The sequence below is a fragment of the Triticum aestivum genome, chromosome 6A, assembly GCF_018294505.1.
Source record: "Triticum aestivum cultivar Chinese Spring chromosome 6A, IWGSC CS RefSeq v2.1, whole genome shotgun sequence".
In the NCBI taxonomy this organism is placed as follows: domain Eukaryota; kingdom Viridiplantae; phylum Streptophyta; class Magnoliopsida; order Poales; family Poaceae; genus Triticum; species Triticum aestivum.
The window spans coordinates 266,674,946-266,819,124 of record NC_057809.1 but is presented as its reverse complement, the minus strand read 5'-3'; positions in this window follow the sequence as shown (position 1 = coordinate 266,819,124).

Genomic DNA, 144,179 nt, shown 5'->3' with positions numbered 1-144,179 from the left:
CTATGCATGCCCCATTAAAATAAATCCCATTTGCACTTATGACATAGATGATGAGATGATGGTCATTGGCTTTTGTTTTTCATGTGATGATATTGCCATGCTTCCTTTACATGATTTGCGCAATTCATCTACTATGCCATGCCATGATGACATAGAACCAAATGTGCTTTGTTTTGGATGTTGTCAATATTCTCCATGTGATGTTCCCATTAATTCTCATGAGGAGACCCCCATAGTTTCCTCATACATATTAGGAGATTTTGATGCATTCCATACTTTGCATGATTCTCATAATTGCTTACACCATATGCATTCCATGAATAACAATGCTCTACATATTTCTTGTGATGCATTACACAACTTGAGTCTCCATTATGCCATACATAACAACAAACCTATCATGATGGATGACATGTTTCTATATCACGCATCTCATTTATTTGAGCATTGGATATTTTTTGCTAACCAACACAAGCACATGCGCATCATGATGGATAATGTGTACATATACCACGCACACACAATTTTCCCTTTGTCTTTGTTTTGTGTAGGTACTCACGTATACTCATCAACCTCTCAATCCCAAGAGTTGACGAAGCGAGCTCTTGAGAGCAAAGATGACTTGGGATCCCGTGGATTGCCCTTACCACCATTACCTTTGCGCAACGACTTCGCGCATTCCTTTTACTTGGCTCTCACACGGCTTTGGGCTATATACCACTTGCTGCATTATGACCATTATATCGTGTTCACTTTTCATGTTATGCATCTTTCTATGATTTTGCCATGCAATTGTGATCCTTGCGTGCATTTACCCATGATTCATCATTATACTACTTCTATGTGTATTTGCATGCTTGGTGGAGATCCTTGTTGCTATTGCCATGTTTATCATGTCCCTGATGCTATTGCTGATTGTTGTGTTGGGAGAGTCATAATGTCCCATTGCTATTTACATATGGCCTCTCGCCAATACATTGATGATACTTTGCTCATATCCTACTTTCATGCTTGTGCTATGTCATGTGAATTATTCATGCACACTATTTGCACCCATGACATGCTTGACATGATTGCCTCTAGTACATTGCATCTTTGCACTACTAGCTTGCACCACTTGATCGCTTTGATTAATTGCTTTGTCGCATCACCCATGTTCCATTCTTACTCGCTTTCTTGGGTTGATGACATATATGATCATGCCTCTCACATGATATATCTTGTTCATTGTAGCTTGCCTCCAATTGTTGCATCTATGCTTATTGATCTCGGAGACTTGGACATATTACTTGTGAAGCATGCTTGTTTACTTGAGCCTATTGTTTTTGGTTGCTCTTTCATCATATGCCTCCATACTATGAAATGCTCCCTTGTACTTTCTTATGATGAGCATGATGCATACACTTGTTGGGTATATTACCACACGAATGATAGGTTTTTCACTTCCGCTAACCTCATTTGTTTTTCCAAGTGGTTGTCATGTTTTTTCATTTGGGAAGATTCACAAGGTGGTGCCGTTATGAGACAACTTGGTCATGCGAAGGCATACAAGATGTGCAACACCAACTTTTGCGAGAATACCCTAAAGGTGAACTCCTTCCCTTTGAGACATCCTCAAATATGCATATTGGATGGGTCACTCTTTCATTGTTGTCTCCTTGTTGTCCACATGATACATCTCGCGAACGGAGGAGCGACATTGGAGATTGGCTCCATGGACCTTCAGGTTGAGGAGTGCTCGGACTTAGTGGATTCACCACCGGACCACCACTTCTACCACAACATTGAGCTATGTTACAACACCACCCATAAAAAATTTCCATCTTATGCATGGATTGACTCACATTATGATTGCCTTGTTGCATCTATTTCCATGTCATCCATGATATATGAGCTTGTGCATTTCCTTAGCAAATTTGTTGTGATCTACCTTGATGGCATATGCATACATCATGATCATATTTCCCACCATCAATTGCATGATAACTTATTCCTATTGAGAATCCATTGCCATATTCATGCTTCTGATAAATCGTCTCATTATGACATCATTTTGCACCGTGGTTGCATTGATCACATTCACAATACATTTGTGTGCACAATGTATGCTTTTGCTACCATGAATGATTTACATCTCATTCCATATCATTTTGCTAAGCTTCATGTGCTTTGCAATGAACAGTCTTGCCGCACGGACTCATTCTTATATGATGGACACTTTGTGTGCGCTAACCATTGTATTTCCGAGTGTTGTTTGTGTTTGCTCTTTTTGCATGTATACCACTCCGGCGACACCTTGGAGTACTTGGATTGCGCAATGTGTTCAACTTCGTCCAACTACAAGTCCATCCACAACAATTGTTTCCATGGTGATGAGGATCACGATCCGAGGTCGGATCTTTCCCAAGGGAGGGGAGATGATGTGGAGCATCCTACGATCATCCCCATGTACACTTTGACTACTCCCCAAGCCCCAATAGGACATATGATGAGACCTCGACCATACGCCATTGGACACAAGGTGAACTCACTCCTCTTCGAACCGTCACTTTCCACATATGAGACATGGCTACTACCTCATGCATGGACCTTGCATATATCAGGTACAACTGAGACGACCATGCAGGATCCAATCACCAAGGCCAAGCATGGAAGAGGAGAAGGAAGAAGAAGCAGGGACAAGCTTCTGGAAAGCCCGGAACTTTCGGCCTCTGCCCGGAACTTCCAGCCCTCGGACCTTCTGGCCTGCCCGGAACCTCCGGCCCCCGGAGTCTAGACCATCCCCGAGCGCGCCAACTCTCTAGATAGCCCGGAACCCGGCCAGAACCTGCCCGGAACTTCGGGCCTGCGTGCGTGCAAAGACTCGGGCCAAGGGCCCATGTATCCCCCCTCTCACTTACCCCTTCGTGGGCTAGCACTATATATACTCCCCCACCTCCTCCTAGTTAGGGTCCACATTGGTTTAGCTTATTTTAGAGATAGAGCATTGCTCATCCACATCGGATCTACTCCACGAGAGAGACTGCAGCCTCTACAGAGAAGATCCCTTTGGATTCAAGACCTCCTTGCGGAGAAGAACATCTAGACCTCCTCACGGAGAAGACCGGTTACCTCTTGTATCGTCCGTTGTTGACTTTGGATCTTGTATCTTCCTTTGTGTTCATGGATCTAGCGCATGTGTGATCATTCTTGTTGGTTTGAGTGTTCTCTTGTGTTCCCCTTGTTTCCCTCCTCGTGTTCTTCATGTTCATCGCGGGATCCGCTCCTTTCGTGAAAGATCGGGCCACTAGGGTTCTACCCTACATCACTTCTCCTGATATAACATGCCCAAGAAATCCAACTTCCTTTGACCAAAACTCACATTTGTTGAACTTAGCATATAGCTGATGTTCTTTGAGCTTCTCGAGAACTAAGCAAAAATGTTCCTTGTGTTCCTCTTCATTCTTCCAATACACCAATATATCATCAATGAACACCACAACAAACTTATCGAAGAACTCCATAAAGACCGTATTCATCATACTCATGAAATAGGCAGGGGCATTAGTCAATCCAAAAGACATGACTATGTACTCATATAGCCCGTACCTTGTGGTAAAATCTATCTTGGGTATATCCTGTTCTCGGATCTTCAACTGGTGGTATCCTGATCGTAAGTCGATCTTGGAGAATACTTTAGCTCCCTACAGTTGGTCGAACAAATCATTGATCATCGGTAGTGGGTACTTGTTCTTGATCATCACTTCATTCAATGCATGATAATCAACAACCATTCTCAAAGATCCATCCTTCTTCTCAACCAAGAGCACCGGGGATCCCCACGGTGATGAACTAGGTTAAATATAACCTTTCTCCAATAACTCCTTAATTTGCTTCTTAATTTCCTCCACATCATTTGCGGGCATCTGGTACAGTCTCTTCGATATCGGTCTGGTGCCTGGCAACAGCTCTATTAAGAATTATATGTCTCGATCTGGCAGCATGCCTGGTAGTTCCTCTGGAAATACATCCGGGTAATCCTTCACCACAAGCACTTCTTCCTGAACAACTCCCGAGAGGGAATTCACTTGGGTACTCCTTGGTGCATGCCTAGATACATACTTGATCCTCTTTCCTTCAGGGGTGGTGAGTAAAATTGACTTACTAGCACAGCCGATGTTTCCTCCATACTTCGATAGCCAATCCATGCCTAGTATTATATCCAATCCTTGTGACTCCAAAATTATTAGGTCTGAGGGGAAAACATGGCTACCAATGGTTAATGGTAACCGATCACACCATCGACTGGCCATATACTCTGCTCCTAGCGAGCTTACTAACATGGGTGACCTAAGGTGTAAGGTTGGCAACATAAACTTGTCCACAGATCCCCTTGATATCTATGAATGTGATGCACCAGTGTCAAAAAGAATGAGAGCGGTAAATTACTTAATCAAAAACTTACCAATCACTGCGTCAGGCTGATCTTCAACTTCCTCCATGTTGATGTGGTTCACCTGACCTCTGGTGAAGGGATTGGGCTTCTTTCCAGAGTTTCCATTTCCATTGTCATTCTTCAACTCTGAACAATCATTGGCGTAGTGTCTAGTCTTCCCGCACTTGTAACAGGTGACATGGCTCAGGTCCTTCTTAGCGGGTGTTGCTGGGTTGGAACGGTTCTGCTTGCTGCTTCCTCCATTCCCATTTACATTCTTAGGGCCACTATTGTTATGTGAGCTTCCTCCATTATGAGTATGGCCTCCATGGTTATGGGTGTATCCTCACGAGTTTGGGGTAAATCGTGGCTTTTGCTGAGCTCCAGAATTGTACTTCCCCTGTCCATACTTCCTTTTGTGGCTCTCTATCTGCTGTTGCTTGCCTTCTATCATAAGAGCCCTATCTACGAACTCCTGGTAATTAGTGAATGTTGCAACCATCAACTGCATACTTAGCTCATCATTCAGCCCTTCCATAAACTTCTCCTGCTTTGCGGAATCTATGGCCACATCATCTGGGGCATAACGAGCTAACTTATTAAACTCATCCACGCACTGCCCCACAGTACAATTTCCCTGGCTTAAGTTACAAAACTCACGCTTCTTCATACTCATAGCTCCGGTTGAGACGTGTGGTGTGTGAAATGCCTACTGAAACTGATCCCAAGTGACATTTTCTATGGGGAAAGTGGTTGTGTAATTCTTCCACCATGAAGCTACGGGTCCATCTAGTTGATGTGCGGCAAAGCGCACCTTCTCAGCATATGTGCAACCTGCGGTGGTCAGCTCCCTTCCAATCCTGCGGAGCCAGTCATCAGCAATAATCGGCTCAGTGCTACTGGAAAACACCGGCAGATTCAACCTCAAAAAACAGGCTAAGTTGTCCACTTGAGATGGTGGCGGTGGGTTGTTGTTGTTGTTGCCTTGGATCTGGACTAGCAACTGCATCAAGGCATTCTGTTGTTGGATCAACTAAGTGAGCTTCGGTGGAAAGACAAATCCGGGGTCACATCTCGGAGGCATCTGATGGGTTTAGAGTGGTGAGACTAGAATAGACTGAGGTCTAAAGAGAAATCACTACCCATATGAACATGAGACAAACACATTCATTTCACACCACTCAATTCAAACAAGGGCATACAATCGATCTAAGCTACCGTTACAAAATACTCGGACTACTACAATATACATGGGGGAATACTACTGATAATATGGTGGTCGACTAGAAATTTTGATCGAAGGAAGACTCCATGATATCTGCTCTAGCTTCGTCTTCATAATCATCATCACTATCGGGGCCGGAGTCGGTATCGTTGATGATGATGTAGTTTTTGGGGTTGTTGTCCTCCTCAGGTGCGGGATCTCCCATGAATATTCCTAGCTTCTTCTTCAGGTCTTCATTCTTCTCCAGTAGTACTGCAATTTCCTCTTCATATACATCATGTGTAGACTTGAGTTCCTCTTCTATATCCATGTTCCTAGTCATCACCTTCTTCATGTCTATCATGCTGGCTCACATATGATTCTCCTGGCGACGAATGTGCTAGTTCAACTCCTGGATGTAGGCTGCAATGGACTTGTCCCTCCTGGTGCAAATCATCTCCCATTGCTCATCTCGGCGTCCACATATCTGGTAGATGGTGTCCTTAAGATCCTTGTGGTATACCTCGCCGATGCGTCCCATGGCGATGTGGGCTGCCATGCTCTTTCCTAGACTCCAGGTTGGTGCATCAAACGAAAACTCTATGGGCTCAGTAATTGGTGTGAATATCCTTCCTGGAACATGTACTCGAATCGCCCAGCTCTCTTCTTCAGGTAGAGTGGCGGTGTAGGTCCTGGTGAAGCTTGGTATTCCAATGCTCAGGTACCTGGTGGCTTCCTTCAGGTGTCGTTTGAAAGGTGTTGGGGATATAACTACTAAGTATAAACCGCCCAAGTGGGGCCGGGTTATACATGTAATGAGTTATTCATATTGAAGCCCATGAAGAAAAGGAGTATGGCGATTTAATATAAGAGATCTAAAAGCCCAGGGCCCAAAGGCCGATTAGGGCCCGTAGACATAAACCTCCATAAGGTGTGTAACTTATGTTGTAAGATAGGAAAGAGTAGAAACCGAGCCGGACATGTTTATGAGCCGGTCGGGATTCTGTAAACCACTGGGCATCAACATGTGTATATAAAGGGACGACCCGGTGGCGGTTCAAGGAGAAGAAACAACAACTCGAGAGCCAAGCAAACCGTATTCGCTCCCTGGTCATCGAAACCATGGTAATCCCATCATAACTGGAGTAGGGGCCGAACCAGTATAATTCTTTGCGTCCTTTGTCCGCTTTAACCCCTTTAAGTTAACTACGTTGCGATGGCACCATGACTAAGTCCTCACACTAGGACATTTGCCGTGACAATCCCACGACAGTTGGCGCCCACCGTGGGGCTATCGCGCGATGGTTTCAAGTTCTTAGAGGGCGGCTTAGAAGGGCTCAAGGGATACATTGTGGGCCGGATGATCAAGAGTCGTCGCAGCAAGCTCTGCATCGATGATGCGAGCTGGGGCCCCAAGGCTGGTTCAATTGAGTATGGATATTGGGTCCCTTCGGCGGTATTCACGTCTTCATTGGCAAGATCAGCAAACTGGGCCCTGAGCCGGACATCTGCACTGACATCGTTGAAATGGCTCGGCGTGCGAGATCCGGTCGGGTTCAGCCTGCCATGAAGTGTGCCTTCGTGGGAGTCATCCACAGAGTGGAATCTGAGGATAGATCGGTATCTGGTGGTGAAACCGTCATTTATTCTAACGACAAGTCATCTACCGGAGAGACCGAGTCATTGTACTGCAGGATGGCCGGTTTGGGGGCTGTTCCGATGGCGACAGTATTCCGGACCCCCTTGTTCCGCCAAGCCGAGTTGCGGCCTTCATGGACGGTACATAGTCAGCGTAGCATTCTTCAACCGCAGCAGCAATGATCTCCGGTTTAGCAGCAGCGACAACAGCTGGGGCAGGGGGCCCTTCGCCACCGCCGGCTCAGGTTTTGTCTGATTTGTTCAACGCTTTAGCAACACTGCTGGCGACTGAATTTAACCCGGCGAATCAGGATCAGCACAATGCAGAAGTCGTGAAGGTGAAGGATCAGATAGCTCAAGCCAAGGCAGACCTGGCAGCTGAGAACACCAGGATGGCTATGGAGCGGTCCGAGTTGGATGCACAGGCTTATTGGCTTATGCTGGATCAGAATGCATCAAATGATGTAATCAGGAGAAGGTACCGGTCCCACCTACCTCCGGTTTATGAGCTAAGGAATCTCTTTAACACGCCAGGAGCAGGAATCAACAACCAACCAGTGGTAAACCAGGTAGAAGCACCTGGAATGGGGGCACCGGTTCAGCAGCGCATAGTGGATCCAACTCGTCAGAATATCCCGTCACAGCGCATGTCAACGTCTCTAGGTCATTTCTCCAACCCCCTGGATAACATAGTCGCCGCCGCTTCACGATTGGCAGCCCTCCCAGTTGAAGGTGAGTCCCCCGTAGCGGTTGAGACGCGACGGGCTAGGGAGCTCCTTCAGATAGCTTTGAATCAGCAACATGCGTATTCATACAGCCACGAGAGGATTCATTCCACCCCCCGCCCAAGCCGGAGTTACAGCAGGCACTTTGATGAACCGACCATGTCAAGCAGTGCGTGGGACCGTAACCCGCCTCGAGGGCATAATCCGGCAGGTGGTGGTACTAATGCTTAGGATTTGGTGGATCAGGGCAGAGCGCGTCGAGAAGCTAAGTGGGCGGTGCAGTACGCAGCCCGTCAGCTTACTCCGGTTCGTCCAACAACTTTGGTGGAGCCAGGAGTTACCTCCAGCTCTTTGGGGTGTTGTGTCTCGTCCCGGATCTACGTAATTTTCGGCTACCCATGGATTTCAAAGGACCCCGCAAAGTGCCCAATTATACTGCCGATTTACCCCCCGAGTCATGGATCGAAAGCTATGAGATGGCGATGGAGATGCTGGATGTGGATGATGCGGCCTATGCTAAATACTTCACCATGATGTTGGAAGGAACAGCTCGCACTTGGCTGGAAAGTTTGCTAGCTAAATCCATCGGGTCGTGGGCTGCGTTAAAAGCCCGGTTTATCCAGAATTTCAAGGACACGTGCAAGCAGCCCATGTCAATTGTAGATTTAGCCGCCTATGTCCAAGAAGAAGGTGAATCGACAACCCATTGGGTGCGCCGGGTTTCGGAAATCTTGCATTCATCGGAGCGAATCAATGTCGATACAGCAGTTCTAACGCTTGAGGGCAATTGCCGGTTCATCCCTTTGAAGCTAAAATTGGGACGACTCAAGCGCCATTGCAATGACATGGGAACGCTTATGGCGGCTCTGTTTAAGTATGGTGACTCTGATAGTACTAAGGATCCTGAGTCTGAAGATGAAAAGCCGGGGAAGGGAATGAAGAGTGGCAGTAACAAGGGGCAGCAGCATAACCCGGCGGGTCATGGAAAACAACGGTAGGCGCAAAGCAGATAATAGTTTGGATTTTGTGGCTAACACCAACACGCAGAATAATAATCAACGTCCTAAGGGTAAACCGCCCCCGCGGAGTGGAGGATCAAGTGTCAATCTTGAGCGCCTGTTAAAACAGCCTTGTCCAAGGCACGGGACGCGAGAGAGACCAGCCACACATCTTTGGAAGGATTGTTTTATTATGTGGGAGTTCAAAAACTCGGATCTTTTCCAATACGATCATGGGCCGCCCGGCGGTTCATGCGGCGGTTCTCATGGGCCGGGTTATGGTGGAGGCAGTTCAGGTTTGGGATTTCAAGGCAACAAAAGCGGACATGGCAATCAAGGCAGTCAGGGCAACCAGGGTGGTTATAATCATTAGGGGAGTCAGCAGCAACAGCAATTGGCTTACCAGAGCAATCCGAAGAAGTTGAATAGTGGGAAGTATCATGTATTCACCACTAGCTTATGCAGGCGCGAACATAAGCTTCATAAAAGGGCAGTAAACTCCGTTGAACCGGCAGTGCCCCGTTATCTGCGCTGGTCTGAACAACCCATTTTGTGGAGTCGAGAGGATCATCCACCACGGGTTTATAACCTGGGTCATCTGGCATTGGTGGTGGCACCTCAGGTTGGGGGGTACAAGTTCACCAAGGTGCTCATGGATGGAGGGAGCAGTATCAATATCCTTAATTATGAAACCTTCCGTCGCATGGGGTTGACAGATTAAAATCTTAAACCGTTGAACACTGTTTTCCACGGTGTGGTACCTAGTAAATCAGCATATCCAGTTGGTAAGATAGCTCTGGAGGTTGCTTTTGGAGATGATCATGATTCTAGATCAAAGACATTGACCTTTGAAGTGGTGAAAATCAAGAGCCCATATCATGCCCTGTTTGGACGACTGGCTTATGCTAAGTTCACGGCAAGGCCCTATTATGTTTATCTGTAGCTCAAGATGTCGGGTCATAAGGGGACCATCACGGTACACGGGAGTCGTAAGATTGCTTTGGAATGTGAAGAAGGTGATGCGGCTTATGCTGAGTCGGTTTGTGCAACAGAGGAGTTGAAGTTCTACAAGGACAATGTTGATTTGGCAGATATGACTTCTTTGAAAAAAGTCAACTACAGAGCATGATCCGGCCTTTAAGTTTAAATCGGCTGCGGAGACAAAGCTGGTTGACTTTGTCCCTGGCGATTCATCCAACAGTTTAGCATCAGTGCTAATCTGGATCCGAAATAGGAAAGCGCGCTCATCGAGTTCATCCGTGAGAACCGGGACATCTTTGCATGGAAACCTGTTGACATGCCAGGTGTACCAAGGGAACTCGCTGAGCACACTCTTAATATTGATCCTAAGTTTAAACCGGTCAGGCAGTTTGTCCGCCGCTTCAATGAAGAAAGGTGTAAGTCTATTGGTGAGGAGGTAGCCCGGCTCTTGCCAGCAGGGTTTATTGTGGAGGTTTTTCACCCTGAGTGGTTAGCTAACCCGGTGCTAGTACTTAAGAAGAATGGCACTTGGAGGATGTGTGTGGACTACACAGATTTGAAGAAGGCTTGTCCAGCTGATCCCTTTGTTCTCCCTCGTATTGATCAAATCATTGATGCTACGGCGGGTTGTGAGCATTTGAGCTTTCTGGATGATTATTCTGGTTATCATAAGATCAAAATGGCAGTTAAGGACCAGGAGAAGACAGCTTTTATAACTCCCTTTGGAGCCTTCTGCTATGTATCTATGACCTTTGGACTCAAGAGCACCTAGGCGACTTACCAGCGCTGCGTGCAGAATTGTCTTCATGATCAAATTGGGCGCAATGTTCATGCTTATGTGGATGTATTGTGGTGAAGTCCAGAAAGGAGCAGACGTTGATAGCTGACTTGAAGGAAAATTTTGATAGTCTCAGGGTCTATAAGATGATGCTTAATCCGGCCAAATGTGTTTTTGGTGTTCCGGCAGGCAAGCTCTTGGGTTTTCTAGTGTCTAACAGGGGCATTGAAGCTAATCCGGAAAAGATCAAAGCGATTACGTCTCTGGCTAAACCGGCATGTATTAACGATGTTCAGCGTCTGGCGGGTCGTATTGCAGCATTGAGCCGGTTTATCAGCCGATTAGGAGAGAAGGTTATCCCTCTATATCAGATGATGAAAAAGACAAATATTTTTGTCTAGAGTGATGCTGCTAATGCAGAGTTTGAGGACTTGAAAAAGCAGTTAGCTGAGCCACCTGTCCTTGCTGCTCCGGTCGATAAAGATCCATTGTTGTTATATGTGGCTGCTAATGCCCATGCTGTTAGTGTGGCCATTGTGGTGGAGCATAAGGAAGATGGAAAGGAGTATCCGGTTCAACGGCCAATTTATTATATCAGTGAGGTACTTATTGAGTCTAAACAGAGGTACCCACATTGGCAGAAGCTGGTGTATGGAGTTTCTATGGCAAGCTGGAAGTTGAAGCAGTATTTTCAAGGTCATCCCATCACGGTCGTCAGTTCTGGCCCTTTGGGAGATATAATCCAGAACAGGGAGGCAACTGACCGAGTTGCCAAGTGGGCTATTGAGCTTGGACCTCACGGGTTAAAATATGTGCCTCGTACGGCAATCAAATCCCAAGCGTTTGTGGATTTTATCAATGACTGGACAGATTTATAGGCACCAGAAGAAAAGTTGGATCATACTTATTGGACTATTCATTTTGATGGGTCCAGGCAATTGGAGGGCTCTGGGAATGGAGTCGTGTTAACTTCCCCACGAGGTGATAAGTTTTGTTATGTTCTCCGTTTAATGTTCCCTTGCACTAACAATGCAGCTGAATATGAGGCTTTACTCCATGGTCTTCGAATGGCTAAGGAGATGAATCTAAGCCGGGTTAAGTGCTTTGGAGACTCAGACCTGGTGGCTCAGCAAGTATCTGGTACTTGGGATTCCAAGGACCCACTCATGGCAGCGTATCGTCGAGAAGTAGATATTGGTGCGGGTCACTTCAAGGGTTATCAGGTTGACCATGTGGACGGTCGAAAGAATGAAGCGGCGGATGCTTTAAGCCATTTGGGTTACCAACATAAACCGGTTCCACCCAAGGTGTTTCTAGATATTTTGCATAACCCATCGGTCAAGCTACCTACAGAGGAGGATTTGGTTGTTCCTGACCCGGAGGCTCAGTTAGTGGCAGCTCTTCATGTTATCCCGGATTGGACGGTCCCATATTTGGTGTATATGAACTGGGGCGAGTTACCGGAGGATGAAACTTTGGCCAGGCAGATAATCCGGCGATCCAAGTCAATGACCATTATCAATGGGGAATTGCATCATTGTAGTGTAACAGGGGCATTTCAGCGCTGTGTGTCGCCTGAAGAAGGTTGTGAGATTTTACGTGAGATCCATGAAGGAGATTGTGGTCACCACGCCAGTTCAAAATCCTTGGTATCTAAGGCTTTTCGTCACGGCTTCTATTGGTTGACGGCTCATGCTGATGCTGAGGACTTGGTGAAAAGGTGTGATGGTTGTCAGAAGTTTTCACGCCGCGCTCATGTTCCGGCTCAAGAATTGAGGATGATTCCAATCACTTGGCCATTTGCAACTTGGGGGCTAGATATGGTTGGGCCCTTTAAGAGGTCCAAGGATAAGAAGACCCACCTTCTGGTGGCGTTTAATAAGTTCACTAAGTGGGTGGAGGCAGAACCAGTCAGTAAGTGTGATGCAGCCACAGCGGTTCAATTCATCAAGAAGGTGATTTTCCGGTTTGGTTTTCCACACAACATCATAACAGATAATGGTATTAATCTGTCCAAGGGTGCTATGGAAGAATTTTGTCAACGTGAGCACATCCGGCTTGACGTGTCATCAGTGGCTCACCCCCAATCTAATGGTCAGGCGGAGAGAGCCAATTGAGAGATCCTAAGAGGCATCAAGCCACGGCTTATGGTTCCTTTAAAGCAGACGCCGGGTTGTTGGGTGGAGGAGCTACCTTCTGTGTTATGGAGCATCAATACCATGCCCAACAGATCTACAGGTTATACACCTTTCTTCATGGTTTACGGAGCAGAGGCGGTCCTCCCTAGTGACATCCGTCATGACTCACCCTGTGTGGCAGCTTATGTTGAAGCCGACAATGAGAAGGCATGCCAGGAAGCACTTGACCTATTAGATGAGGAGCGTGATATTGCAGCGGCGCGTTCGGCGATTTATCAGGAAGATCTGCGTCATTATCACAGTCATCGGGTTAAAACCAGAATGTTTCAAGAAGGGGATCTGGTGCTCCGGCTCATCCAGGATCAGACTGATATGCACAAGTTATCCCCGCCTTGGGAAGGACCCTTCGTGGTCAGCAAGAATCTGCACAACGGGTCATACTACCTTATCGATGTTCGAGAGCACAAAGACTCACGTAAATCAGAGGAGGAGACCCACCGGCCGTGGAATATAGCTCATCTTCGGCCTTACTACACCTGAGCCATAGGCTCCTCTTATGTACATATTATTGACAATGTATATATTATGATGATCAATATAATAAACCGACATCCCTGCTAAAGCGGGGCCTCTCATGTTATTCCTTGAAAGGTTTTTGGTTACATGGCGGCTTCTATTTATAAAGCGGAGTTCTAATTGCCCATTGATCCGGCTCATAAGCCACACATAAAAAACACTTGGGGGCTTGCCACCCAAGGTCAAAAGGAGCCAAAGAGAGTCTGTTGCAAAGCACAACTCAAACATAGGCACCCATTGAGCACAGCTCAAAATATTACTAGGGGGCTCTTTGCTTCTACAAGAACAAAGAGTCTATAACCTTGTAGTAGGCTATAAAAGCCAGGCTTGGAAGCCAGGTGTATTCACCTAAAACCCCAGGTTATCCTGCCATTTTAAGTAAGCCACTCCGTCCAGGTAATCCTGGTAGACCCATCGAACGTTTGACAAGCCAATCTTATAAAGACCATGAACTTGTCATAGTTAAAATGACAATTGGTTGATGTGAGGTCCATCTTATAAGGCTTTGTGAAATGGTTTAACTCAGTGGCCTGGCAGCCCATGAAAAGCCTCGTTGTTTTTGCATATTTTCTTATGAAATCTTTTTAATATTTCTTTTGAGGTGTTTTATACTAATTCGGTGTTTATTGACCCGTTTTTGCTGTCGATTATAAATCGTTAGTATGCATTCAACTATAATCCGGTGTTGATTGACCCGGTCTGGCTTCGACTACAAGTCGCCAGTATGATATACGAATAAACCGGTGTTTATTACAACCCGGTCCGGTTTTACTATAAACCGGCAAAACAAGGAGGAGTTATCAGTAGTCAAGATTTGGGTTATCACCTTTACTACAGAAAGTTGGTGAGCCAACGATGTGATTCAATGTCACAGGTATGATATATTTTATATTTGGTTGTCATTCCATACAGCTTGGTTATAAACCTGGATTATATGTTGGGCATTATGACTCGTCCAGTGATAAACCGCCAGGACACTTTCAACTTGTTATATGCAGAAACAGGTCAAATAAAGCTGCTAAAGATCATAAGCAGACGTAACATAAATCATGACGGATTAAGAGTACCATGAAAAGTGAATATGCACAATGGCATAGCAGACCAAGTGTTTAAACTAGCCTATTACAAGGCGTTTTGATGCCCCAAAGTATAATTGTTCTCAGAAAGTATTTCAGTATGCAGAATATTAAACCGGCCTCCGGATTATGACTCTTCGCCAGGCTGGCTTGATGGTTGTGGATCATCTTGCACGGATTCACCCTCCTCCTCTTCACCAAGTGGCTGGAAATCAATGGTGGTCCAGTCGATTCCAGTTAGGGCCTTGAATACAGCTTCGTCGCTTATAAGGGTGGAGGGTTCAACATCAGGAGCGTAGGTATGCTTACGGATTGGTGGGATAAGATTCTCCACATCATGAGTTGGCGCAACAAGTCGTTTGTTGTCAGCATCATAAACCGGCTGATAGTGAGAAAGATCTGTTTCTTCGGCCAATTTGCTCTCTAATGGGCGCATTTCCTTCGTCAAAGCACGAAGATCATTATTGTCAAACTCTGACCCGTCTTCCTTTATGCTTGGATAGTCGCATCCTATGTCCGCCGAAGCAAGATCTGGTATCCAGGCTTTAGCCTGGATTAGCGCAGTCAGAGCACCTGCCCTTGCAGCTGATCTTTTTAACTCGTCCAATTGGGTAGGCAGCATTGACAACTTTTCTAATGTTTCCTTGATCAGGCTTGGGGCGGTTTGTTATGAGCGGCAGTACAAATGATCCGCTGTGCGCTGGTATATAACTGCTCTATAAGAGTATAGGCAGCCTTCAACTTCTTCTGCATATCAGAGCCCAAGTGGGTAATGCGAGATCCTGCATCATTGAATATATTGATAAACCAGAAGTTTATGGGATAATACATGTTGAAGCTTATCATAAGGGTACTTACCAAACACAGCAGTGGTCATGGCATTTATTTGCCGCTTCAAGCTAGTCAATTCCTCTGTTACCGGTTTAAGAGTTGTTTCAGCATCCTCCACCCGCTTTAGCAGAGTTGCTTTTTCAGCGTCCCATCCTTCCCGTTTGCCTTTAAAGCCTTCTTTTAGTTGCTCCATGGCTGTTAAAGCGCTAGTCAGCTCTTCTTTAGCCTTGGAAGTTTCTTCCTGCTGGGACTTAATATTTTCCTGAAGGTCAACAATTTGAGATTCTTTTTGGCTCAGATCGGCCTGCAAGCGACATGTAATGAGTTAGTAGTGCATATGTGAAGTCCCAAGCACATAACAGGTTATACACTTGGCACTTGGGGGTTAATGCATATGGCTTTTATCAACTGACATTTTCAAGTCCCAAGCACATAACAAGTTATACACTTGGCACTTGGGCGCTAATGTATATTTGCTCAAGTCAAAATTATGGATTTTTCTTCATCAATCAGTTATCAAGAGTTTGGGAAGCTTCATGATAGAAAGGTACCGATTCATCCTAAAGGTATAAACCGATCCCTGGGGGCTACACAAGCAAAAAATGCAAGATTCCTACTTTAAAGTCCCGGTTCATCCTGAAACGATAAACCGGCCCTTGGGGGCTACACGGGCAAAGTTGAAGTATTACGAAGACCCGGTTCATGTTGATATCATAAACCGGCCCTTGGGGACTGCTAGAGTTGATATTAGAAATTGGACACAAGAGAAACAATTATGAGGAGTTAACAATGTTTACCTCATATCGCTCCTTCATCAGGCCCACTAAACCGGCTGCATAGTCGCGGCTTGTATACAGGCGGTTTAAAAAGTCAGAATGAATCTCTTGTGCGTTGAGGTGGGCATAGCTGGATAAATCCATTTTCCACTTGCCCTTATCCATAGCAGAAAACTCTTCCTTGGCACTATGCTTTGATAAAGCGATAGGATTGCCAGGGGTGGTGTGGCTGATGCCAGTGACAATGACATCGTCCGATTGGTCTGCAGCTGCTTTGGCTGGGCTTGGCGGTTTGTTTGCAGCTCTGGCCAGACTTGGCAGATCAGTAGCATGGCCGGTGGGATCCTCTTCCATCAGTTCAGCAAAGGTCTCAGGATGTTCTAGTGGTGGATCATCATGTATAGCATCAGCACTCAGCTCAAATTGTTCTAGGGCCTGTACCGAGTTATCATCAGTCGGGTTATCATCAGCTAGCTTATTCAATTTGGCCTTTTTGCTGGGCCTGGTTTGGCTCTGAAAGGAAAAGACATAAATGTTAGATATAACAAATAAGTATAAAGCATCAAGAGTTAAGTTTAAAGTGCTCACCCAAGAATAGTCTTCGGAGGAGGGAGTTGTGTGGCTGTTGACTCATCGGATGATGAATGAGGTGTTCCCTGATAGTTTGAATCAGACGAATTAAGAGGTTGCCTGAAATGACCCGCCTTGGGATAAGGAGTATCAGAAATGTATGAGACCTCTGATCGACATTTCTGGGTTGGAGTGTTCGGTAAACCGGATGAAGTAGAAATGTATGAGACCTCTGATCGACATTTCTGGGTTGGAGTGTTCGGTAAACCGGATGAAGTAACTACATGGCTGATGTGCCGGGTTGTGCGGCGAGCTTCATGCAGCTGTTTATTCAAAAGAAAGTTGGGATCCAGATAAGCTATAAGGTGTGAAAATTTTACTTTCCGGATTGCTTGACGGGTTTTCTGTGTTGGCTGAGGATCTGAACCAGAGGAAAGAATAATTACCTCTACATCTTCAGCCCGGCTAGCTTCAGCGTCCTCCTTTTAAGGGTCATTGTCAATGAGGTGTATGAAAAATGAACCAAGAGAATCAAGTTCTACCTCTGAGTCCGGATTATCAAGATCCTCGTCAAGGATCATCCGGGTGGATTCAGATGTTTTCTTCTTAGCAGGTTTTTTGACAATCTTTGTCTTGGGACGAGGGGTCTTCGCCGGTTTATCCTGTGGTTTCTTCTTCCAAAATGGGTCTTCACCCTGTTAACAGATTGACAAAGGTTATAAGAAACAGTTAAGAATATCAGGTATAAATAGGAGTTAGGCAATTCTTATAGCTGGCGGTTTATTCAAAACGCAGAAGGGACTTAGCCCTGTTTTGCTGCAGACAGCCACTAATTCATCTAGTATCTTTTTAACAGCTTTAGTGACTTCAGGATCAGTCAACTGAATGTCAGTCTGCCGTTGAGGATCTTTTGAGTCCCCTGTGTACTTGCACATTAAACCGGGGCGACGGCTTAAAGGCAAAATACTCCAAGATATCCAGCAACGAACAAAGTCAACTCCTGTTAAACCATTAGCCATAAAGGCTCTGAGCTTGGCGAGTTGTGGCGCACATTTGGCCTGTTCCTTTGCAGTCAACCTTTGCGGAAATGGATGTGTGTTGGTAAGCCGGTGAGCACGATAACTCGTCAGAGGATTCTCATCATCAGGGGAAGTATCCTTACAGTAGAACCAAGTCTGGTTCCAATCCTTAGGGTGACTATGATGCTTGGCGTGAGGGAAGCTGACGTCTTTCCTTTTCTGAATTGAAATGCCGCCAAGTTCATTATTGGGCCCGTCTACAAATTCAATATCGCGGTTTAAATAGAAAAAGTCCCTGAACAGTTCAACGGTCGGTTCTTCTTGCAGATAAGCCTCGCAAAACACTTGGAAATTACAAATATTGGACACAAAGTTAGGTCCCATATCTTGAGGGTGGATCTGGAAGCTAGCAAGCACATCACGAAAAAACTTTGATCCGGGAGGTTTAAAACCATGGTTCAGATGATCAACAAACAAAACTATCTCGCCATCCTTGGGCTTAGGAGGATTTTCTCAACCAGGGGCTCGCTAGTGGACTTCATTCTATTTTGGTAAAGCACCGGTTATAACACATCCTTTCATATATTCTTCCGTAACGCGGGCTGGAACCCAATTACAAGCATAAAAAGTCTTGGCCATTTCTTAGACAACCTGAAGGAAGGTTTGTGCTGGTTTAAGATTCATGGTTGACAAGAATAAAGTGTTGCAGGTTAAGAGACAAAAGGTTTTTAGGCATGCAAAAATGGTTAAACCGGAGGTTAATGCTACTATAAAGGATAAAGCAGTTGGCGGTTTACAAGGGGACTAATGGTATATGGAAGGTTATTTTCTAAAAGATAAACCGCCTACGTGGAGAATCAGAGTATAGATCTGAAGCCGAAAAATAACTAAGTGAGGAAGAACAAGTTTTACAGTTTCACATTAGAATTTCAGATCTACCACATGACAGGAAAAGGAAAATATTTAGACCTAAAGGTTGGTGCTTGAGCAGTTCATGAAGTTCCAGATCGGGTTTTTATACACAAAATAGATGATCTGATGGCAAAAGAAGGATTATCATTACTACCGCATAAGAGTATATCAAGTTTGGAGTCTATCCTATAGGCCTTAATGAAGAACAGGGGAAGAACACCATGAAGCTTCGAGGAGCCCATGCAGACCCTAAATAGATCTATGGAGGAAAGGAAGAAGAACTCACCGAAACTGTTCCACAGTGGAGAGGCGCCGCGATTTTCTGGTACGGGGAGGGTGATGCAGCGGCCAAGGTCGGGGCAGAGGTGAAGGTCAATGGCAGTGTCAGCGCTTGAGTGCTGAAGCGACGTGAGGTGGAAGAAAGACGAAGAGGCCAGGGGAGAAAAGGAAAGGGACCCTCGGCCCTATTTATAAGACAAAGAGATAAGTGACAGGCGCGGGAATCGAGGAGCCAAAAAAATGGATATGTCCGAGAGCTTTCGCCTCGATTTTCAGAGGCTCGTTAATAAAAGTAAGGTATATACGGTTTTTTAATGAATAGGTGATGTCATGGCGGTTTATTATAATCCTAGAAGGTGACGTCATGGCGGTTTATTGTAATCCTAGAAGACGACGTCATGGAGGATTACAAGGTTTACTCGGAGGTACTGAAGAAGAAGTTTTTCTAAAGTGTTGAAGATTGACATGAGCAGGTTCAAATCAATCTAGGGCCTAATGTTGGGGATATAACTACTGAGTATAAACCGCCCAGGAGAAGCCGGGTTATACCTGTAATGAGTTATTCATATTGAAGCCCATGAAGACAAGGAGTATGGTGCTTTAATATAAGAGATCTAAAAGCCCAGGGCCCAAAGGCGGATTAGGGCCCATAGACATAAACCACCATAAGGTGTGTAACTTATGTTGTAAGATAGGAAAGAGTAGAAACCGAGCCGGACACGTTGATGAGCCGGTCGGGATTCTATAAACCACCGGGCATCAACCTGTTTATATAAAGGGACGACCCGGCGGCGGTTCAAGGACAAGAAACAACAACCCAAGAGCCAGGCAAAGCGTATTCGCTCCCTGGTCATCGAAACCATAGCAACCCCATCATAACTGGAGTAGGCTTTACCTTCAACTTAAGGGGCCGAACTAGTATAATTCCTTGCGTCCTTTGTCTGCTTTAACCCCTTTAAGTTAACTACGTTGTGATGGCTCCACGACTAAGTCCTCACACTAGGACATCAGCCGTGACAATCCCATGACAGAAGGGGTGTCATCATATGGTTGAGTGAACTTGTTCCTCTGGCCCGCCATCTATAGAGTAGAAAATGGAGAGGAGTCGGAAATGAGTAAAGAAGAATGTCCTATGGCTTATCCTAGTGGTCGCGTCCTACAGTCAGCGTGTGCTCTGATACCATGTTGTAGTGACCCGACCTCAAACGGTCAATATCTATGTTTAAGTGTCATCTCTGGATCGGTATTGCTGACACACACAATACTCGAGGATTTATAACAGAGTTCAATCACACACTTATTACATCGAATGTCTCAAAAGAGAACTATTACAATAATATGGCTGAAGGCCATGTAAATATGATAACAGCGGAAGCTTCAATGGTAGTAGAGTCCATCCATCTCCACGGCAAAACTGAGTGCATGACAATGACCTAGCGCACCTTACTCTTCGTTTGAAAACTCTGCAACATAATACGTTGCTGCCTGTGTAGGTCAGCACATGGAATATGCTGGCAAGATAATACTATAGAGCAAAGAACAAATAACAGCTATAACTACATGCATATATGGCCGATGGAGGCTCTATGGTTATCATTTGCAGAAATCTAGTTTTTCCCTACAACAAAGGAATATATTTTATTGAACTACAAGTTTGTTGAAAACATTAAGAATGGTAACCCCATCTCAATCCCAATTAAAAGTTAACAACCCCACAGATTAATTAAGTAGAGTGTTGACATCAACATAATAATTCAAGCACCAGATACTCAAGATGTCCATAACCGGGGACACGGGTAATCATGATTAGTTTGTAAACTCTGTAGAGGTTTGCACACTTTTCCCCACAAGACTCGATCTCCTCCGTTGGATTTCTCGCACTACATGATGTTTGAGAAACGGATGACCGAGACACAGTCTTTCAGAAGCGTTAGCTCATTACGACGGGTAGACAGTACCACCTACATCCCCTGCATATGCTAATCTACCACTGTAAGAGGTCACACAACATACTCAACTATGCCAGAGCCCATAATGGCTTGTGGCTGCACGCGGAAGTTTCCAGCATGAATAACATAAGGGATAAGTATATTTTTCATCCTCGAACTCTGGTGATAGTACAGAAATCGTCCCTCAACTTCGAAACCACTAAAACTCAGTCCCTCAATTATTTAAACTGGATACTTTTCATCCCTCGCAATGCTTAAAGTGGTTTTGGTATGACGTGGACTCGGTTTTGACTAAAACCGCCCAAGTGGCCTCGTTTTTCCAGTTTGGTAACAACAAATTTTATGTCCAGAATTGTATGTGCTATGTAATCTAACCTAACTGAATGAGATTCATAGCAGATTGTTCACATGATTTTAGAGCATTGTGTAAACTGAATGCATGACAGATTGTTCACTTGTTCATAGATGATTGGACAGAGTACTGAAATGAACAAATTGCATGAAAAACATAGTCTAACATAACTACAGAGTACTGATTAGTCTTACAAGCAAACCACAAACAGGAATTCTCAAAGTCTGACAAAGTAAATGAGAAATAGTCTGACATAACCACAAACAGGAATTCTCACTGCCAGCCATAAAATTTATTGTTATTGAACTGGACAAACCAGGCCACATGGACGATTTTAGTCAAAACTGGGTCCATGTCATACCAAAACCACTTTAAGCGTCACAAGGGACGAAAAGTATCCGGTTTAAAAAGTTGAGGGACTGAGTTTTAGTGGTTTCAGAGTTGAGGGATGATTTATATACTATCGTCAGAGTTCGAGGACGAAAAATATACTTATCCCATACCATAATGATCCTTTGAGCCTGGGTGGCAAACCATAGGATGATCACATGGATTCCCCGGGATCTCCTTGGACAACACTGGATTCCCCAGGTACCCACAAACCAATGCACCCAGATGTGTATTAAAGTAGCCACCTTAAGTTAACCTTAGTTAATAATAACTCTCACATCTCTCATGAATTCTCTCAAAACCAAACCACGTCTATGAGCATAGCATAGCAGTGTAAGGATAACGTAATAACACACATGATTTGAAATAAACGGGCAATAGGTTCCTACCTCGTCAACTACTTCCCAAATTCCCACATGTTAACAATCCTACTCATGCAATGTTTGAGGGTTTAAACTAATGCATAAAAACTAGGTAATAAAGGGATATGATCAAAGTGATACTTGCCTTGCTGACGATCTGAAAACCCTATAGATTCTTAGTAGCAAGCCTCGCACTCCAGAAACTCTATCGTGAACAAACAATAGCATACATAAGCACTCAAGCATAAGATAGATTTTCGATTTGCGAAAAGAATCAAAAGAATAGGAGCTACGAAACTCAAAGTACGACCAAAATAAGTTCGAATTCAAATCTGCTTGAAACCAAATTTTAAATTTTCAAAACCAGGTTCAAGTTGATTATCTGGAAAGAGGGGAACAAGATGAAGATTTAGGCATTGGTTTCAGTGGATTTGGACACACGAGTAAAAAGTAGCGAGGGTTTGAAGTTCAGGGACTAATCTATGATAAAAGTATTTGCAGATAGGTCCCTGGACAAAAATTAAAATAGAAAAAGGAAAAGCTAACGAACAAACGTTTGCTAACAGATCTAAACAAACGAAGTCGTTAATCAACAGAAACTAACCGATGAACGTTCGCCAATTAACCTAATAAATAAAAAACCGATATAACCTAATAAACCGAAAAAAACGGCGGCGGGGTCAACGGCGTGATCCGGCAGCGGCGGGGCGACGGCGACGCGGGGAGGCGGCGACGGCAATGGCGGCGGCGCCGGCAGCAGGCAACGGCGCAGCTCGGCTTGGGGAGGGGCTGCGGCAGTGGCGATAAGGAGGAGGGGCGGCGGCGGGGCGGCTTTAAAAGAGGGGACGACTCGGCTTGGGGAGGGGGTCACCAGAGGAGGAGCCCTCCCCGGACTCGGCGGCGGGGCGCCTGCGCCGGCTGGACTCCGCCCGGAGTGTGTCGGGGCCTGCCTCGGCTGGGCCTTCGGCCCGGTAAGGCGGAGAAGATATTTTTTTAAAAAGAAAATTTTGCCCGAAAGGAAAAAATCCTAATAAAATATAAAAAAATTCTAAAAATTCCATTAACAATTTTCACCGTCCAAACCTAATATTTAGGACAAGATGGACATTTTTCTGGCCTAAAAATGCAATTTTCAAAAATAAATATTTTTTTCTAATTCAAATAAAATAGGAAATAAAATGCAAATAAAATAATAATTTGATTTAAAATTTCTTCTCCAATATTTCCCTTTGTTGAAGAAGTCATATTATCTTCTCTCATTTATTTTTGTTATTGAAAATAATTGGAGAGAAAATATTAAAATCAAATTGATCCTCTTTTGAAATTTGAAAAAAATCAAATATGAAAATTTATGAAATCTCCAACTCTCTCCTTGGGTACTTTAGTTGCCTAAGATTTCGAGGACCACAACAAAAATGCAAATAAAATATGATATGCATAAGATGACCTATGTATAACATCCAAACTGAAAATTGGGATGTTACAACTTATATCCCAAGTATGCTATATGTATGTTATTCCGATGATATAATATGATACAAGATGATTGAGTATGACAATCTTAATGTAGTATGATGCTATGGTTCTTGCTTAAAAGCTCTTTGCTTATCTTTCCTTTTTGCTTAAAAGCTTGTTTGGCTCTTTCTCTTTCGAGCTCTTTCTCATGCAAAATTGATGAACCAACATAGCAATTGTGTATATGCTATGACAACCTTGTGGCACAAGAGATGATATCAAGATATGGATACAAAGATGATATGATATATGCAACAAGATGATGATCACTGATGTGCACAAGTGACATTGCCGGCAATACTCAAAGGCTAGTCTCGATGGGTAAGTGACGCAAAAGGAAGGCTATGGCATTATCAATGCAATGGCAAGGTGTAGACAAATATGTCGTCGAAGTTACTGTCAAGGGTTACTCTTTTTTAAGTGTCAAAATGATGTGATTGTTGTCGATGTCATAGTGCACAGTCTTCAGTACGTTGGTCAAGATGCCGCTGCACCGTAGTCGAAGTTATCTAAGTAGCGGAAGTCATCGAAGATGCGTAGTCTTTTTGTCTAGGCCGGAAGTTCCAGGAAAGACCGAAGGTCTGGGGTCCGAAAGTTCTGGGTGGAGCCGGAAGGTCCAGTCGCTGGAAGGTCCGGGCGGGGCTGGAAGTTCCTAGGGCCACGATTCTGCAAGAAAAGGAAATTTGGGGGTCGTGAATTTGGGCGGAAAAACTTCAGGAAAAACCCAAATCCAAGTGGAAAAGAAAAAATTTGGGTGGAAGGAAGGGTGGGTGTCGGTGTCAAAACCGGCGGATCTCGGGTAGGGGGTCCCGAACTGTGCGTCTAGGCCGGATGGTAACAGGAGATAGGGGACACTTTGTTTTACCCAGGTTCGGGCCCTCTCGATGGAGGTAAAACCCTACTCCTGCTTGATTAATACTAATGATATGGGTAGTACAAGAGTAGATCTACCACGAGATCAAGGAGGCTAAACCCTAAACCTCTACGGACTACAACCCTCCGATTTATATAGACACCGGATAGGGTTAGGGTTACACAGAGTCGGTTACAATGGTAGGAGATCTTGAATATCGCATCGCCAAGGTTGCCTTCCACGCCAAGGAAAGTCCCATCCGGACACGGGACGAAGTCTTCAATCTTATATCTTCATAGTCCAGGAGTCCGGCTGAAGGTATAGTCCGGCTATCCGAACACCCCCTAATCCAGGACTCCCTCAGTAGCCCCTGAACCAGGCTTCAATGACGACGAGTCTGGCGCGCAAATTCTCTTCGGCATTGCAAGGCGGGTTCCTCCTCCAAGTCCTTCATAGAAGATTGTAATCACCAAGAGTAGTGTCCGGCTCTGTAAAATAAGTTTCCACATATTGCCATAGAGAGAATAATATTAACACAAATCAAATCTGCTGACGTATTCTGCAGTGCGCCATCACACTACAGCCAAGTCCTTTACTCGAATCATTTTTACTTTTCCACCTCAGCATGTTTTGCGAGGCGGTTTCCTTGGCACGTCTTGTCAAAGCAGAGATCGTGTACCCTTTTTACGGGATTCTCATTAATACGGATGTGGGTAACCCAACCGCGCAATTTATCACGGCGCTCGGGAGGCAAGCGAGTTTTATTAGGCAAGTGGGGACGCATAACCGCATCCGCCTATATAAGGGGATAAGGATCGACCCTATTTACCTACGCCTTCTTCCTCCCTTGTCTACCCATCTCTCGCGCACCCGAGCTCCAGCGCCCAAGCCCGCACTTCCCACCTCAACCTTCTCTAGCAATGTCCGGAGCGGGAGGCAAATGGATGGTCTCCACCATTACGGAGGACAAAATCAAGAAGCTAAGGAAGGTCGGGTATCTATCCAAGGACATCGCGCACCGGCTTCCCGAGAAGGGATAGCTTATCCCCACCCCAAGGCCCCATGAGAGGGTGGTATTTCTCCTCCACTTCCTCCGCAGACTGGGTTTTCCACTCCACCCATTTGTCCGGGGGCTCATGTTCTACTACGGCCTGGACTTCCACGATCTGGCTCCGAACTTCATTCTCAACATCTCGGCATTTATCGTCGTGTGCGAGGCCTTTCTCCGCGTCCGCCCCCATTTTGGCCACTGGCTCAAGACTTTCAACGTCAAGCCCAAGGTGGTGAGCGCTAGCCAGGCGGAGTGCGGAGGCGCCATGGCGGGCAAGATGGCCAACGCCCTATGGTTCGAGGGCTCTTTCGTCGATACCCGAAAGGGACGGCAATCCGGGTGGTTTTATATCACCGAGCCACGCGATCCAGAATGAACCGCGGTCCCTGAGTTCCGATCCGGACCCCCCACGCGGCTTGTGTCCTGGAAAGAGACGGGCCTATCATGGGGCGACGAGAAAGAGGTGACCGGATTGCAAACATGCATCCGGTACCTAGTGAACAAGCCAATTCGGCTTGTCAATATAATCCAGGTTATGCTCGTCCGCCGGATCCTCCCGTGCCAACACCGGGATTTCAATCTGTGGGAGTTCGACTCAGTGCAGCATCAAACCCTCAGCAGGCTCTTTGACACAACGTACGAAGATGGCTGGAAGATGCTATTCAAGGGCGCCGAGGCTCCCGCATCCGCTTCCGAGGACTGCAGATACAGCTCGCAGCGTCACGCTAGCAAGATATGCTATCTACACCTGTTACAGGATGTTCAAGCTTTTTTCATAGTTTGACTCTATGCGGGATCTAAACTCCCTTGCCTTTGACAGGCTTGGTGGGCGATGGCCGAACCGATTAACTGTCCGGCTCCGCTGCCCGAAGACCCAGCCCCAGCTCTACTGGTGAAGCTGTTGACTCCGGCGCCTTATGTGGTGCCGGAGAAGAAGGCCAAGAAGAAGAAGACTACGGGGACTCGAAAGAGTACCCGTAATGTGGTGTTGTCGGACTCGTCATCTGGCGCGTCCGAGACGCCCTCCTCCCATGAAAACGAGGAGGAGGAAGAAGAAACCTCCCCCCCTCCAGCGGGGGGAGGAAAGAAGAGGGAGGCCCCTCCGCCGGACTATTCCCCCGACGCCGAAGAAGACGAAGAGGAGTGGCCGGACAGGGCCAAGTGTCCGGCGAAATCGTAAGTTTGGATATCATAGTAACTCATGATGTTCCTTTGTTGCACAACTTTACCTAACGTCGATGATACTTATGCAGTCCGCCCCGGGCCGAACTCAACGAGTCGTCGAGCGGCTCCCTAGATTCATCGGACGTGAACTCTGTTCCGCCCGCTGTCTCCCCACGCACTGTGGACGACGCCGAAGTGGCGTCGCGACAAGCTCCGGGGTAGGAGGAGGTGGTCCTGGAGGAGCCGCAAGGCAACCTCCCGGACTCCAGGAGTAAAGGGGACAAGACCCCCCAGGGCTTCAACGATTCTGGACTGCGGTAGGCGAGCTCCTTCCAAGAGGAGCAAGCCTTCTGAGCCGGCAACCTCCGTCCAACCAGAGGTGCCGGACAATCTGCTGGAGGTGCTTGAAGGCGCCTCCATCGACGAGGAGCACCGTACTATTATGAGTACGATGATCCAGAAGGTCCAGTCTGCCAAAAGCGGGCTGGGTGAAGCTTGCGCTGGCCTCCTAACAGGCTTCGAGGTAAGTAAAAATATGTAAAAATATTACCGCATAGACAGTAGCCCCTAATGCTTTATTTGGCGTTCAGAAAGAAAAGCCGAATAGAGGATCTATTAAATTTCGCAGGAGTCTAACAATAAAGAGTCAATATGCGTATGCAGGCTTCGCTGCTGTCCACCGCCGCACTGACTACGGAGGTGGATGTCCTGAAACAGGGACTCGAGCGGTCCGAGCAAGAGCTCGGCCTTGCCAAGCGGCAACTCGAGGAGAAAGAAGGTAAGAAATACCTTACAGAAAAAGTGCCTATAGAGAGGCTTGATTGCAAAAAATAACAGGATTGTACTACTTATTGTAGGGGCCACGACTGAGGTGGCGACCCTGAAGCAGGCGCTGTCTGAGGCCGAAAAGAAAACGGCCGCGGAGCGCACCGAGCGAGAAAAACTTGGGGCTCAGGTCGGCGAGGTGCAGCAAGAGCTTCAGGCTCTCATGAAAAAACATGAGAGTTTGGAGCTTGAGTCAGAGACCCGAGCGTCCGAGCTCGTGGCGGCCCTTGAGACTGCCAAGTCTGCCAAGGCCGAAGCCCAAAAGGCCCTCCGAGAGTTGGAGGATATGAAGAAGATAGCAGCGGGTAAAGCATTCTTTATGCAAAGCAGAAATATAAAAGTAAACTACTTGTTACTTACCCGAATCCGGAGTTCTCCAAGGGCATTCGCAGATCTTCCCCGCAGCATATCCGATGCCGCCGCATTCTACCGAGCTGAAGAGGGTAGCTCGACGGAGAAGGTGTTCTGGTCTCAGTATGCTGAGGCCGGACACCCTGTGCCCTTGAGCGACCAGCTGAAACAGCTGGTCGAACTCCACAAGGCGGCCGAACAGGCCATGAAGGGCTTCATAGTTCGGCTGTGGCCTGGAGAGGCCCTGCCTGGGAGCTACTTCGGGCTGGTGCGGCGGCTGGTGAAGGCCTGTCCAAGGCTCGAGGTCCTCAAGTGCTCCGTCTGCATCGAAGGTGCCCGTAGGGCCCTTGCCCGTGTAAAGGTGCATTGGGGTAAGCTAGACGGTGAGAAGCTTGTGAAGGACGGGCCGCCGCCGGGGAAGGAGCATCGCAAGCCCGAGAACTATTACAAGGATGTTCTTGCGGGTGCTTGCCTTGTGGCAGATGAATGTACCAAGGATGTAATTTTTGAATAAACTCGCTTGTTTTTATCCTGTGCGCTGAAAACTTGTTCATAGGCGCTTAAGCAATGCTTGTTGAATTTAAAATATTATTTTCTATGTGGCCATTTATCAAAAAATTGAGAGATGGCCAGTCGTCGTCTTCTGCCCCCATGCCACTAGTGCTGGGGTGTTCGGGGATAAACCTGAGCACTCTTTTTCCCATAGTTGGGTCCTTCGAGGGAGGCGCTCAGCATGGCGAACCAGGCAATCAGACTATAATGCTTGAACACTCTCACTTAGCCATAGAACTTTATAATTTTAAATTTCAGCGAAGCCCCTAGTTCGGAAGACCTAGTTCGGGGCGCTATCCACGCCTTGGCTGGGGTTATCCAGCTCCTCGCTCGAAGCGGCATAGGCCTTTAGGGACCCAAAAAACCTCTCGAACAGCGACCGGTCTCTCGCCTCATCATGACAGTCAGTTTTAGCTTTCTCCACTGAGGTGCTTAGCCCAGCTCAACCGGGGCACAATCGCAGTGGTTCTCCTAGTGCTACCTTAGCCTATATAGCGGAACGTAAGGCACCAAAACATAGGAGCCGGGCAAACCCAACTATTGACCCAAATCATGATTCGGAGCCGATGCATATAGTGCTATAAGTTTGGGGTGCCGCACTTGTGAAAGTGTACGGACTTCTCACACCATATTTAAAGGGTACTGAAGCCCCTGGCGTACTTGTCGTACCATAGTGTACGGGTGCAACATGTCATTAATGAACATACATAAAATAGAGTAATGCAAAAAATAGACAAAAAGCTAAGCATTGTTTATAGAGCGGCTGTTTATCAAAGCCGAACGATACAAATAGTGCGGTAAGCAGAAGATATTGGACTATTCAGTATGTCCTGACCAGGGAAAGGCCGCGGAATTTTATTTAAAACAGGTATACCGCTCGTAACAGAGACCACCTGGCTGTTCCATAATGCGGCATGGCTTGTCTGCCTCCCTGGATCTTGCATCGTTTGTGCGGCAGTCGAGTTGCCGAACAGGTCGTCCGAAGTATGGAGTCCTGAAAGTAAGAAAAAATTAAAAAAAGAATCCGGCAGCCCCTAGTATGTTTTAAGCCATATGTTGAGCATGCCGTTTATTGTGCCCCTTCCCCTGTGCCCATGGTATTTCGAGGGCGTAGTTGTGTACGCGAGGTACTGGTTTCGCTAGGTCACGAAAGATGGGGTTGGGGCCGCATTGCTACGCTTGCTCAGAGTGTGCCAGGCGGTCCTGCTGTAGGTTACTCCGGGCGCGCTTGGCAGTGTCTGGCTTTTTAATGGCCGGACTAGGGAATTGCCTAAGAAGGCTACTTTGTACCTCCGCTGCGAGAGCCACCGTATGTTCCTCCGTACAGAGGGAGCGTTCGGTGTTTCCGTTGACCGTGATCACTCCTCAAGGGCCTGGCATCTTGAGTTTGAGATATGCGTAATGCGGCACCGCATTGAATTTTGCGAATGCGGTTCGTCCGAGCAGGGCGTGGTAGCCACTGCGAAACGGTACTATATCGAAGATTAACTCTTCGCTTCGGAAATTATCCGGGGATCCGAAGACCACGTCAAGTGTTACTGAGCCTGTACAGTTGGCTTCTACACCTGGTATAACGCCTTTAAAGGTCGTTTTTGTGGGTTTGATCCTTGAGGGATCTATGCCCATTTTCAGCACTGTGTCCTAATAAAGCAGGTTCAGGCTACTGCCGCCGTCCATGAGGACTCTTGTGAGGTGAAATCCGTCTATGATTGGGTCAAGGACCAATGCGGCGAAGCCGCCATGACGGATGCTAGTGGGATGGTCCCTTCGATCAAAGGTGATCGAGCAGGAGGACCATGGGTTGAACTTTGGGGCGACTGGCTCCATCGCGTCTACGTCCCGCAGCGCACGCTTCCGCTCCCGCTTGGGAATGTGGGTTGCGTATATCATGTTCACCGTCCGCACTTGTGGGGGAAAGCCCTTCTGTCCATTGTTGTTTGGCGGCTTGGGCTCTTCATCGTCGCTGTGCAGCCCCTTGTCTCTGTTTTCGGCTCTTAACTTGCCTGCCTGCTTGAACACCCAACAATCCCTGTTAGTGTGATTGGCTGGCTTTTCGGGGGTGCCATGTATCTGGCACAAGCGATCGAGTATTCGGTCCAAACTGGACGGGCCCTGAGTATTCTTTTTGAATGGCTTTTTCCGCTGACCGGATTTATAGCCTCTGAATCCGGCATTGACTGTCGTGTCCTCATTGCTGTCGCTGTTAACACGGCGTTTTTGTTTGTTCCGACGTGTCCTGCCACTTTTGTCCTTGGTATCCGAATTACCAGGGTTCTTTGATAAGTTGTTACTACAAGCTAGCCAGCTATCTTCTCTCGCGCAAAAGCGGGTCATGAGTGTCATGAGGGCTGCCATGGATTTCGGCTTTTCCTGTCCCAGGTGTCGGGCAAGCCACTCATCGCGGATGTTATGCTTGAAGGCTGCTAGGGCCTCTGCGTCCGGACAGTCGACTATCTGGTTTTTCTTTGTTAGGAACCGTGTCCAGAATTGTCTGGCTGATTCTTCTGGCTGCTGGATTATGTGTCTTAAGTCGTCGGCATCCGGTGGCCGCACGTAAGTGCCCTGGAAGTTATCGAGGAATGCGGCTTCCAGGTCCTCCGAAGAACCGATTGAGTCTGCTGGCAAGTTGTTAAGCCAATGCCGGGCCGGTCCTTTAAGTTTGAGCGGGAGGTACTTGATGGCGTGTAGATCATCGCCGCGTGCCATGTGGATGTGAAGGAGATAGTCCTCAATCCATACCACCGGGTCTGTGGTGCCATCGTATGATTCGATGTTTACGGGTTTGAAGCCCTCTGGGATTTTATGATCCATTACTTCATTCGTGAAGCATAGCGGGTGTGCGGCGCCTCTGTACTGGGCTATATCACGACATAGCTCGGAAGAGCTATGTCTGTTGTGTTCGGCCCGGCCAGATTTGTTGTATCCGGAGTGAAGATCATTGTCACATGCCGTAGGGCGCCTGTGCGATCCGTAGATCGATCTTGTTTGTCTTGCTTTATCCTCCAGTATGTCTCGCAGGTCGGGCGCATTTTCCCGTGCCTTAGTTGTGCGGCGTCGGGGCATGGCTTGGGTGGAGGGCTGAGCGGCCTCTCTGTCACAGCCACAGGGTGGCCGGTCTGCCATGTCATGCGTAGGTGCTTCCTCCTCTGATCGGGGTAGCGGCCTGTGCATCGGGTAACTCTTGGAGGGGCGTTTGAGTTCATACTCTTCGGCCGCAAGGACTTCAGTCCATCTGTCAGCTAGCAAATCTTGGGCAGCTCTAAGTTATTGCTGCTTTTTCTTGAGGCTGCTTGTGGTGGCTAAAAGCCTGCGTTTAAAACGCTCTTGTTCGGCAGGGTCTGATGGTATGACGAATTCGTCGTCATCGAGGCTTGCCTCGTCTTCGGAGGGAGGCGTATAGTTATCATCCTCGACCTCTCGGTCTGCCGCTTTCTCGTGAGGGCTGGCTTCTCCATCTTCCTGTGCCGAATCTTGCTGAGGTGGGTGTTCTTCGGCGCTGTCCGGGGTAGTATTATCTCCCGTGCCGGAATCACCGTTTTTGCTTTGGCAGGATTTAGAGCGGCGCCGCTAATGCCGGCGCTTTGGCTGTTTCTTGGGGGCGTCATCCCCCACTGTTCCATCGCCATCTCCATCTTTTGGAGTATCCACCATGTATATGTCGTATGACGAGGTGGCTTTCCAGCGCCCTACAGGTGCTGGTTCCTGTTCGTCTCCTATATCCTCGTCCATGCCGTCGATGTCTTCGGAGCCGAAGTCAAGTATGTCGGTTAAATCATCGACAGTGGCTACAAAGTGGGTGGTGGGTGGGTTTTGAATTTCCTCACCGTCCGTATCCCACCCTTGCTGACCGTAGTCCGGCCAGGGCTCTCCTAATAAAGAGAGAGACTTAAGAGAATTCAGGATGTCGCCAAAAGGCGAATGCTGAAAGATGTCCGCTGCGGTGAACTCCATTACCGGTGCCCACTCGGATTCGATTGGCAGGGGCGCGGGGGCTCGGAGTTCGAAGAGGAATCCGGCTCCTCGGAGTCATGGGCCATGCGGAGTGCGGGTCTGGAGTTCGGCTCGATCGCCTCTGAGATCGCAGCCCCTGAGGCAGCGTCCAACCGCTGATCCTCGATCGGTGCAATACGTTCCGAATCAATGGTCGAAACCGATGCGTGTGCGGCCTCCAAGGCGCTGTTCGGCGGCAGAGCTATATCATGCCCATCGAGACAGTGCGGCACGCTTGGCTGTGGCTCGAATCCCTCGAAGATCAAGTCTCCGCGGATGTCAGCCGTGTAGTTTAGGCTTCCAAACCTGACCTGATGGCCAGGGGCGTAGCTTCCGATGTGCTCAAGGTGGCCAAGTGAATTGGCCCGCAATGCAAAGCCGCCGAAGACAAAGATCTGTCCGGGGAGGAAAGTCTCACCCTGGACCGCATCGTTGTTGAAGATCGAAGGAGCCATCAGGCCTGAAGGCGATGACACAGAGGAACTCTCAATGAAATCACCAATGTCGGTGTCAAAACCGGCGGATCTCGGGTAGGGGGTCCCGAACTGTGCGTCTAGGCCGGATGGTAACAGGAGACAGGGGACACTTTGTTTTACCCAGGTTCGGGCCCTCTAGATGGAGGTAAAACCCTACTCCTGCTTGATTAATACTGATGATATGGGTAGTACAAGAGTAGATCTATCACGAGATCAAGGAGGCTAAACCCTAGAAGCTAGCCTATGGTATGATTGTTGTGTATGAAGTTGATCCTCTACGGACTACAACCCTCCGGTTTATATAGACACCGGATAGGGTTAGGGTTACACAGAGTCGGTTCCAATGGTAGGAGATCTTGAATATCGCATTGCCAAGCTTGCCTTCCATGGCAAGGAAAGTCCCATCCGGACACAGGACGAAGTCTTCAATCTTATATCTTCATAGTCCAGGAGTCCGGCTGAAGGTATAGTCCGGCTATCCGAACACCCCCTAATCCAGGACTCCCTCAGTGGGGAAGCTAGATCTACATGCCACACATGAAATCCATGGATCAAATCCAACAAAACTTCATCACACCAACAAATCACAAAAAATTTGGGAGGGCTATTTTTGTGGGGATTTTCAAAATTGGGACGAATCATAACAAAATTAGGCTAGAAAACAAAGAGGGAGGCTCCAAAATTGTGATCAGCATGGCTCATGGTACCAATATGATGTAGGGTAGAACCCTAGATGCCCGATCTTTCACGATAGGAGCGGATCCCGCGAAGAACATGAAGAACACAAGGGGAAAACACAAGAGAAACACAGGAGAAATCACTCAAACCAGCAAGATTCGGGTACACATGTGCTAGATCCTCGAAACACAAAGAGAAACAAGATCCACGATCAACAAGGGACGATACAAGTAGCAAGGTCTTCTCTGTGAGGAGGTCTTGTGGGGTCTTCCCGTGAGGGGTCTTTAATCCGCTTGGGGGATCTTCTTCGTAGAGGCCGTGAACTCCTATGGAGAAGGGATCTAGTGGAGAGCAAAGATTCTCAAATGAGCTACTACTTCGCTAACCCTACGTAGGTACGAGAAGAGTATATATAGTCTTCGGGGTGAAAGGGTACACGGGTCATGGCCCAAGTCAATACGCGCAAGCAGGGCTGGAAGTTCTGGGCACCGAGGGTTCCGGCCCAGGTTCCGTGGAAGGTCCGGCCTAACCAGAGAGTTGGCACGGTGGGAGCTTAGCTGGTGATGTCTACTACACAACCTTCTTCTTGTAGACGTTGTTGGGCCTCCAAGTGCAGAGGTTTGTAGGACAGTAGCAAATTTCCCTCAAGTGGATGACCTAAGGTTTATCAATCCGTAGGAGGCATAGGATGAAGATGGTCTCTCTCAAGCAACCCTGCAACCAAATAACAAAGAGTCTCTTGTGTCCCCAACACACCCAATACAATGGTGAATTGTATAGGTGCACTATTTCGGCGAAGAGATGGTGATACAAGTAGTATATGGATGGTAGATAATAGTTTTTGTAATCTGAAAATATAAAAACAGCAAGGTAACTAATGGTAAAAGTGAGGATAAACGGTATTGCAATGAATGGAAATGAGGCCTAGGGTTCATACTTTCACTAGTGCAAGTCCTCTCAACAATAATATCATAATTGGATCACATAACTATCCCTCAACATGCAACAAAGAGTCACTCCAAAGTGACTAATAGCGGAGAAAAAATGAAGAGATTATGGTAGGGTACGAAACCACCTCAAAGTTATACTTTCCAATCAATCTGTTGGGCTATTCCTATAAGGGTCACAAACAGCCCTAGAGTTCTTTTCTAGAATAACACCTTAAGACACAAATCAACCAAAACCCTAATGTTACCTAGATACTTCAATGTCACCTCAAGTATCCGTGGGTATGATTATACGATATGCATCACACAATCTCAGATTCATCTATTCAACCAACACATAGAACCTCAAAGAGTGCCCCAAAGTTTCTACTGGAGAATCACGACGAAAACGTGTGCCAACCCCTATGCATAGGTTCATGGGCAGAACCCGCAAGTTGATCACCAAAACATACATCAAGTTAATCACGTGATATCCCATTGTCACGACATATACGCACAGCAAGACATACATCAAGTGTTCTCAAATCTTTAAAGACTCAATCCGATAAGATAACTTCAAAGGGGAAACTCAATCCATTACAAGAGAGTAGAGGGGGGAAGAAACATCATAGGATCCAAATATAATAGCAAAGCTCACGATACTTCAAGATCGTATCACCTCAAGAACACGAGAGAGAGAGAGATCAAACACATAGCTACTGGTACATACCCTCAGCCCCGAGGGAGAACTACTCCCTCCTCATCATGGAGAGCACCGGGATGATGAAGATGGCTACCGGAGAGGGATTCCCCCTCCGGTAGGGTGCCAGAACGGGTCTAGATTGGCTTTCGGTGGCTACGGAGGCTTCTGGCGGCGGAACTCCCGATCTATTGTGCTCCCGGTTGTTTTTAGGGTATATGGAGATATATAGGCGGAAGAAGTACATCAGGGGGGCCACGAGGGGCCCACGAGGGTGGAGGGCGCGCCCAGGGGGGTGGGCGCGCCCCCTACCTTGTGGCCTCCTCGAAGCTTCCCTTACGTAGACTCCAAGTCCTCTAGGCTTCTTCTGATCTAAAAATAAGTTCCGTGAAGTTTCAGGTCATTTGGACACCATTTGATTTTCCTTTTCTTCGAATCCCTAAAATAGGCAAAAAAAACAGAAACTCGCACTGGACTCTGGGTTAATAGGTTAGTCCCAAAAATAATATAAAAGTGCATAATAAAGCCCATAAACATCCAAAGTTGATAATATAATAGCATGGAACAATCAAAAATTATAGATACGTAGGAGACGTATCAGCATCCCCAAGCTTAATTCCTGCTCGTCCTCGAGTAGTAAAATGATAAAAACATAATTTTTGATGTGGAATGCTACCTAACATATTTATCCATGTAATCTTCTTTATTGTGGCAAGAATATTCAGAAGATTCAAGACAAAATTTTAATATTGACATAAAAATAATAAAACTTCAAGCATACTAACTAAGCAATCATGTCTTCTCAAAATAACATGGCCAAAGAGAGCTATCCCTACATAATCATATAGTCTGGCTATGCTCCATCTTCACCACACAACATATTTAAATCATGCACAACCTCGATGACAAGCCAAGCAATTGTTTCATACTTTTGATGTTCTCAAACTTTTTCAATCTTCACGCAATACATGAGCGTGAGCCATGGACATAGCACTATAGGTGGAATAGAATGGTGGTTGTGGGGAAGACAAAAAGGAGAAGATAGTCTCACATCAACTAGGCGTATCAACGGGCTATGGAGATGCCCATCAATAGATATCAATGTGAGTGACTAGGGATTGCCATGCAACGGATGCACTAGAGCTATAAGCGTATGAAAGCTCAAAAAGAAACTAAGTGGGTGTGCATCCAACTCGCTTGCTCACGAAGACCTAGGGCATTTTGAGGAAGCCCGTCATTGGAATATACAAGCCAAGTTCTATAATGAAAGATTCCCACTAGTATATGAAAGTGACAACATAGGAGACTCTCTATCATGAAGATCATGGTGCTACTTTGAAGCACAAGTGTGGTAAAAGGATAGTACCATTGTCCCTTCTCTCTTTTTCTCTCATTTTTTTATTTGGGCCTTTTCTCTCTCTTTTTTATGGCCTCTTTTTTTTATTTGGGCTTCTTTGGCCTCTTTTTATTAATTTATTTTCGTCCGGAGTCTCATCCCGACTTATGGGGGAATCTTAGTCTCCATCATCCTTTCCTCACTGGGACAATGCTCTAATAATGATGATCATCACACTTTTATTTACTTACAACTCAAGAATTACAACTCGATACTTAGAACAAAATATGACTCTATATGAATGCCTCCGGCGGTGTACCGGGATGTGCAATGAATCATGAGTGACATGTATGAAAGAATTATGAACGGTGGCTTTGCCACAAATAGAATGTCAACTACATGATCATGCAAAGCAATATGACAATTATGGATTGTGTCATAGTAAATGGAACGGTGGAAAGTTGCATGGCAATATATCTCAGAATGGCTATGGAAATGCAATAATAGGTAGGTATGGTGGCTGTTTTGAGGAAGGTATATGGTGGGTTTAAGGTACCGGCGAAAGTTGTGCGGTACTAGAGAGGCTAGCAATGGTGGAAGGGTGAGAGTGTGTATAATCCATGGACTCAACATTAGTCATAAAGAACTCACATACTTATTGCAAAAATTTATTAATTATCGAAACAAAGTACTATGCTCATGCTCCTAGGGGGATAGATTGGTAGGAAAAGACCATCTCTCGTCCCCGACCGCCACTCATAAGGAAGACAATCAATAAATAAATCATGCTCCGACTTCATCACATAACGGTTCACCATACGTGCATGCTACGGGAATCACAAACTTCAACACAAGTATTTCTCAAATTCACAACTACTCAACTAGCATGACTCTAATATCACCATCTCCATATCTCAAAACAATTATCAAGAATCAGACTTCTCATAGTATTCAATGCACTTTATATGAAAGTTTTTATTATATCCCTCTTGGATGCCCATCATATTAGGACTAAATTCATAACCAAAGAAAATTACCATGCTGTTCTAAAGGACTCTCAAAATAATATAAGTGAAGCATGAGAGATCAATTATTTCTATAAAATAAAACCACCGCCGTGCTCTAAAAAGATATAAGTGAAGCACTAGAGCAACGACAAACTACTCCGAAAGATATAAGTGAAGTTCAGTGAGTAGTTGAATAATTATGCAACTAAGTGAAGACTCTCTAACATTTAATAATTTCAGATATTGGTATTTTATTCAAACAGCAAGCAAAGCAAAAGAAAATGACATTCTAAGAATAGCAAACATCATGTGAAGAAGCAAAAACTTAGGATCAACCGAAACTAACCGATAGTTGTTGAAGAAGAAAGGTGGGATGCCAACCGGGGCATCCCCAAGCTTAGATGCTTGATACTTCTTGAAATATTATCTTGGTATGCCTTGGGAATCCCCAATCTTGAGCTTTTGTGTCTCCTTAATTCCTCTCATATCACAGTCTCCCTAAATCTCAAAAGCTTCATCCACACAAAACTCAACAAGGACTCGTGAGATAAGTTAGTATAAACCATTGCCAAAACCTTATCATACTCTAATGTAGAAAATCACTAAAATTATTATTCAACATTGCATACTAAATGCCTCTGCATATTTAATAGTCCTATCCTCAAATAGAATCATTAAAGAAGCAAACATATGCAAACAATGCAAACATAACGACAATCTGCCTAAACAGGACAGTCTGTAAAGAATGCAGCAACATCCATACTTCCCTAGCTCCAAAAATTATGAAAGAAAATTACCACTGTAGTAAATTTATCATATCTTAATATGCAAAAGGTTTCAATATTTTATCACATACTGACTTTTCTAGGGAATTATTGCAACAGCAGTAAACTTTTGGTTTTCAAATAGCAGCATGTGGACTTCTAAAATAGACATAGTAAAGGCTATCAATGACACTTTTATTGAAATAAAATATTCAAAACATTGTTATAAATAACAGAAAGAAAATCTTAACAAAATAAATTGACGCTCCAAGCAAAACACATATCATGTGGTGAATAAAAATATAGCTCCAAGTAAAGTTACCGATGAACGAAGACGAAAGAGGGGATGCCTTCCGGGGCATCCCCAAGCTTAGGCTCTTGGCTATCCTTGAATATTACCTTGGGGTGCCTTGGGAATCCCCAAGATTAGGCTCTTGTCACTCCTTACTCCATTTTCCATCGAATCCTTACCCAAAACTTGAAAACTTCACAACACAAAACTTAACAGAAAACTCGTAAGCTCCGTTAGCGAAAGAAAACAAAACACCACTTCAAGGTACTGTAATGAACTCATTATTTATTTATATTTGTGTTAAACCTACTGTATTACAACTTCTATATGGTTTATAAACTCTTTTACTAGCCATAGATTCATCAAAATAAGTAAACAACACATCGAAAACAGAATCTGTCAAAAACAGAACAGTCTGTAGTAATCTGGATCAAACGTATACTTCTGGAACTCATAAAATTCTCAAATAAATTGATGGACCTGAGGAATTTATCTATTAATCGTCTGAAAAATGAATTAACTAAATATCACTTTCCAAATAAAAATGGCAGCAATTCTCGTGAGCGCTAAAGTTTCTGTTTTTTACAGCAATGTCAACAAGACTTTCGCCAAGTCTTCCCAACGGTTCTACTTGGCACAAAAACTAATTAAAAGCATAAAACCACATATAAACAGAGGATAGATGAATTATTCATTACTAAACAGGAACAAAAAGCAAGGAATAAAAATAAAATTGGGTTGCCTCCCAACAAGCGCTATCGTTTAACACCCCTAGCTAGGCACGATGATTTCAATGATGCTCACATAAAAGATAAGAATTGTAACATAAAGAGAGCATCATGAAGAACATGACTAGCACATTTAAGTCTAACCCGCTTCCTATGCATAGGGATTTTTTGAGCAAACAACTTGTGGGAACAAGAATCAACTTGCATAGGAAGGTAAAAAGAGCATAACTATAAAATTTTAAGCACATAGAGAGGAAACTTGATATTATTGAAATTCCTACAAGCATATATTCCTCCCTCATAATAATTTTCAGTAGCATCATGAATGAATTCAACAATATAACCAGCACCTAAAGCATTCTTTTCATGATCTACAAGCATAGAAATTTTATTACTCTCCACATAAGCAAATTCTTCTCATGAATAATAGTGGGAGCAAACTCAACAAAATAATTATCATGTGAGGCATAATCCAATTGAAAACTAAAATCATGATGACAAGTTTCATGGATATCATTATTCTTTATAGCATACAAGTCATCACAATAATCTTCATAGATAGCAACTTTGTTCTCATAATCAATTGAAACCTCTTCCGGAATAGTGGATTCATCACAAAATAAAGTCATGACCTCTCCAATTCCACTTTCATCAATATAATCATCATAAATAGGAGGCATGCTTTCATCATAATAAATTTGCTCATCAAAACTTGGGGGACAAAAAATATCATCTTCATCAAACATAGCTTCCCCAAGCTTGTGGCTTTGCATATCATTAGCATCATGGATATTCAAGGCATTCATACTAACAACATTGCAATCATGCTCATCATTCAAAGATTTAGTGCCAAACATTTTAATGCATTCTTCTTCTAACACTTTGGCACAGTTTTCCTTTCCATCATACTCATGAAAGATATTAAAAAGATGAAGCGTATGAGGCAAACTTGATTTCATTTTTTGTAAAAAAAATTAAAAACTAAACTAGTGATAAAACAAGAAACTAGAAGACTCGATTGCAAGATCTAAAGATATACCTTCAAGCGCTAACCTCCCCGGCAACGGCGCCAGAAAAGAGCTTGATGTCTACTACACGACCTTCTTCTTGTAGACATTGTTGGGCCTCCAAGTGCAGAGGTTTGTAGGACAGTAGCAAATTTCCCTCAAGTGGATGACCTAAGGTTTATCAATCCATAGGAGGCGTAGGATGAAGATGGTCTCTCTCAAGCAACCCTGCAACCAAATAACAAAGAGTCTCTTGTGTCCCCAACACACCCAATACAATGGTGAATTGTATAGGTGCACTAGTTCGGCGAAGAGATGGTGATACAAGTAGTATATGGATGGTAGATAATAGTTTTTGTAAACTGAAAATATAAAAACAGCAAGGTAACTAATGGTAAAAGTGAGCATAAACGGTATTGCAATGATAGGAAACGAGGCCTAGGGTTCATACTTTCACTAGTGCAAGTCCTCTCAACAATAATATCATAATTGGATCACATAACTATCCCTCAACATGCAACAGAGAGTCACTCCAAAGTCACTAATAGCGGAGAACAAACGAAGAGATTATGGTAGGGTATGAAACCACCTCAAAGTAATTCTTTCCAATCAATCCGTTGGGCTATTCCTATAAGTGTCATAAACAGCCCTAGAGTTCGTACTAGAATAACACTTAAGACACAAATCAACCAAAACCCTAATGTCACCTAGATACTCCAATGTCACCTCAAGTATCCATGGGTATGATTATACGATATCCATCACACAATCTCAGATTCATCTATTCAACCAACACATAGAACCTCAAAGAGTGCCCCAAAGTTTCTACCGGAGAATCACGACGAAAACGTGTGCCAACCCCTATGCATAGGTTCATGGGCAGAACCCGCAAGTTGATCACCAAAACATACATCAAGTTAATCACGTGATATCCCATTGTCACGACATATACGCACAGCAAGACATACATCAAGTGTTCTCAAATCTTTAAAGACTCAATCCGATAAGATAACTTCAAAGGGGAAACTCAATCCATTACAAGAGAGTAGAGGGGGGAAGAAACATCATAGGATCCAAATATAATAGCAAAGCTCGCGATACATCAAGATCGTATCACCTCAAGAACATGAGAGAGAGAGAGAGACCAAACTCATAGCTACTCGTACATACCCTCAGCCCTAAGGGAGAACTACTCCCTCCTCGTCATGGAGAGCAGGGTGCCGGAACGGGTCTAGATTGGCTTTCGGTGGCTACGGAGGCTTCTGGCGGCGGAACTCCTGATCTATTGTGCTCCCGGATGTTTTTAGGGTATATGGAGATATATAGGCGGAAGAAGTACGTCAGGGGGGCCACGAGGGGCCCACGACGGTGGAGGGCTTGCCCAGGGGGGGTGGGCGTGCCCCTACCTCGTGGCCTCCTCGAAGCTTCCCTTACGTAGACTCCAAGTCTTCTGGGCTGCTTCTGATCCAAAAATAAGTTCCGTGAAATTTCAGGTCATTTGGACTCCGTTTGATTTTCCTTTTGTTCGAAACCCTAAAATAGGCAAAAAAACAGAAATTGGCACTGGGCTCTGGGTTAATAGGTTAGTCCCAAAAATAATATAAAAGTGCATAATAAAGCCCATAAACATCCAAAGTTGATAATATAATAGCATGGAACAATCAAAAATTATAGATACGTTGGAGACATATCAGCTGGTGTCCAAAGTCCGGAAGGTCTGGGCGGGCCGGAAGGTCTGGGCCAGGTTCGAGGCAGGTTCTGGGCTAACCAGAGAGTTAGCACGCCCGGGATGGTCTGGTTTGTCGAAGGCCAGAAGGTCCGGGTCGGCCGGAGATTCCAGGGGCCGGAAGTTCCAGGCTCTGGCCGGAAGTTTTGGGCTGGACAGAGAGTTGACGCATGTTCCTTCTTCTTTAGCTCTTGGCTCCATGGCCTGTGCATTTTACCTGATCACACATAGCATTTCATACTTAGGCAGTAGCCATGTCTCATTCGAAGGAAAAGGAAACTCAAGTAGGTGTGATGACACCTCGGTTTGAATAGCACGAGCTCTTGCTCTTGTCATGGGTCCACTTGGAGCTTGGATAGTTGCGGTAGTGTCCCTGGGGATGACCGTGGGATGCTTTGCATCAGAAAGGAATATAGGTAGCAATACATGTGAGGTGTTGTGTTGAAATAATGGATGGATACAAGTGTGTATTGGTGAGGAGGGATGAGTTGTGATATGTTTTCTTCTTCCATTGCAAAGCACGCACATTTTTGCTAATTTAAGACTAAAATTTGGCAAGCACCTACATCCTTTGAAATATAAAAATGACAGATGCCTTGTGCTGCCTTTATTGCCCTCCCTCTCCTAGGATTCATCTTGAGTGCGAGAAGGGCAAAAGAAGCACCTAGGCGGGGTGCACCCGGCAGAAGGCACCAAGAGAGCTTCCCCCTGCAACCGTCAGGAAGAGGTTGGTGATGATGGTGTCGGGAGGAGAGCCGAAAGACGGAGCAACAAGCAAGCAGTACGAGACGAAAGCGTCGGTGCCATCGTACTCCGACCTGAAGGCTGGCACCCGCCTTCCTCGTCTTCGTCGGTTTTCTCCGCATCACTATCACTCTGGGAGGTTGCCGGGCCCCTGGCCCGTCACCTCCCTCGGAGAGACGGCTGATGGTGGTGGCGGTGCCCAAGGGGCACTGGGGGCGCCGCCTCCCACCTTGGTGGGCAGGAGGGCGCTACCATCTTCACCATCATCCCCGACCTTGCCGGAGAGGGTAGCGCTGGCATTACTAAAGATCCCAAGCGCGGTTCCGCAGGCAGACACCAGAAGCCATGAAGACTCCACCGAGGGTTTATCGAACTCCCACAGCTTGCGGCAGGGCGGCACCCCTGCCCTAGATGGCTAGCTCACATGGAGGGTGCGAACACTCTGCAGTTAAGGATAAGCGCGGCTCCTTCCATACCAGAGTCGATGCAGCAGTCATGGGTGCGTTGCCGCAAACTGCAACCGCCCCAACCACGACCACCGTGTCTCCCACAGCCTCGGACCAGACTCACTCCCTGAGTGTCAACACAAGCCTTCAGAATCGTCACTCCCGAGCCGAGGCCCAGGGCTAGGCCCCGGCCTCTCTCCCTCGGCATGGTGAAGAAGAAGGCAAGGAAGAAGAAGGAGAAGGTGCGCAAATGAATGTCTTCGTTCCCCCTCGCGCTCCCTTTTATAGATGAGCTGGGGTCGGGGGCTAATTCTCCACCCCTGGGGCTCCTTCGAATCCGACCCGTCTATGCCGCTGACGGCGGCTATAATCGTCGACCGCCCACTTGCACCAACCCAGACTTTTGTTTTCTGCCATAGCACTCCTTCCTGCACCATATGCATCCGATACCTACCCCACGCAATGCATGCGGCGTACGTGGCTGAAAGGACGGCCGTAGTGGGATGAGTAAAGTGGCAGTTACCTCCCCATGAATAAAAGCCATTCACCGGCAATTACAAAGATGGACCCACCGTATTTGGCGTCACACGACGCATAGGAAAATTGGAAAGTGACCCAAGCACGGGTTAATGAAGAAGCAAGGAAAATATGGAGAAAATTATCTCAAGTACCCTGCCTATGTACCTGATAGGGCCTACCCCAACGGTGCTCGGCAGCACGTTTGGACCAGGCCTGGGGGCTCCTGTCGGTGCAACAAACATTCATGTTTCTTTCCCAGACTATACACAGGCACTATGGCAAGGATACTACTTCACCAAGCATCCAAGTCAAGACCAAGACAGATAAGCAACTCTTTGACGGATCAAAGGGCAGATCAAGGAGACCAAGACAAGCCAAGGCAGCAAGATATCACTAAGGGAAAGCCTTCCTTGAAGGGCAGGCGAGCCTGGTCAGGTCGAGGCTGCCCCAAGGATGAATCCAAGATTTCCCCGGCAGGCTTGCCGAGGCCGCTAAAGGAAAATCTCCCCACCAAGACTCCGCCACATCATGACGCAACTCATCTATCAGTGCGGTGTCGTGCCCCCAAGTGATGAAGTGGTTGTCATTTGGGACATGGCAGCCATTTGGAAGGAAGGTTACCTCTATATGACACCCGTGTAGAGGTGTGTCAAGCAGATAGGTAGAAGATGATTAAGCGGCGTGACAGGCTTGCCAGGCTGCATCCTCAGCGTGACACCTAGCAGTGCATTTAATGCATTTTGTGCTAACTACCAAAGTTAGGTATGATATCACTATTAGCAATCAAATCACTAGATAAAGACTGTTTTGCCAGTGTGGTTACCCCTTAGCCAATAAAAGGAGGGCCATGGCATACTGGAAAAGGATTCGGACCCTTGTATACTCGTACGCGCGTAGCTGCTCTCCCCGAGGCAACCTTGATGGGCTTGAGCATTGCGTGTTCACCGTGGTCCTGCCCTCAATCCACCAAAGCAGGAGTAGGATTTTATGCTTCCCAGCGGCCCAATCCTGGGTAAAAACCACCAGCGTCACCACTCTCATGCGGTTCCATGGCTTTTGCTCTTTACGCAACATGACCTTCCCCCTTGCCGAACCATAAGGGGTTGATGGCCCCATAGGTGATCGTGTTCCACCCTCAGTGCTTGCTTTACTAGGGTTGCTCTCATTCACTCTCTCATGCTCTCCAGATCTAAACAAGACATAGGTGGACACACTCTCTCTGCTCACTTCTGGTCACAAATCCGGTCGAACCGCCTCATCTGTGGTAGGGGGGTAGGTGCATCGTTCACGCGGTCGTCGGCGACGAGGGAGGACACCAATAGCTGTCCGCATGTCCCGATTGGTGGCTCATGCCATTCTTTCCAGCATAGCGCCGACTCGGGAGGGCCTTCAAATCATTCTTCCTCTTTGCCGTAGTGTGGCTAGATGAGGCCTCCCGATGCCCTCCTTGCCACATCCCGATGACCCTCAGGTATATCTTCCTTCAAAACCGGCCTTGCTCTACTGCCCCAGCTCTTCATGTGGCTGCATGTGGATCCTTTTCTACTTCCATCGGCTGTTCCAAATCGACCTAGATTTTTAATATTATTTGAGGTAAAGCTAGTTCACACAGTCGAATCTAAGACTTGGTTCAAACATGGAGGAAAGCTGGAAAGTTGTAGCATGAATCTAGGATTTGGTTCTAAGAGGAAACGGGGGAAAGTAGTAGAGACTGGCTACCCAACTGGTCTCTTGGTTGAAAAGGGGAAGAAAACGGGGTGGATGGCGAAGGGTGGGGAGAAGTGGACCTGTCTCTTAGTCGAAAAAGGAAAGAAGTGAGGGGTGTTGGGGGACAACGCAAATGAGAACAAGCAGGTCTAGATTACCTGTGCTCACATAGGAAAATACCACGAAGGAGGTAAAAAATGGTACAAATACAGACACGTTGCGTTAATGTTTGCCGCTCTTGGCAACCACATCTACCTCACCACTTTATGCCCCTTCTGTCCCTATGCCCTTATCGCTACCGTTAATGTAAAATCACATGAAAAATGAAGCAATTTCATTGTTAGCCTAATGTAACTAGAGTCTAGTGCCACCGATAAATTGAAGCAATGACACCGGAATTTTATGAAGTGGCTCTGTTTTGCTTTATGAATTGTGTTTTGGTAGTTACACTCAAATCACATGCCGGTAACATTGCTTCATCCCAGTGGAACTGCACAAATTTGATTGCACATTTTGGTTGCATCGAGCACGGAGCTACTGCAATGTGCTACTCGCATGATAGTAATACTAATGCTATTGTTCCACATGTTAATCAAGTGGCTTGTGTCGATGTGATGTGATGCTACTTCTTACTTAATGGCACTTTTCATACTGTCAATGTAGTGCCAGTTATAACAGAAGAGATGTTACTGCTAATCATATGCCACTTCAAATACTTGTTACTGCTTAAATAACCATATTACATATTTGCGCAGACATGGATGCCTCTTGATACGTCTCCATCATATCTATAACTTTTCATTGTTTCATGCCAATATTCTACAACTTTTATATACTTTTGGCAATATTTTATATTATTTTTGGTACTAACATATTGATCCAGTGCCCAGTTCCAGTTCATGTTTGTTGCTTGTTTTTTGTTTCACAAAATCTCCATAGCAAACAAAGTCCAAACACGATAAAAATTTACGAAGATTTATTTTGGAATATATGTGATTTTTGGGATGTGGAATCAACGCAAACTGAGGCCGACGAGCTCCACTAGGCACAAGGCTGCGGCCTCCCCCTGGCATGCTATGGTACCAAGTGAGCACCTCGTAAGTCGGTTGACCACCTGATTTCGCCGCAAGAAAGATAATATCCTAAAAAATTGTGTTAGAATTTCAGCCAACCGGAGTTACCGATCTCCAGGAATTTTAGAAAGAGTTTTCAGCCAGAAAACAGTAGCGCAAAACAGAAGAGAGCAGATAGAGAGAGAGAGAGAGAACCAATGTAGGAGAGGCTCTTGCCCCTCTGCTGCCATGGCGGCCATGGACTAGAGGGGGAACTCTCCTCCCATCTAGGGGAGGCCAAGGAAGAAGAAGAAGGAGGGAGGATCTCTCCCCCTCTCTCCCGGTAGTGCCAGAACACCGCCAGGGCAATCATCGTGACGATGATCTACATCAAAAACTTTGCTGCCGTCAACAACAACTCTCTCGCCCTCTATGTAGCTGTGTAACACCTCTTCTCCCAGATGTAGTATCTACTTAAACATGGTGACTAATGCTATATATTATTATCCTATGATGTATGGCCATCCTATGATGTTTGAGTAGATTCGTTTTGTCCTATGGGTTGATTGACAATCGTGATTGGTTTGAGTTGTATGTTTTATTTTAGTGATGTCCTATGGTGCGCTCCATGTTGCACAACCGTGAGGGATTCCCGTTGAAGGGTGTTCCAATACGTTCATGATTCGCTTATGATGGGTGGCGAAAGTGATAGAAGCTTATACCCGAGTAAGTGGGTTGTTGCGTATGGGAGTAAAGTGGACTTGATACTTAATGCTATGGTTTGGTTTTACCTTAATGATATTTAGTAGTTACGGATGCTTGCTAGAGTTCCAATCATAAGTGCATATGATCCAAGTACAGAAAGTATGTTAGCTCATGCCTCTCCCTCATATAAAATTATAATAATGATTATCGGTCCATTATCGATTGCCTATGGACAAGACATTTGCTACGCTCTCAAAGAACTACTTTTGGCCCAAGAAGTTCCACGACGTCTCATGCTTCATCAACCGGTGCTCTACATGTCGCAAAGCTAAGTCTAAAGCTCAGTCCCATGGTCTCTATATGCCACTCCCTATTCCATATCACCCATGGGAAGATATTAGTATGGACTTTGTGCTTGGTTTACCTAGAACTAGAAACAACAAAGATTTCGTGTTTGTTGTTGTGGACCGATTCTCTAAAATGGATCATTTCATCCCATGCAACAAGATAGATGATGCTTCACAAGTTGCAAATCTGTTTTGTAGGGAAATATTGCGTCTCCATGGAGTACCAAAGACGATTGTCTCGGATCACGACGTCAAGTTCTTAAGCTACTTTTGGAAGACCTTATGCGCCAAGCTTGGAATCAAGATCTTGTTCTCTTTGGCATACCATACCCAAACCGACGGCCAAATGGAGGTCATGAACTGGACGCTCTCCACTCTACTACGCGTGTTGATCAAGAAGAACACCAAGGAGTGGGAGGAACGTCTACCCATCGGCAAGTACGCCTACAACTGTGCAAGACATACGACGACCGGCAAGTCCCCCTTCAAGGTCATCTACGATTTCAACCTGTGTCCCCATTGGACATCCTTCCTCTACCACTACAAGAGCGCATCAACAAGGACGGAGTGCACAAGTGAACTACGTCAAGAAGATGCATGAAGATACAAGGCACACCATCGAGCGCCAAGTAGAACGACTCGTGACCAAGATCAACTTCAACAAGCAACCCATGATATTCAACATTGGAGATCTTGTGTGGCTACACCTTCGCAAGGACCGCTTCCCCGACAAATGCAAGTCCAAGCTTCTATCGCGAGTCGATGGACCTTTAAAGGTGCTTGAACGCACAACAACAAAGCCTACAAGATCGACATCCCACGTGACAAGTACTCCGTTAGTGACATATTCAACGTCAAAGATCTCTCTCCCTACCATGGTGATGAGGCTTTTGATTTGAGGTCGGATCTTTCCCAAGGGGGGAGATGATGCGGAGCATCCCACGGTCATCCCCATGGATGCTACCTCAACTAGCAAAGCTCCAAGTGGACCCATAACAACAGCTCGAGCATGTGCTATTCAATCCGAGGTGACAACTCTCCTACTTGAGCTTCCCTTACATTCAAATGAGACATGGCTACTGCCTAAGTTAGAAACACTATGTGTAATCATGTACAATGCACAAGCCATGGAGCCGAGAGCTGAGGAAGAAGGAATACACGACAACTCTATGTTCAGCACGGAACTTCCTGCCAAAGCCCGGAACCTCCTGCCCCCGGAACCTCCGGCCGACCCGGAACTTTTGATAATCCTGACAAAACCCTGTTCAACTTGATAATGGGATAAACGTTGTATTAACGTGAATACTTTAGGGATTATTGCTTGACTCAAAAAGGAAAACTCTTATGGGATCGAATTAATTATTTGCAATAGTATGCTTGAGATATGGTTATACTTGTCGCTCTAGGATGAAGGCTCCATAGCTTCCTTTTTCATGTGAATTTAATTATAGTGAAACCTTGGCATATTATGCTAATAATGGTATATATGATTACTATGATGTGGAAAGAATAGAATAATTTGTTGCTTTTAAGGGTCCTTATGAAATTGAATCTTTGTTTGAAAAGTACGAAGATTTTGATGATGTTGTTTTTAGACCTGAAATTTTTGCTATACTTAAATATTTCTATCATAATTATAAATGCAATGCCGATATTGATGCATTTATTGAGGAAGTCTCCGTTGTCCAAGAAGAGACTAATATTTTTGCAGAAGTCTATGGAAAAAGGAATTGATGAAATTGTGAGCCCATTAGATGAAAAAGATGGTGAGGAGAGCGAAGAACAAAAGAAGGAAGAGCGGATTAGCTACTTGTGCCCACCTTCTAATGAGAGTAACTCTTCAACTCATACAATTTTTAATTTCCCTTCATGCTTACCGAAGGATGAATGCTATGGTGATTGCTATGATCCCTTGGATTTATTTGAATATCCCTTTTTGATGAAATTCATGCTTGCTATGGTTGTGGCCAAGATGCCAATTTGAATTATGGTTATGGAGATGAACTTGCTATAGTTCCTTATGTTAAGAATGAAATTGTTGCTACTGTACCCACACATTATAGTCCTATTGTCTTTTTGAATTCTCCAAACTACACTATATTGGAGAAGTTTGCGCTTATTAAGGATTACATTGATGGGTTGTGTTTTTGTCGTGGGAAACCACGGCCACCTATGGGACTAAGAGCCCATTTCTGGTTCGGCGGGGGGATGACACCTTGCACAAAGAGAGGAGGAGCATGGAACAACACAACAGAGATCACGGGGGCAGTTTTTACCTAGGTTCGGGCCGCCGTGATGCGTAAAACTGTACTCCTGCTTTGGTGGATTGATGGTGGAAAAGATGATGGCCAGCGCAACACGTTTGCCCAGCAGGGTTGCCTTGGGGCGAGAACGGCCAGGCATGTGTGGATGCGTGAGGGTTCCAAATAGACAACTCCTTCTACGGTTACCTTGGGCCTCCTTTTTATAGATCAAGGGGTCACCACAGTGGCAAATCAGTCATTACGCACTGATTAGATAGCAAACAATGCTATCATACCTAACTCTGTAGGCTGACAAAACGCATTAAATGCACCACTCAACATTGCATCATATCTCGCCCGGCAGGCCCTGTCGGGTTGTTTTGCCAGCTTCGCACCTACTTGCTTGACACGTCTCAGGATGGGTGTCGCTTGGAGGCATTTTCTGTAGGAAGTGGCTGCCATGTGGCGAATAGGAGCCACTTAGTCACCTTGGAGCTTGACACGGCACCGATCGACGTCGTGTGTCGTGATTAGGTGGTGCGGTGGAGTGGTTTTGCGTTCGTAATCCCTGGCAGGCCTACTGGGATGACCCGAAGGCTTGCTTCCAGGGGTAACCCCTCCTTGCCAGGCTCGCCTGCCAACCTAGATCAGAAGTTCCGCCACCGCAGGGCTCCGTAGCCACCGAAAACCAATCTAGATCCATTCTGGCACCCTGCAGGAGGGGGGAATCATCTCAGGTGGCCATCTTCATCATCCCGGCGGCCACCACGATGAGGAGGGAGTAGTCCACCCTTGGGGCTGAGGGTTTGTACCAGTAGCTATGTGATTAATCTCTTTCTATCATGATCTATATCATGGGCTTTGTTAATATAGTCGGATCATATGATGTTTGTCCCCTCTATACTCTTGTTGTGATGAATTGAGTCTTTACCCTTTGAAGTTTTGTTTTGTCGGATTGAATATTGAGAGATGAGAACACATGATATATGTCTTGCGGTATGAATACTTGAGGTGACAATTGGGTTATCTTATTGATTCACTTGATATATGTTCTAGCATTCAACTCACAAATTTCTGCGGTGATATTGGGGTAATTTATGCAGAGGGGTTGATGCACGTTTTTATTATCTTTTCTCCGATGAAAACTATGGGGTCTCTTTATAGTTCTTTGTGTGGATTGAGTATTATGAATATGAACTTGCTTTGGTGTTATCTTAGTACGGACTCTAGGATATATCGAACGGAAAAAATAGCTTTGTGTTATTTTAGTACGGACTCTTGAATAGACCGAACGGAAAGAATATCTCTGAGGTGGTTTAGTACCCTACAAACAATTCCTATCTTTTGTTCTCCTTTAATAGGAACTCAGGAGTGATTCTTTATTGCACTTTGAGGGATAATCATTCGATCTAACTATGTTAGCACTGTTGAGAGATTGCACTAGCGAAAGTACGGACCCTAGGCCTTGTTTTTAAGCATTGCAATACCATTTTTGTGCCCGTTTACTATTTGCTACCTTTCTGTTTTTATTTATTCAGATTATAAAAATATATTACTATCATCCATATTACACTTTTATCACCATCTCTTCGACGAACTAGTGCACCTATACAATTTGCCATTGTATTGGGTGTGTTGGGGACACAAGAAATTTCCTGTATTTGGTTGTAGGGTCGTTTGAGAGAGACCATCTTCATCACACCTCTCACGGATTGATGAACCTTAGTTCATCCACTTGAGGTAAAATTGCTATTGTCCTACAAAACTCTGCGGTTGGAGGCCCAATACGTGTCTACAAGAATAAAGTTGCGTAGTAGACATCAAGCTCTTTTCTGGCGCCATTGCCGGGGAGGTGGGTTCTTGAAGGTATATCTTTATATCTTTCAATCGAATCATTTAGTTTCTTGTTTTATCACTAGTTTGGTTTATAAAAAGAAACTACAAAAGATGGAATTGAGGTTGCATCATATTATTGATCATCTTTATAATATCTTTCTTGAAAATGATGGATCGGAAAATTGTGCTCAAATGTTAGAAGAAGAAGTGAATAAAATGTTTGGCACAAAATCTTTGAATGGTGAGCATGATTGCAATTTTGTTGGTGTGAAATCTTTGAATATCCATGATGCTAATGATATGCAAAGCCATAAGCTTGGGGATGCTATGTTCGATAAAGATGATATTTTTTAGTCCCGCAAGTTTTGATGAGAAAACTTATTATGATGAAAGCATGCCTCCTATCTATGATGATTATGGTGATAACATTTATGCTATAAAGAATAATTATAACCATGAAACTTGTCATCATGATTTTAATTTTCAATCCCATGATATTTATTTTGTTGAGTTTGCTCCCACTACTATTCATGAGAAGAAACTTGCTTATGTGGAGAGTAATAATTTTTCTATGCTTTTGTGTAATGAAAAGAATGCTTTATGTGATAGCTATATTGTTGAATTCCTTCATGATGCTACTGAAAATTATTATGAGAGAGAAACACATGCTTTTACATATTGCAATAATATCAAGTTTCTTCTCTATGTGTTGAAAATCTTGAAGTTGCACTTGTTTTGCCTTCCTATGCTACTGAAAATCTTGTTCCCATAATTTGTTTGCTCACAAAATCCCTATAAATAGGAAGTGGGTTAGACCTAAATGTGCTAGTCATATGCTTCATGATGCTCACTTCATGTTTCAATTCATATCTTTTATGCGAGCATCATTGAAATCATCATGCCTAGCTAAAAGGCATTAAAGAAAACCAATTATTAGGAGATAACCCAACACTTTTACCTACTGTTTTGTGTGTTCACATGATTAGGCTACTGTAGTAATCATGTTTTATTGCTTTCGTTTCAATAAAATGCCAAGTAAGACCTTTGGGATGGCTTACGGTGATAGTTCATTTGATCCTGCTGAAAATAAGAAACTTCTGCGCTCAGGGAAACAATTCTCATTTTTAACAGAACCGTGATAAAATGCTCATTATTTTTCAGAAGATTAATAGACAAATTACACAGGTTTTCCTAATGTTTCAGAATTTTTGGAGTAGCATAAGTATGGTTGGAGTACAGATTACTACAGGTTGTTCTGTTTTTGACAGATTTTGTTTTCAATGCATAGTTTCCTAGTTTTCTAGTTTCTATGGATTATATTGCTCAATATAAATTGTGTAACTGATATGATGTAGTAGGAATTGTGTGAAAACAATTATTAATCTTGTCTTTGACAGTACCAAACGTGAAATGGTTTGATCTTTGTCATACTAACCTATCTCACAAAGTTTCGTTAAGTTTTGTGTGATTGAAGTTTCAAGTTTTGGGTGAGATGTCGATATGAGGAGAATAATGAGTGACAAGACCCTAAGCTTGGGGATGCCCAAGGCACCCCAAGGTAATACTCAAGGAAGATCCAAGCAACTAAGCTTGGGGATGCCCTGGAAGGCATCCCCTCTTTCGTCTCCAACATTATCGGTAACCTCACTTGGAGCTATGTTTTCATTCATCACATGATATGTGTTTTGCTTGGAGCATCAATTTATTTTGTTAGGATTTGCTTGATGTTAATTATAATAATTTTTTGCATCGTTTATTTTAATAAAGTGGCAATGATAGCCTTTGCTGGCACCGTTCCCCTGACCGACAGGGTTTTTCGATATACTCGCCCAGTCCCATCGTCGCCGCCCACATTGCACCAATCCCCCCTCCTCTTCCCAAAGAAAACCCCATCCTCTCCCAGAAGCGGCCGGCTATGGCGAACTATGAGCTTGACCCGCAGCGTTTCGTGCCGGCAGGCCACCACATCATCAATGGTGGAGAAAGGCAGCTTCCTTGCACCTTACGCCTGCGACTCGTCCTCCTCGCCGTCATGAGGATTACATGGTCGCCGAGGTCATGCCTGCTCCGGAGGGACCGCTTGGGCCTATCAGGGATGAGATTGTTCGGTTTCTTCAGAATAGAGGTACTCTGGTTCACTCCGCTCAGCCTTGGTTTCACCGGGTAGGGTTATTCCAAGTCAGGGATCCATCTGTCAGATATACATTGATTCAGCATGCTCCTTTTCCTCTGGGCAATGATCGTTTTGTTAGATTTATGAAACATGATGAGGGAGAGAATTTTAAGGGGAATCATGAGTTTCACAAGGGTTGGATCATGTTCATTGGTATTCCTCTAGATTACCGCAATACGGAGTTCATATCACAGGCGGTGGGCACCTTTGGGAAATTTCATTCATGGGATAGTGAGGATCCATATTTGCTTCGGACTCTGGTGGAGGCAAGTTTTCCTGACACACCATTGGTGCCACATGATGTGGTCTTTGGAGATTATGCAGAATGGGGAGGAGCTCAGGTCTCGTGGACTGCTGCTTGCTATGTGTTGGGCACTGATTTTGCCGATCAGATGCCAAACGATGAAGATCCAATGCCGCTGGATGGAAATCCGCACCCTTTGCCTGGAAATCTGCTGCAAGATAATTTGATGTTTGTTCTTCCACCATATCCGATGCTGGGGTGGAATGATGCGCCTATAGCACCTCCATTGCCCCAGGAAAATAACATAGGAGATGCTGGATGGGGAAATGCAGTCTGGGGGGACAATGAAGATGAACATCAATAGCCTCCACAACCTGCTGGGTGGGGAAATGTTGTACCTGAGTAGGACCAGGTTTCTATTGTCATTGATCAGCCGGAGGGCTCTGGTTCTGTGGAACAGGAAGTGGAGATTCAGTTTGAGGAGCAAAATCATTTGCAGCTGGTTCAACAGATGCAGAACAATGTGCAGTAGGGTGTTGAGGAAAATCCTTTAGCAATTGTTCCTTATCAACCTCCTGTTGTACAGCAGCACCAGATATTCATTGGCATGGCAAGGATTGTGGCTGGGCCACCTCTTCCTCCAGAGATGATCTGGAAGAGATCTTTTGAAAATTTGTTACCTGAATTTACTGTCAAGGAGGTGCCTCGTCATATCTTCTTCAAGCCACTTGGGACTGTGACATACTCCAAGCGCACATGGACAATTGCTTTTGATGATTCACAGAGGATGTCTTCTTTGGTGCCCCGCTTGCCCAGTAATCTTACACTCAGGAAGCCTATGGTGGCCAAACGACCAGTTGACAGAGCTCTTTTTGGAAGTCCTTCTGATGAGGTTCTCAGTGCTAATGATAATGCAGTGTCTGATTTTGCTGGGACTGGAGAGATGCACCCTGAAGATGTTGTGGCTGGCAGCATGGTGGAGAAATCCTCTTCTTCTGTGGTTTTTTCTTCTGTGCAGACCAATGATATGAAACAGACAAGAAGAAGGAAGACTGTGGCCCCTTTAGTGGATACTTCTGTACGGCGATGTACAAGAAGCACGGCAAAACTGGATGGGTTCAAATCAATGACTTTTGAGCAGCTTTCCCTCCAGCCCACCAAAAGGCGTCCTCAGTCCAAGCCCATACAAGCGAAGGCCCAGCCCACCCCTGACGATGCAGGTGATGCTGGCAAGTCTGAAGATGCCCCTCCACCCATGCCTCTCAACGTGCTACAAGCAATTGGAGCGGAGCTGGAGATTAACCCCAACCTGCTATCCAAGGAGAAGCTTACGGCTAATCCCAAGGATGACTCCTCCTCAAGTGGTGTTTAAATGTTGCAGTTTAAAACTTTAGCTAGGTGTAGCGAGCCTTTTAAATTCGATGTCGTCTATGTCGTTCTAAACTTTATGCTGCATGGTCTGAACTGGATGCATTTTGTTTCTTATGGTGTGGGATGTATGACATTGTATGTCATACAGTTGTTGATACTTCGCTTTTGGTTATCTCATGAATCAAAGGTCTATGCATAATTGGAAGGTGCTCTACTGGAATGTTCGTGGTCTAAATTCTGAAACATGACAGCACTCTGTTAGAGAGAAAATTTCTGAAAGTCAGTGTGCGGTTGCTTGTTTGCAAGAAACTAAGTTGTCAGATTGCCCTCGAGAGGAGCCTCAGGTTTTGATCAGTTCATAGAATCACCCTCGAGAGGAGCCTCGGGTGGCATTCTGACAGTATGGCGTTCAGATGTTTTTAAGGGTGCATTAGTGGAAGTAAAGCCTTTTGGTATGATCATCAGTTTCAATTCTGTGCATAATAACGACCAGTGGTTTTTAGTCAATGTATATGGGCCTTGTCAGGGTGTATTGAGGGATGTGTTTGTTAACTGGTTGTATAACCTTCAAGTGGAACCGGAACAAAAATGGTTGTTACTGGGAGATTTTAATTTTATCAGGTCCATGGACAATCGTAATCTTCCGAGAGGGGATGTTAATGATATTTTTATCTTTAATGAGATCATTGGCCATTTAGGACTGCTGGAACTTCCTTTAAAAGGTAGAAGGTTTACCTGGTCAAAGATGTAGGATGTCCCACTCCTCGAGCAATTGGACTGGTTTTTTACTTCTGCAAGTTGGATAACTCACTATCCTATGACACAAGTTACACCTCTTGCCAGAACTGTGTCTGATCATGTTCCTTGTGTAATTTCTATCTGCACCACAATTCCTAAAGCACATATCTTTAGATTAGAAAACTATTGGGTGCATCAACCTGGGTTCATGGACAGTGTGAGGGAAGTTTGGAACAAACCTTCACATAAGACTCATATATCTGCCATTATGATGGACAAATTGAAATCCTTGAGGTTTGCACTCAAGAAATGGCAGAAGGGGCTCTCACACATTAAATCTTTGATTGAAAAGTTCAATTGGGTAATTCTATGGCTGGATGATTTGGAGGACTGGAGGCCCCTATCCATACCTGAACACAACTTCAGGAAGATATGTAAGATACATCATGAACACCTTCTACATTTGCAGTTTTTATACTAGAAGAAAAGGTGTACTATCAGATATATCAAGGTGGGAGAGGAAAATTCAAAATTCTTCCAGGCCATGGCAACAAAGAAGTATAGGAAGAATTCTATTGCTACTCTTCAACTGTCTGATGGAACAGTTTCTTCAGATCATGGGGAAATAGCTAAGGAGTTTTTGGTTGCTTTCAAGGGCAGAATGGGAACTGTTAAACCAATATTGTTGGGTAATGAAGTACTCTCACTCATCCCAAGAGTGCAGGGTCTTGAGGTGCTCACACAACCTTTTCAGCTGCAAGAGATTGAAAATGTCATAAAAGAAATGTCCATTGATAAAGCACCACGGCCGGATGGTTTTAATGGTATGTTCATGAAGAGATGCTGGTCAATCATTTCCAGTGATTTTATCCGTTTGGTAAATGAGTTTCATGCTGGAACTGCTATTTTGGAAAACCTCAATGAAGCTTTCGTCACTTTAATCCAAAAAAAGCAAACACCCGAGGGTGTTGGAGATTTTAAGCCAATCTCTTTGACAAGTGTGGGACTGAAGTTTCTGACTAAACTGGCAGCTAACAGGTTTCAAGAGGAAATCACCAATTGTGTTCATAAAAATCAATATGGCTTCATTAAATCAAGAACAATTCAAGACTGTATTGCTTGGAGTTTGAGTACATTCATCAATGCAATCATTCCAAGAAGCCAATCATATTGCTCAAGCTTGCCTTTGAAAAAGCTTTTGACTCTATTCAGCATGAGGCAATTTTGAAAATCCTTGTAGCAAAAGGTTTTGATAGCAAATGGATTAAATGGGTTCAGCAGCTATTATCTTCTGCAACCTCCTCTATCCTGTTAAATGGTGTGCCTGGAAATCATTTCAAGTGCAAATGTGGAGTCAAGCAAGGAGACCCTATCTCTCCTTTGCTTTTTGTGATTGCTGCTGATCTTCTACAAACCATGATCAATGATCTTTTATGTAGGGGCCTGCTTACCTTGCCATTGCCAACACATGATCCTGATTATCCAGTGGTACAATATGCAGATGATACCTTGTTGTTTGTAAATGCTAACTCAACTCAGCTGGAGGTCCTCAAGTCAGTGCTCAACTCCTTTTCCTTGGCAACTGGACTGCAAATCAACTTCCATAAGTCTTCAATGTACCCAATCAATGTGGAAGCTTCTGTTGCCTCTGCACTTGCTGCTCAGTTTGGGTGCCAGCTTGGTTCTATGCCCTTCACTTATTTGGGACTTCCTGTTGGAACCACTCGACCCAAAATTGTTGATTTGCTACCTTTGGTGGATTGTATGGAAAGAAGGCTAACTGCTAGTTCCTGGTTTTTACCACAAGGCAGTAGGTTGCAGCTGGTAAATTCAGTGATATCTTCACTCCATATATTCTTCCTTTGCAGTCTATCCCTGCCACAGGGCATTCTAAAAAAGTTAGAAAGGATTCAAAGACAGTGCGTCTGGAGGAAATATGGTTAGGAGAAGGGACACTCTTTGGCTGCTTGGCCCCTTGTCTGTAGGCCTAAGATGAAAGGGGGGCTTGGAATTCTGAATTTGGGACTGCAGAATGATCCACTGCTCCTTAAATACCTCAACAAATTCTATAACAAAGCAAATGCGCCATGGGTTAGTTTGGTGTGGGACTCATATTACTTTTAGAGAACTCCTCATGACACTATTCTTTGTGGCTCATTCTGGTGGAGGGACATTTGCAAATTAATGGACAAGTTTCGGGCTGTTACTTCTGACAGAAAGGGGGATTCTGTTCTGTTTTGGTCTGATTATTGGGAGATTGGCCAGTCTTGCGTTCCTCTGCAAGAAGGTTTCCAAGGCTATTTTCTTTTTGCCTATAGAAGAACCTTTCTGTCATGGAAGTGGTACAGGCAGGAAATTTGCAACACATGTTTTTTTACCTTTGTCTCAACAGGCTTTTAGGGAGTTCAATCAGCTATCTGAGACTTCTTTCAACACTGATTGTAATGATATCTAGGCTTGGAGGCACGGGAAGAAGGGGGAGTACTCGGCCAAAAAGTACTATGACTTTGTCCATCACCCCGTTCTTGCCAATCCTATTCTTAGCTGGGTTTGGAAAAGTAGCTGTACCACGACAATTAAAATGTTTGCCTGGCTGGTCATTATGGACAGAGTTAACACCAAGGATATGATCCAACGACGCCATTTGAGAATTGATGATGGACCTGGTTGTGTCCTATGCCCGACTGGAGTACTTGAGGATTGGAACCATCTATTCTTCCAATGCAACTTCAGTATGAGAATCTGGAACTACCTGCAAGTTTCCTGGATGGATAGCAATGATATGGTGCAAATTGCATTACATGCAAGGAAGGAGTTTCAAAAGCCCTTTTTCTCAGAGGTGTTTTTTCTTGCATGGTGGAATATTTGGAAAGTTAGGAATATCCGGGCTTTTAGGCATGTCAACCCAACTTTTAGGCACTAGAGAAATGGATTTATTCATGACATTACTCTTCTTTCACAACGAATCAAGACCAAGTACAAGGAGGCTCTGCTAAACTGGATTGATTTCCTGCCTCCTTGAGGGCCATCTTTTGCACCCTCTTCCTCTCCTAGCTGTACATTGTAGTGCTTTTGCCTTTCTTTTCTTAGTCTTCTTTAGCCTTTCTGTAGCGACCAGACCTCAAACAGTATGATCTCTGTGCTCTGGTGTCATCCCTGGATCAGTAATGCTGACACCACACAGTACTCGGAGGATTTATAGCAGAGTAGCAATCACACAATTATTACATGTCTCAAAAGAGAACTTATTACAATAAATATGGCTTAAGGCCATCTAATAACGATAACAGCGGAAGGCTTGGAAGATAAGTGAGTCCATCAACTCCAACGGCATCACTGAGTATAGAACCACGACCTAAAAACTCCTTAATCGTCGTCTGAAAAGTCTGCAACATTAACATTGCAGCCCGAAAACGGGTCAGCACATGGAATATGCTGGCAAGGTAACACATAGAGAGTAATGGAATGAAACAGCTATACTATATGCATATTTGGCTGGTGGAAAGCTCTATGGTTACAGTTTTGCGTAAAGCCAATTTTTTCCTACTTCAAAGGAATAAAATTTTAATTACTATTAAGGTGGTTGTTAAACATTGAGAATGGTTGACAGCATTCTCAATCCCAATTAAGCATCATCATTAAACATAACCCAACAAAATTAATTTAGAGTAACATGTTGAGATTCACATGATAATCCAAGTACTAGATACTCAAGATGTCCATAACCGGGGACACGGCTAACCATGATTAGTTTGTTACACTCTGCAGAGGTTTGCGCACTTTTCCCCACAAGACTCGATCACCTCCGTTTGTTTTCTCGCACTACATGGTGTTTGAGAAGACGGATGACCGAGACATAGTCTTTCAGAAGCGCTAGCACCTTACGATCGGGTAGACCGTACCACCTACATCCCCTACATCTGCTAGTCTACCACTGTAAGAGTTCGCAGAACTTAGTCAACTATGCTAGAGCCCATAATAGCTTGTGGCTGCACACGGAAGTTTCTAGTATGAATAGTCTCATGATCCCTTTGAGCCTGGGTGGCGGTCCAAAAGAAAACAGGCAAGTCCTGGAATACCCAGGTGCCTCAGTCCACCTAGATGTGTGTTTAAGTTGCCACCTTAGATAAACCATTAATTATCAATCTCACTTCTGTCATGGATATCACTCACCCAATCCACGTCTACTAGCATAGCATGGCATAATAAGCAAACGTAGAAGTAACTCCCAAAGGTTTGATAATAAACAGGTAATAGGTACTGCCTCATCTACTTCCCAACCCACAATTTAATTAGATCCTAATCATGCAATGTGTGAGGATTGATCTAATGCAATAAAACTGGGTAGTAGAAAAGGTATGATCAACGTGTTACTTGCCTTGCTGCTGATCCGGGAAACCTAGCGATTCGAAGTAACAGGCGGCGCACTCCGGATACTCTATCGCAGACAAACAAACAAGCATACAATAAGTACTCAACTAATGCACAGGTAAAACTCAAATAAGAGATCTAACCAGAAGGTTCAACTTACGAACTCCAGTTGGCAAAAAGAATCAAATCGAACGAAGCAACGGAAATCAAACGGCGGAAGAAAACAACTTCGTTCTAGTAATCTGGATCTAGGGCAAATTTTACAGTAGCAAAATCTTGTTTATGTTGGTTAAACGGATAGAGGGTTTCGAGACGAAACTCTAGGCGCTTGCATCGCCTGATTCCGATAAACGAGCGAAAAGTTAAACTAAAATGAAAATCGGATTAGGAATCACGATCAGAAAAATCGCGGATTTAATCCGAGAAAAAGAAAAACGACGAACGCTCGCTAAAATAAATAAACCGGAAAAACCGATCTATTTAAAAAAAACTGAATCTATTAAACCGACGAAAACCGATCGGTTTTTTAAACCGAAGGCACGAAAAACGAGGCGCGGCGGCGGCGTCCGGCGGCGGCGGCACGGGCGGGTGGCGGCGGCGGCGCGGGCGGCGGCGGCACGGGCAGGTGGCGGCGTCGGCGGCGCGGGCGGCGGGCAGCGGCGGCGGCGGCGCGGGCGGGCGGCGGCGGCGGCGGGACCAGGCGGCGGCTAGGGTTGGGGCTGGGGCGGCTAGGGTTGAGGGCTGGGGCGGCTAGGGTTCCCCGGGGCTGGGCCTCGGCTTATAAAGCCTAGTCGGACACGGCCCGTTAGGTCGGTTCGTTTTTTTTAATTTATTTCCGCTCGGATAAAAAATAAAAAGAAATACTAAACGGACTCCAAAAATTCCGAAATAAATTTTCTCGGGCTTCTAAAATCAAGACCAACAAAGTGAACATTTATTTGGGGCCTAAATGCAATTTTGAAAAACGCACATTTTTCCTAAATTCAAATAAAACACCGAAAAACTCCGAAATAAAATCTTGGTTGATTTTATTATTAAATCCTTAATATTTCTCTATTTTTGGGAAAGTCATTTTATTCCCTCTCTCATATTTTTGTAATAGAAATAATTGATGATAAAATAAATAAAATCAAATGATCCTATTCTCAAAATTTGAGAAAACTCAAATATGAAAATAACGAAATCCCCAACTCTCTGCATGGGTCTTGAGTTGCGTAGAATTTTCTAGGATCAACCAAAATGCAAAAATATGATATGCAATGATGATCTAATGTATAACATTCCAAATTGAAAATTTGGGATGTTACAAACCTACCCCCTTAAGATGAAACTCGCCCTCGAGATTTGGGTTGGCTAGAAAATAGGTGAGGGTGGTCTTTGAGCAAATCTTCCTCTCGCTCCTAGGTGGCTTCATCCTCCGTGTGGTGGCTCCACTGAACTTTGCAAAACCTGATAACCTTGCTGCGAGTAACTCGGCTGGCAAACTCAAGGATCTTAACTGGTTTCTCCTCGTAGGTCAAATCGTTATCCAACTGAATAGTTTCCAAAGGCACTGTATCACTCAACGGTACGTCAGCCATCTCCGCGTGACACTTCTTTAACTGAGAAACGTGGAACACATCACGTACTCCTGACAATCCTTCGGGAAATTCCAACTTGTAGGCCACTTCTCCCATACGTTCCAAAACTCGATATGGTCCTACAAATCGTGGCGCTAACTTCCCTTTAACTCCAAAACGCTTTGTTCCCCAAAGTGGAGATACTCGAAGATAAGCTATATCTCCGACTTCGTAAACTGTCTCCTTGCGTTTAGAATCTGCATAACTCTTCTGTCTGGACTGGGCTATCTTGAGCCTATCGCGAATCAATTTCACCTTCTGTTCAGACTCTTTAATCAAGTCAGGTCCAAATAACTGGCGGTCTCCGACTTCGTCCCACGACAGCGGTGTCCTGCACCTCCTTCCATACAAAGCTTCGAAAGGGGCCATCTTCAAACTGGTTTGGTAACTGTTGTTGTAAGAGAACTCTGCATATGGCAAATTATCGTCCCAACTAGATCCATAATCTAGCGCACAAGCTCTCAGCATATCCTCCAAAATCTGATTTACTCTCTCGGTCTGTCCATCTGTCTGTGGATGAAAAGCTGTACTGAATTCTAGCCTGGTACCCAAAGTTTCGTGCAACTGCTTCCAGAACTTTGAGGTAAACTGGGTTCCTCTACCTGATACGATACTCCTCGGAACTCCATGCAGACATACTATTCTGGTCATGTATATCTTTGCCAACTTAGCACTGGTGTAAGTGGTCTTTACTGGGATGAAATGAGCTACTTTCGTCAATCGATCAACTACAACCCTAATTGAGTCATAGCCTGAACGAGTCCTGGGCAATCCCGTGATAAAATCCATGCCTAACTTATCCCACTTCCATTCGGGTATCGGCAATGGTTGTAACAATCCTGCTGGCTTCTGATGCTCTGCCTTTACTCTCTGGCATACATCACAAACTGCTACATACTCCGCAATATCCTTCTTCATTCCCGTCCACCAGAAAATATCCTACTAATCCAAATACATCTTGGTATTTCCTGGGTGAATTGAATACGGTGAATCGTGTGCCTCTTGCAAAATCAACTTCCCAATCTCCGGTTTATTGGGCACGTAAACACGGTCTTCAAACCATAGGGTATCGTGCTCATCCTCACGAAATCCTTTAGCTTTTCCTTTGCTCAGTTTCTCCTTTATAGCGGCAATCTCTTTGTCAGTTTTCTGAGCTTCTCTGATTCTATCCATCAAAGTTGACCGAATCTCTAGTGCTGCTACATAGCCTCTCGGAACTATTTCCACACATAGTTCACGAAGATTTTCTGCTAACTCCTTGGGTATCCCTCCCATCATTAACGTATTGACATGGCTCTTACGGCTTAACACGTCAGCTACTACATTAGCCTTTCCGGGGTGATAGTGCAATTTCATATCATAATCTTTGATAAGCTCCAACCATCTCCTTTGTCTGAGATTCAACTCCTTCTGTGTGAAAATGTACTTCAAACTCTTATGATCCGTGTACACTTCACAATGGTTTCCAATGAGGAAATGTCTCCATGTCTTCAATGCATGCACTACGGCTGCTAACTCCAAATCATGCGTGGCATAATTCAACTCATGGGGCTTTAGTTGTATTGAGGCATATGAAACAACTCTCCCTTCCTACATAAGCACTGCTCCAAGTCCTCGACATGAAGCGTCACAATACACCTCATAACCTTTGGTCTGGTCTGGCAAAATCAACACTGATGAGGTAACCAAGCGTTTCTTCAACTCCTGAAAACTAGCCTCACACTCCTCCGTCCATATGAACTTGGTATCTTTCTATAACAACTCCGTCATAGGCTTCGCAATCTTTGAGAAATTCTCAATAAACCTCCGGTAGTATCATGCGAGTCCAAGAAAACTCCGGATCTCTCCAACTGTTGTTACGGCTTCCCACTTGGTCACGGTTTCAACTTTAGCAGGATCTACTGCTATACCTTCTCCGGATATAATGTGTCCGAGGAATCCTATTTCCTTCAACCAAAACTCACATTTGCTGAACTTGGCATATAATTGGTGTTCTCTGAGCTTTCCAAGTACCAAATGCAAATGCTCCTTATGCTCCTCTTGATTCTTCGAATATACCAGGATATCATCCATGAACACTACGACGAACTTATCCAAAAACTCCATAAACACTTTGTTCATCATGTTCATAAAATAGGCAGGCGCGTTAGTCAGACCAAATGACATAACGGTATACTCATACAGCCCATACCTGGTGGTAAAAGCTGTCTTCGGAATATCCTGTTCTCGAATCTTCAACTGGTGGTATCCTGATCGCAAATCGATCTTGAAAAATACTTTAGCTCCTTGCAATCGATCAAACAGATCGTTGATCATTGGTAGTGGGTACTTGTTCTTGATCGTTACTTCGTTCAATCCTCGATAATCAACAACCATCCTTAACGATCCATCCTTCTTCTCCACTAGAAGTACTGGCGATCCCCAAGGCGAAGAACTTGGGCAAATATATCCCTTATCCAGTAACTCCTTAATCTGCTTCTTAATTTCCACCAAATCCTTTGCTGGCATCCTATATGGTCTCTTCGATATTGGCCCAGTGCCTGGCAATAGCTCAATCAAAAACTCAATATCTCTATCTGGTGGCATGCCTGGAAACTCTTCTGGAAATACATCAGGGAAATCCCTTACCACTGGTACTTCCTCCTGCACAACTCCTGTTAGGCAATTTACTTGGGTCCTCTTTGGCGCATGCTGGGATACATACTTGATCCTTCTCCCTTCTGGTGTGGTAAGCAAAATTGACTTACTAGCACACTCAATATTCCCTTCATACTTTGATAACCAATCCATGCCTAATATCACATCCAATCCTTGAGATTCCAACACTACTAGGTCTGAGGGAAAAACATAGTTACCAATCCTTAATGGTAACCGATCACACCATAGACTAGCCACATACTCTGCTCCTGGCGAGGTTACTAACATGGGTGACCTAAGGGCTTGGGTTGGTAGGTTATACTTATCCACAAATCCCCTTGAGATGTATGAATGCGATGCACCAGTATCAAAAAGAACGAGTGCAGTAAATGACTTAACCAAAAACTTACCTATTACTACATCGGGTTGAGCTTCAACCTCCTCCACGCTAACGTGGTTCACCTGTCCCCTATTGAAAGGGTTCGGCTTCTTCCCAGAACTTCCATTGCCATTTTGGCCTTCAGGACATTCATTTGCATAATGTCCTAGCTTCGAACACTTATAGCAAGTGACTTGGCTCAAGTCCTTCTTGGCTGGGGTTGATGGGTTGGTGCGGTTCTAGCCGTTGCTTCCTCCATTGCCATTACCATTCTTAGTGCCATTTTGATAGTGAGCTACCTCCCCCATGGGTATGCTGAAAATGTCCTCCCGGTCTAGGGGTAAAACGTGGCTTCTGCTGAGCTCCTGAATTGTACTTTCCTTGTCCATACTTCCTCTTGCGATTCTCAATTTGTTGCTGCTTCCCTTCAATCATAAGAGCACGATCTACCAACTCCTGGTAGTTGTTGAAGGTGGCTACCATCAACTGCATGCTCAACTCATCATTCAGTCCTTCCAGAAACTTCTCTTGTTTAGCTGCATCCATAGCAATGTCATCTGGGGCATAACGTGCTAGCTTACTAAACTCCTCCACATACTGGCCAACTGTCCGTCCTCCTTGGCGCAAGTTACGAAACTCACGCTTCTTCATGGCCATAGCACCTGCTGAAACATGGGCAGTACGGAAAGCCTGCTGAAACTGGTCCCATGTGACAGTGTCGACTGGGAATGTGGCTGCGAAATTCTCCCACCATGATGCGGTGGGTCCTTCTAACTGATGTGCGGCAAACTTCACCTTCTCCGCATCTGCGCATCCTGCTGTGGTCAACTCCCTAGCTGTCTTGAGGAGCCAATCATCTGCTACTATCGGCTCGGTGCTACTGGAAAACACCGACGGATTCAGCCTAAGAAAATGGGCTAAGTGGTCAACAGGTGGTGGTAGTGGTGGTGGGTTGTTGTTGTTGTTCCCCTGATTCTGATTCTGGACTAGCAACTGCATCAATGTGTTCTGCTGCTGGATCAACTGCGTGAGCTCCGGTGGAAAGGCAAATCCGGGGTCACGTCTCGGAGGCATCTGAGGGTTTAGAAAAGATGAGATATAAGAATAGAGAGGGTCTAAAGAGAAAACACTACCCATATTCACATGACGCAAAAGCAAACAATTCACTTCAATCAATCAACCAAAGGCATACAATCGATCTAACTATCGCAAAAGTGCTCGGACTACTATATTTACATGGTGGATTACTACTACTGGTGAGGTGGTCTATTAGAAATATTCTACGGTTGTTGACTCCATAATATCTGCTCCAGCTTCATCAACATAGTCATCATCGCTACTATCTGCTTCCGAGTTGGTGCCATCGATGATGATGTAGTCTTTCGGGCTAATCTCCTTGGGTTCTTCGTCTTCCTCTACTGGAGTCGGGCCTCCCATAAATTTTCCAATCTTCTTTGCTAGGTCGGCATTCTTATCCACCAATACTTCAATTTCCTCTTCATAATCTTTACGTGTAGCCTTGAGTTCTTCCTCCAGTTCATTGATTCTGGTCTTAGCCTTCTTCAGATCTATCATGTTGGCGCACATCTGGTTCTCCTGTCATCGAATGTGCTGGTTTAACTCTTGGATAAAAGCTGCAATTGATCTATCCTTTCTAGTGCTGATCATCTCCCAGTGTTCATCTCGGCGCCCACAAATCTGGTAGATAGTATCCCTGAGATCCTTGCGGTAGACTTCTCCAATGCGTCCCATGGTGATGTGAGCTGCCATGCTCTTTCCTAGACTCCAAGTTGGTGCATCAAAAGAAAATTCTATGGGCTTAGTGACTGGCACGAACGTCCTTCCTGGAACTTGAACTTGAATCATCCAGCGCTCTTCTTCAGGCAAAGTGGCGTTGTAGGTTCCCGTGAAGCTTGGTACTCCTATGTTCAGGTATCTAGTGACTTCCTTCAAGTGGCGTCCAAAGGGTGCATCTTCATCCGGTTGCGTAAACTTGTTCCTTGCATCCGCCATCCTAAAGAATAGAAAATATGAGAGGTCAGAAGAGAAGAGAGTGAGTAGTGATCTAGGTCTTTAGCTTAGTGGTCGTGTCCTACAGTCAGCGTGTGCTCTGATACCATCTTTGTAGCGACCAGACCTCAAACAGTTTGATCTCTGTGCTCCGGTGTCATCCCTGGATCAGTAATGCTGACACCACACAGTACTCGGAGGATTTATAGCAGAGTAGAAATCACACACTTATTACATCAAATGTCTCAAAAGAGAACTTATTACAATAAATATGGCTTAAGGCCATCTAATAACGATAACAGCGGAAGGCTTGGAAGATAAGTGAGTCCATCAACTCCAACGGCATCACTGAGTATAGAACCACGACCTAAAAACTCCTTAATCATCGTCTGAAAAGTCTGCAACATTAACGTTGCAGCCCGAAAACGGGTCAGCACATGGAATATGCTGGCAAGGTAACACATAGAGAGTAATGGAATGGAACAGCTATACTATATGCATATTTGGCTGGTGGAAAGCTCTATGGTTACAGTTTTGCGTAAAGCCAATTTTTCCCTACTTCAAAGGAATAAAGTTTTAATTACTATTAAGGTGGTTGTTAAACATTGAGAATGGTTGACAGCATTCTCAATTCCAATTAAGCATCATCATTAAACATAACCCAACAAAATTAATTTAGAGTAACATGTTGAGATTCACATGATAATCCAAGTACTAGATACTCAAGATGTCCATAACCGGGGACACGGCTAACCATGATTAGTTTGTTACACTCTGCAGAGGTTTGCGCACTTTTCCCCACAAGACTCGATCGCCTCCGTTTGTTTTCTCGCACTACATGGTGTTTGAGAAGACGGATGACCAAGACATAGTCTTTCAGAAGCGCTAGCACCTTACGATCGGGTAGACCGTACCACCTACATCCCCTACATCTGCTAGTCTACAACTGTAAGAGTTCGCACAACTTAGTCAACTATTCTAGAGCCCATAATAGCTTGTGGCTACACACGGAAGTTTCTAGTATGAATAGTCTCATGATCCCTTTGAGCCTGGGTGGCGGTCCAAAAGAAAATAGGCAAGTCCTGGAATACCCAGGTGCCTCAATCCACCCCGATGTGTGTTTAAGTTGCCACCTTAGATAAACCATTAATTATCAATCTCACATCTGTCATGGATATCACTCACCCAATCCACGCCTACTAGCATAGCATGGCATAATAAGCAAACGTAGAAGTAACTCCTAAAGGTTTGATAATAAACAGGTAATAGGTACTACCTCATCTACTTACCATCCCACAATTTAATTAGATCCTAACCATGCAATGTGTGAGGATTGATCTAATGCAATAAAACTGGGTAGTAGAAAAGGTATGATCAACGTGTTACTTGCCTTGCTGATGATCTGGGAAACCTAGCGATTTGAAGTAACAGGCGGCGCACTCCGGATACTCTATCGTAGACAAACAAACAAGCATACAATAAGTACTCAACTAATGCACAGGTAAAACTCAAATAAGAGATCTAACCAGAAGGTTCAACTTAAGAACTCCGGTTGGCAAAAAGAATCAAATCGAACGAAGCAACGGAAATCAAACGGCGGAAGAAAACAACTTTGTTCTAGTAATCTGGATCTAGGGCAAATTTTACAGTAGCAAAATCTTGTTTAGGTTGGTTAAACGGATAGAGGGTTTCGAGACGAAACTCTAGGCGCTTGAATCGCCTGATTCCGATAAACGAGCGAAAAGTTAAACTAAAACGAAAATCGAATCAGGAATCGTGATCAGAAAAATCACGGATTTAATCCGAGAAAAAGAAAAACGACGAACGCTCGCTAAAATAAATAAATCGGAAAAACCGATCTATTAAAAAAAACCGAATCTATTAAACCGACGAAAACCGATGAAAACCAATCGGTTTTTTTAAACTGAAGGCACGAAAAACGAGGCACGGCGGCGAACCTCGGCGGCGGCGTCCAGCGACAGCGGCGCGGGCGGGTGGCGGCGGCGGCGCGGCGGCGGCGGGACCGGGCGGCGGCTAGGGTTGGGGCTGGGGCGGCTAGGGTTGGGGGCTGGGGCGGCTAGGGTTCCCCGGGGCTGGGCCTCGGCTTATAAAGCCTAGTCGCTCCAGAGTCCTAGTCGGACATGGCCCGTTAGGTCGGTTCGTTTTTTTTAATTTATTTCCGCTCGGAAAACTAAATAAAAAGAAATATTAAACGGACTCCAAAAATCCCGAAATAAATTTTCCCGGGTTTCTAAAATCAAGCCCGACAAAGTGAACATTTATTTGGGGCCTAGATGCAATTTTGAAAAACGCACATTTTTCCTAAATTCAAATAAAACACCGAAAAACTCCGATATAAAATCTTGTTTGATTTTATTATTAAATCCTCAATATTTCTCTATTTTGGGAAAGTCATTTTATTCCGTCTCTCATATTTTTGTAATAGAAATAATTGATGATAAAATAAATAAAATCAAATGATCCTATTCTCAAAATTTGAGAAAACTCAAATATGAAAATAACGAAATCCCCAACTCTCTCCATGGGTCCTTGAGTTGCGTAGAATTTTCTAGGATCAACCAAAATGCAAAAATATGATATGCAATGATGATCTAATGTATAACATTCCAAATTAAAAATTTGGGATGTTACACTTTCTAGTATAGCTTTTTTTTCTTTGCTCCTCCTCTTGAGGAACTTTGTACTTGTTATCTTTCTTCTTTCAATAAAATGCTGTGGGGTGTAAGCCCTCCAGTCTTCCAGGTTAAAAAAATGATAGCCTTTGCCATGCTTATTTTGCAAGTATACATGTTGCAAAAATTCCCTAGAAAAGATAGAATGTGATAAAATGTTGAAACTTTCTGCAAAATGAGCTCTGATAAGTTTTCTACAGTGTGGTAAATTTTCATATTTTTTGGAGTTTAAAAGTATTGGTACTCTTGCATTTTTACAAACAGTACTGGTTTGGCAGATTGCTGTTATGTTTGCATATGTTTGCTTGTTTAATAATTCTATTTGAGGATAGGAGTATTAAATATGCAGAGGCATTTAGTATGCAAAATTGAATAATAATTTTACCGATTTGCTACAGCAGAGAATGATAAGGATTTTGCATTGGTTTATACTAACTTATCTCACGAGTTCTTGTTGAGTTTTGTGTGGATGAAGCTTTTGAGATTTAGGAAAACCGTGATATGAGAAGAATTAAGGAGACACAAAAGCTCAAGCTTGGGGATGCCCAGGGCATCCCAAGATAATATTTCAATAAGTCTCAAGCATCTAAGCTTGGAGATGCCCCGATAGGCATCCCACCTTTCCTCTTCAACAATTATCGGTTAGTATCGGTTGAGCCTTAGTTTTTGCTTCTTCACATGGGTTGTGCTATTCTTAGAATGTCATTTTATTTTCATTTTTCTTGTTGTTTTAATAAAATACTTAGATTTGAAAGTTTTAAATAAAATAGAGTCCCCAAATAGTTGCCAAGGAGGCTAAGTAAGCAGCATTCACATCCCGTCAACCAAGCTCTATCCTATGTCATTTACTCTTGTGCTTCACTTATATCCTATGAGTAAATTGTTGAATCAATTGAATGTAATGAAGTTGAAATCATATCATGCTTAGTGGTAGCTTCACATTGGGTTTGGAAAGTGAAATCTTTTGAGGCTTAACAATCACAATATTGGTCATACAAGCAATTCATGAATAATTAGTATAAGGAAGAGAACTTTCACATGCAAATACACTATCATGGAAATCTTTTGTGATTGGGAGCCCCCATCAAAATATTATATGCCAAAATTGTTGACATTGGACAAGGAAGACAACATAATGGTTTATGTTTGTTCATATTCACACAGAAGTTATATTGTCATAGATCCTTCAACATGTGGTGCTTGCCCCCATATTTGCTAGCCAAAAATTCCACACCAAGTAGAGATACTACTTGTGCATCCAAAAACCCTTAAACCCAAATCTTATTTTCAAGAGTCCACCATACCTACCTAAGTATTGAGCAAGATCCTTCAAGTAAGTTGTCATCGGTGCAATAAGGTAATAAAAATTGCTTCTAAAAGTGTAAGATCATTTAGTGTAAGAGAAAATTGAGCGTTGTACCAACTTGTGATGGTAAAGCAATAAAAGTGACAGACTACATAATAAAGGTTGTTATCACAAGGGGCAATATAACGTGATGTTCTTTTGCACTATGGGATTGAGAATACAAACAAATAAGCGCATGGCAACCTCTGCTTCCCTCTGCGAAGGGCCTATCTTTTACTTTCATGTATTTACTTCTATGCAAGGGTCACAGTTTTCCTCTCTATTCCTTTTTATTTTCTCTTTTGGTAAGCATCATGTGGTGAGGAAAGATCTAGGCACATATGTCCAGTTGAATATGGGTAGCATGAGTTATTATTGTTGACATCACCCTTGAGGTGAATATGTTGGGAGGCAAAACAATAAGCCCCTATCTTTCTATGTGTCCAGTTGAAACGTTTTGCTCATGTATACGAGGTGATTGTTAGAAATCATAGAAGACTATATGATGGTTGAGTATGTGGAGCGCTTACTTAAACTTTGTTGAATAAGTTGAATTGCAATTGCTTGGTGACTGAGAGCATAGGTTGTTGGGTTTCAAGAGAATTCATTGTTTGAACCTTAACATGTGAATTGGTTGCTACTATAACATGAGAAGTTTTATAAGAAAGAATTGTTGTTATGATTCTAGGAAAATTGATTGAAATTATCATTGATCAAAATTTTGCACTTTGCTGGCATTCACACTTCATAAATTATTTCTTTCATCATTTACCAACTCGAGGACGAGTAGGAATTAAGCTTGGGGATGCTGATACGTCTCCAACGTATCTATAATTTATGAAGTATTCATGCCAATATATTATCATTCTTGGATGTTTTACAATCATTTTATAGCAACTTCATATCATTTTTTGGGACTAACCTATTGACCCAGTGCCCAGTGCCACTTGCTGTTTTTGCTTGTTTTTTACATCGCAGAAAATCAATATCAAACGGAGTCCAAACACCGCGAAACTTTTTGTAGATTTTTATGGGCCAGAAAACTCCTGATGGGCCAGAGCAGTACCTAGGGGGTGCCCCGAGGGGGGCACAACCCACCAGGGTGCGCTAGGGCCCCCTGGCGCGCCCAGGTGGGTTGTGCCCACCTCGGTGGCCTCCCGTACCCCTTCTTTGCACTATAAATTCCCAAATATTCTATAACCCCTCAGGGTTAACCTAGATTAGAAGTTCTGTGCCGCAGGGCTTCGTAGCCACCGAAAACCAATCTAGACCCGTTCAGGCACCCTGCCGGAGGGGGGAATCATCTCCGGTGGCCATCTTCATCATCCCGGCGGCCACCACGATGAGGAGGGAGTAGTCCACCCTCGGGGCTGAGGGTTTGTACCAGTAGCTATGTGATTAATCACACACTCCCATGTGATCTATATCGTGGGCTTTGTTAATATAGTCGGATCATATGATGTTTCTCTCCTCTATACTCTTGTTGTGATGAATTGAGTCTTTACCCTTTGAAGTTTTCTCTTGCCGGATTGAATATTCAGATATGAGAACACATGATATATGTCTTGCGGTATGAATACTTGAGGTGACAATTGGGGTATCTTATTGATTCACTTGATATACGATATGGCATTCAACTCGTGGATTCCCGCGGTGATATTTGGGTAATCTATGCATAGGGGTTGATGCACGTTTTTATTATCTTTTCTCTGACAGAAACTTCGGGGTCTCTTTATAGTTCTTTGTGTGGATTGAGTATTATGAATATGAACTTGCTTTGGTGTTATCTTAGTACGGGCTCTAGGATAGATCAAGCGAAAAAATAGTTTTGTGTTATTTCAGTACAGACTCTTGAATAGATCGAACGGAAAGAATAGCTTTGAGGTGGTTTAGTACCCTACAAACAATTCCTATCTTTTGTTCTCCTCTAATAGGAACTTGGGAGTTTTTCTTTATTGCACTTTGAGGGATAATCATATGATCCAACTATGTTAGCACTAGTGAGAGATTGCACTAGTGAAAGTACGGACCCTAGGCCTTGTTTTTTAGCATTGCAATACCGTTTTTGTGCCCTTTTACTATTTCCAACCTTGCTGTTTTTATTTATTCAGATTATAAAAATATATTTCTACCATCCAAATTACACTTTTATCACCATCTCTTCGCCGAACTAGTGCACCTATAAAATTTGCCATTGTATTGGGTGTGTTGGGTACACAAGAGATTTCTTGTATTTGGTTGCAGGGTCGTTTGAGAGAGACTGTCGGTGTCAAAACCGGCTGGTCTCGGGTAGGGGTTCCCGAACTATGCGTCTAAGGCGGATGGTAACAGGAGGCAGGGGACATGATGTTTTACCTAGGTTCGGGCCCTCTTGATGGAGGTAAAACCCTATGTCCTGCTTGATTAATATTGATGATATAGGTAGTACAAGAGTAGATCTACCACGAGATCAGAGAGGCTAAACCCTAGAAGCTAGCCTATGGTATGATTGCATGTTGTCCTACGGACTAAAACCCTCCGGTTTATATAGACACCGGAGGGGCTAGGGTTACACAAGGTTGGTTACAAAGGAGGAGATATACATATCCGTATTGCCTAGCTTGCCTTCCACGCCAAGTAGAGTCCCATCCGGACACGAGATGAAGTCTTCAATCTTGTACCTTCGTAGTCCAACAGTCCGGACGAAAGATATAGTCTAGCTGTCCGGATACCCCCTAATCCACTCCCTCAGTAGCCCCCGAACCAGACTTCAATGACGACGAGTCTGGCGCGCAGTATTGTCTTTGGCATTGCAAGGCGGGTTCTTCTCCAATTTCCAAGTGTTTGTACATAGTATCCGACCCCATAAATGTTTATCCTCTTGGCTTTCTGCGCCCAATAAGGGCAAGTTCTTGAACGAATACGAGGTGCCAGGGCATTTTTGCATTCACCCCCTTAGCTAGATAAATAAATTGTCCATTAAAGGGATTGGGATTCTTAGATCCGATCCACACCATCTTCCCCTCAGCGAGAATCCATCAGAGCATGTTTCGGAAAGATCCATTCCAGCATGGCCAACCTCCGCAGCTCCTCCTCCCACCTCCGTAGACCTAAGCTTGGCGATTGGGAGAGGTGTTCAGTTCCACATAGTCGATTGGTCGAACTGCAGACCAAAGGATTTCTTCCTCCGGCATACATGGTGCCCGTTCGAGCCGGGCTCGCCACCTACAATGGTGGGGAGCAAGCGGAGAACTTTCCTTGTCCCTCCATGGGGGAACATGTTTGCCTTGTTCCTTACTTACTAAGGGGACTCGGATTTCCAATTCATCCGTTCCTCCGCGGGCTCCTGGAGTTCTACGGCCTCCAACTACACAATCTCACCCCTGCCTCCATCCTACACATCGCCGGCTATGTTGCTCTCTACGAGTTGTTCCTGGGCTGCGATGCTCACTTCGAGCTGTGGAAAAGGCTATTTTGCCTCGTCCCTCGCACACAGAGGGAATCACTTTATCAAGTGGGCGGAGCCGAAGTATGGCGCATCGCCAATACTGGATATCTGTACGGTACCCCGAAGAAGCCCTCCAAAGACTGGCTTTCAGAATGGTTTTATATGGAGGACGTTCCCCTTGCGGACCCTATCCGGTGGGGTCTTCCTGAGTTCAACAATGCTCCTCTGAAGAAGCACCAAAGTTGGCGCCCGCGGAGCCCCCAGGTGGAAGACGACAGAGAAGTCCTCTATCTGATGAACTGGATTAAGGCACTGGCTCAGTCAGGTTTGACAATAACCGAAGTTATGTCGATTTGCATAATGCGGGGAGTGGAACCACTTCAATATAGTGGGCATCCCTTATGGTGTTTCAACGGGGAGGATGATGCCACCCGCTACGGGCGTAAGGGTTCGGGCGATGCTGCCGCATTAGCCAAAATGTTGTCTGAACTGTTCAAGGGAGAGGAGGAGGAGTTTACCCACATCAAGCCACGGGACGGATTCTCCATGTGCAATCCTCCAAGCTGGCTAAGCTATATCCCCTTACTTCCATCTTCCCGCGTTTTTCGTTGTAAGTATTCACCTTGCCACTTTATGGCAGGAACTGCGAAAGGCCATAAAGGAGGTCTGCAGCCCTTCTCCACAACCGGAGGACCCAGACCGGGCCCTCGACTCCGGACTCGAAGAAAATCCGGTTATCTCCGTGGAGCTGATAAACCGGCAGTTCTATCAGTTAAGCTGCGACGACGCCATGGTGGCCATTACGGCTAACTATCCTGGACTGCTCCCTGCATCGCACGTAAGAAAAACCGAAAAGTCCCAACTCAAAAAAGTAGGATCCCCTTTTATACACTTCCCCCACCATATTCACATGGCCTTTTTACAGGGAAGGCATTCGGGACGCCTTGCAGCAACGCGCCAACAGGAGGCGCCGAGGCCAGGTAGGCCAAAAAGGAAGGCGGTTAGGACGGAGACGCCGGCGCAAAGGTACAACAAACCCTGCTCCGTGGTTGACTTCTTTCTCAAAATATAATGACGCCCGTGTTTCTTTAACAGAAAAAACGCTCGCCGGAATATGTCCGGCGATGTCGCCGATCACGCTTCCACCAGTCGGGCACCAGGACCAGACACGGAGGCAGAAGCCGATATGGGGCAGGCGCCGGATAATCCCCCTATAGAGGATGCGGACAGGTTATCTTCTACAAACTCAGAAGTGGAAAGTGCCATGAAACATAGGCGCCGCCGGGCCGTACTTTGTGACGCTTGTTTCTCACTAGAGGCGTTTGATGCCTTTAATTCTGGAGAGGCGTATCTCCATGCCGCTCAAGATGGTCTAGCCAGAGCCACGGATCAATATGTAAAGGATGTACAGGAGAGTGAATCTGACGATTTATATGTATCAGTAGCCCCTGAGACTTGAAATAGTTAGCAGAACTGATTTAAGGATCATCTTTATTGTGCAGGTTCTTACAGAGAAGAATACTAGGCTATCCCAGGAGCTGGATAATGCAAGACCCAACTGCGGGCCGCTATTGCCGCATTGCAGGAACAGAAAAAGCCTCCCGCTGGTAACATTTAAAAAAATAATGGCTACCATATAGTGTGCGGCATGGCTGTCGATGTAACAATAGATTTTGCAGATGATTCCGGAGAAAATCCGGGGGACCAGCATGTTATGCGGCAGTTAGAAGCTGGCAAACACGTGCTGACTGAGGTTTAGGCGGGAGAAAAACAATCTCCAAGACGCCAATATAAGGCTGAACGTGGAACTAAAAGACGTTCGGGGCCAGCTTGCCGACTCCGAGGAGAATAAGAGGCTTCAACGTGGCATTTTTAGTAAGTGCTTGAACGAATCCTTTAAAGGTATTCGGCGAAGAAGCCAACTAACAGTGTTATGTCTGTAGGTATGCTGACAGGTCGTCCCGCGGAGGAAATTCCCGGGTCTGCAGGTGATCTTCTGTCTGAGCTGTCAAATCTGCACGAACAAGTTCGGCAGGTGATGCAGGGTGTTTGCCCAGGCTTTGTGACCGTCCGTCTCCCAGCCAGAAGGTGTTGTGGAGCTTGCGGAGAAGCTCAAAGGAGCGCGGCGGCGCTTCCGATTATGGAAGATATCCGCCTGCCGACAAGGTTCCAGAGAAGCCTGGGCCATGGTGAAGACGCGGTATACCAAAGCAGACCCAAATCACATGGCCGAGGTCGGACCTATGGGGCCCGACGGAAAAGAAATTCCCGTTAGCTTAGTTTATGGGCAAGTAGAATTAGCCGCAAAGTATTCCTAATAGGATTGTAAGCTAGACCGCCTATTGGATGGTATAGAAGAAGAATTTAGTCAGTCTGCATGACTATGTAATTTGAAGTGACATGTATAATGCCTTCTAGCCGGATTGTAGATCATTTGTCGTTGCGGACCTTTGCGCTTCAGCCTCCGGGCCCAATAGTATGGAGTGTATCCGAATACCCGCTCAGTTATATAAGAACCGGGGTATGCGTGGAAACTAGGCGTAGGGGTCATTAGTGCTTTATCAGACAAGTGCCCAACTAGTTATGTTATATTACATGGGTAGTAAGAAACATCTTCCAGGGAGAATAATTCCGTTAAGGGTTCCTTTCCCTGGGCAAGCATGCCCTAAAGTGCATGTCCGGACTGCGATAGGAAACGCATGAAAAACATCTCGGGGCAGATATGAAAAATAAAAATCATCTTTTGTTCACCGACTGAATATTCCCTTAAGAACACTAGCTTTCGGCTTCACCCAGTCTGAGGTACACATCCGGCTGACCCGGCAGTAACAATCGCAGAGGTGCTCCCCTTATGCCCTAGCCGAATTAACAGGAATGTAGGGCATAAATACAAGAGCCAGGCAACCCAGCTTGGCCAAAACTTAAGTCATATCGATGAATATAATGGTGAAAAAAGGTACATGTAGAAGTATAACACATGTGTTGGGCATGAAACCCGGATAAATAATTTAAGCTTCTGTGAAGGAAGCCCCCAGGTATGAAGAGTGCGGCTAGCGCATCTGTAATGTGCAAACAAGGCACAAGGTGACCCTTGAAGGCCTAGAGAAATAAGAAAAGAAAGAAAGGAAAACAAGACAGATAATGTATTTGTGAAAAAATGGACAACGGGAGGGGACTAACATAGAGTCCGGTGCTAGGCGTAGAATCTTCGGAGCGTAGAATCTTCGGAGCCTGGCCGCGTTCCATGGGTTCGGCTCGAGTCGACTAGTCGACGCATCCCGCAGTCGGTACACTCCACCGGTCAAAACTTGGTCAATAATAAAGGGACCTTCCCATTTGGGCTCGAGCTTGTTCTTTTTCTTATCCGGCAGGCGTAGAACTAGTACGCCAATGTTATAAGTTTTGGCTCGTACTTCTCTACTTTGGTATCTGCGAGCCTGTTGCTGGTAAAATGCGGAACGGGCTTTGGCTACGTCGCGCTCCTCCTCCAAGGTGTCTAGACTGTCCTGCCGATCGAGCTCGGCTTCTCTTTCTTCGTACATGCGCACTCTAGGTGAGTCATGAATTATGTCACGGGGCAAGACTGCCTCTGCGCCGTACACCATTAAGAAGGGTGTATATCCGGTACTATGATTCGGCGTGGTCCGCAGCCCCCAGAGTACGGAGTCGAGCTCCTCTACCCAGTGCGTGTTAGACTCCGTTAAGGAACGCACTAATCTAGGTTTAATGCCGCTCATTATAAGACCGTTTGCTCGCTCGACTTGACCGTTGGTTTGTGGGTGATAGACTGAGGCATAATCGAGCTTGATGCCCATTTTGCTGCACCAGAGTTTTACCTCGTCGGCTGTGAAGTTCGTGCCATTATTAGTGATGATGCTGTGGGGGACGCCATAATGGTGTACAACCCCGGATATGAAATCTATCACCGGTCCGGATTCAGCTGTTTTAACTGGTTTGGCCTCTATCCATTTGGTGAATTTATCCACCATGACCAATAAGTATTTTTTTCTTGTGGGTTCCCCCTTTAAGGGGTCCAACCATGTCAAGCCCCTAGACCGCAAAGGGCTGGCAACCGGCGCAATGTTGGACCAAGTCTTGTGCGTCTGCCCGGGCCGTTGGCCAACAGAATCCTGCACAGAAGGCCTTGCTTACAAGGGCTCGGGCTGCAGCGTGATGACCGCCGAGTCTGGCATGAATTTCTGCCAAAAGATTCCGCCCATCCTCTTCGGAGATGCACCTTTGAAGGACTCCGGTAGTGCTTTTCTTCTACAATTCTCCCTAATGGACCCTGTAGGCCTTGGATCGCCGCACTATGCAGCGTGCCTCATTTTGGTCCTCCGGAAGTTCCTGTCTAGTTAGGTAGGCCAGGAATGGTTCTGTCCACGGGGCAATAATGGCCATTATTTCGTGGGCTGAAGGTGTTATTTCGGTGGCGGAGCCTCTGATTGTGTCAGAGAGTTCGGTATCGGGTATTTTGGCCGGGTCCGGACTGTTGTTACCGGTGTCCCCTTCCCATGCTACGGATGGCTTGAAAAGCCTTTCCAGAAATATGTTGGGGGGGACCGCGTCGCGTTTTGCGCCGATGCGGGCGAGGATATCCGCCGCCTGATTGTTTTCCCGTGTCACATGGTGAAATTCGAGTCCCTCGAACCGAGCTGATATTTTTAGGACGGCATTTCGATAGGCCGCCATTTTCGGATCCTTGGCGTCGAAATCTCCGTTTATTTGGGATATTGCGAGGTTTGAATCCCCATGCACCGCCAGGCGTTGAATGCCCATGGAGACTGCCATCCGACGACCATGCAACAGAGCTTCGTATTCGGCTGCATTGTTGGAATCTGTATACAGTATTTGCAGTATGTACCGAACGGTATCTCCGACTGGGGACGTCAGGATGATGCCAGCCCCTAGACCGGCCAGCATTTTAGAACTGTCGAAGTGCATGATCCAATTGGAGTATGCGCCGTACTCTTAGGGAGTTCGGCCTCCGTCCATTCAGCGACGAAATCGGACAGTATTTGCGATTTAATGGCTCGGCGAGGTTTGTATGTTATGTCGAATGGGAGGAGCTCAATGGCCCATTTGGCAATCCGGCCCGTAGCGTCGCGGTTGTTGATAATATCATTAAGTGGCACTTTCGAGGCTACTGTAATCGAACACTCTTGAAAGTAGTGTCGTAGTTTCCGCGATGCCATGAATACCGCATATGCTATTTTTTGGTAATGCGGGTACCGTGATTTGCATGGAGTGAGGACAGTGGATACATAGTATACCAGCAACGAGCACCGCGCTTAAGAGGGAATTTGTGTCCATCTGCTTCCCGTTTGACAACGAGCACCGCGCTTACAACTTGATGAGTTGCCGCAATGTACAACAACATTGGTTCGCCGATGTTTGGCGCAGCCAGGATCGGGTTGGTTGCTAGAATGGCCTTTATTTCTTCCAATCCGGCTGTGGCCGCATCCGTCCACTCGAAGTGTTCAGTGCGCCGAAGGAGGTGATAAAGGGTAAAGCCTTTTCTCCCAAGCGGGAGATAAAGCGGCTTAGAGCTGCCATGCATCCAGTTAGCTTCTGAATTTGTTTGAGGTCTGTTGGGGTAGCCAACTGTGACAATGCTCGGATGTTGGCCGGATTAGCTTCAATACCTCTACTGGAGACGATGAATCCCAAGAGCTTTCCAGTTGGTACGCCGAAAACGCATTTTTCCGGATTGAGCTTGATGTCATATGTTCGGAGGTTGTCGAATGTGAGCCTCAAGTCGTCTATCAAAGAGTCGACGTGTTTGGTTTTGACGACCACATCGTCTACGTATGCCTCTACTGTTTTGCCAATTTGTTTCTCCAGACATGTCTGAATCATGCGCTGATATGTTGGGCCGGCGTTTTTGAGCCCAAAAGGCATTGTGTTGAAAATAGAAGGGGCCGTATGGTGTGATGAATGCCGTTGCGGCTTGGTCAGACTCCGCCATCTTGATTTGGTGGTAACCAGAGTAAGCGTCGAGGAAACACAATGACTCGTGTCCTATGGTAGCGTCAATGATTTGATCGATGCGTGGGAGGGGGAAGGGATCCTTCGGGCAAGCTTTATTGAGGTCTTTGAAATCGACGCAAAGGCACCAGGATTTGTCCTTCTTTGGTACCATCACCAGGTTTGCTAGCCAGTCCGGATGTTTTATTTCTCTGATGAATCCGGCCTCCAATAACTTGGCTAGTTCTTCTCCAATGGCCTGTCTCTTAGGTTCGGAGAAACACCGAAGAGCTTGCTTGACTGGCTTGAATCCCTTTAGGATATTGAGGCTATGCTCGGCCAGCCTGCATGGGATTCCTGGCATGTCTGAGGGATGCCAGGCGAATATGTCCCAATTTTCGTGCAAGAACTCTCATAGTGCGGCGTCCATAGCGGGGTTTAACTATGCCCCGATGGAGGCTGTTTTGGTAGGGTCCGTTGGGTGGACTTGTAATTTGACTATTTCATCCACTGGTTTAAAAGAGGTGGACTTGGATCTCTTGTCGAGTATCACATCGTCCCTGTCCATCATGGAGCGTAGCGTGGTTAACTCCTCGGCCGAGAGGGCTTCGGATAATGCCTCGAGGGCCAATGCCGTTGTTTTGTTTTCGTCGTGGAGTGCTGTGTCTGGATCACTGGCGAGAGTGATGATTTCGTTGGGTCCGGGCATTTTAAGCTTCATGTACCCATAATGGGGTATGGCTTGGAAGACTGTGAACGCCTCCCGTCCTAAAAGAGCGTGATAGCCACTACTGAACGGGGCCACTTGGAATGTAATTTCTTCAGACCTGTAATTGTCCGGCATGCCGAATACCACATCTAGTGTGATTTTCCCAGCACAGCATGCTTCCCGACTGGGGATAATTCCTCTAATGGTTGTGCTACTTTGCTCGATGCGGTTCCAGTCTATTTCCATCTTTTGAGCGGTTTCCTCATAGATGAGGTTTAGTCCGCTGCCGCTGTCCATGAGTACTTTGGTGAGTCGAAAGCCATCCACGATTGGACTGAGGACCTATGCGGCTAGTGCTCGGGCTGTTCGGAATTTGGGTTCATCACTGGCATTGAAGGAAATAGCCATGTCACTCCATGGATTTGTTTCTGCTACGTGGCAGATTTTGGCCATGCTGCGGAGTGTTCGCTTGCGCCTGTTATTTGACGCAAAGGTCTCGAACACTGTTAACACCGTATTGTTATCCACTGGATGGTGCTCTGTGGTATGTGGGATAAGAAGATCCTCACCACTTTTGGCCACCTGCCGGAGTATCCAACATGCTCTAAGGCTGTGCGTTGGTATCATATCTGTCGTGCTATGAATTTTGCAGGGTTCGTTGAGCCATCCCTCCAGTACGGTTCCTTGCCCCATAGAGGGTTTTTGCTTTTTGGTAGTTAACCCGGGTGTGTTGTGATAATGCACCCTTTTATTTCGGACTGGGTTTGTGTTCAGGGCCGGATTATCCCAAAAGTTTGTTTCGGTTTTCTAGGCACTTTCCATCACACAGTACTTTCGTACTATGGACGCTAAGTCAGCGAAGCGTGTTATCTCATGGCGATTTATGGCGTTAAGGTTTCCCTTGTCCGTGCAATTATTGTGGAAAAATAAGATTGCGTCTTCCTCGCGATAGTCCTTAACCTTGTTCATTGCAAGGAGGAATCTGGCCCAGTAATGATGTACTGTTTCCTGGGGCTCTTGCCTGATATGGGAAAGGTCGCTTGTGTTTGGGTGGGTGGGTGGAATTGAATCCAAACCCCTACCCGATCTGGGATCCAGGGGCCGAGGAGTTTCCAATTTTGGAAGTTCCGGTTCCGGGATGTTACCCGCTAATCCTGGTCCACTGCCTGACTCTAAGTTCAGGGATTCGATGTTGTCCTCCCGCGAACGAGCGTCCGGCTCAGAGAGCTCGGGAATCCGGACATACTTGGTCCTCGGGATAGAGGAAAGGTCGCCACATTGTTCCTCCACCACTGCAATATAATGGGTGACCGGTGGAGAATTAATCTCCCTTTGATCGGGTTTAAGCCCAATCCGATCATAGTCCGTAGCGACTCCCAAGGCGGGATGCGATCCAAGAGCTCGTTTAAGGAGGATAGCTCCATTCGGTCCATCTGTTCGGCGAGTGCCGATTTGACAGGGAGGCTGTTTTCGATGACCCGAGAATTCATCATCGGCGCGGCGGCCGAATAGGCGGTCATAATGAACCCGCCTAGCCGGAGAGTTTGGCCGACAGCCAAAGCTCCCCCAACAGTAGTACCGTCTTTAAAGACGAGACAAGACATCCTTCCTTCTGGCGAAGGCACAGAGGAACTCTCAATGAAAGCACCAATGTCGGTGTCAAATCCGGCGGATCTCCGGTAGGGGGTCCCGAACTGTGTGTCTAAGGCGGATGGTAATAGGAGGTAGGGGACATGATGTTTTACCCAGGTTCGGGCCCTCTTGATGGAGGTAAAACCCTACGTCCTACTTGATTAATATTGATGATATATGTAGTACAAGAGTAGATCTACCACGAGATCAGAGAGGCTAAACCCTAGAAGCTAGCCTATGGTATGATTGCATGTTGTCCTACGGACTAAAACCCTCTGGTTTATATAGACACCGGAGGGGCTAGGGTTATACAAGGTCGGTTACAAAGGAGGAGATATACATATCCATATTGCCTAGCTTGCCTTCCACGCCAAGTAGAGTCCCATCCGGACACGAGATGAAGTCTTCAATCTTGTACCTTCGTAGTCCAACAATCCGGACGAAAGATATAGTCCGGCTGTCCGGATACCCCCTAATCCAGGACTCCCTCAGAGACCATCTTCATCCTGCACCTCTCATGGATTGATAAACCTTTGGTCATCCACTTGAGGGAAAATTGCTACTGTCCTACAAAACTCTGCGCTTGGAGGCCCAACACGTGTCTACAAGAATAAAGTTGCGTAGTAGACATCAAGCTCTTTTCTGGCACCATTGCCGGGGAGGTGAGTGCTTGAAGGTATATCTTTATATCTTGCAATCGAATCTTTTAGTTTCTCCTTTTATCACTAGTTTGGTTTATAAAAAGAAAACTATAAAAAGTGGAATTGAGGTTGCATCATATTATTGATCATCTTTATAATATATTTCTTGAAAATGATGGATCGGAAAATTGTGCTCAAATGTTAGAAGAAGAAGTCAATAAAATGTTTGGCACAAAATCTTTGAATTATGAGCATGATTGCAATGTTGTTGGTGTGAACACTTTGAATATCCATGATGCTCATGATATGCAAAGCCATAAGCTTGGGGATGCTATGTTTGATGAAGATGATATTTCTAGTCCCCCAAGTTTTGATGAGAAAATTTATTATGATGAAAGCATGCCTCATATCTATGATGATTATGGTGATAACATGTATGCTATAAAGGATAATTATAAACATGAAACTTGTCATCATGATTTTAATTTTCAATCCCATGATAGTTATTTTGTTGAGTTTTCTCCCACTACTATTCATGAGAAGAAATTTGCTTATGTGGTTTTTATGCTTTTGTGTCATGGAAAGAATGCTTGATGTGATAGCTATATTGTTGAATTCATTCATGATGCTACTGAAAATTATTATGAGAGATAAACACATGCTTTTACATATTGCAATAATATCAAGTTTCCTCTCTATGTGTTGAAAATCTTGAAGTTGCACTTTGTTTTGCCTTCCTATGCTACTAAAAATCTTGTAACCATAATTTTTTTGCTCACAAAATCCCTATGCATAGGAAGTGGGTTAGACCTAAATGTGCTAGTCATATGCTTCATGATGCTCTCTTCATGTTTCAATTTTACCTACTGTTTTTGTGTGTTCACATGATTAGGCTACTGTAGTAATCATGTTTTATTTCTTTCGTTTCAATAAAGTTCCAAGTAAGACCTTTGGGATGGCTTACGGTGATAGTTGATTTGATCTTGCTGAAAAATAGAAACTTTTGCGCTCAGGGAAACAATTCTCATTTTTAACAGAAGCATGATAAAATGCTCATTATTTTTGCAGAAGATTAATAGACAAATTACACATGTTTTCCTAATGTTTCAGAATTTTTGGAGTAGCATAAGTATACTTGGAGTACAGATTACTACAAGCTGTTCTGTTTTTGACAGATTCTGTTTTCAATGCATAGTTTCCTTTTTTCTAGTTTCTATGGCTTATATTGCTCAATATAAATTGTGGAAATGATATGATACAGTAGGAATTGTGTGAGAACAATTATGAATCTTGTCTTTGACAGTACCAAAAGTGAAATGGTTTGCTCTTTATCATACTAACCTATCTCACAAAGTTCCGTTAAGTTTTGTGTGATTGAAGTATTCAAGTTTTGGGTGAGATGTCGATATGAGGAGAATAATGAGTGACAAGACCCTAAGCTTGGGTATGCCCAAGGCACCCCAAGGTAATATTCAAGGAAGATCCAAGCAACTAAGCTTGGGGATGCCCCGAAAGGCATCCCCTCTTTCGTCTTCAACATTATCGGTAACCTCACTTGGCGCTATGTTTTCATTCGTCACATGATATGTGTTTTGCTTGGAGCGTCAATTTATTTTGTTAGAATTTTCTTGCTGTTATTTATAATAGTTTTTTGCATCTTTTATTTCAATAAAAGTGGCAATGATAGCCTTTGCCATGCTTATTTTGCAAGTATACATGTTGCTGTTTGAAAACAGAAAGTTTACCGCTGTTGCAAAAATTCCCTAGAAAAGTCTGAATGTGATAAAATGTTGAAACTTTTTGCAAAATGATCTCTGATAAATTTTCTAAAGTGTGGTAAATTTTCATAATTTTTGAAGTTTAAGAAGTATTGATACTCTTGCATTCTTTATAAACTGTACTGGTTTGGCAGATTGATGTTATGTTTGCTTGTTTAATGATTCTATTTGAGGATAGGAGTATTAAATATGCAGATGCATTTACTATGCAACATTGTATAATAATTTTAGTGATTTTCTACAGTAGAGAATGATAAGGATTTTGCATTGATTTATACTAACTTATCTCATGAGTTCTTGTTGAGTTTTGTGTGGATGAAGCTTTTGAGATTTAGGAAAACCATGATATGAGAAGAATTAAGGAGACACAAAAGCTCAAGCTTGGGGATGCCCAGGGCATCCCAAGATAATATTTCAAGAAGTCACCAGCATCTAAGCTTGGGGATACCCGGATAGGCATCCCACCTTTCCTCTTCAACAATTATCGGTTAGTATCGGTTGAGCCTTAGTTTTTGCTTCTTCACATGGGTTGTGCTATTCTTAGAATGTCACTTTATTTTCATTCTGCTTGCTGTTTTAATAAAATACTTGGATCTGAAAGTTTTAAATAAAATAGAGTCCTCAAATAGTTGCCAAGGAGGCTGAGTAAGCGGCATTCACATCCCGTCAACGAAGCTCTTTCCTACGTCATTTACTCTTGTGCTTCACTTATATCCTATGAGTAAATTGTTGAATAAATTTAATGTAATGAAGTACAAATCATATCATGCTTAGTGGTAGCTTCACATTGTGTTTAGAAAGTGAAATCTTTTGAGGCTTAACAAGCAGAATATTGGTCATACAAGCAATTCACGAATAATTAGTATAAGGAAGAGAACTTTCACATGCAATTACACTATCATGGAAATCTTTTGTGATGGTGAGCCCCCATCAAAATATTATATGCAAAAATTCTTGACATTGGACAAGGAAGGCAACATAATGGTTTATGTTTGTTCATATTCACATAGAAGTTATATTGTCATAGATCCTTCAACATGTGCTGCTTGCCCCCCATATTTGCTAGCCAAAAAATCCGCACCAAGTAGAGATACTAATTGTGCATCCAAAAACCCTTAAACCCAAATCTTATTTTCAAGAGTCCACCATACCTACCTAACGATTGAGCAAGATCCTTCAAGTAAGTGGTACGGAAGGTGGCGGCAACCCATGACGTGTCAAGAACAAGGACGACCGTTCTCACGAGTCATGTTTGCCTATGACTCCGCCTCTCCTATCTGGGCCTCCGGCACCGTCACCATCCGCACCTGACCCCCGGATTCTTCCTCCTTGGTAGAAGATGGTGTCGTCCTGATCCTGGCGAGGCGCCGAATCCCAGCCCGACCTTCCTCCACCTTCTTCATCTCTTCCTGTAGTTTCCAAGAATGAGAGGAAAAGGTGAAGGCATCATAGGCATTTTTATATTTTTTTCTTAAATCTGTAGTCACTTGCCAAATTTTAGTTCAAATAATGTAATCTCTTGAATCCATGACTGTGTCCTGTAAGGTCGGTACTTGTTTGATCGGCATATTAATGAAAAAGATGAACCTTGTCGAGGACTTGTGCATGTATATGTCCATGCAAAGGTGGAATTCCTCCATATTTTTAAATAAACGTGTTTCCCCCAGCAGGCTATCCTGCCGGTGCCCTCTATTTTGTTGCCGAGGAGTTAAGCCTACTGGGCACAAATTGTCATGAGGGACCAACCCCCCACAAATCTTTTTTCATCAAGGGCCACTGCGACCATCCTGACCGAAGCAAAGTTTGCATTAAGGGACGGGAGCACCTGAGTTTCAAAAAGCGGTGAGGTTCTCTTATGCACAAGTCTTTGCTTATAGAACACGTATGGATAATAGATAGAACTTATCGGTTTGGCTTGCCGGAGATTGCAGTGTTGGATCATCTTTCCAGTTTCCCTTGGAGGCCAAGTTTTCGGTAGGAACCTGCAGTTTTATGCAGATGGAAATGATGCCAGATGCGATCTTATCTACATGAACATGCGATGCTCGTGAAATACTTATGCATGCATGCAAGTTGTCGGGGGACCCTAGCGCTTTATTTATTTTTCTGTTGCTCAGGGTCTGCGCCTGGCTTTGTACAAGGGGTTACATGCAACGAAGGCAAGGCCTGTACAAAAGGGTGGCTGCCGGGCAGGGCCCGACAGCCGCACCTTATGGGTAGAACTTGCGGAGATGCTCAATATTCCACGAGTTTTGCAATTGAATGCCATCTCCGGTCTCTAGACAGACTGTGCCAGGTCTGGTGACTCGTACTACCCGGTAAGGGCCTTCCCACTTCGGCGTCAACTTGTTTGCACCCTTGGCGGACTGAACGTGCCTAAGGACAAGGTCGCCTTCCGTAAAACACCGGGCATGAACCCTGCGATTGTGATAGTGACATAGGGCTTGCTGGTAGCGTGCAGCACGCGTAGCAGCCCAGAGACGATACTCCTTGAGATGCACAGCATCGACACGCCGGTGCTAATCATGTGCTACTTCATCGTAGGCAAGCACTCGAGGCGACCCATAAATGAGTTCCGTGGGGATAACTGATTTTGCCCCATAAAATAGGGAGAAGGGAGTCTACCCGGTAGCTCGATTTGGTGTCGTTCTGAGGGACCAGAGAACTACTGGCTGCTCATCCATCCATCGCCTGCCGCACTTTTGCTGCATATCAAATGTTCTTGTCTTGAGTGCTCGCAACACTTCAGCATTCGCCTTCTCAGCTTATCCATTGCTTTTGGGACGTGCAACAGAGGCAAATGAGATCTTGCTTCCGAGGGCATGAACATATTGCATGAAGGCGCGACTCGTGAACTGGGTGCCATTGTTGGTGATGATCCGGGCAGGGACACCAAAGCGGCACACCAATCCTTTCAAGAACTTGATAGCGGACTGAGCAATCACCTTTCTCACGGCATCTACTTCCGGCCACTTTGTAAACTTGTCGATGGTAAAAAACAAAAATTCAAAGCCCTCAAGCAGCTCGGGGGAAAGGGCCGAGGATATTGAGCCCCCAGACCGAAAACGACCATGACAAAGGGATTGTCTGAAGAACTTGTCCAGGCAGATGGATGTTCTTGGAATGGAACTGGTAGGCTTCACACTTGGTGACAAGCTTGACTGCATCTTGGAGGGTTGTTGGCCAATAGAATCTTGCCAGAATGCTTTCCCAACTAATGACCTTGATCCAATGTGGGAGTCGCACATGCCTTTGTGTATTTTTGCCAGCAGTTCCTTTCCTTTTTCCAGGAAGATACACTTCAATTTCACACCATTGGGCCTCCTTCTGTATAGAGTGTCATTCACAAACTGATACATACTGGCCCTCCGGGCTACACTTTCAGCTTCCTCTTGCTCATCAGGAAGTTCTCCAGTTTGGAGGAAATGGACTATGTGCCTTGCCCAAGTTGGAGCCTAGGGCTCGGCAACAAGGACTAGCGGCACCTCCTCATCTGCGAGAGCGTGTTCCTCGACCGCGGGGACTAGTGGCTGATATGTCTCCAACGTATCTATAATATTTGATTTTTCCATGCTATTATATTATTTGTTTTGGATGTTTAATGGGCTTTATATACCTTTTATATTATTTTTGGGACTAACCTACTAACCAAAGGCCCAGTGCAAATTGCTGTTTTTTTGCCTATTTCAGTGTTTCGTAGAAAAGAAATATCAAATGGAATCCAAACGGAATAAAACCTTCGGGAGAGTTATTTTTGGAACAAACGTGATCCAGGAGACTTGGAGTGGACGTCAAGAAAGAAGCGAGGAGGCCACAAGGCAGTGAGGCACGCCCCCACCCTCGTGGGCCCCTCGCAGCTCCACCGACGTACTTCTTCCTCCTATATATACCCATATAGCCCAAAAACATCAAGTAGCACCACAAAACCATATTTCCACCGCCGCAACCTTCTGTACCCATGAGATCCTATCTTAGGGCCTTTTTCGGCGCTCTGCCGGAGGGGGAATCGATCACGGAGGGCTTCTACATCAACACCATAGCCTCTTTGATGAAGTGTGAGTAGTTTACCACAGACCTTCGGGTCCATAGTTATTAGCTAGATGTCTTCTTCTCTCTCTTTGGATCTCAATACAAAGTTCTCCTTGATTCTCTTAGAGATCTAATCGATGTAATTCTTTTTTCGGTATGTTTGTCGAGATCCGATGAATTGTGGGTTTATGATCAAGACTATCTATGAACAATATTTGATTCTTCTCTATAATCCTTTATGCCTGATTTAAATATCTTTGCAAGTCTCTTCGAATTATCAGTTTGGTTTGGCCTACTAGATTGATCTTTCTTGCAATGGGAGAAGTGCTTAGCTTTGGGTTCAATCTTGCGATGTCCTTTCCCAGTGACAGCAGGGGCAGCAAAGCACGTATTGTATTGTTGCCATCGAGGATAAAAAGATGGGGTTTATATCATATTGCTTGAGTTTATCCCTCTACATCACGTCATCTTGCCTAATGCGTTACTCTGTTCTTATGAACTTAATACTCTAGATGCATGTTGGATAGTGGTCTATGTGTGGAGTAATAGTAGTAGATGCAGAATCATTTCGGTCTACTTGTCGCGGACATGATGCCTGTATACATGATCAAGCCTAGATATTCTCATAACTGTGCGCTTTTCTATCAATTGCTCGATAGTAATTTGTTCACCCACCGTAGAATTTGCTGTCTTGAGAGAAGCCACTAGTGAAACCTATGGCCCCCAGGTCTATCTTTCATCATATTATTTTCCTATCTATTTACTGTTTTTATCATTGTTTATTTTGCAATCTTCATTTTTCAATCTATACAACAAAAATACTAAAAATATTTATCTTATTATCTTTATTAGATCTCACTTTCAAAAGTGACCATGAAGGGATTGACAACCCCTTTATCGCGTTGGTTACGAGGTTCTTGTTTGTTTGTGCAGGTACGAGGGACTTGCGTGTAGTCTCCTACTGGATTGATACCTTGGTTCTCAAAAACTGAGGGAAATACTTACGCTACTGTGATGCATCACCCTTTCCTCTTCAAGGGAAAACCAACACAAGCTCAAGATGTAGCAAGAAGGATTTCTGGCACCGTTGCTGGGGAGATCTACGCACAAGTCAAGACATACCAAGTACCCATCACAAACTCTTATCCCTCGCACTACATTATTTTCCATTTGCCTCTCGTTTTCCTCTCCCCCACTTCACCCTTGCCGTTTTATTCTCCTTCTTTTCCATCCGCCTCTTTTCCGCCCGTCCCTTTTTGCTTGCTTTTAGTTTGGTTGTGTGTTGGATTGATTGTTAGTCATGATGGCTCAAGATAATACTAAATTGTGTGACTTCTCCAATACCAACAATAATGATTTTATTAGCACTCCGATTGCTCCTCTTACCGATGCTGAATCTTGTGAAATTAATACTGCTTTCCTGAATCTTGTCATGAAAGATCCGTTTTCTAGCCTTCCTGGTGAAGATGTCGCTACCCATCTAAACAACTTTGTTGATTTATGTGATATGCAAAAGAAAAAAGATGTGGATATTGATATTTTTAAATTGAAGATATTTCCATTTTCGCTTAGAGATCGTGCTAAAACTTGGTTTTCGTCTTTGCCTAAAAATAGTATTGATTCGTGGAATAAGTGCAAAGATGCTTTTATCTCTAAGTATTTTCCTCCCACTAAGATCATCTCTCTTAGAAACGATATCATGAATTTTAAGCAACTTGATCATGAGCATGTTGCACAAGCTTGGGAGAGGATGAAATTAATGATATGTAATTGCCCTACTAATGGATTAAAATTATGGATGATCATACAACAATTTTATGCCAGATTGAATTTTGCTTCTAGAAATCTTTTAGATTCGGCCGCGGGAGGCACTTTTATGGAAATCACTTTTGGAGAAGCTACTAAACTCCTAGATAATATTACGGTTAATTATTCTCAATGGCACACCGAAAGATCTACTAGTAAAAAGGTTCATGCTAGGGACACAAAGAACACAAGTAGCTTGCCGAAGGGAATGCCAAACACACACTTCTCTAGATTAAGCTTCAAGTTGATCTTGCGTAGATTAGAAAATGTCTCCTCCAAATCCTGGATGAGGGTTGATCTGTCCTTGGTCTTGACCACAATATCATCCATATAAGCCTCAATGTTTCTGTGCAACTGTGGATCGAAACCAATCTATACTGCTCTTGCAAAAGTGGACCCAACACTCTTTAACCCGAAAGGCATGCACACGAAACAATACGTACCACATGGGGTGATGAATGAGGTCTTCTCTTCGTCTTCCTTGGACATGAAGATCTGATGATATCCGGAGTAAGCATCCAAAAAAGAGAGAAAATCACAACCCGAAGTGGAGTCCAGAATCTGGTCAATGCGTGGCAAGGGAAATGGGTCCTTCGGGCAAGCTTTGTTGAGATCTGTGAAATCTATGTGAAGCCTCCATTTTCCATTAGCCTTGCGTACAACCACTGGGTTTGCTAACCATGTCAGATGCAGTACTCCTCTGACCAGATCAGCTGCCTCAAGCTTCTTAATCTGAATGGTAATGAACTGTTGCCTCTCCAAAGCCTGCTTTCAAACCTTCTGCTTGACGGGTCGGGCATGTGGGCAGACAACAAGGTGGTGCTCAATTACCTCCCTGGGAACACCGGGCATATCATATGGTTGCCAAGAAAACACATCGATATTCACCCGCACGAAGGCAACAAGTGCGCTTTCCTATTTCTCATCAAAGGTGGCTCTGATAGTGAAGGTATCATCAACACCAGCCAGCCCTGCCGGGACCTTTTTCACATGTGGTGCAACAACCTTGGATCTCTTGCTGTTGGAGCTCTCCGGCAAGTCATCAACAGGTGCATCATACAACGAAGAGGTACGCTTCCCGGATTCCTTGCTGGTGTCCCTACTATCCTTCTTCTTCCCTTTGCTTTCCTTGGTAGGAACTGCTGCTGCGGCGGCCTCTGCCGCGACTGCATCCCGGTACATCTTATCCACACAAATGATTGTGTCTTTCTTGTCTGATGAAATTGAAATGACTCCTACCGGCCCTGGCATCTTCAAAGTGTTGTAGGCATAGTGGGATGCCCCCATGAATTTTGCCAGAGCTGGGCGTCCAAGGATCCCATTGTACGGGAGGGGGAGGTCGACCACATCAAACACAACCTTCTTAGTATGATAGTTCAGTTCTCCCCCAAATGTCACTCGCAACATGATCTTTCCCTTAGGATGACTCCTGTCGGGATTGATTCCTTGAAAAGTTTCCCATGACCTTTAGTGTCGGATTTCGGGTTCCGGCAGACCCTTAAGGTTCGAACTCTGGGGTGCGCGCGAAGATTACATCTTTTACCTCTCCGTCTCGCAAGGACCTAAACTACTGGAAGAACTACGCAAGCGACACAAGGATTATACTGGTTCGGGCCACCGTTGTGGTGTAATACCCTACTCCAGTGTGTGGTGGGTGGATTGCCTCTTGGGGCTGATGATGGTGAACAATACAAGGAAGAACAGCCTCGCAAGGGTCTGCTCTTGGCTGGGGCTATGAACTGCTGGGAGGAGTTCAGCCACCTTTCTCTCTCTCTCTCTATGCTTCCAACCTCTCTATCGAGCCTCCCCTTCCTTTTTTCCAACCCCTTGCTCTGTGGGCGGCTGGTCCTATTTATAGAAGCCCTGGTCCTCTTCCCAAATATTGAGCGGGAAGGGAGCCAACAATGGCGGGCTAATTTGAAGGGGGACAACAAGTATCAGCTATCCTGACAAAAGTAGTCTTCGCCTGCGCAAAGCTCTGGTGATGACGCCGTCTTGGGCCCCACGGTGACCTCCTTCTCGTAGTCCTCCTAGTCTTGGTCTCGTTTTACCGAAATGGCAACCTTTGCCTGATGCCTCGGTACTCCGCGGCTGCGCTTGCTACCTTTGCACCAAAGAGGAAAGGAGAATGCTGCGCGGGCTGGCACCCGCCTGGAGCCCTGAGTCTTCATGGCTTGCGTCACGGGCACCTCACGAGGTACCCCGCCTAGATTTCTCCGCCTCCTCGTGAGCTAGCCTGATGAGGCCGCGCCTGAGGAAGCTCCACGTCGTCCGCCCCGCGAGGCTTGGCCCCTCGCGAGGGTCTTGAGTCTTGTGTTGGTGAAGATGGGCCGTGCCGGGCCCCCTTTGAGCCACGCCGCAGGCCGCAGGCAGGCAAGTCTGGGGACCCCCGTTCCCAAAATGCCGATAGTAGCCCCCGGGCCCAAGGCGCGTCCGGACTTGGCCGTGCTGAGAGACGAAAGGGCAAGGGCGAGGCACCGCGAGCCCTAACAGCCTGCGGCCTTGGGCGCCGCGTGGCGGTTGATTGGACGTGGGCGTCTCCACTTCCCCATGGCGCCTCGGCAACTGCACGGATTGGACAAGTCCCTACATGCAAAGCGGGTCATAATTACCTGCGATCATGGGGGCTGTTGGTTGGCCATCGCCAGCCATAAGTACGGGCCGGCGCGCGCCCTTTCAGTTCATCCCCCCTTGCTTCTCCTTTTTCTTCATGGCCCCGTCGAGGAGGTTCCCGACCGCCGAGAAGGGGAAGGCTTGCCGGGTTGAGCCCGCCTCTCCCCCACCCAAGCGCGGCCGAGGGCGCCCTCGCAAGCATCCTGTGGCCACCATGGTGGCTTCCCGCAGCCGTGGAGGCAATCTTCAGCACGGCGACGGGTGGATTGCTGCAGCCGGGGGGCGCGCTCCGGCTGCGCGCCCCCCCAGGCCGCGCGTTCGTGCTGGTGAAGCGCTGCCGGAGTTTGTCGTGTGGTCGGCGGAGCCGACTAACACCCGGCTCCCGCTTCCTCGCTTCCTCCTCGGCGAGCTCCCGGCTGGCGCCCCGGGCGGCCTCTGGCTCCAGGACGACGGCTGCTGCAGCCGGGCCTCATGGGTCTCCCTGGAGGTCTCCGCGGCCGGGAGCCTGTCCCTGGCCCGAGGTTGGCAGACGTTTGCCCGTGCACGTGGTCTGAGCCGTCGGTGCACCCTACACTTCAATTTCGACGGCGACGCCACCCTCTACGTCAGGGTGTTCGGGGAAGATGGTCGCCGCGCAGGGTGTTGCCCCGAGGGTGACGACCGCGGCTGGGAACCCAGCTCCGGTGATGATGGAGGGAGCAGCGCTCGCGCGGCTGGCGGCGTTCGGGGTTCCTCAAGCTTCTCCGGTTCTTCTTCAGGAGGCGACTCCTCTAGCGGTTGCCGCGATCAGCCTCCATGCCGTCGTGTATGCTTGGGGCGTGGCAATGTGTCCGCATGCCGCCGTGCCCTGGTGAAGCGCGAGAGGGAGTCCGCCTGAGCTCCGGAGGCAGCTTGGGCCTTCCCCGCGGGCCGGTGTGAGGCGAGCCGCGTCGGATTTGTTCTTCCTTTTCCCTTTTTCCTGCGTAACAAAGACAATAGTGCGGAGCCTCGTGGGGGCGTGTTTGGGTTATCGCTGTTAATCATCGTTTTGCTTTCGTTACCATTCCTTCCGGCTATGTGCCCGAGCATGGATAGTTCTCGACCCCGGCCGTGAGGGAGGCGACCGACCCAGACCCTTTGTTTGTGTTGCGGTGCCCGTGGGGCACGGACTGGAGGGATGCTCCTGTAAGGGGCCCAGGTCGCGAACTCTTTGAATGACTAGGATAGGAACACTCGCGAGGGCGCTCAACTGCCCCCCCCCCTCGTGAGGCCTTTCGCAAAAGAAATCGAGGCAGGAGAGTGAAAAGCCGAAGAATCGCAAGCCAAAGATGGCAACAACTTCAATAAAACTTCAAATGCGAACAAACAAGCCAACTGCGGAAAGCAAATGAAAAAGCCGCGTCTGGCACCTAATCTAGTCTTCGACGTCTTCTCACCAGCGCGGAGCTAAGTGCTGCCACTGGGCGTGGGAGGGAGCCCCAGGGCCTGAGGCCGGCGCTCCTGAGACTCCGGGGCATGTACAGCCCCACTTATTATTACGTGAGAGTGTCACGGGCGGCAAGCTTCACAAGCGTTGGCCTTCTTCACAGGCTCCGGGCCTTTCTTCTTAGGGGAAACGAGCTTCACAGGCATTCGCCTTCTTCACAGGCTCCGGGCCTTTTCCAAAAAGGATGATCTTCACAGGCGTTCGCCTTCTTCACATGCTCTGGGACTTTTCCAAAGAGGATGATCTTCACAGGCGTTCGCCTTCTTCACAGGCTCTGGGCCTTTTCCAAAGAGGATGATCTTCACAGGCGTTTGCCTTCTTCACAGGCTCTGGGCCTTTTCCAAAGAGGATGATCTTCACAGGCGTTCGCCTTCTTCACAGGCTCTGGGCCTTTTTCCAAAACGCGATAGCTTCATAGGCACTCGCCTTGCTTCACAGGCTCTGGGCCTTTTCCAAAACGCGATAGCTTCACAGGCACTCGCCTTGCTTCACAGGCTCTAGGCCTTTTCAAGGGTAGAACCTCCGGAGGTGCTGGATGTTCCATGCATTCTAGACCGGCACTCCCTCCTGAGTCTCCAAGCGCGCGGAGCCAGGCCTGGAAACATGAACAACCTTGAACGGGCCCTCCCACATGGGAGAGAGCTTGTGCAGTCCCTCCCTGGAGAGAACCCGCCTGAGCACGAGGTCTCCTACCTCGAGAGTCCTGTGACGGATGTTGCGGCAGTGATATCGCCGCAGCGCTTGCTGGTACCTCGCCGCTCGCAGCGCGGCTTCTCGGCGACGTTCCTCCCCCAGCACGAGGTCCATCCCCCGCATGGCGTCCTGCTGCGCCTCGTCGAACGCCAGGACCCGCGCGGAGCGACGTCTGACCTCGTGAGGGAGGACCGCTTCCGCTCCGTAGACCAGGAAGAACGGGGTCTCTCCAGTCGGTTTGGTCGCGGTGGTGCGGATGGACCACAGCACGGACTGAAGCTCGTCGTACCAACCTCTGCCACAGGCCTCCAGCTTCTTCTTGAACGTCCTGGTCTTGAGGCCCCTCAGGACCTCCGCGTTGGCTCGCTCGGCCTGGCCGTTGCTTCGGGGGTGCGCCACTGAGGCGTAGCATATCTACGTTCCAAGGTTAGCACAGTATGTTTTGAAGAGGTTACTGGTGAACTGCGAACCGTTGTCCGTGATGATGCGATTCGGCACCCCGAACCGGCTCACGATGCCCTTGATGAACTTGATCACGGAACCCGCGGGAATGGTGCAGACAGCCTCTACTTCAGCCCACTTGGTGAATTTATCCACGGCAACGTAGAGGTAGCGGTAGCCCCCTGGCGCCCGAGGAAACGGGCCCAAGATGTCCAGCCCCCAGACTGCGAATGGCCACGAAAGGGGGATAGTCTGCAAGCCTCCTGCTGGCTGGTGGATCTGCTTGGCGTGGAACTGGCAGGCTTCACAAGCTTTCACTAGTTCCACGGCATCGTTGAGCGCGGTGGGCCAATAAAACCCACTGCGAAACGCCTTGCCGACGAGGGTCCGCGATGATGAATGATGTCCGCAGTCCCCGCCGTGTATATCTTCCAGTAGTTCCTTCCCTTGCTCCCTGGAGATGCAGTGCAGGGATACACCGTTTGGTCGCTTCCGGTAGAGCTCTCCGTCTTTGATGCAGTATGCCGTGGCCTGGCGTGCCACTCGCTCCGCTTCCTCCTCCTTCTCCGGCAAGGTCCCTTGCGTTAAGTAGCTCCGGAGCTCCGTGATCCAACATCCCTCCTGAGGCTCCATCGTCAGGAGCAGGCGCGCTCCTGAGGCCGGGCCACAGGTCGGAGCTCCCGAGGCAGGTGGTTGGGGGAGCTCCTCCCAGGGCTGAGCCGTGTTTGATAATGACGGCAGAGCTGAGGGCTTGAAGAGCCGCTCCTCGAAAACGCCAGGCTCCTGGGGTAACCGTCTGGACGCACGTTTGGCGATGTCGTCGGCCTCCTGATTGGTGCCACGGGGCACATGCTGCAACTCCAACCCCCAGAATTGCTTCTCCATCCTGCGGACTTCCGCAAGATAGGCTTCCATGTGCTCATCCTTCGGCTCGTACACCTTGTTGGAGAAATTGACAAGGAGCTGCGAATCGCCCTTGATGGTGAGGCATTTCACTCCCAGGGCGGCCGCGGCCTTCAAGCCCGCTATTAAACCTTCATACTCCGCTATGTTGTTGGAGACCTTTTCGCCTTGCTGGAAGCAGAGTTGCACGGCGTAATAGAGCTTGTCCTGTGTGGGCGATATAAGCACCGCCCCAGCTCCAGCGCCATGCCTGGAGAACGCCCCATCGAAGTACGTGACCCAGCCTTCTGGCGCCTCGCTTCCCGGGGATAGGGACCGATCCTCATCGGCCTTGAGGCCTGGCGCCTCCGTCCACTCCGCCACAAAATCTGCCAACGCTGCTCCCTTGATGACCCTGGTCGTGCTGAATTCGAGCTGAAACGCTTGTAGTTCTATGTTCCACTCAGCGACCCTTCCAGCTGAATTAGGGCTCCTGAGCACTCTCTCCAGGGGGTATGACGAGACGACCTTGATGGGGTGACCCTGAAAATAGTGCCGCAGCTTGCGCGAAGCCACCAGTAGCGCGAAGAGGAGTTTCTGAGGCATGGGGTACCGTGCTCTTGCATCCCGCAGCACTGTGCTGACGAAGTACACTGGGTGCTCAACGAGGCGGAGTGCGTCAGTGCTGGTGGCTCCTTCCGGAGACCGTGGCGCCTCTTGAGGCAATGAGGCCTCCTGAGACTGGCCATCTGGAAGAGGGGCCTCTTCCGCCTCTGGTGCGCCCCTCTGCGGCGGCTGATCCTCCTCAGCCGCGGTGGCGGTTTCTGTTGGCCTTCCTTGTCTCTGCTCTGCCTTGTCCCGGGCTGCTGCCATGGTTTTGATTCGGCGCTCCTCTCTGACTGCCACCAAGGCCGCGCTGGCGGAGTAGGGAGTGGCGGCGAGGTAGAGCACCAGGGGCTCCTGAGGGCGCGGAGCCACCATGACCGGTGGGCTGGTCAGGTATCTCTTGAGATCCTGGAACGCCTTGTCGGCCTCTTCAGTCCACTCGAAGGGCCCCTTTTTCTTCATTAGCTGGAAGAAGGGCAGGGCTCGTTCTCCCAACTTGGAGATGAAGCGCCCTAGCGCGGTCACGCGTCCCGTGAGCTTCTGCATTTCTCTGAGAGTCTTTGGCGGGCTCATGTCTTCCACCGCCTTGACCTTCTCTGGGTTAGCCTCGATGCCTCGGTGGGACACGAGGAAACCCAAGAGCTTGCCCGAGGGGACTCCGAACACACACTTCTCTGGGTTGAGCCATAGGTTCACTGCGTTGAGGCTCGCGAAGGTTTCCTCCAAGTCCTGTATCAAGGTCCTGGCCTCTTGAGACCTTACCACAATGTCATCGACGTAAGCTTCAACATTCTTCCCGAGCTGCGGGCCCAAGGTGATGTGCATCAGCCGCTGAAAGGTCGCCCCAGCGTTACGCAGCCCGAATGGCATGCACGTGTAGCAGTATACCCCACACGGGGTTAGGAAGGCTGTCTTCTCGACGTCTTCTACCGCCATCTTGATCTGGTGATACCCGGAGAAGGCATCCAGGAAGCATAACAAGTCGCATTCCACAGTGGAATCGATGATCTGGTCGATGCGGGGGAGCGGGAACGGATCTTACGGGCATGCTTTGTTGAGGTTGGTGAAGTCGACACACATACGCTCCTTCCCTCCCTTCTTTGTCACAACGACAGGGTTGGCCAACCAATCTGGGTATCGGACCTCGCAGATGACCCCAGCGGCTTCTAATTTGCGGGTCTCTTGGACGACGAAGGCCTGCTTTTCTGTGGACTGCCGCCTGGCCTTCTGCTTCACAGGGCGCACGTTGGGGCACACGTTGAGGTGATGCTCAATTACACTCCTCGGGATCCCTGCCAACTGGTCCAGCTCCCAAGCGAATACCTTCTTGTTTGCACACAGGAACCCGACCAGGGCCTCCTGCTGCATGGGTTTGAGGTGGGCGCCTATGGTGAAAGTGGCGACGGTGGATCCGTCCTCATCGACGGGTATCTGCTTGGTTTCTGCCTTGTCTTGGGTGAACAACTGCTTCTTCTTGGCGGGTGCAGCCCCCTTGGGCCCGGGGGTCTCCAAGTCGGCGGGCTGTGCCGACGCCGCCGTCTTGAAGGCGAGCTTGAGCGCCCGCAGCGCGTCCCCGGTGTCTCCGTGCACAGTGAGGACACTGCTGCTCCCGGGCATCTTCGTGAGGTTGTACGCCGGGTGCGTCGCAGCCATGAATTGGGCCGGCGCTGGGTAGCCGAGGATGGCGTTGTAGGGGAGGCCGATGGGGGCGATGTCGAAGTCAACCAGCTCCGTGCGGAAGTTGTCGTAGGTGCCGAAGGTCACTGGGAGCCGAATCTGCCCCAAGGAACTGGACGACTTGCCCCCAACGCCCGAGAAGGGCCAGCTGGGTTGCAGCCGTTCCAGGGGTATGCGGAGGAGGTTGAAGGCCTCGACCGAGAGCACGCTGAGGCCCGCGCCGCCGTCAACGAGGGTTCTGGTGACGGCCACCTGGCAGATGGTGGGGGTGCACAACATGGGGAGCGCGCCCGAGCAGGCCGAGTTGGAGGGGTGGTCCTCCGAGCTGAAGGTCAGGCCGGTCTCGGGCGCCGCCCGATCCAGGGGAGCCCCCTGCCGCGTGGAAGCGGCGCTGACCCGGCGGACGAACGGCTTGACGTGGTGACTTGTGGGCGGCGCCTGCGAGCCACCCAGGAGGGCCGCGATGACCGGGGGTGTTGGTGTAGCGCGATGGGACGGCGCAGGAGAGCCCCCTGCGGCGCGGACGAGCTCGGGGGCGGCCCGGCGCTCCGCGCGGGCTCGTCGAGCGTCAGACATGAGCGTGATGGTCGGAGGAGAACGGAGCGGTGGAAGACGAATTCCGGCGCACCCCTACCTGGCGCGCCAAATGTCGGATTTCGGGTTCCGGCAGACCCTTAAGGTTCGAACTCTGGGGTGCGCGCGAAGATTACGTCTTCTACCTCTCCGTCTCGCAAGGACCTAAACTACTGAAAGAACTGCGCAAGAGACACAAGGTTTATACTGGTTCGGGCCACCGTTGTGGTGTAATACCCTACTCCAGTGTGTGGTGGGTGGATTGCCTCTTGGGGCTGATGATGATGAACAATACAAGGAAGAACAGCCTCGCGAGGGTCTGCTCTTGGCTGGGGCTATGAACTGCTGGGAGGAGTTCAACCACCTTTCTCTCTCTCTCTATGCTTCCAACCTCTCTATCGAGCCTCCCCTTCCTTTTTTCCAACCCCTTGCTCTGTGGGCGGCTGGTCCTATTTATAGAGGCCCTGGTCCTCTTCCCAAATATTGAGCAGGAAGGGAGCCAACAATGGCGGGCTAATTTGAAGGGGGACATCAAGTATCAGCTATCCTAACAAAAGTAGTCTTCGCCTGCACAAAGCTCTGGTGATGACGCCGTCTTGGGCCCCATGGTGACGTCCGTCTCGTAGTCCTCCTAGTCTTGGTCTCGTTGCACCGAAATGGCAACCTTTGCCTGATGCCTCGGTACTCCGCGGCTATGCTTGCTTCCTTTGCACCAAAGAGGAAAGGAGGACGCTGCGCGGGCTGGCACCCGCCTGGCGCCCTGAGTCGTCATGGCTTGCATCACGGGCACCTCGCGAGGTACCCTGCCTTGATTTCTCCGCCTCCTCGTGAGCCAGCCTGACGAGGCCGTGCCTGAGGAAGCTCCACATCGTCCGCCCCGCGAGGCTTGGCCCCTCGCGAGGGTCTTGAGTCTTGTGTTGGTGAAGATGGGCCGTGCCAGGCCCCCTTTGAGCCACACCGCAGGCCGCAGGCAGGCAAGTCTGGGGACCCCCATTCCTAGAACGCCGACATTTAGTTCTTCCTCTACTATCTAAAGCTTGTTGATAACCTTTGGGAAATCAAGTTCAACCCGGCCCCACCGTCAACCAACATCTTTGTGACTGAGGTTACGAATTGTTGGTGAGATCAACAACGGCAAACACCCTTCCGCAGCGGTGCAGTCAGGATAGTCCTCTCCGTCAAGGACGATGGGCGTGCGTGACCATTTGAGCGGCCTCTGAGATCTGCCGCTGGCTCCATGCATTGACCTCACGCGCACACCGTTTTAGTTGGCGGTGAGAGGAGTGCAAAGATGCACCCCCGTCAATGCACAGGGCATCAGTGGCCTTCTGAAATTCCTGCTCACTGATTTCCTCTTCATCCCCTCCATCACTCTTATCATCGCAACCTTCCTTCTCTCGGACCCTGGCGGGTTTTCCTTAGTTCTGAGGAGCCTTGTCGGGGTGATTTGCTCCACCACCTCGGCCCTTCCCGCCAGTGAGTGACATTATGACCTTTTTTCCTTATCATGCTTCTCATATTCAGCCCTCTGCCTTAGGATGAGCTGCTCAACCTGACGTGGAGGTCGTGGACTTCGGTCCGGTGAATCTTGTAGTGCGGCCCATCGCCTTTCCCAGCCTTCTCGACAGCCGCAGCCTTCCAGCAGTCAACGCACACGACAACTTCCTTGCCGGGGGCTTTGGCCTTAGCCTTCTTGCCGTTACTAGGCATGCCCGATCCTTCGACGGTCATCCCTTCCTTATCCTTGCACCTCTTGTTGCGCTTCTTGTTCTTCTTCTTCTTCTAACTGGTGGATTCTTCGTCATCCTCTGAGTCGATGTCGATGCATTCTTCCTTACCACGGAGTTTCCTTTCGTCCTCCACTCGAGCGCATTTATCCACCAAGGTGTAAAGCTCCTTCACAGTCTTGGGCAACCGAACATTCATCTTGGAATGTATCCTGCGGTTGCGCACATTGGATTGGAAGGCAACTATCACAGCCGCCGGGTGGATATCTGGGATATTTCTGTGGACTATGCTGAATCTCTAAAAATACTTGCGTAGAGTCTCTCCTTTTTTTCAGAAGCTGCAAGTTTCTGGTCCGTCCTTGTTCTTGATGGCCTCCCGTGAAGGCGTCAATGAACTCATGGCACATGTCAGCCCATGTTGAAATGGAGTTCTCTGGCAGGTGCATTGATACGTCTCCAACGTATCTATAATTTTTGATTGCTCCATGCTATATTATCTACTGTTTTGGACTATATTGGGCTTTATTTTCCACTTTTATATTATTTTTGGGACTAACCTATTAACCGGAGGCCCAGCCCAGAATTGCTGTTTTTGCCTATTTCAGTGTTTCGAAGAAACAGAATATCAAATGGAGTCCAAACGGAATAAAACCTTCGGGAACGTGATTTTCTCACCGAACGTGATCCAGGAGACTTGGACCCTACTCGAAGGAGTCAAAGAGGCGGTCATGAGGGTGGGGGCGCGCCCACCCCCCTAGGGCGCGCCCCCTGCCTCGTGGGCCCCTTGGTGCTCCACCGACGTACTCCTTCCTCCTATATATACCCACGTACCCCCAAACGATCAGAACAGGAGCCAAAAACCTAATTCCACCACCGCAACTTTCTGTATCCACAAGATCCCATCTTGGGGCCTGTTCCGGAGCTCCGCCGAAGAGGGCCGTCATCACGGAGGGCTTCTACATCATCATAGCCCCTCCGATGAAGTGTGAGTAGTTTACCTTAGACCTTCGGGTCCATAGTTAGTAGCTAGATGGATTGTTCTCTCTTTCTGGATCTCAATACAATGTTCTCCCCCTCTCTTGTGGAGATCTATTCGATGTAATCTTCTTCTTTTGCGGTGTGTTTGTTGAGACCGATGAATTGTGGGTTTATGATCAAGTCTATCTATGAACAATAATTGAATCTTCTCTGAATTCTTATATGTATGATTGGTTATCTTTGCAAGTCTCTTCGAATTATCTGTTTGGTTTGGCCAACTAGATTGGTAGTTCTTGCCATGGGAGAAGTGCTTAGCTTTGGGTTCGATCTTGCAGTGTTCTTTCCCAGTGACAGAAGGGGCAGCAAGACACGTATTGTATCGTTGCCATCGAGGATAACAAAATGGGGTTTATTTCATATTGCATGAATTTATCTCTCTACATCATGTCATCTTGCTTAAAGCGTTACTCTGTTTTAACTTAATACTTTAGATGCATGCTGGATAGCGGTCGATGAGTGGAGTAATAGTAGTAGATGCAGAATCGTTTCGATCTACTTGTCACGGACGTGATGCCTATATACATGATCATGCCTAGATATTCTCATAACTATGCTCAATTCTGTCAATTGCTCAATAGTAATTTGTTCACCCACCATAGAAAACTTATGCTCTCGAGAGAAGCCACTAGTGAAACCTATGGCCCCCGAGTCTATTCTCATCATATCAATCTCCATCACTTTTATATTGTTTTGCTATTTACTTTGCTTTTACTTTTTACTTTGCATCTTTATATCAAAAATACCAAAAATATTTTATCTATCAGATCTCACTCTCGTAAGTGACCGTGAAGGGCTTGACAACCCCTAATCGTGTTGGTTGCGGGTAGCTATCGCTTTGTGCAGGTACGAGGGACTTGAGCATGGGCTCCTACTGGATTGATACCTTGGTTCTCAAAAACTAAGGGAAATACTTACGCTACTCTGCTGCATCATCCCTTCCTCTTCGGGGAAAACCAACGCAAGCTCAAGACGTAGCATGCATCAGCCAAGACCTCACATTGGACTTGAGTGCCAAAGGGAAGTAGTTGGCGAACACCTTCTCATCTCTTTCCCCGGCAGCCTAAACAGCGATGGTGTAGATGCTCAAGAACTCTGCCAGGTTCAACCTCCCATCATACTTCTCGGGTATCTCTGGCTTGAACATGCGAGCGGATGGCCAACGGAATTGTCGCAACTCACGAGTGAAGGAAGGGCATCCAACCTCGAAAGGCAGGCACCCGCTACCCTTGAGCGCAGGCTCGTCGATGTCGAGGCCATCGCACCCATTGGTCTGGCGGTGGTCGTCGCGGCATCGCTTGACAATGATGCGCGCGCCTTCCTTCTGCATGTCCTCCGAGGCTTGCCGTTGGCCTTGACATGCTCGAGGGTCGAAATACGCTATCAAGACGTTGTCAGGTTCTTGATTTTGTGGCTCCCACGTTGATTGCCGTGGTGGGGACTGCACAGTGGGGGTGGCCCCTTCCGTATGGCTAGCAGTGCGAGCCGCCATTGTCGCCTAGGGAGGCCATGGCGGGCCAGCTCGCTATGAGCCCCCAGCCTCGGTGAAGCCAATCAGACACATAATGGTGGCTCTCCACTCATCCATTTGATCGGCTGGCGTTGGGAACCTCAACAGCAGCTAGGCCCACGCCATGGCCTCTGTAGTGGTGGTTGGCATTGGTGATGATGATGCAGACCGCACCGTTGCCCGGCTTCAGACGGTGCCAGCAGCGACTGCAACGCACCCTCCCTGCTGCGAACTAGCCGCTTGGATGGCATGGTGACACGGTGAAGGCGCTTGAGGGCTAGTAGCTCCATTGGGCACAGTGGCTGGGTCAACCTGCTCCGAGGGAGGCACGCGCCCTGTGCTCGCGCCCGGGGCGGGGGTGGCCAGAGGGTGGCTATTCGACCCAGATTGGGTGCCACCACTGTGGTTGTGCCCTTCGTCTAGGGGAAGAAGTATAGGTAGAATAACCCCTTCATTCGTACCTCGTGGAGCATGACCGCTGGGAATGCTGCGAATGTTGCTCTCCTCTGGTGTCTCCCACGCATGTTGTGGCCGCAGGGGAGGCGGCAACAACGCTGCCTGCGCCGACCGTGTCCCCCGCAGCACCCACATCCCCGTGCACCTCCGCATTCCCCGCGGCGTCAGCGGCCACGGGTGGTGGAGCCTTTGATGTGGACAGGTGAGTTGCGTCCTGGGTTTCTTCTTGGGTGCTGAGGGAGTCCTGGACTAAGGGGTCCTCGGGCGTCCGGCTTGTTATCTATGGGCCGGACTGATGGGCTATGAAGATATGACGACCGAAGACGGTGCTTGTGTCCGGATGGGACTCTCCTTGGCGTGGAAGGCAAGCTTGGTGAACAACTATGAAAATTCCACATTATGTAACCGACTCTATGTGACCCTAGATCCCCCCGGTGTTTATATAAACCGGAGGACTTAGTCCGGATAGGGGATACTCAATACCTTAGTCATACAGGCTAGACTTCTAGGGTTTAGCCATTACAATCTCGTGGTAGATCAACTCTTGTAATACTCGTATTCATCAATATCAATCAAGCAGGACGTAGGGTATTACCTCCATCAAGAGGGCCCGAACCTGGGTAAAGCTTCGTGTCCCCTGTCTCCTGTTACCATCAACCTTAGACGCACAGTTCGGGACCACCTACCCGAGATCCGCCGGTTTTGACACCGACATTGGTGCTTTCATTGAGAGTTCCACTATGCCTTCGTCCCAGAGGTTGATGGCTCGACTTATCGTCAAGGAAAATATTACCTCCGGAGGAGCTCTGGCCTCGGGCCAAACCCTCCGGCTGGGCGATTTTACCATGATCGCCCGCTCGGCCTCTGAGCCAGCGAGGATGACCTATCGAGTCATTAAAAAATGCATTTACGTTGATTCTGAATACGCCTAAAAAATGGATCCGACAGAGTTATCTTCTTTGAATGAACTCCTAGATCGCATTACCACCTTGGGAGTCGCTACAGACTACGATCGGATTAGGCTTAAACCCGACCAGAGAGAGATTAATTCTCCACCGATCACCCACCAGATAGCGGTAGTCGAGGAGCAAGATAACCCTTCCTATACATTGAGGACGAATTATGTTTGAATCTCTGACCTCGAGAAGCCGGACACCAACTGGCATAAGGACATGCCTTGCCCTCCGAACATAGAATCGGACTGCAGGCTTCAAAAACCAGAAGACACTCTAGAGCCCAGACTGTTCAGTCTGGAAAAACCTCAGGCTCGGGATCATTGATCAGGTCAGGGTTCAAATCCAATTCCACCCACCCACCCAAACATAAGTTCTCTAACGAGCACAAAACAACAGTCTTGAGAAATGGTCCACCACTTCTGGGCCAGATTTCTCCTTGTCAAGGACAAGGTCAAGGATTGCCGCGACGAAGACGCAATATCAGTGTTCCGCAATAACTGCATGAACGAAGGACTCCTCAATGCCATTAATCGCCGCCGCATACTACACTTCGCTGCTTGGCAACTATTGTACAAAAGTACAGCGCAATGGAGAGCACCTAGAGAAATCACACAGTTTGGGAGCTATCGGCCCCAACTCAACCACTGGTCTAGGCAAAAAGGGCACACCCCTGTAACGTGCCCAGACCAATAGCCAAGAAATACAAACCCATTACGCGGTGCGGAACCATTTTGGAGGGATGGCTTGATGGCCCCTGCAAAATACACACCACACCGGATACTATACCAACCCACAGCCTTAGAGCATGTTGGATACTCTGGCAGGTAGCCAAAAATGGCGAGGACATCCTCACCAAGGACATCCCGGAGTAACACCCTCCAGAAGACGACGAACCCAGGGTTCTGACAGTCTTTGAGACATTCACTTCAAACAATAGGTGCAAAAGGGCACTCCGCGAAGTCGTCGAAGTCTACCAGATCGCAGCAATAAACCCCTGGAATGACACAGCGATAACCTTTAACACTGGCGACGAACCAAAACACAGGACAGTCCGAGCACCAGCCGCCTTGGTCCTCAGCCCAATTGTGGATGGCTTTCGGCTCACCAAGGTTCTCATGGACGGAGGCAACGGATTAAACCTCATCTATGAGGATACAATACGAAAGATGGAAATAGACAGGAGCCGCATTGAGAAAAGCAGCACGACCTTCCAAGGAATCATTCCCAGTCGGGAGGCATGGTGTGCGGGAAAAAATCACACTCGGCATGGTATTCGGCACGCGGAGAACTATCGGTCCGAAGAAATAACTTTCCAGGTGGCCCCCTTTAACAACGGATATCACGCCCTCTTGGGGCGAGATGCATTCACGCGCTTTCACGCAATACCCCATTATGGGTACATGAAGCTTAAGATGCCCGGGCCCAACGGCATAATCACTCTAGTTAGTGATCCGGACATAGCACTCCGCGCCGAGAATAAAACCGCGTCCCTGGCCCTTGAGGCATTATCTAAAGCCCTCACGAACAAATAATTAACCGCACTGTGCTCCACGGTGGACAGAGATGATGCGGTCCTAGACAAACGACCCAAATCCACCTTATTCAAGCCGGCAGAAGAAATAGTCAAATTCTAAGTCCACCCAACGGACCCAAAGAAGACAGCATCCATAGGAGCACAACTAGACCCAATGGTTCACGCCGCTCTACGAAAGTTCCTACATGAGAATTGGGATATATTCGCCAGGCACCCTTCTGACATGCCAGGAATCCCACGCGAGTTGGCCGAACACAGCCTCAATATATTGAAGGGACACAAACCGGTCAAGCAAACACTGCGACGCTTCTCCGAACCCAAACGCCAAGCTATGGGGGAAGAGCTGCCAAGCTAATCGAGGCTGGATTCATTAGAGAAATAAAACATCCGGACTGGCTGGCAAATTTGGTGATGGTACCAAAGAAGGACAAATCCTGGCGCCTGTGTGTCGATTGTAAAGACCTCAACAAGGCATGCCCCAAGGATCCCTTCCCCCTCCCCCGCATCGATTAAATCATTGATGCCACCACAGGACACGACTCACTGTGTTTTCTTGACGCATATTCCAGATACCATCAAATCATGCAACGGCATTCATCACCCCATATGGGCCATTATGCTTCAACACTATGCCCTTCGGGCTCAAGAACGTCAGCGCCACATACCAACGCATGATTCAAACATGCCTGAAGAAACAGATCGGCAAGACGGTTGAAGCTTATGTGGACGACGTTGTCATCAAAACTAGGCACATCGAAACACTAATAGACGATTTACGTCTCACGTTCGACAACCTCCGCGTGTATGACATTAAGCTCAATCCGGAGAAGTGCATTTTCGGCATCCCTACTGGAAAATTGCTGGGCTTCATCGTTTCCAATAGAGGAATTGAAGAAAACCCAGCCAAAATCCGGGCTTTGTCACAATTGGCTAAGACAACAGACCTTAAACAAGTTCTAAGCCGCTTTATCTCTAGATTGGGAGAAAAGGCACTGCCACTCTATCGCCTTCTACGGCGAACCAACCACTTTGAGTGGACGGACGCGGCAACAGCCGGACTGGAGGAAATAAAACCCTTCTTGCGAGCAATCCAATCCTGGCCGCACCAAACGCCGGTGAATCGATGTTATTATACATATCGGAAACACATCAGGTGGTGAGCGCCATACTCGTCGTTGAACGTGAACATGACGGACATAAATTCCCGCTTCAGAGGCCAGTATACTACGTATCTACTGTCCTGACTGAGAAATAGAATACCCCTCTTCTTCGGAGTTGGTTTAGGAATAGGCTCCGGAGGTGTCCAATTATTTTCATTTGTCACCATATTATTCAATAGAATTTCAGCTTCATCTGGTGTTCTTTCTCTAAAAACAGAACTAGCACAACTATCCAGGTAATCTCTGGAGGCATCAGTTAGTCCATTATAAAAGATATCAAGTACTTCATTTTTCTTAAGAGGATGATCAGGCAAAGCATTAAGTAATTGGAGAAGCCTCCCCCAAGCTTGTGGGAGACTCTTTTCTTCAATTTGCACAAAATTATATATATCCCTTAAAGGAGCTTGTTTCTTATGAGCATGGAAATATTTAGCAGAGAAGTAATAAATCATATCCTGGGGACTATGCACACAAGAAGATCAAGAGAATTAAACCATATCTTAGCATCACCTTTTAATGAGAACGGAAATATTTTAAGGATATAAAAGTAGCTATATCATTCAGTTTAGTATGATGTGCCACAATAGTTTCAGATTCATAACCATGAAAAGGATCAGATTCAACCAAAGTAATTATATCAGGATCAACAGAGAATTCATAATCCTTATCAGTAACAAAGATTGGTGAAGTAGCAAAAGTAGGGTCAAGTTTCATTCTAGCATTTAGAGATTGCTTACTCCATTTAGCTAATAATTTTTTAAGTTCAGTTCTATTTCTGCAAGCTAAAATGGCTAAAGAAGCATCTTGATCAAAAACGTAACCCTTAGGAATAGCAAGTGGTTCTTCATCATCACTTTCATCAGTATCATCAGATTCAATATTTTCAATTTCTCTAGCCCTAGCAAGTTGTTCATCAAGAAAAGCACTAAGTGGCATAGTAGTATCAGGCATAGAGGTAGTTTCATCATAAGTATCATGCATAGCAGAAGTGACATCATCAATAACATGCAACAAATCAGAACGAATAGCAGAAGCAGGTGTAGGTGTTGCAAGCTTAATCAAAACAGAAGGTGAATCAAGTGCAGAGCTAGATGGCAGTTCCTTACCCCCCTCGTAGTTGAGGGATAGATCTTGGTTTTTGATTCTCTCAAGTTCTTCATAATGATAAGCAGATATATATCCCAAGTGAATCAAAGAATAGAGCTATGCTCCCCGACAACGGCGCCAGAAAATAGTCTTGATAACCCACAAGTATAGGGGATCGCAACAGTTTTCGAGGGTAGAGTATTCAACCCAAATTTACTGATTCGACACAAGGGGAGCCAAAGAATATTCTGAAGTATTAACAACTGAGTTGTCAATTCAACCACACCTGGAAACTTAATATCTGCAACAAAGTATTTAGTAGCAAAGTAATATGATAGTGGTGATAACGGTAGCAAAAGGTAACAGTAGTAGAAGTAATGTTTTTGGTATTTTGTAGTGATGATAGCAATAGCAACAGAAAAGTAAATAAGCGGAGAACAATACATGGAAAGCTCGTAGGAAATGGATCGGAGACGGAGAATAATGCCGGATGCGGTTCATCATGTAACAGTCATAACCTAGGGTGACACAGAACTAGCTCGAGTTCATTGATATATTGTAGGCATGTATTCCAAACATAGTCATACGTGCTTATGGAAAAGAACTTGCATGACATCTTTTGTCCTACCCTCCTGTGGCAGCGGGGTCCTTACAGAAATTAAGGGATATTAAGGCCTCCTTTTAATAGAGAATCGGAACAAAGCATTAACACATAGTGAATACATGAACTCCTCAAAGTACGGTCATCACCAGTAAGTATCCCGATTATTGTCACTTCGGGGTTAACGGATCATAACACACAATAGGTGACTATAGACTTGCAAGATAGGATCAAGAACACTCATGTATTGATGAAAACATAATAGGTTCAGATCTGAAATCATGGCACTCGAGCCCTAGTGACAAGCATTAAGCATAGCAAAGTCATAGCAACATCAATCTCAGAACATAGTGGACACTAGGGATCAAACCCTAACAAAACTAACTCGATTACATGATAGATCCCATCCAACCCATCACCGTCCAGCAAGCCTACGATGGAATTACTCACGCACGTCGGTGAGCATCATGAAATTGGTGACGGAGGATGGTTGATGATGACGATGGCGATGGATTCCCCTCTCCGGAGCCCCGAACGGACTCCAGATCAGCCCTCCCGAGAGGTTTTAGGGCTTGGCGGCGGCTCCGTATCGTAAAACGTGATGATTTCTTCTCCCTGATTTTTTTCTCATCGAAACTCAATATATGGAGGTGGAGTTGGATTCGGAAACGCAACAGGGGGGCCACAAGGTAGGGGGCGCGCCCCCACCCTCGTGGCAAGGTGGTGGGCCCCCTCGCCTTCATCTTTGGCAAGTATTTTTCTTATTTTCTGAAAAGTATCTTCGTGAAGTTTCAGGTCATTCCGAGAACGTTTGCTCCTGCACATAAATAACACCATGGTAATTCTGCTGAAAACAGCGTCAGTCCGGGTTAGTTCCATTCAAATCATGCAAGTTAGAGTCCAAAACAAGGGCAAAAGTGTTTGGAAAAGTAGATACGTTGGAGAAGTATCAACTCCCCCAAGCTTAAACCTTTGCTTGTCCTCAAGCAATTCAGTTGACAAACTGAAATTCATAAAGAATTTTTTTTACAAACTCTATTTGCTCTTGTTGTTGTAAATATGTAAAGCCAGCATTCAAGTTTTCAGCAAAGATTATAACTAACCACATTCACAATAACGCATAGGTCTCAAGCTTACTCATATCAATAGCATAATCAACTAGCGAGCCATAATAATAAAACTCCGATGACAACACTTTCTCAAAACAATCATAATATGATATAACAAGGTGGTATCTCGCTAGCACTTTCCGAGGCCACAAACCGTAAATGCAGAGCACGTTTAAAGACCAAGGACTGACTAGACATTGTAATTCATGGTAAGAGAGATCAAGTCAAGTCATACTCAATGTAAACTAACAGTGATGAATGCAAATGACAGCGGTGCTCTCCAACTGGTGCTTTTTAATAAGAGGGTGATGACTCAGCATAAAAGTAAATAGATAGGCCCTTTGCAGAGGGAAGCAGGGATTTGTAGAGGTGCCAGAGCTCGGTTTTGAAACAGAGGTGAATAATATTTTGAGCAGTATACTTTCATTGTCAACATAACAACCAAGAGATGGCGATATCTTCCATGCTACACACATTATAGGCGGTTCCCAAACAGAATGGTAAAGTTCATACTCCCCCTTCAACCAACAAGCATCAATCCATGGCTTTCTCGAAACAACGAGTGCCTCCAACTAACAAGAGTCCTAGGGGGAGTTTTGTTTGCAATTATTTTGATTTAGTTTGCATAAAGCATGGGACTGGGCATCCCGGTGACTAGCCATTTATCTCGTGAGTGAGGAGCGGAGTCCACTCCTCTTGAGAATAACCCGCCTAACATGGAAGATACAGACAACCCTAGTTGATACATGAGCTATTCGAGCATTCAAAACAGGATATTTATTTGAAGGTTTAGAGTTTGGCACATACAAATGTACTTGGAACGGCAGGTATATACCATATATAGGTAGGTATAGTGGACTCATGTGGAATAACTTTGGGGTTTAAGGAGTTTGGATGCACAAGCAGTATTCCCTCTTAGTATAGGTGAAGGCTAGCAAAATACTGGGAAGCGACTAGCTAGAGAGCGACAACAGTCATGAACATGCATTAAAATTAATCAACACCATGCAAGCATGAGTAGGATATAATCCACCATGAACATAAATATCGTGAAGGCTATGTTGATTTTGTTTCAACTACATGCGTCAACATGTGCCAAGTCAAGTCACTTAAATCATTCAGAGGAGGATACCACCCTATCATACCACATCATAACCATTTTAATAGCATGTTGGCATGCAAGGTAAACCATTGTAACTCATAGCGAATCAAGCATGGCATAAGAAACTATGATCTCTAGTTGTCATTGCAAACATGTTTATTCATAATAGGCTGAATCAGGAATGATGAACTAATCATATTTACAAAAACAAAAGAGGTCGAGTTCATACCAGCTTTTCTCATCTCAGCCAGTCCATCTTATATCATCATAATTTCCTTTCACTTGCACGACCGAACGATGTGAATTAATAATAGTGCACGTGCATTGGACTAAGCTGGAATCTGCAAGCATTCATTAAATAGAAGAAGACAAGGCAATATGGGCTCTTTTGTGAGATCAACAATAATGCATATAAGAGCCACTTCAACAATTTAATTATGGTCTTCTCCTATTGACCCCCAAGGAAAAGAAAAGAAATAAAACTATTTACACGGGGAAGCTCCCAACAAGCAAAAGAAGAACAAGAAATGTTTTTGGGTTTTCTTTTTAATTACTACTACAAGCATGGAAATTAAATTGATTAAAAGCTACAACTATTTTTTTGGTTTTTCTTAAGGTTTATTAAACACACAAGAAGAAAGCATAAAAAAGGAAAATAAACTAGCATGAATGATACAATGAAAAAGTATGAGCACCGACATCTAGCAATGAGTGTGTGAGCATAAATGTAATGTCAGTGAGAAATATGTACTCCCCCAAGCTTAGGCTTTTGGCCTAAGTTGGTCTATGGCCACGGCTGGCCTGGCAGATATCCATAATAATAGTTGGGGTTGTGTTGTGGTGCAGACGAGGAAGACTCCGATTGCCACTGGCTGACAATCATCTTTGGATCCCACTGATAATTAGACTGTCGTGAAGGATCAAACTGTGGTTCCGGCTTTGGCTCCTAGGCTGGTGCCGGGTTCCGGTAGGCGTGGATAGCCGTCAACGGAACAAGGTACGTGCCTACAGTCAAATCAAACAAAGAAGGAGCAGGCAAGGTAATAGTCTCAGGATGATGTTAATTAAAGAACAATTGATATTTAAGCTCTCTTCCTTATTCTTAACAATAAAATCATGTGCTACCATACTTTATTATCTAAATAAACATGAGGCAGCACCTTTTCTTCCTTCTCATAATGCCTAATAGGTATGTTAAAATGTGCAGCTAGGCGTGTGGCATAGATGCCTCCAAAGATGGGGCCCTTGGTACGGTTCAGACTTAACCATTTGGCAATAATGCCACCCATACTAAAAGAGTTATCACCGTATAAACCGTGGTGCAAAATAATAATATCAGTGATACTCAGGTTTCCACAGTTTCCGCGACCAATTAAGAAACGACTAGCAAATAATGCAAAATAACGTAAAATAGGAAAGTGAATGCTAGTGATTCGTGCATCGGAAACCTTCCTTGTTTCCCCTATAGTGATAGTGTCAATAAATCCCTCCACATCATCACGATGTGGTTCTTATGTATTGCCCTCAAAAGGGACTAAACAAATTCGACAGAAATCATAAAGTGACATCTCCTTATGCTCATCATATAAATGAAACTCCACCGTAGGTGGTGAGTTCCTAGAATGAAAATGAAAGTTCTGCACAAAGGTATTTGTGAGCAAGAGATACTGATTGCATTGGTCGTGGAGAAAAGTGTTAAGGCCCGCAGTCTGAGCCAACTCATGAAAATCTTCATAAATCCTGGCTGCTCTCAAGAAATCCTCGGAAGGCCATTCACACGCCCGAACCCCCGCGGTGCGAGGCAGATTATACTTAGGCTTTGGTGCCTTTTCCTTCGAACTTTGGCTCGATGAGCCCCTCAAAAGTCTCCTCATCATTTTCTGAAAAATTCTGAAATTTTTAGTAACTTCAAAATAAAAGTAAACCAAACTCAATAATATTGATAGCAACTACTCCTACAAGTGCCTAGGGCCTATATCATGCATCAAAACTACTTTTGACCATATAAATTTGACATGCAAGCTCAAGAACAGGGTCACCTAAGCAGCAAAAATTTGCAATGAAGAAAGCACTAGAACAAAAACTAATTGGACCAATGGAGGAGTCACATACCAAGGAACAATCTCCCCAAGCAGTTTTGTGAGAGGTGCTTTGAGCAAGGAGATCGAAAATGGCAGCAAAACGCGCTTGGACTCGGGTTTGAGCTAGTTATTCGTGTTTGGGGGAGGAAGAAGGTGTGTATGGGTGAAAGGATAAGTGGACGAGGGCCACCGTGGGCCCACGAGGTAGGGAGCGCGCCCTCCACCCTCGTGGCAAGGTGGTTGGCCCCCCTAGTGTGTTCTTTGTTCCATAAATCCTCAAATATTCTAGAAAAAAATCATATTTAAATTTCAGGGCATTTGGAGAACTTTTATTTTCGAGGTATTTTTATATTGCACGAATAATCAGATAACAGACAGACAAATATTTATTTTTATTTTATTGAATATAAATAACAGAAAATGAAAGTGGGGTACAGAAGGTTGTGCCTTCTAGTTTCATCCATCTCATGATCATCAAAGGAATCCACTAACAAGGTTGATCAAGCCTTGTTAACTAACTCATTCCGAATAACATGGAACCGGAGAAATTTTGAATAACACTATGTTACCTCAACGGAGATATGCACATCCCCAATAATAAGAATATCATATTTCTTCTTGATAGTAGGAAGAGGAAATTCAAAACCTCCAAATATAATCGATGGAATTTTTCCAATAGAGTTGATACCATGAACTTGAGGTTGTTTCCTCAGAAAGTGTACCGTATGCTCATTACCATTAGCATGAAAAGTGACATTGCCTTTAGTGCAATCAATTATAGCCCCTGCAATATTCAAAAAGGGTCTTCCAAGAATAATAGACATACTATCGTTCTCGGGAATACCAAGAATAACAAAGTCCATTAAAATAGTAACATTTGCAACTACAACAGGCACATCCTCACAAATACCGACAGGTATAACAATTGATTTATCGACCATTTGCAAAGATATTTCAGTAGGTGTCAACTTATTCAAATCAAGTCTACGATATAAAGAGAGAGGCACAACACTAACACTGTCTCCAAGATCACATAGAGCCGTTTTAACATAGTTTCTTTTAGTAGAGCATGGTATAGTGGGTACTCCTGGATCTCCCGGTTTCTTTGGTATTCCACCCTTAAAAGTGTAATTAGCAAGCATGGTGGAAATTTCAGCTTCCGGTATCTTTCTTTTATTTGTAATAATATATTTCATGTACTTAGCATAAGGATTGGTATTGAGCATATCAGTTAACCGCATATGCAAAAAGATAGGTCTAATCATTTCAGCAAAGCGCTCAAAATCCTCATCATCCTTTTTCTTGGATGGTTTGGGAGGAAAGGGCATGGGTTTCTGAACCCAAGGCCCTCTTTCTTTACCATGTTTCCTAACAACAAAATCTTTCTTATCATAGCGTTGATTCTTTGATTGTGGGTTATCAAGATCAATAGCAGGTTCAATTTCTATATCATTACCATTACTAGGTTGAGCATCATCATGAACATTATTATTAGCATTATCACTAGTTTCAGGTTCATTACCAGGTTGTGTTTCAGCATCAGAAATAGAAATATCATTTGGATTCTCAGGTGTTTCAACAATAGGATCACCAGGAGCGTGCAAAGTCGTATTATTTTTATTTTTCTTCTTTTTAGAAGGACTAGGTGCATCTATATTATTTCTCTGAGAATCTTGCTCAATTCTCTTAGGATGGCCTTCAGGATACAAAGATTCCTGAGTCATTCTACTAGTTCTAGTAGCCACTCTAACAGCATTATCATTATTCTTATTATTCAATTCATTGATAAAATCATTTTGAGCTTTAAGTACTTGTTCTACTTGAGTGATAACCATAGAAGCATGTTTACTAATAAGTTTAAGTTCACCTTTGACATTAGCCATATAATCACCCAAGTGTCCAAGCATATTTGAATTGTATTTCAATTATCTACCAAAATAAGCATTAAAGTCTTCTTGCTTAGCCATAAATTTATCAAACTCTTCTAAGCATGGGCTAGCAAACTTAGTAAATGGGATTTCAGCTTTATCATATCTATAGAGAGAATTTACCTTTACTACCTATGTCGGGTTATCAAGACCATGAGTTTCTTCAATAGGTAAAGGATTAAGATTATATATTTCTTCAACGAGCGGTAAATTAAGACCATGTATTTCTTCAATAGGAGATAAATTCTTAACATCTTCAGCTTTAATACCCTTTTCTTTCATAGATTTCTTTGCCTCTTGCATATCTTCAGGACTGAGAAATAGAATACCCCTCTTCTTCACAGTTGGTTTAGGAATAGGCTCCGGAGGTGTCCAATTATTTTCATTTATCACCATATTATTCAATAGAATTTCAGCTTCATCCGGTGTTCTTTCCCTGAAAACAGAACCAGCACAACTATCCAGGTAATCTCTGGAGGCATTGGTTAGTCCATTACAAAAGATATCAAGTATTTCATTTTTCTTAAGAGGATGATCAGGCAAAGCATTAAGTAATTGGAGAAGCCTCCCCCAAGCTTGTGGGAGACTCCCTTCTTCAATTTGCACAAAATTATATATATCCCTTAAAGCAGCTTGTTTCTTATGAGCAGGGAAATATTTAGCAGAGAAGTAATAAATATATCCTGGGGACTGTGGACACAACCAGGATGAAGAGAATTAAACCATATCTTGGCATCACCTTTTAATGAGAACGGAAATATTTTAAGGATATAAAAGTAGCGAGTTCTCTCATCTTTAGTGAACAGGGTAGCTATATCATTCAGTTTAGTAAGATGTGCCACAACAGTTTCAGATTCATAACCATGAAAAGGATCAGATTCAACCAAAGTAATTATATCAGGATCAGCGGAGAATTCATAATCCTTATCAGTAACAAAGATTGGTGAAGTAGCAAAAGTAGGGTCAGGTTTCATTCTAGCATTTAGAGATTGCTTACTCCATTTAGCTAATAATTTTTAAGTTCAGTTCTATTTCTGCAAGCTAAAATGGCTAAAGAAGCATCTTGATCAAAAACGTAACCCTTAGGAATAGCAAGTGGTTCTTCATCATCACTTTCATCAGTATCATGAGATTCAATATTTTCAATTTCTCTAGCCCTAGCAAGTTGTTCATCAAGAAACGCACTAAGTGGCATAGTAGTATCAGGCATAGAGGTAGTTTCATCATAAATATCATGCTTAGTAGAAGTTACATCATCAATAACATGCGACATATCAGAAGAATAGCAGAAGCAGGCGTAGGTGTTGCAAGCTTAATCAAAACAGAAGGTGAATCAAGTGCAGAGCTAGATGGTAGTTCCTTACCTCCCCTCGTAGTTGAGGGATAGATCTTGGTTTTTGGATCTCTCAAGTTCTTCATAATTATAAGCAGATATATGTCCCAAGTGACTCAAAGAATAGAGCTATGCTCCCCGGCAACGGCGCCAGAAAATAGTCTTGATAACCCACAAGTATAGGGGATCGCAACAGTTTTCGAGGGTAGAGTATTCAACCCAAATTTATTGATTCGACACAAGGCGAGCCAAAGAATATTCTGAAGTATTAACAGCTGAGTTGTCAATTCAACCACACCTGGAAATTTAATATCTGCAACAAAGTATTTAGTAGCAAAGTAATATGATAGTGGTGATAACGGTAGCAAAAGGTAACAGTGGTAGAAGTAATGTTTTTGGTATTTTGTAGTGATGATAGCAATAGCAACGGAAAAGTAAATAAGCGGAGAACAATATATGGAAAGCTCGTAGGAAATGGATCCGTGATGGAGAATTATGCCGGATGCGGTTCATCATGTAACAGTCATAACCTAGGGTGACATAGAACTAGCTCCAGTTCATTGATATAATGTAGGCATGTATTCCAAACATAGTCATACGTGCTTATGGAAAAGAACTTGCATGACATCTTTTGTCCTACCCTCCTGTTGCAGCGGGGTCCTTATGGAAATTAAGGGATATTAAGGCCTCCTTTTAATAGAGAACCGGAACAAAGCATTAACACATAGTGAATATATGAACTCCTCAAACTATGGTCATCACCGGTAAGTATCCCGATTATTGTCACTTCGGGGTTAACGGATCATAACACATAATAGGTGACTATAGACTTGCAAGATAGGATCAAGAACACTCATATATTGATGAAAACATAATAGGTTCAGATCTGAAATCATGGCGCTCGGGCCCTAGTGACAAGCATTAAGCATAGCAAAGTCATAGCAACATCAATCTCAGAACATAGTGGACACTAGGGATCAAACCCTAACAAAACTAACTCGATTACATGATAGATCCCATCCAACCCATCACCGTCCAGCAAGCCTACGATGTAATTACTCACGCACGGCGGTGAGCATCATGAAATTGGTGATGGAGGATGGTTGATGATGACAATGGCAACGGATTCCCCTCTCCGGAGCCCCAAACGGACTCCAGATCAGCCCTCCCGAGAGGTTTTAGGGCTTGGCGGCGGCTCCGTATCGTAAAATGCGATGATTTCTTCTCCCTGATTTTTTTCTCATCGAAACTCAATATATGGAGGTGGAGTTGGAGTCGGAGACGCAACAGGGGGCCCAGGAGGTATGGGGCGTGCCCTAGGGGGGCAGGTGTGCCCCCACCCTCATGGCAAGGTGGTGGCCTCCCTGGCCTTCATCTTTAGCAGGTAATTTTCTTATTTTCTGAAAAGTGTCTCCATGAAGTTTCAGGTCATTCTGAGAACGTTTGCTCCTACAGATAAACAACACCATGGTAATTCTGCTGAAAACAATGTCAGTCCGGGTTAGTGTCCATTCAAATCATGCAAGTTAGAGTCCAAAACAAGGGCAAAAGTGTTTGGAACAGTAGATACGTTGGAGACGTATCAACTCCCCCAAGCTTAAACCTTTGCTTTTCCTCAAGCAATTCAGTTGACAAACTAAAAGTGATAAAGAAAAACTTTTACAAACTCTGTTTGCTCTTGTTGTTGTAAATATGTAAAGCCAGCATTCAAGTTTTCAACAAAGATTATAACTAACCACATTCACAATAATGCATAGGTCTCAAGTTTACTCATATCAATAGCATAATGAACTAGCGAGCCATAATAATAAAACTCGGATGAAAACACTTTCTCAAAACAATCATAATATGATATAACAAGATGGTATCTCGCTAGCCCTTTCTGAGACTGAAAACATAAATGCAGAGCACCTTTAAGGACCAAGGACTGACTAGACATTGTAATTCTTTATAAAGAGATCCAGTCAAGTCATACTCAATGTAAACTAACAATAATGAATTCAAATGACAACGGTGCTCTCCAATTGGTGCTTTTTAATAAGAGGATGATGACTCAGCATAAAAGTAAATAGATAGTCCGTTCATAGAGGGAAGCAGGGATTTGTAGAGGTGCCAGAGCTCGGTTTTGAAACAGAGGTGAATAATATTTTGAGCGGTATACTTTCATTGTCAACATAACAACCAAGAGATGGCGATATCTTCCATGCTACACACATTATAGGCGGTTCCCAAACAGAGTGGTAAAGTTTATACTCCCCCTTCCACCAACAAGCATCAATCATGCTTGCTCGAAACAACGAGTGCCTCCAACTAACAAGAGTCCCAGGGGGAGTTTTGTTTGCAATTATTTTGATTTAGTTTGCATAAAGCATGGGACTGGGCATCCCGGTGACCAGCCATTTATCTCGTGAGTGAGGAGCGGAGTCCACTCCTCTTGAGAATAACCCGCCTAACATGGAAGATACAGATAGCCCTAGTTGATACATGAGCTATTCAAGCATACAAAACAGGATATTTATTTGAAGGTTTAGAGTTTGGCACATACAAATTTACTTGGAACAGCATGTAGATACCATATATAGGTAGGTATAGTGGACTCATGTGGAATAACTTTGGGGTTTAAGGAGTTTGGATGCACAAGCAGTATTCTCGCTTAGTACAGGTGAAGGCTAGCAAAAGACTGGGAAGCGACCAGCTGGAGAGAGACAACAGTCATGAACATGCATTAAAATTAATCAACACCGAATGCAAGCATGAGTAGGATATAATCCACCATGAACATAAATATCATGAAGGCTATGTTGATTTTGTTTCAACTACATGCGTGAACATGTGCCAAGTCAAGTCACTTAAATCATTCAGAGGAGGATACCACCCTATCATACCACATCATAACCATTTTAATAGCATGTTGGCTCGCAAGGTAAACCATTATAACTCATAGCTAATCAAGCATGGCACAAGAAACTATGATCTCTAGTTGTCACTACAAACATGTTTATTCATAATAGGCTGAATCAAGAACGATGAACTAATCATATTTACAAAAACAAAAGAGGTCGAGTTCATACCAGCTTTTCTCATCTCAGCCAGTCCATCATATATCATCATAATTTCCTTTCACTTGCATGACCGAACGATGTGAATTAATAATAATAGTGCACGTGCATTGGACTAAGTTGGAATCTACAAGCATTCAATACACAGGAGAAGACAAGGCAATATGGGCTCTTTTCTCAGATCAACAATAATGCATATAGGAGCCACTTCAACAATTTAATTATGGTCTTCTCCTATCGACCCCCAAAGGAAAGAAAAGAAATAAAACTATTTACACGGGAACACTCCCAACAAGCAAAAGAAGAACATGAAATATTTTTGGGTTTTCTTTTTAATTACTACTACAAGCATGGAAATTAAATTGATTAAAAGCTACAACTAATTTTTTGGTTTTTCTTAAGGTTTATTAAACACACAAGAAGAAAGCATAAAAAAGGAAAATAAACTAGCATGGATGATACAATCAAAAAGTATGAGCACCGACATCTAGCAATGAGTGTGTGAGCATAAATGTAATGTCAGTCAGAAATACGTACTCCCCCAAGCTTAGGAATAGCAAGTGGTTCTTCATCATCACTTTCATCAGTATCATCAGATTCAATATTTTCAATTTCTCTAGCCCTAGCAAGTTGTTCATCAAGAAAAGCACTAAGTGGCATAGTAGTATCAGGCATAGAGGTAGTTTCATCATAAGTATCATGCATAGCAGAAGTGGCATCATCAATCACATGCGACATATCAGAATGAATAGCAGAAGCAGGTGTAGGTGTCGCAAGCTTACTCAAAACAGAAGGTGAATCAAGTGCAGAGCTAGATGGCAGTTCCTTACCTCCCCTCGTAGTTGAGGGATAGATCTTGGTTTTTGGATCTCTCAAGTCCTTCATAATGACAAGCAGATATATATCCCAAGTAACTCAAAGAATAGAGCTATGCTCGCCGGCAACGACACCAGAAAATAGTCTTGATAACCCACAAGTATAGGGGATCACAACATTTTTCGAGGGTAGAGTATTCAACCCAAATTTATTGATTCGACACAAGGGGAGGCAAAGAATATTCTCAAGTATTAGTAGCTGAGTTGTCAATTCAACCACACCTGGAAACTTAATATCTGCAGCAAAGTATTTAGTAGCAAAGTAATATGATAGTGGTGATAACGGTAGCAAAAGCTAACAGTAGTAGAAGTAATGTTTTTGGTATTTTGTAGTGATGATAGCAATAGCAACGGAAAAGTAAATAAGGGGAGAAGAGTGTATGGAAAGATCGTAGGCAATGGATTGGTGATGGAGAATTATGCCGGATGCGGTTCGTCATGTAACAGTCATAACCTAGGGTGACACGGAACTAGCTCCAGTTCATTGATATAATGTAGGCATGTATTCCAAACATAGTCATACGTGCTTATGGAAAAGAACTTGCATGACATCTTTTATCCTACCTTCCCGTGGCGGCGGGGTCCTTACGGAAACTAAGGGATATTAAGGCCTCCTTTTAATAGAGAACCGGAACAAAGCATTAACACATAGTGAATACATGAACTCCTCAAACCAGGGTCATCACCGGTAAGTATCCCGATTATTGTCACTTCGGGGTTAACGGATCATAACACATAGTAGGTGACTATAGACTTGCAAGATAGGGTCAAGAACACTCATATATTGATGAAAACATAATAGGTTTAGATCTGAAATCATGGCACTCGGGCCCTAGTGACAAGCATTAAACATAACAAAGTCATAGCAACATCAATCTCAGAACATAGTGGACACTAGGGATCAAACCCTAACAAAACTAACTCGATTACATGATAGATCCCATCCAACCCATCACCGTCCAGCAAGCCTATGATGGAATTACTCACGCACGGAGGTGAGCATCATGAAATTGGTGATGGAGGATGGTTTATGATGACGATGGCGACGGATTCCCCTCTCCGGAGCCCCGAACGGACTCCAGATCAGTCCTCCCGAGAGGTTTTAGGGCTTGGCGGTTGCTCCGTATCGTGAAACGCGATGATTTCTTCTCCTTGATTTTTTATCATCGAAACTCAATATATGGAGGTGGAGTTGGAGTCAGAGAGGCAACAGGGGGCCCAGGAGGTAGGGGGCGCGCCCCCACCCTCGTGGCAAGGTGGTGGGCCCCCTGGCCTTCATGTTTGGCAGGTATTTTTCTTATTTTCTGAAAAGTATCTTCGTGAAGTTTTAGGTCATTCCGAGGATATTTGCTCCTGCACATAAATAACACCATGGTAATTCTGCTAAAAACAGCGTCAGTCCGGGTTAGTTCCTTCAAATCATGCAAGTTAGAGTCCAAAACAAGGGCAAAAATGTTTGGAAAAGTAGATACGTTGGAGACGTATCAGAGGGTCCCTTCATCATTGATGAAGTTCTCACCGGAGGAGCATACCACCTACGTCATGCGTCAGATAATCACCTGGAGCCGAACTCTTGGAACGCGGCCATACTACGACGATTTTATGCCTAACGCAGAACTCTATGTTTGTTTCCTCCCTCCTGTTATTACCATTATTTATTTTTTCTCTCTTTTCGTCTTTTACCTTTTTTCGTTTTCTCTTTAGCCTTACAGCTTTAGTGCGGCTAGACCATCCCTACCTGACGCATACAACTCTAAATATGTACGTTCATTATACCTAGGGGCTTCTCATACAGAAGCTTGCGACTATTCTTCGAGCATCAAACTCAACACATATGCGTTCCTTTTTTCCATATGTACCTTTTCTTCACCATTATATGCATCGATATGACTTAAGTTTTGGCCAAGGTGGGTTGCGTGGCTCCTGTGCTTATTCCCTACGTTCTCGTTAGTTCGGCTAGGGCATAAAGGGAGCACCTCTGAGATTGTTACTGCCGGGTCATCTGGATGTGTACCTCAGACTGGGTGAAGCCGAAAGCTAGCATTCTTAAGGGAATATTCGGTCGGCGAATTAAAGGTGTTTCCGCATTCACTCCATTGTGAACCCCAGATGTTACTTACTCTACGATTTTATCAATCACAGTTCGGACATGCACATTAACATGCATGCACACCCAGGGAAAGGAACCCTTAACGGAACTATTCTCTCTAGAAGATGTTTCTTACATAATGTAATATAACATAACTAGCCGGATACACATTGTCTGTTTGAGCAATTATGACCCCTACGCCTGGTTTCCACGCATACCCCGGTATATTCTATCGCTACGGTATTCGGAAACTCTCCGAAACTTCGGGTCAAGAGGTTGAAGCGAAAAGGTCGGCCTATTATCCAGCTAGAAGGAAAGTACATAGTCGCTTACGACTCAAAAACTTCCTCCTCTATACCATCCAAAAGGCGGTCTAATTTACAATCATGTTGGGAATATTTGGCGGCCACCTCTACTTGGTCATATACTAAACTAACGAGAATTTCTTCCCCATTCGTCCCTAGCGGTCTGACACGAGCCATGGGATTAGGATCCAGCTTGGTATATCGCGTCTTCACCATGGCCCAGGCCTCTCACGCACCCTCTCGGCAGGCCGATATCTTCCACAGCCGGACACGCCGCCGCGCTCCCTTGAACAACTCTATCAGCTTCTCCATGCTTCCTGGAGGGGAGTCGGATGGCCATAAGGCCTTGGCTACACTCTGCATCGCCTGCCGAGCTTGCTCGTGCAACTGCGATAGCCCTTGCAGAAGATCACTTGATGATCCGGACACCTCCTCTTCGGGGCGGTTCATCAATACACCTGTAATTATAGATATATCAGCTACCGTTACCTCCAAACAGTTATAAGATAAAAGCAGCCACGTAATGAATATGCCTCCTCGGAGCTTCTTGTTCTCCTTCACAGAATCCGCAGCTGAGCTCGTACATCTTTCAGTTCTTCGCCCAGTTTGGCTTTCAAATCCTGGAGTTTCTTTTTCTCCTCAACGACTTTTGTCAATACACACTCGCCCACTGCTAGTAGCTTTTTGGCTCCATGTTCTTCGCTTCGAGCGGCGTCCAGCTGCTCCCGTACTTGATCTAACGACCCAACACACAGATAAGTACCCAGATTCACACTATCGGTGTATCATTATGAATTTTTGATAGAGGGAAATATTACCGGGAGATGCCTTGTATTTCTCCAGTTCGGCATTGGCAGCAAGCAGCTGGCGCTGACACTTTTCTAGTTCCTGAGCTAGCTGGGTGTTCTTCTCCGTAAGCACCTGGTTGTACATTGATCCTTAAATCAGTTGTTTCAACTCCTTTAAGTCTCGGGGGCTACTGGCATATGGTTATCATAGTCAGACAAAACAAATTTACCTGCACATCTTTCAAATGTTGCTTTGTGGCCCTGTTAATTCCATCTCGAGCAGCTCGGATGTATGCATCAGCCGAGCTTAATGTGTTAAACGACTCTTCTGAGAAGCCAGGGTCTTGTAAAATGGCCCGGCGGCGCCGATGATTCATGGCACTCTCCACTTCCGAGTTGGTGACGGATACATCATCCGAGTCCTCGGCTGGAGGATAGTCCGGCGTTGCCACCGCATCAGCCCCCATCTTCACGGAAGGATTTGAATCCTGGCTGCGGGAAGTACGACCGCTCGAACCTCCGGATATAGTCCGGTGCACCTTTTTCCTAACACATGGAAAATGGGAAGGTCACGGTTGGACGTGACTGCTCAGGTGCATGTTGGCGAATTCGTACCTCTTCGATGAAGGTATGGCCGTGTCTTTGTTTGCTTTCCTCTTGGAAGACTCGCCCGGAGTAGGGGATGCCCTCTTCGGAGGTACCCCTGGAGTGGTATGTCACGCCGAACCCTTCCCCTTTTGAGCACAGGATAGTGCGGTGGGTAAGAAGGAAGGAGAGATTTCTTTTGAATAAGGTGTCTTCGAATCACTTACGTGTGAAGCTGGAAGGAGGCCGGGGTAATCAGCAATAATAGGTACATATGTACCATCGTAGCTCATCTGATTGAACGTTCCCTCCTCAAGATCCATGAATATGTCCGGGTCTTCTTCATATCCGGGGTCAAGATCCCGATTGCGATTCTCCGGCTGAGGGGCAGGGTCATGGATCCCCTCGATAGCCTTTCGCCATTCCTATTATGAGCAGATAAGATGATGCCTGTCAATGAATGATCCAAGGACAAGATAAATTAAGTGAAGCTGAACCTTACCCAGCTGGGAGGATTGTACATGAAAAGTCCGTCTCGATGTTGGAGATGGCTGAACTCCTCCTTCTCCCCTTTATACAGCTCGGCCAGGATCTTGGCTAGAGCGGAGGGGGTCTTCGGGCCTTTTCGGCCATAACATGAGGCGTCGTCTTCCCTGTTATAGTGCCACATGGGTAGTCCTTAGTATTGGAGTGGTTGGACCCCCCGCGTTATGGAAATTGCCATCACTTCGACTATTGACAATCCGGACTGGGCAAGAGTTTTAATCTTGCCCAGTAGCAAGATGATTTCCGTGCTATCCTCTTTCTTGAGGCTCCGAGGATGCCAGCTGTGGCACTTCTTCAGCGGAGCATTTGAAAACTCGGGGAGGCCTATGCGGACGGGGTCGTGTAGAGCGATGTCGTCAATGTAGAACCATTCGGAAGACCACTCTTCGGGAGCTTTCTTCGGCGTGCCGGATAGATATCCGGTCCCGGCAATGGGCCACACTTTGGCTGCTCCCACTTCAAAGATTGATCCACCTTGATTGCGAGGGACGAGGCAGAATAGTCTTCTCCATAAATCAAAATGGACCTCACAACCCAGGAATAGTTTGCATAGGGAAACATAACCTGCAACGTGGAGGATGGAGCTAGGGGTAAAATTGTGCAGCTGGAGGCCGTAGTACTCCAGCAGCCCTCGGAGGAATGGGTGAATTGGAAACCCCACCCCCTCAGCAGATAGGGGACGAAGCATACCCGTTCTCCCGCAGACGGATTGGGAGAATCCTCTGCCTAGGTTTTGCCGTTGAAGGAGGCCAACCCTGCTCGAACAGGGACCAGATCTACTTGAGGGAGAAATCCTTGCGTTTGTAGCTTTGCCAATCGGCTATGGGGCACAGAGCACCTCTCCCACTCGCTTCTCTCTAGGTTGGAACGAGAAGAGGAGCAGGGGTTGTTGGCCATGTTGGAATGGTCCTGACTGGCGGTCTCTGAGGATTTTCTCCGCTTGGTGCCAAAGGGATCTGAGATCCAATCTCTTTAAATAGATACTCTTCCTTACAGTGCTGGGGTGTTATTTGCAAAAAAATACCCTGACTGTCCGCATTCGCTCGACACATGGAAAACGAGGACATTAAGCGCGCAGAAGCCGAGGGGAGACATAGAATCTACGGATGAATACACTACTTAAGGGAGGTAAGAAAGACGAGCACCGTTGAAGTGGAGGAGCTCCGTGAACTTTTTTCATGCCCATGGAAACTTTGCAAACCTTGATGACAAAAACTCTTCAACGGAAATCATTATCCCCATGTACAAATCTATTGTATTATAAAAATGATGTGCCAAGATTTGCCATTAGGATGTTTAGATTGCTTGTTTGGTATGTACAACGCCAAAGTAGAAACTTTTGTTGTAGTGCATGAATTCACATTTTTTACTTGATTGTGAATTCTTAGATTTTTACACAGTACTGCAATGCAATTTTTTATTTTGTCCTACTTTAAAAGAATTTTTGGGGTTACAGAAGTGTCGTCAATGTTCAGATTGCTACAGACTGTTTGGTTTTTGATAGAATCTGTTTTTGATGCATTGTTTTGCTTGTTTTAATGGAACTCTGGATTGTATCAGTGGTATAAGCCATGGAGAATTTAGAATACAGTAGGTATAATTCAAAAATAAAATATGAAATGGTTTGCGACAGTACTTAAAGTAATGATTTGCTTTATTATACTAACGAATCTCACGAGGGTTCTGTTAAGTTTTGTGTGATTGAAGTTTTGAAGTTTTGGGTGAGATCACAATGGATGAAGGAATAAGGAGTGGCAAGAGCATAAGCTTGGGGATGCCCGAGGCACCCCAAGATAATATACAAGGACTCCCAAGCAACTAATCTTGGGTATGCCCAGAAGACATCCCCTCTTTCTTCTAACGACTATCGGTAATTTTACTTGGAGCTATATTTTTATTCGTCACATGGTATGCGTAAATTCCTCGAGCATCTTTGTGCTTATTTTTTTCCCTTTTCTTTTATGCACCATGATGTTATTAGATAGTCCTTGGTTGATTTATAGAATGCTCTTTTCACTTCACTTATATCTTTTGAGTATAACTTTATAGAATGCTTCATGTGCTTCACTTATATCATTTGAAGTTTGGATTTCCTGTTTCTCTACGTAGGAAAAACGCCATGTGTAGAATGCTCTTTAGCTTCACTTATATTTATTAAAGCACGGGAAAGACTTTTATAGATAGAATTAAACTCTCTGGCTTCACTTATATCTATTTGGAGAGTCATCGAGAATTGGTCATTTACATGGTTAGTCGTAAAATCCTACATAAAACTTGTAGATCACTGAATATGATATGTTTGATTCCTTGCAATAGTTTTGTGATATAGAGATGGTAATATGTGGGAGGTACTAGTGAATGATTGTGGTTTAGTAAGAATATTGGTGTTAATGTTTGTGATTCCCTATGCATGCACGTAAAGTCCATAGTTATGCAACAAGGTTATATCTTACTTATGGTGCATTATTCACGGTTAGTTATGTTCAATGCACGTCTCTGACCGTTTTTGCTTTTTGGTTGGTCACTTCACAATCTATTTGCTAGCATCCATTTGTACTAAGCGGGAATGTTGCTTGTGCGTCCAATTCCTTAAACCTAAAGTTTTGCCATATGAGTCCACCATACCTACCTATATGCGGTATTTACATGTCGTCCCATGTAAATTTGCATGTGTCAACTTAATTATTCAAAATAAATTTCCATTTTGTGTGCCTGTACCGCTCATGGCGGTAGGGGGTGGCCAATATCTTTCATGCTAGGTGGCAGGTGAGTGTTTATTCACTTTTCATTTCATTTCACGAGAAAGTGGCAGGTGATAGGGATGCCTAGTCCCACAATAAATCAAAAATAATAATAACAAAATTCCTTGGAAAGTGTTGGTATGGAAATCACCCATGGATACGGGTAGCCATGGATTGTGAAAGAATGGTGGAAATAAAATGAACTTTATTTTCTGTTTGGGAACTACCTATAATGTGTCTAGCATAGAAGATGTTGGAAACTCCCGGTCGTAGCATTGACAAGAAAAGCATGCCTCTCAAAATGACTTTATCTCTAATCTTTGAACTCTAGCAGCTCTGCAAATCTCTGCTTCCCTCTATGAAGGGCCTATCTATTTACTTTTATGCAAATTTTTTATATTGGGTCTTCACCTTGTCTTATAAGCACCAATTGGAGAGCACCATTGCCATACTTGTGCACTGGGTGTAGCTAATGTTGAGTGTGTTTCATGAATGGATCAATGATTGAGCATGACGGGCTAGGGATAACTTTCCTTAGCATTGATATTTTGAAAGACATGATTGTTTGTTGGGATGCCTGAGTATTAATCTCTTTATTGCAAACTATAAACTATTGTTTTGAATCACTTGTATCTTAATATTCATGCCATGATTAGATTGTATCATCAAGATTATGCTAGGTACATTCCACATCAAAAACTATCTTTTTCTATCATTTACCTACTTGAGGACGAGTAGGAATTAAGCTTAGGGATGTTGATACATATCCATCGTATCTATAGTTTTTTTATTGTTTCATGCCAATATTCTAAAATATATACTTTTGGCAACATTTTATATTATTTTTGGGACTAACATGTTGGTTCAGTGCCAGTTCCGATTTGTTGCTTGTTTTTTGTTTCGCGGAATAGCTACATCAAATGAAGTCCAAATGTGATAAAATTTTACGGAGATTTATTTTGGAATATATGTGATTTTTGGGAGTGGAATCAACGCAAACGGAGGCTCACGAGCTCCACTAGGCACCAGGCAGCGACCCCCCCTAGCGTGCCGTGGTACCTCGTGAGTCGGTTGACCCCCTTCTTTTGCTGCAAGAAAGATAGTATTTAGAAAAATCATGTTAAAATTTCATCCCAATCGGAGTTACGGATCTCCGGGAATTTCAGAAATGATTTTTTGCTAGAAAACAAGAGCATGAAACCGAATAGAACAGAGAGAGAGAGAGAGAGAGAGAGAGAGATCCAATCTAGGAGGGGCTCCTGCCCCTCCACCACCATGGTGGCCATGGACCAAAGGGGGAACTCTCCTCCCATCTAGGGGGAGGCCAAAGAAGAAGGAGGAGGGGGCTCTCTCCCCCTCTCTCCTGGTGGTGCTGGAACGCCGCGGGGGCAATCATCATGATGATGATGTACACCAACAACTTCTCCGCCGTCAACACCAACTCTCGCCCCCTCTATGCAGCGGTGTAACACCTCTTATCCCCGATGTAATCTCTACTTAAACAAGGTGCTTAATGCTATATATTATTATCTAATGATTCATGGCCATCCTATGATGTTTGATTAGATTCGTTTTGTCCGATGGGTCGATTGATGACCGTGATTGGTTTGAGTTGTATATTTATTTTGCTGTTGTCCTATGGTGCCCTCCGTGTGACGCAAGCTTAAGGGACTCCCACTATAGAGTGTTGCAATACATTCATGATTCGCTTATGCACTACAAAAGAAAAACCACTTCTGTGATGATACATGTTTGTCACAGTAGGTCACGTTTTCTGTCATGCATGTATATCCATGACGATTTTATGATAGAATCAAGATAGTCATACATGTGCTATCGTAGAAGTGTTCCATGGCAATACCAAAATTATCATCACAGAAGTGTCCACTTCCATGACGATAAATGGTGCGTCATGGAAGTGTTTTCATCAAGGGCAACCGACACGTGGCATCCACCATAACGGGTCGCCATTAAGCTATCGGGTTCCGGTTTGGATCCGATAACCCATTAACAGCCTGGACCAATGTGGATTTTCCACGTGTAAAATTCTCATTTGCCGGAGGATCCACGTGTCGGTGAAAGTGCAATCATGCCTTTAATATTTCACTGCTCCAAAAATCATGATGTTGTCACTCGCATGGTCACTTCCAAGAATGCTCTGAAGGCTCGTCCGAGAGACTCCGGAGTTTTTGATGTGAGTGATGATGAACGTCTTCCTGATGATCAACCTTCTGACTTTGGCTTTCCCTCGAGTCCTGATTGGTCTGATTTCCATAACGAGGCTAGTGGCAGTGGTGCTCATGATGATGATGATGGTGGTGGTGCTTTATGATGGTCTGACCCCTTTTGGGTACTTGATGCCAAGGGGGAGTAGGCACTTATATATTATGTAATGCTTTGAGATTAGCTTGTATCGAACCAATGTTAGCTTGTATCGAACCAATGTTATGATTATTGTCGTTTTATGTACTATGCTATGAGTGATGAACCTTTATGTGTTGTGTAATACACCTATCTATGGAGCCTATTATGGTATTATGTTATCTTGTTTACATTATGAGATTTGGTTGTGTTGGTATCATATTGAGGGGGAGCTCTCTTCATGCTTATTTTTTTTATGCACATGTTTAGGGGGAGCTCCACAACAAATCCTTTCGATATTCAAAGTTTTTTTTACACATTGAGGAGTGCATGTATGTTTTCATCAACTACCAAAAAGTGGGAGATTGAATGTGCAATCATGCCCTTAATCTTATTTTGATGTTGATGACAACATGCATATAGGGGACTAATCATTTTTATCAAGTATATCTTAGGATTATGTCTCAAGGGCCATGTGTGGATCATGATTACGGACAAATATATATCACTCAAGAGCGGTGATACAAGACAATAGCTTTGGCTCTCTTTCGGTTTGTTCTTGAGTATAGGGATCCCACACTATTAAGAGGGAATCGTTGGATTTTGTGAAAGACTTGCTCAAAACCCACAAAGTATCCTCTCACAACATCTCTGTTTCACCCCTAGCTCTTCCACTAACTTGTGTACAAAGTTCTTTGTGCTTATGAGCTAGTGTGCTCTGTTTTCACCGGACGACCTGTATTCTACGGACGTCCGGCCCTTCACAGCCGACCGGGCATCTGGCTCTCTCCAGATGTTCGGTGCATCCTCATAGAAAGAATATAGCGAAAATCCGGTCCACTTCGGACGATCGGTCACCGGATGTCCGTTTCTCTCCGAAAATCCGATATAACCTCAATAGAACACTTATTAACGGATTTTCGATCCTCACCGGACGACCGCCACCTTCCGGACGCCCGGTGGTTGTGTGCCTCGTGCTTCTTTTGTGGCCTAATAGGATTCCTAGCGACCGGACGACCAGTGGCCCGGCTGGATTTCCAATCCAATCTGTGCCACTGGACTTCCGGTACTCACCGGACGTTCGACAACTTGAGTACACTAAGTGGCTCAATGGTTGTTTTTTACACTACTACTATATATAGCCTCCTACCTCTAGGGGATGAGGTTGACCATTCACTATTGAGCTCTCCAAGAACACATTTCACTCACTCTCTTGATCCCCTACACCAAATCCTAGATCCCCAAGGGATTTGGGAACATTTGAGAGAAGTTCTCCAATCAAGTGATAGATCCACTCCTTCCCCTTCTTCTCACCAAAGGACTTCGTGATTTGAGCAAGTTCTTGTTACTCTTGGAGGTTGGAGACTCCTAGGCAGTAGGAGTGATTCGGAGAGGAATCGATCATCGTGATTACCCCTGGAAAGTTTGTGAGGGTTTGGAGATCACCACAAGGTCTACCACTAGTGGTTGAGAAACGCCTTCATGGTGTTGTCTCAAAGGGAGAATAGGGCGAGCCTTCGTGGCGTTGGTGTGCCTTCGTGGTAACATCCACCTCTCTAATGGTGATGTAGCTTCCCTCCAAGGAAGTGAACATCGGCATACATCCTCGTCTCTCGGAGTTGCGGTTATTCCTAACCCTAACTCCCTACTTGTGGTTACTTGTCTCTTGTCCTTACTTATATCATATTGTGCTTGCTTACTCACATAGTTGTGTTACTTGTTTACCTTGCTTAGCTCTTAGCATCATACTTGCAATTGTTAGGCTCACTTTCATATTCCGCATTATTGCCTAAAATTGCTACGTAATAATTAAAATTTGTAATTGTACCTATTCACCCCCCTCTAGGTCCATCTCGATCCTTTCAATTGGTATCAGAGCCTCGTGCTCTATTCTTGGGGCTTAACCGCCATAGAGCGAGATGAACCCCGATGGGACTCCCCTTGTTGCAGATCCGAAGAATACGGGCGTAGCTTCCACGGAAGTCGTGTCCTTCACTTCTAAGGATCTGGAATGGGCTCTTGCTTAGCAAAAGGAGGAGCATGATGCTTCTCTTGAGGCCTTGGTTCAAATGAGAATAGCCACACTAACCACGATGCTTGCACCACTTTCTGGTGGTGCGTCCTCGAGGCCAGCTGTGCCTTCTCCTTCACTTGGCCAACAACCTCCTAGTAATGAACACTCCAGTGTTCCTTGGCCTTATGCAAGACCTCAAATAGAGAAACCAAAGTATAACCCTCAAGGAAATCCTCCTTTACTTGATGACACTACCAATTTTGCTTTGTGGAGAGTTGCTATGCAGGATCATCTTTGATATGGAAATGATGAGATGTTGGAGATCTTGGAGTATGGCTACAAAGCTATTGACCCGAATAATCTTACTCCAAGAGAGGTATACGACAAGAATCTCAACGACACAGCAACCATGTGCATAAGGAGAGGTATGACTGACAAGCAAAGGAGACCATACATACATATCACAAGTGCCAAGGAATTATGGGATAGCATTGTGAGGACCAATACCAGTACCTCCACTCTCCGGCTTGGTCAATATGAAATTGCCAAGGATCAATTGCAAAACTTTTGTATGGAGAAAGGTGAATCTCCCAATCAACTCCTTGAGTGTCTCATGACTCTCACCGCCGACATAGAGTCATGTGAATGTGACAAGACACAAGATGGATTCAACTTGACTAAGCGATTTCTCATGGATAAGTTGCTTCATGATCTTGCTCTGTATCATCACCAAATGGTGTGGGACATAAGACAAAACCATGGATTCAAGGAAATGACTCCGGATGACATCATATCCACCTTCCAACTATTTGAAGAGTCAAAGGAAAATGCTACAAAACATCTTGCCGTGCATGGTACCTCAACATCAAAACTCAATCTTGCATTGAATGCCAAGCATGTATATGAAGAAGAGCAAAGTGAAGAAGAAGAAGATGATGAGGATGAAGACGGTGATGAGATTGACTCTGATGAGAGCCCTTCTTATGAAGACATTGCCCTCTTTGTCAAGAAGTTTAGCGTGTGAAAATTAAAGGGAAGATTCTAGAAGAAGAAAGTGAGAAAATGTTACAACTGTGAAGAATCCAACCACTTCTCCAACGATTGCCCTTATGAGAAGAGAGAATATAAACCAAGTTTTCCAAGACCTTTCCGAAGAAGAAGTTGCCAAACCCCTTGAACTCAAAGCTCAAGAAGAGAGATGAGAAAGCAATGGTTGCTCATGAAGAATCCAATCCAGATGATGTTAGTGGTGTTGCCGGAGTTGCTCAAGATTCTCAAAACACCTTAAGTCTAGTCAACAAGAGTGGTGATGTTGTCACCTACAACTATATGAAAGACTACAAGGGCAACGCTCACAAGTGCCTAACGGAAAAGGCCGTGGTAGAAGATGGAGAGGACCAAAAATCTCCTAACAAAGTCAAGGTAACCCCAAGATCAAATCCTCCTCTCTTCACTCCTCCTACTCCTAGTGATGAGTACCTTGATGCGAAGGATAATTATGATGATAATGATATAGATGACCCCATGTTTCTAAATTAAATAAGGTCATGTCCTCCCTCAAAGGAAAGAAGCTCACTATGTTTCGTATGCTTATGGAGATGGTGGGTAAGCACACCGTCACCATTAAGGAACTCGAAACCCACATAAACGAGGAAATGGAAAAATATGAAATCCTTCAGCAGAAAGTCCAATATGAGGAAGCAGGAATGATGAACTATGCTTGAAAATTGGTGCAAACATTGATGTTCATGCTAAAGATCTTGCCTCCTTGAAAAAGGCTAAGGACTCTTGCGAAGAGTTGATGAATGATAAAAGTAAGCTTGTGAAGTCTAATGCTTCTCTCTCTAAGGATTCTGAGCTCCTATTTGTGTCCCTCAGAACTAAGGAAGAAGAGCTCACCCTTCTTACAAAGAGTTTTGAGACGCTCAAACTTACTTATCTTGAAACTCTAGTCAAGGCTTACTCTTCTCCTATTATCAATGTTGATGCTTGTACTACTAACTCTAGTAGTGATCTAGCATCTATTCTAGAGGAGAATCGTTTTCTCAAGGCTCAAATCGAGAAAGGTCTCATGACATGTGCTCATGGACAAAAGAACCTTAATGAGGTATTGAGCCAACACAATGAGGTGTTTGCCAAAGAGGGGCTCGGGTTTGACCCAAGCACAAGCAAGAAGAAGATGTCTTCTCAAAGGTGCACCACGCGTCTAAAAGAAACATTTGTATGAGAAGGGCACAAGGAGAAAGGTAAGGTTGTTAGTGGGAAGGCCATAAGGGGCATGCCCACTCTCTACAAGCCAAAAGATTTCATGCCTCCATCCTATGTACTTCGTAAGACTAAGTATGGAGAAGTTTATGCAAAATTTGTTGGTCCTCGAAATGCATTCCGGTTCTATGCTATTTGGGTCCCTAAGACCCTTGTGACTAACTTGAGAGGTCCCATTGCAAAATGGGTGCCTCTAACCAAGTCATAATTGTGTGTAGGTTGCTTTCTCTGGTGGAGTAAAATGGGTGATCGATAGTGGATGCACAAATCATATGACCGAAGATAGAAAATTGCTCTACGATTTCATGGAAGCTATTCAACCATTTATGAGCATTATGTTTGGTGGATGATCAAAAGGATAGGTACTCGGATTGGGCAATGTGGCTATCACAAATGACATGTCTCTTGCAAATGTCATGCTTGTTCAATCCCTTAAATTTCTGTTTGTCAATTGGCTTCTGTTGGTTATGATACACTCTTTGGACTAACAGACGTGAAAGTCTTTAAGAGAGATACTCTTGAAGTGGTCTTTGTTGGAGAGTTGGATGGCAACCTTTACACGGTTTATTTCTCGAAAGAGAGCACATTCCATGCAACTTGTCTAATGGCCAAGGCCGACAAGGGGTGGCTATGGCATCGCCGGCTAGCCCATGTCGGCATGAGAAATCTTCAAGATCTCTTAAAGGATAATCACATCCTTGGAGTAACCAATGTCTCTTTTGAGAAAGATCGTGTGTGTAGTGCATGCATAGTTGGGAAGCAACATCAACCAAAGCACCCACCCAAGAATATCGTGTCTACTTTGAAGGCCTTTGGAACTCCTTCATGTGGATCTTTTTGGGCCTCCTTCATGGGATAGTCTTGGTGGGAAAAAGTATGGGCTTGTCATTGTTGATGATTACTCAAGATATACATGGGTGTTTTTCCTCAAGTCCAAGGACGAGACAAAGATCACCTTCATTCATTTTGCCAAGCAAGCACAACACAAGTTTGACAAAGAAATCTTGGCAATAAGAAGTGATAATGGCTTTGAGTTCAAGAACTACACCTTGGAAGAATTTCTTAGTGATGAAGGGATTGAGCATCAATATTCAGCTCCATACACTCCCCACCAAAATGGTGTAGCCTAAAGGAAGAACCGTACACTTGTGGAGATGGCAAGGTCCATATTGGATGAATACAAGTCACCACGTAGTTTTTGGGCCGAGGCTGTCAACACTGCATGCCGTGCATCAAACCGGCTCTTCCTCCGCACTATATTGGAAAAGACTCCATATGAGCTCCTAACTGGGAACAAGCCGAATGTCAAGTACTTTCATGGATTTGGATGCAAATGTTTCATCCTCAACAAAAGAGAACGGTTAGGAAAATTTCAATCCAAAACCATTGAGGGCATATTTGTTGGCTATGGATCAAACTCTCACGCCTATAGAGTCTACAACAAATCCAATGGATGTGTTGTAGAAACTTATGACATGGTGTTTGATGAATTTAATGGCTCCCATGGGGAGCAAGTTGATCTAAGTGATGTAGGTGAAGAAGATTCTTCTCAAGGTATTTTGACCATGGGTGTTGGTGCACTTCTTCCAATGGAACAAGAACCTCATGATGATGATGAAGATGGAAGCTTCACACATCATCAAACAACTTCAACACCCATACCACCACAAGCTCCTGCGGCTCAACCAATGCCCTTTTTCCAAATACAAGAAGATGATCAAGTCCCTCTTCATGATAATCTTCAAGAGCAAGATCATCATCAAGGGCAAGAACAAGAAAGTGCAATCATTGATGATGAACCTCAACAAATGCAATATGAAGAATAAGATCTTCCACAACACATTAATGATCCATATGTTGAGGACGTGGATGATGGACACGAAGTTGAACCGCGCGAAATCCTAACCTCCATCATGCCTCGAGTGGTCGGTCGTGTTGATGTGGACAAAATTCTCACTGGCATATCGGATGGTAGAGTCACTCGTAAACATTTGACAAACTTTTGTGCTCATTTCTTGTTTGTGTCTAGTGTTGAGCCTCTCAAGGTATAAGATGCATTGATGGACAACGCTTGGCTCATTGCTATGCAAGAATAGTTGAATAGTTTTGAACGCAACCAAGTGTGGTCCTTAGTCGAGAGGCCAACTATGGAGCACAATGTCATTGGAACAAAATGGATTTTCAAGAACAAGCAAGATGAGAATGGTGTAATCATACGTAACAAGGCAAGGTTAGTGGCACAAGGGTACTCACAAGTTCAAGGTTTGGAATTGGGTGAGACCTTCAACCCCGTTGCCCGTCTTGAATCTATTCGCGTCTTACTTGCTTATGCTGCTTTCAATGGTTTTACATTACATCAAATGGATGTGAAGAGTGATTTCCTTAACGGTCCTCTACAAGAAGTATATGTATCACAACCACCTGGGTTCGTTGATCCCGATCACAAAGACTATCTATATAAACTTCATAAGGCTTTGTATGGCCTGAAACAAGCACCTCGTGCTTGGTATGATCATCTTAAGAAGTTTTTACTCGATGATGGTTTTGTGAGAGGGGTGATCAATCCCACTCTTTTTACTAAGAGGGACAAGGGTGATTTGATATTATGCCAAATCTATGTAGATTATATCATTTTTTGTTCTCCTAAAATTCATTTGTGCAAGAAGTTTGTGGCCTCCATGACCAAGAATTTTGAAATGTCACTCAATGCGGGTTTGAAGTTCTTTCTCGGATTCCAAATTCAACAATTTCAAGAAGGAGTTTTCTTGTCTCAAGCAAAATACCTCAAGGATATCCTAGAGAAGTTTGGCATGTCTGATACTAGTCCATGTAAGACACCCATGCCAACCAGAATTGTACTCACTGAAGACATAAATCCCTTTCGACCCATCTATTTACCGCTCTATGATTGGTTCATTGCTTTATCTTTGTGCATCTAGACCAGATATCATGTTTAGTGTATGCAGGTGTGCTAGATTTCCAGCTTCCCCTAGGGAAAGTCATCATAAGGCGGTTAAGCTTATTCTTAGATACCTTGTTCACACCCCAAAGTTGGGTCTATGGTACCCCAAGGATGCTAAGTTTGATCGTATTAGGTACACGGATGCGGATTGGGCTGGAGATAAGGTGGATTGTAAGTCCACCTCCGGTGCATGTCAATTTCTTAGATGCTCCTTGGTTACACTACAAAAAAATACACTTCTGTGATGATACGTGTTTGTCACAGTAGGTCACGTTTTCTTTCATGCATGTACATCCATGAAAAATTTATGACAGAATCAAGATAGTCATACCTGTGCTATTGTAGAAGTGTTCCATGACATTAGTAAAATTATCAGCACGGAAGTGTCCATGACGATAAATCGCGCGTCATGGAAGTGCTTTCGTCAAGGGTGACCGACACGTGGCATCCACCGTAACGGAACGCCGTTAAGCTATCGGGTCCGATTTTGGATCCGATAACCCGCAAACAGCCCGGACCAATGAGGATTTTCCACGTGTAAAATTCTCATTGGCCGGAGGAAACACGTGTTGGCTCACCATTGGGACAGATGTCATCCATTCATTCGACAGAGGCGCCTATGATACGTCAACACGTGGAACGGCCCAACAGAGGCCCATTCATGTGAAAAGGTCGGCCCGTTTGACTTGGTCAAAAGGTAACGGGCCGGCCCACGGAAAGCCTATTAAAGGCATGTTCGTATATAGCCCATTTACGGCCCGCTAACTCACGGCCAGTTTTGGCCTATCCGAATTAAGCCCAGTAGCTTCATTTGAGCCTTCCAATATGATTCCAGCCCGTTGTAACTTCTGGCCCATGTATGGCCCATGATATCTTTCGGCCCATACAAGACCATTTGTAACTCTTGGCCCATTAACGGCCCGTGGTGAATCTGGCCCTCAATGAACAGTGTACCCCTTTATACCCATTAATGGCCCATTATTCCATTGGACTGTTTCCAACCTGTGTTATCTTTCGGCCTTCTTAGGGCCCATTTATTCCTGGGCTCATTTCTAGAATCCAGTTAGATACGGTCCGTTACTGGCCTGTTCCGTTTGTGGGCCAAATACAGCCCGTGGTTACATTCGGCTCGTTTGTGGCCCATTAACCCATTGGGTTGTTTTCATAGCATTATCAAATATGGCCTATTAACGGCCAGTTATGGTCCATGAATAGTACGGCCCATGTCTGGCGAAATCATTATACGCCCCGTAGAAGGCCCATGGATCCTACGGCCCGTAAAAGACCAATGGATCCTATGGCCCATAGAAGGCCCATGGATCATACGGCCCATAGAAAGTCCATGGATCCTACGGCCCGTAAAAGGCCCATGGATCCTACGGCCCGTAGAAGGCCCACAGATCATACGGCCCGCAGAAGGCCCATGGTTACAACAGTCCGTGTGTTGCCATGATTATTGTGGCCTATTTACCAAAACTAGGTTATTGTGGCCACTAAAAACGCGAAAAAAGAACTGCAGTGACTACAAGCAAACAACTAAACAAGATAATAAGGAAATAAATAAGCAAGCAACTAATGCTAGCCTATTACAGCTATTACACATATTACATCCACTGGGCATCAAAGTTCGCCACTAGTGCAAATATAGGGAGCAAAGCAGCATACTACATACACTGGCCATCAAAATTGGCCACCAGTGCAAAGAAACGCAGCAGCAAAACAAGTCCATAACTGAAACTACTTCAGAAGAGCTCAAGAAATGTTATCCTGGGTATCCACCATCCTGGCAATAAGCTTAGCAAGCTTATTAGCTTTGTCCTGTTTGGCGCTAAAGTCCTCCAACGCTTGCTGTTGCACCAGAAAGTATGCATCTGAATGCTCCAGGGACTTCCGAAGTCCTTCCGCTTCTTATCGCAGCACAGCTGGTCGATGTCTTTCAGCTTGTATTTGAGACTCAAGAAACCGAACTGATTCAGACAATGAGTTTGAATAGCTTCTGCAAGCGATAGTGGCCAGTAACTCAAACAGTAAACGAAGACAGGACTTTGCAGTTGCCTCACTATCTTCAAGATAATTTTACTTAGCTGTTTTATCAGCTTTGTTGGAGACCAACAAGGATGTCTCACAATTCTGAACCTATCTGCATTACTTCCTTTATCATTGCTTAATAAGGCACTCTTCCCCAATATTCTGTCAGCATTCTAAAAGAAGAAACAAGCAGACACATAACATGTTTAGCATGTACTAGTATATGAAACTCATTTCGGTGAACCAGTTCATTAGTAAGGTGGACAAGATTAAACTACCAAGTCTTCTATTTCCAAGTAGTACATTATAAAAGCATCAAACAAGCATATATATATATATATATCCTATGGTCACTATATTGTCTTGCCAAATCAAAATAGAGACACGGTTCAAATCATATCAGTTCAAGAGAAAGCAGCACCGAAATATTACAAAGCGTGGGAAACTAAATGGCACAACAAGATTTCAGATGGGTACCACGGGTCTACCTGTACAACAACACTATTGGCACTGTTATGATGCTAGTAATGTGCATGATATGAGAAGTCAACTGTATACACAATTGAAATTGAAATCAACAGAGCTATTTATAAGAGCAAACCTGTTAAAGAAACATGCGTAAACATACCTGTTGTGCCATTGGAGCTTCCATTGGATAGTTCAATTTGAAAATAAGTTTGTATGAGTAAATACAGTGATACAAGAGCAAAGTAGTATGCACGATAGCAATGGAATCTTAAATGAGAACAGTTGTTCTTTAGGTTTAAGAACTTGTTCTACATGAATAGAGTATAGTAAGACGCAAGCATATAGTACTTAAAATAAAATGATCTCATAGACCTTACCAGATTCTTGGTTCGGGACCAGTAAAGAACAAGGCGTTCTCAGTCATCGTCCAGTAAATGTGTCTCAGGAGAACGTAAGGGAATTGATGAGTTTCTTTGCCAGTGAAGTACGTTTTCTTTAGGTAATTCTGATACTGCCACCAAGCATTCTTGAAGATAGCAGATGTATTAGCACAGGTTACCTCATCATGAGTTTCCAAATCGGTCCTTCTCTATAGAGAAAACCGGGAAATTTTGCTGTATTATAACCATCATGTAGGTAGAATGTATGGGACAAAGCAAAGTAATTGCCATGAATAACATTACTTACACATAACTCCTGTACAAACACCTGGAACTGGCATTTTCCTTCGTCTTTAGTATAATATTTCCATGATGGGAAGATACGCACGTAGGATTTAACAACATCAAGTGCAATAGATGCTAAACTATGAATGGTTGGTTGTGCTTCCTCCACAGGAATAGGTGTACTGACTGGTGGAGTTGGGGTTCGCCGTGGTAGTACTGACACTTTGGGCACTGGAGCTGCCTTACTAACTACTCTTATTTGGGAGCTCTGTGGTGGAGATGGTGTTGTCTGAACAGGAACTGGGTTACTATCTGCTGGGGTTGGGGTTAGATTGGGTGAAGCTGGTTCTCTGTCCATCGTAGTAGGGGTAAAATCTGCGAGAGTCTGGGCTATGTGTGGTAGGACTGGTTCTCGTGCATGTACAACCGGGGTTCTATCTCCACCAAGAGGTAGCACTGTTTTATTTGAAGAGCATGTTTTTACTCCGCTAGATACTGCCATCACCGCTCCAATTCAAATGGCTGATAAACAGGAAACATAATTGAATGTACAGACATTGTACGAGAGACAGATGCAATAAATAGTGTGGAAAAAAGAGGGCATTAAATAATTGACATGTATATTGTTTAACTAAAATGGATAGCATGACATAATTTCACATATATGATGTCTATCTAAACTGGATAACATAGCATAACATAATTCAAAGATATGATGAGTAACTAAACAGGATTGCATGACGTAATTCACATACATGTTATCTAAGTAACCAGGATCACATGATTTAATTCACATATGTGATTTATATGCTAAGAGGAGGGCATTCACATATATGATGTGTGAACTAAGAACATGGTGTTGAATATTGTGTATATGATGTCTAAACTATGTAATGAAAGACACCATATGCATGATATGAGAAGTAGAACCATGCCAAGTTAGAGCATACACCTCGGTGGGGGAATAGGACTGGTCATCTGTCTCTGAATCCATCTCCGAGGACCTATCGGGAGCCAGCAAGAGATCTGCTTCGACAGGTAGCACTGTCTGCTCTGAAGGCCTTGTTTTCACTCCAGATTTTTCCATCACCCACTCAAATGGTTGATTCATAGGAAGAGTAGTTTAATGTACAAACATTGTCGACAAATGGAAATTTAATGAAGAAAAGGATGGGCTAGATATCATTCAAATATATGATGCCTGGTTAAACAGGATGGCATTGCACATTTCACATATATTATGGCTGGCTAAAAGACATGAGACTGCATAATTCCCATATATGATATTGAAACTAAACAGGTGGCATTACAGAACATGTCTAAACTAAGAATATGACATATATGATGTCAAAAGTAGGCACTGCAAGGCAACATATGCATGATATGACTAACATCATCATGCCAAGTTAGAGCAAACACCTTGGGGGTTAATAGGAGTGGTCAACTACGTCTGAATCCACCTCAGAATAGATATCTTCCTCTAGATTACAATCTGGAGAGGGGGGAGGGTTTGTCATTGAACCCACCATGGAGCAATGTCTGCATGACATTGTATTGCCACACAAAACTCTTCTCTTTTTTCTCTACATGTTCAGCATGACCGTGTACAATATCTGACATGCATACAAAAAATATAGTGAGATTATGTGAGGAGAGCATGCAGAAATCTAGAGTAATGGTAACAACCAGTGGATGGATCCAAAAGTAATGATAGAAGGCTGATGATTGCTTTAAGTTAATAAAACAACAGATGATGATTTCTTTACTATTTGTTTCCCACAAAGATGAACAACAAAGGCATACCCTAGGTGAACCAGATATTAGACAGAGATACTATTCATTGCTACCTCGATATGTGCTGCACAATTAATTTTGAACTCAAGTTTGAACATCAATTTGGACCTGACTTGGAGTCTAAGAGGTGAATAGGACAATAAAGTAGCAGGTAATATTAAGCAATGCATAACATAAGCAGAAACAAAAGAGTGCGACCTCTCTTGTGGACCCGTGTACTCCTCAGGTTCATCTGCTGAGTCGATGATGGTGATGCCGTTGCGGTAGATTTTATTGTTCTTGACATAGATTGCAATGTCATGTCCTATTATTCTTGGTAGACCTTTCCTTAGAACGATTGGTGCAATTATTCATATGAAGGAAGGAAATATTAGATTCCAATTTCCATTAAGGACAGGCATGGAACACATTCCTAGAAATAAAATTAAATTACCTTATGAATCTATTATGAGAGCCACTTATGGATTGCCTACCAAAGATGGCAATACCTAGATGTATCCTTGCTTGTTATGCCTAGCTAGGGGCGTTAAACGATAGCGCTTGTTGGGAGGCAACCCAATTTTATTTTTATTCCTTGATTTTTTTCCTGTTTAGTAATAAATAATTTATCTAGCCTCTTTTTTGGTTGTGTTTTTTGTGTTTAATTAGTGTTTTTGCCAAGTAGAACCGTTGGGAAGACTTGGGGAAAGTCTTGTTACACTTGCTGTAAAAAACAGAAACTTTAGCACTCACGAGAACTGCTGCCCTTTTTATTTGTAAAGTGATATTTAGTTAATTCTTTTTGAAGATGATTAACAGATAAATTCCTCACGTTCAGGAATTTATTTTAGAATTTTTGGGGTTCCAGATCTTGCGCTAGCTACAGATTACTACAGACTGTTCTGTTTTTGACAGATTCTGTTTTTCGTGTGTTGTTTGCTTATTTTGATGAATCTATGGCTAGTAAAATAGTTTATAAACCATACAGAAGTTGGAATACAGTAGTTATA